General features: G+C 37.4%; 1 protein-coding gene across 6 annotated transcripts; it reads left to right on the top strand.

Annotated features, from left to right (window-relative positions):
* Positions 1-1,945: 1,945 nt before the first annotated feature.
* On the top strand, positions 1,946-119,589 carry RPS6KA3 (ribosomal protein S6 kinase A3). Of its 6 annotated transcripts, none has more exons than XM_044235664.1 (24): positions 26,237-26,352; positions 26,513-26,606; positions 27,518-27,618; positions 33,242-33,298; positions 59,640-59,756; positions 65,123-65,204; positions 73,855-73,935; positions 75,243-75,322; positions 75,849-75,955; positions 79,912-79,949; positions 80,155-80,297; positions 80,473-80,543; positions 89,640-89,728; positions 89,930-89,994; positions 90,071-90,173; positions 92,718-92,842; positions 95,624-95,749; positions 98,287-98,376; positions 100,508-100,666; positions 101,403-101,564; positions 105,109-105,185; positions 105,712-105,829; positions 113,547-113,687; positions 114,333-119,589. In XM_044235664.1, exons 4-24 carry the CDS (start codon positions 33,257-33,259, stop codon positions 114,453-114,455), a joined length of 2,139 nt encoding a protein of 712 aa, XP_044091599.1. In that variant the 5' UTR covers positions 26,237-26,352; positions 26,513-26,606; positions 27,518-27,618; positions 33,242-33,256; the 3' UTR covers positions 114,456-119,589. The 6 variants fall into 6 exon arrangements, with proteins under 6 accessions (XP_044091603.1, XP_044091600.1, XP_044091599.1 ...); XM_044235663.1 differs by having other exon boundaries at positions 27,582-27,618; XM_044235665.1 differs by lacking the exon at positions 27,518-27,618 and having other exon boundaries at positions 26,236-26,352.
* The last annotated feature ends 2,307 nt before the right edge of the window (positions 119,590-121,896 follow it).

The raw sequence follows: 121,896 nt of genomic DNA on the forward strand, positions 1-121,896 counted from the left end.
GGGCTCCCTAAACAGATGGAGCCTCTTCTGGTGGCCACGAGGCTCCCGGGCCTCGAGCTCGTGCCAGAGAGCGCGCAGGCAAAGGCGGCGGAAAGATTTCAACACCTGCCTCTCTCGGGCCCAGCGAGAAACCTTGCACCGCCCGCGCAGACCTGGCTGGCCAGAACTGGGGCTCTAATCTCAACCTAACACCTGCGTTAGGGAGGAAGCCAAGGGCTCTCCAGGTGTCTGGGTCCCAGGATGATGAAAGCGAGCTGTTAAAAGGCGTGCACCGGAAACGCAGCGGGGGACGCGCTGTGGCCGCCGGGCGTGGGAGGATCGGGACGCCTTGGCCGAGGCCTGAAGGGATGAAGGCACTGGCTGTCCTGGAGATTTCTCTACTTTTTTCCCTTCTCCTTCTAGAGGGTGTTGGCCAGTGGCTGCAGTAGCTTTCCACTCAGCCCCGCGACCTTTACACAATTTTGCCCAGGCGCACTAAGCTCGCTAGGCACCTGGCGTTGGGAACACGAGGTAGAACCCACACCCCCACCCCCGGCCGGACTCAGTCCAGACGCCCAGGCCTCTCCCCACAAACTCTTAGTCCTCTTGGATTCCGTTGCCGTCTGGGAATTGGGTTTTCTTAACCCAGGGCTTCCCTGTCTTGGGCTGGATGAGGAGTTAGAACCCCTCCCTCGCTTTCCCTCCTCCACCCTCGGCCAGCCTGATTTTTTAATCTAATCTTTTATTTAAAGTCAACAGAGGAGCAGGAACCCCAGGTTTCTGCCAACATGATATTTTAAAATAATTCCCCAACCTCTGCTGAGAGGGGCAGCCTCAAGGAACCTCCTTGTTTCCTTCTTCGTGCAGGGAGTGGGGGACTTCAAGAGTCAAGACTGAAGCCTGAGGGCTCTCCAGATTTTGGGTGGGGGGCGACTCAAGCAGGACAAATGCAGTACAAATATTAAAAAGATGACACCAGAGCTTCGATTTGGAGAGTCTTGAATCCTAACCGAGAGCCGAACCTCCAGGGGGCACCAGGGCACAAAGCCTTACGTGTCCCCGTCGTGGGGGACTTTACGGGGTGGGGGGGAGGGCAGGTGAATGCCTACCATGTAAGCCTGGATATGGCAGGTTTTGGTCCATTAAAGGATATGCCCATAGACACGACGCGCCCACAAACACCCGCGGAGGAGTGAGACCGAAAAGACACCCCACGCCCACTCCCCAGGTCTTTGGCACTGGACTGTGCCCACTGCGCCTCGCCCATCTCCCTCCCCAGCTAAGCGGGGACCACTGTTCTCTATCCTTAAGTATCCTCCGACCTGCTCAGACCCTTAGCAGTTCAAGGCTCCCAGCCTTTCGCTCCTCTTGCCCTTCCCTTTGGCTCCTCTTGCCCTTCCCTTCTTCTTTCCCCCGCCGCCCGCCGACGCCCCCAGATCTCTCGGGCTCGCCCTTCCTGAAAGTAGGCGAGGCCCAGAAGCAGAGGCTGGGGCGAGGAAGGAGGGAGGAGCGAAGCGCGGTGGCCGGGGGCGTGTCTTCCCAAACCCCGCCCCCGGGTGCGCGCGGCGGCGGCGGCGGCAGCCGAGCCTCGCTCTGAGAGACAGGTATCGCTTAGGCGCCATGTTGTGAGCGGAAGTCGGGGAGCGCGCGGCCGCCGCTGTTCTGCTGGGAGCGGGCGCGGGAACCGGCGGGGGGGGGGGCGGAGCTGTAGTCCCGGCGGCGGAAGGAGGAGAGGAAGAAAGGGGCGAGACCGGGTGCCGGGCAGCGGCGCGAGGCTCTCGCTCGGCGTGCGGACGTCTCCAGCTAAGCGCGCGGCGTTCGAGGGTCGGTGTAGGCGCCGAGCCCTCTCCCGGGCAGCCGGCGCTGGTGCTGCTACTGCCGCCGCCGCCGCTGCTGCTGTCGTGGGGCTCGGGTGGCGACAGAGCGGGGCCGGCCGTGGGGCGGGCGGGGAGGGAGGAGGCGGTGAAGGCGGCGGGCCGGGGGGGAAGATGCCGCTGGCGCAGCTGGCGGACCCGTGGCAGAAGATGGCTGTGGAGAGCCCGTCCGACAGCGCTGAGGTGAGTGCAGCCGGGCGCCCGGGGGCCGGCGCGCCCCTCCCCTCGCCCCCGCCGGCCAGCTCCCCTCCCTGGAGCTGGCCACTTGGCCCCTTCTTCTGCTCGCGTTTCCCCTCCGTCTGGGATTCCGGTTTGGGTAGTTGGGGTTGGTCTGTTTGCTCTTCTGTTCCACCCGCACCCTCACCTCCCCTTCCTCGCTCGGGGGGCTGTGGTGTGGTGGCGCGTGGGGTTTGGAGTGGGCGCTGGGGCTTTGCAAGAAGCCGATTTTAATCAACTTTGCGTGGGGGGGGGAGCGGGAAGTGGAGCGGGGGCCGGAGAGGAGTTGAGAAGTTTGGCCCTGCCTGGTTGGGGGCTTCCCTGGACCCTGGCGACTTTGGGGTGTAAGGGAGGGATATGGATTGGGTTCACTGGGGAGTAGGGACTCTCGAGTCCGGCCAGGGTAGGGAGTTGGTGCTGTGAGTCGGGTGCGTGGAGGCTGGAACGGCCCAAGGCAGGACTGGCGACCTGCAGGGGTTTCGGGAAGGGGTGCAGGACAGCCAATGGTTTTTGCCTCCCCCCAGTTTGTCTGCCGCAGCGGTTTCTGGTGGTGCAAAGGAGAAAGTGGAAGCTTGAGGTCCTCCCCCTCCCCCATTTCTTAGGTCGCTGAGCTCCAGGACCCAGTCCTTAGGAGCTTTAACTTGAGTTTCCTGTCCTTGGAGGTGAGAGGGTGATTTTCAAGGCCATCAGTAGCTGCCCTGGAAGGCTTTCAGGTTTTATTCCCCCAGGATCTATTCGGTGACCATCCCTGAGACACCTAATTGAATGCCAGAAGCCCAAACAGTAACCCAAAGACGGCAAAACAATTTCCCCGGGCACGGCACAGTATCGAGCTTTCGCAGCCGCCCCTGTCCCAGCACCAACTCGGGGTCTGCGAAAATAATCCAGGCAAGACCCATGCTAGGGCATCAGCGCTCCTCTCCGGAGTGGAAAATCAATTCCTGATGGTGGCATGTCCGTGATTCTCCCTTCTTGACTTTTTGCTGTCTTCTGTCCCCGCAGCGGACTTTGGGGGATTACAGGATGATAGGTTGCGTGTGTGTAATAGTGAGTGACCCCATTTCTGGAAAGCATGACTGAAACGCGGGGGTGGAATGGGGCAGGCTCTGATGAGTGGTGTACTTGGCGGCAGCCGCTGCCCTGCCGGCCTCCGCAGTGTGAGAGGTGGATAGGGTTACTGGTTACGTCAGTAAGACCGAGGCTCAGTTTGATCTGAGATGCGGGACACTTGCATTCCCGGGTATAATGGAGGGGGAGGGGGATCAGTTCAAATAGCTTTTCAGTTTTTTTCCTAGTCACCTCTACTGCTGTATAAAATGTTTACTTGCTCTCCTTAACGTGAGCAGAGTTGTAATAGTGCTTACGGCTGGTACTTAGTATTTTGTGACTTGGATCATTTTTTAAAAATCTAAACTAAATGGTACTGTATAATAGAAAAGATATTGATAGATTTTTTTCTAACTATTTTAAAAAGGAAATCACGGTTTTAAGACTGGCAGAATTACGTTTAAAATTGTGTTAGCCTGTTTAATAGTATAGATGTTTTATAAGAAAATTGAATTTAGAATGTTTAATCATCCTTTGAATGGATAGTGTGAAAATTAGTTTGCACATGGGCTCTTTTCATTCATCTTTTTCTTCAGATTTTATTTGCATTAAATAACATAGCTAAAAGGTTTATAAAATGGGTTTTCAAATTGCTGACCTTGTGAAAAGAAATTGAATTTGCTTTGAGCCTGATTGTTACATGCAAACAGTAACATTTGCTACTCATAATCAGTCCACATTTCTGCTTGGCATGTAACAGTGTGTTAAAAAAATCATTTAAAATTCCACCTTATCGTTTTTCTACATAGCATACATTTGAATAGGGAAGGCACAAAACTGATATTTATTTAGCACTTACTATATGCCAGATACTGTGGTACATGCTATTTCATTTTATCCTTTCTATGACCCAACAGAGTAGGATTGTGATCCTCATTATTACAGATTAAGAAACTGAATCTCCGAAGTTAAGGGCACAAAGATTATAAATAGTAAATGGCAGAGGCACAATTCAAAGCCGGGTGGGTATAATTCTTGTGCTTTGCTTTATATTAGGGTAGCTGCTTCAAATCCTTTGTGGAAAAATTCACAATATAAATAAATAAGCCAGTAGTTAGAGGTCATGTATTTTTTAGAAACAGTTACGGTATTATAAGCAGTCTCACTTGTTAAAGCCTAGTTATTTCAGTTACTGTCATGGTTTCCAGAACCTGGCAGATAGGATTCCACAACTTGCCATTTTCAAAGAATTTTCTTGATATTTTGGTATAAGATATGTCACACGGAGCTGGTGTTGCCTGGATTAATTTTAAAAAGATCCTTTTAAATTGCTTTTAGATATTTTGTTGCCTTTGGTGCTTCATCTGTTTCAAGTAAATTACTTCTGATACAATTTTGGAAATTGAAGCTAGTAAGGAAAAGGTTGAGAATTTTCATTCAGAAGTCTAATATTGGATTTAGTATTATGCCTGCTATTACGCTATCTCCTCCCCAGTAAGGCCTTATTAGAAAGTAATTATATTTTACCAGAGTAAAATCATTTTTTTTGAAAGATGTTTACGTGAGTAAATACATCAAATTTTTTTCTCCCCAGACTAAAAGGTTTCAGAAATGGTCTCGATAGGAATTTTCATTTGTGGTCTTGTTCCTAGTAGATTGTGAAATCTTGAAAGTAGAGTCCTTTTTTCTGTGTGTTCTCAGCACTTAACACAGTGCCTGGCGCATATATATTTTGGACCCAGTAGATGTCCACTGAATGAATTATGGTCAGGAATAGGGTGATTATCAATGTTATTTCTGTTCTTATCATTTTAATCTTACACTGAAATACGAGCAGTCTTAAAAGACCTGAGTACCTCCCTGAAAGTACAGGCAGTTTCTTCATTCCTTTACATAGCCTTCCTCCTTTAAGACCTCACATGGGTCTCATGGTGCTCAAAACAAAAAAACCCTTGTGGTTAACTCAAACATGGGTCAGAACATGATAGGCTAGAACTAGGCCAAATGTTTAAAGAAGCAAATTTAGGATAATAAAGGAAGTACTATGTAAGCAGTCAAGGTTAGTACAAGATTTAAAACAAAATAGCGTCCTAAATTGTCCAGGTGAATTCACAACTCTTTAAGGAGTTATTGAGTAACTGACTGTTTAGAAAACATGTATCAAGGAATTGTGAATATTCTGTAAATTTCTCGCCACTGCATTTACTGGATCATAAGCCTGACCTAAAATGACACTTTTTCATAAATGTAAATAAGATAAATGTAAATAAGAACAATATTAATTAATTTAACCTTAATAAAATCGAGGTTATTTTTGCTTTATAAAAATGTGCTGTATAAAAATAGCTACCTTGAATTCTTTTAAAATAGCAAGTACCCATAATACATTAAAATATTAACTATGTAAATTTTTTTATAAAAAATGAGACCCTTGTGTTGGAAACCATCTTTAGTGGATATGCATCCATTTTTATCAAAGATTATATTGGATTCTGTACTGTTTCTACAATATTGATATGAGGTTTCTTATTTTTATCTGCAGGGAAAAACATTCTGTTAAAGTATGATCATTGATTTTGAAAAAATGTTTTATTAAGTTTCTTCCTTTTCCTGTTTCATTTCTACCACCTTTCAGGTTTTTTTCTTTCCCCCAAGTGAAGATCTGAGGAGAGGACAGGTATTGTTACATGTCAACTGTCGATAGTAACTGTGACACATTACTGAACACTTCACTGTTTTCAGTGATTATGATATAAGATGTCAATTTTTGTTAAACTAAAATTTAGGGAAGTTTGCTTTATTTTGGCAGCTCTTCTTGTACTTATTGGATTGATCCAAAATGTGAAACTTCTTTGGTACATTTAAATTAAGATAAAGGGATAAACTTTTAAAGAAACGAGTATAGGCAGACTCTGCCTTTTCTTTAGTATGTTTCTGGAAATCACAATGAGTATATTCTACTTTTATTTAAGGAGAGTGGCATAACTGGGATGTGCACTCTCAACCAAGGATGCGATAATCAGTAATTATAGAGCAAAAATATAGCAGATCATTTATCAGAAGTCTGAATTGCAGAATTGTTGTAAAGATTTTTTTTTTAATGTATCACACATTGAAACATTCATACCATTGTGATCATTGACAAGATTTGCTCTAGAGTTCCATACTCAGGGACGTGTGATATAACAGGCTGTGAATGTTGGGTGATGTCAAGGGCACCAGTTTCCCAGTGCAGACTGGATGCTTTAGACCCAGTGATTCAGATTACAGTGTACAACAGTGACATCTTGGTGGTCACTTGGTAATGCATGAGTGTGATAGGCTCAGTTTATGTGTTTAGGTGGATAACAAGTTTTAAAGCATTGGAATGCAATTGTGCAAATCTATATATTATACATGCAGTTTCCCAATTCACATAATAGAAAATAAAAACAACCAACTGCATTTTTATACTTGGCATTAAATGTCTCCCTCTACCCCACTTCAGATTTGATACAGTTTCCTATATCATTATCTGGAACAATTAGCTGATCTCATATATTCCAGTTTATCAATTTAATACCAAACAACATAAAACCAAAGTAAAACAGCTGTATATGTTAGTTGGTATAAAATGTGTAGAGTTAAAAACAACAACAACAACAACAAAAATATGCATTTTCTGAAGCAGATTCAGGATGAAATGTATCCATATAAGACGTAACTATTATTTTATACATTTGGCTTATTTTAAGCAAATACATTAGTTACTACCAATCAAATATTTCAGTTTTACTTATCTCCTTAAAATTTAGAAGGTACTTTTTTAGATAATTTTGATATATGGGGAAGTGTTAAAGAACATAAGCTTTGGAGCCATAAAGTCCTGGGTTTGAGTCCTGGCTCTGCCACTTAATAACTTAGTAATCTTATACAAGTTGTTTAATGTCTCTATGCTTCAACATTTTGATCTGTAAAATAGGGATGAAATAATATCTACCTCATAGGGTTGTGGTGAGAATTAAGTGAAATGATGATATATGTAAAGTATGTGGTTTGCTGCACGGTTTCAGTGTTTAATAAATAATATAGTGAATCATCTCTCTAATAGAATTGTCTGGGGGAAGCTCTGTGTTTTTCCTCTGGAGTAATTTTTTTCAGAATCAAGCAGAACAATTAAAAATTACTTGTTTGATTTGTTTAAACAGAGCCATTATTATATCTGAATATAATTGTAAGGGTAAGGTGAATCTTGTCTCCCTTTTTGTATTGTTCCCCTCTTCAATATCATCTATAAAGGGGAAAACAGATAAAAAACATTTGAAGAATACGTGTGGAAGAAGGAAGAAAGGAAACTTTGGTCAATTTGGGAGGCATCTCACAGTCTATAGGATGTGATTGTTTAGCAGTGTTTTTTTTCTTCTTAGTGATATATAAGATCGTATATTTCATACATGATAGCATCTTACGATTGATGAAACCTGGTGTATCCTGGATGTCAACTTCTTGAAGGAAGTCTCCCCTTGAAGAAATGGATAAAATCAATATATAGTGTTAATAAGTAGAATTTTAATTTACTTTCTAAAGCATACCAAAACAAAATGTGCATACCTTTTTATATTTTAGGATCAGTTCTATTAATTTCACTTTTAGAGACAGAAATTAGTATGGCACAACCCTCCCCATTACTCTAAACACATTTATTTTGCTTATTTGAATATGCCACGAGTAACTGGATTTTCCTGTCTAAAAATAGACTCCTTTGGATTTGATATTTTATTTGGTATTTGTACTTCAAGAATTTGAAATAGGATATACAGTATTTTTAACAGAGAAGTTTCTGGACATGTTAAAGGTGTATCTGTCTATGCCTCAGGAACCATCTCCACCATGCAAAAAACAAAACAAAGGAGCATGACATAATCAAATAAATTTGGGAATTACAGAGTTAAACAGTATTTGACCACTGTCTTTACCTCATAAGTTCTTAGCACTTTTAAGGCGATATTATACATGATGAATCTGCAGAAAGGATATAGCCCACAGCATTTGAGACTTGATGTCAGAACCCTTTTTTCATGAACCATCTATTGAAGTCTCAAAGGACACAAGTGCTTTGCAGAACAGTTTGAGCAGTCTGATAACTATAGTAACATGATCCAGTATTGCCTGCAATTGAGCTGTTACTTTAATTGACTATATCAAAGCTTTTTTCTTTATCAAGAGTTTTTGTTTCATTTTGAATTGAAATCTTTTAAAATGTATGATTTTCCATCTTATAATAGACTAAACATTTAAATATAATAATTTAAATGAAAGTTTTAGATAACTTTTTTATCCCATATTCTGAAAATAAATTGTATTCTACCTTAATATCAAAATATTTGCCCCTATTAAATGGCCTCTGCATTGACTTGCTCTGTAACTTACATTTCAAATTCATAATTATTACAAACTCTCTTTTATCATTTGGCGACTTGATGCTGCCATCAGTCTGTCTGTCTCTCCCACTCTCCTTTTTAAACTAATTGCTTCTAACTTGCAGTTACTAGAAAACAACTAGGGTGAGTGATATATTGATGCAGTCTTTTCTAACTTGGGAACCTTGTTACTCCATCTTAAAAAACAGTTTACATTTGCAGCCTACCAAATAATGCAAAATAGCATCCTCACCCTTTTTGTGATCTCTGCCCATCATATACACATACCTCTGGGGCAGGGGTATTTGGACATATTACCTACTAATAAACAGTGTTTTATGCTTCAACATAACATTGACCAAATCGCTCAGTCACTGGCATTACCTACTGTGCATATTTACCTTCCTTTCTGGAAGGTATCAACTAGAAAGGAATGTGAATAAGCTAAAGAACAGGGGGCTAGCCTACTGTCCCACATGGAGTCAGGCCTCCACATTGTCTTTTGGAGTTTTTTGGTGGGATTTTTTTTTCCCCCATGAAATAAGTCTAGTTTCCTGACTGTTAGCTACCCTATATTTATATGTAAATCCAAAAGCTCTTTCATACCTCCTGTCATTCTTTTCGTCTATTAGTATAAATAGAATTACAGCAGTAGCATAACTTAAATCAGATTTCCCGACCTTAGCTAATATACCCATGGTATCTTACATACCTAGTTATGTTTAATCCACCATGTAAATTGATTTTTATAATCTTCTGTATAATAATGATCTTGTCTTCAAACTTGACCTGGTCATCTAGGTTTCTGTGAGCTTGCCTCTAATCCTGTGGTCCACAAAGCTTGTTATAGGAAACTTGGTTCAGTTATTTGAAGTGTGTTAGAAGCAGATGTCAAATGATAGCCTGAAGCAAAAGATGATTTTGATATAATAGGTTGAAGTGCATCTCACATACAGTGTTGTGGGAGAAAACTTCTCTCCAGAAATCTTGTAGGACCTGTACTAAAAACCTCAGTTACTCAGAGTATTATTTCAGTTTTTACATTTAGGAGCCTGAAAACAATATAAAATAATAGGAAAGATTGACTTAAAAAAAAAAAAACCACCATAACTTCTGAATCGGCATCATTCAATAACCTCTAGCTACATGTGGCTATGAAGCACTTGAAATGTGATTAGTTTGAATGAGGAACTGAATTTTAAATTTAATTTTAATTATTTTAAATTTAAAAAGTCACCTGTGGCTATTGGCTACCACATTGAACAGCACAATTCTAAAGGTTATAAGATTATTACAATTTGGACTTTTTCTATACCAGTGTTTTTTTCAGCTCTGCCTTCTATTATTTGTATTTTTAAATTAATAGGCTAAAGCTTTTTCTAAATGAAAAAATACTGTGTTCTTTCAAATTAAATGTAAATTAGCTTTGTCTTGTTCCTCACCTACCTTGAAGATTTTTTATAAGCCCTTCTACATGGTATGTGCCCTTCAAATCACCATTCTGCACTTTCTATAGTTTTGCTAGTTTTATAGTAACATTTCTCATTCAAGTGATAATACCAAGCACTGGGGAAATTTAGCTATCAAAAAATGTTGCATTTTGTTAATTATAATGTGCTAATTAATACTAGAAAAATGGATTGATGCATCTTGTAGATAAATGTTTACTGAATGCCCTCTCTGACTAGATACTGTCTATATCAACTTGAGTGAGGTAGATATAATTCTTCTCAACCTACAGATGAGGAAACTGAAGCCTAGAAAGGTTAAAGAAGCTGTTCATGGTTGTACCACTAGTTATTAGGGGATGCAGGATTCAAACCCAAGTCTCAGATTGCAAATTCCATTGACTTTCTGCTAGACTGCCATACTTGAGTTGAGAACAGCATGTGGGTGATTCATTCTAGATGAAATCTCCTACAGGGGAAAAGGTTCTCAGTGGTCTGCATGAGAATATATTTTTATAGGAATGTACAGGTAGAGTTAGAAAAGTGAAATTGATTCAGCTCTCTCCAAATACATTGTGAGTTAAATAGGCTTTTGTGAGCTAGCCTGAAAAACAGCATTTGTGACATTGTATGTGAAAATGTTTTGGGATTTCTAAACGGCTGTCTTACAAATATTTGAAACAAAAACTATAGTATTTAGAAAAGGGATGGGGGTGCTGTCCATCTGGACATCTCTATGTTAACATTAGTTAACATCTCTAGGTATGTGTTTGGGTAACTGTGCTCTGTTTTTGAATTGCTCCTCATTAAATCATTACCTCTTTATATTTGCATCTCTTCAGAAAACTCTATTTGATACTCCCTCAAAGTGTCAGAGAATAGGATCTTACTCAACCTGAAAAAGTTACCATTTATCTTGCTATAGTATAAGAAAAGGAAATTTTTTGAAAGTTTACATGATCCTTGGTGGGATTTTTCCCTTTTTTTTTTTAACCTGTTAGGTTAAATAGCCCTAATCTTTTTTTAAAAATTGAGATATGATTTACATACCACAAAATTCCCTCTTATAAAGTATACAATTTAGTGGGCTTTATTTATTTATATTCACAAGGTTCTGTAACCATCACCACTATCTAATTCCAGAACATTTTCATCACCCCAAAAATAAACCCCATCCTAATTAGCAGTCAGTCCCTATTCCTTCTTTCCCCCAGCCCCTGGCAACCAATAATATACCTTCTCTATATATTTGCCTATTCTGGACACTTGATATTAATGGAATCATATAATATATGGCCTTTGTGTGTGACATCATTTATTTAACAATGTTTTCAAAGTTCATCCATGTTACAACGTGTATCAGTGCTTCCTTTTTATGGCTGAGTAATAATCTGGTATATGGATGTACCACATTTTGTTTATACATTTGTCAGTTCGTGGACATTGGGGTTTTTTCTACTTTTTTACTGTGGTGAATAATGCTGCTATGAAAATTTTGTATCAAGTTTTTTTGAACATATTTTTTCGATTTTCTTGGGTATACACCTAGGTGTTGAATTGCTGTGTCATATGGTAAGTCTATGTTTAATATTTTGAATTACCGACAAATTGTTTTCCGACTTGCTTAAACCGTTTTATATTCCCACCAGCAATGTATGAGGGTTGCAGTTTCTCCATATTCTCATCAACACTTGTTCCTGTCTTTTTCATTATAGCCATTGTAGTGTGTAAGAAGTGGTATCTCATTGTTATTTTGATTTGCGTTTCCCTTATATCTAAGGATGTTAAGGAACTTTTCATGTTCTTATTGTCTATTTGTATACATAATTAATTCTTGTGCTTATTTTTTACTGATTTGGAGACTTAAGTGGAGTTTTTGCATTAATGCTTTTAATAGAAGATCCTTATCTATGTTATATTGTGTACAAATCTTCCTTGACTTAAATAGGATTATGTTCCATCATAAGTTGGAAATGCATTTATTACACCTAACATACTGAACATCATGGCTTAACATAGCTTACCTTTAACATGCTCAGCACTTATGTTAGCCTAGAGTCAGGCAAAATCATCTAACACGAAGTCTATTTTATAACAAAGTATTGGATATCACACGTAGTTTATTGAATACTGGATTGAAAGTGAAAAACAGAATGGCTTTAAGTGTATTGGTTGTTTATCCTCATGGTCACATGCCATTCTTGCCACTGCCCGGCATCATGACAGTGTATCATACCAACATATTGCTAGCCTGAGAAAAGATAAAAATTCAAAGTGTGGTTTCTACAGGATGAAATTAAATCATCACTTTTGCACCATTGTCAAGTCGAAAAATTATAAGTTAGACCATCATAAGTCAGGGACTGTCTACATAGTTCTTCAGAAAACTTAGTTTTAATCTGTGCTTTCAAAAGATTTCTTTCTTTTTATATGTGATAAATTTAAAGCTTTTCCTAGAACACTGATTTTCCAGCTGGGTCAGTAGAGCCCTGTGTTCTATGGAGATACCTTATGTTACCTCATCACCTGGACCACCTCTTTTCCCAGCCAGAGCAGAGTTTCTAGAGGAACACAACAAAGAAGTAATGTTAATTATAGAAAATTATAGCAAGAAAGCAAAAATCAAAGCAATGATATTTTTCATTACAGTCTCCTCAGTGTTAGACTATTCTAGAGTTTCTTATTTAAAGCAAATATACAGGAAATAATTGAAAGTCAATCAACCACAGGTCTAGATTCTCAGAAATTAAATACTAGTCAATAGATAAATGAATTCTTTTCAAGAATCCATTTCTTAAGTTAGATATACAGGTGTTTCATTTAAAGAAGTAGGAAGATGCAAAACAAAGCATGTTTGCCTCCTTTCCTTCAAGTTCCTGCTGGCTATTGGTATAAGCAGTAAGGGGGGGATTACTTGAAGAGAGGAATGTCACAGACAAATTAAAAATAAGATTTCCTGGGGCACCTGGCTGGCTAAGTCAGTGGAACATGTGACTCTTGATCTCAAGGTCATGAGCTCAAGCCCCATGTTGGGTGTGGAGCCTATTTTAAAAAAAGAAAAAAGGGATTTCCTTTGGATTATTAAAAAAAAAAGCTCATAAATGAGGGGTTTAAAAAAAGATTTTATTTATTTATTAGAAGGAGAGAGAATGTGAGAGTGTGAGAAGGAGTGCATTTTGAGGGGAGAGAGGAGATGGAAAGGGAGGAGCAGGCTGTCTTCTGGGCAGGGAGCCCAACATAGGGCTCCATCCCAAGACCCTGGTATCATGACCTGAGCTGAAGGCAAATGCTCAATTGACCGAGCCACCCAGGCACCCCTGTAAACGAGTTTTAAAGTAAACTTTTCCCCCCTGGCTGTTCTGAGCATGTAAAGTATATTACTAGGTGATGATGAATGAAATAGGATTATTTCCTTTGGAATATTATAGTTTAAAAGTACTGAGGTAGACAGGCAGTTAAAATAACATGAAGCAATCTAAATTAGCCAGGAATGTTACAAACAGATATAATTGGAACTTCAGAAGAAAATTATGATCTATAATGTTATAGCATTTTCCATAGTGCATTTTTAAGCGTAGTGTGTAAGATTAGAAAGTAAATATTACTACCCCTGACACCCAGTAAAATTCCTTTTTAAAACACACATACACACACAAAGCAAATAAATGTTGTTTTCTTCCTTTTTAAAAAAGATTTCATTTATTTGACAGAGGGCAAGCACAAGTAGGGGGAACAGCAGGCAGAGGGAGAAGAAGTAGCCTCCACCCTGAATGGGCAGCCTGATGTGGGGCTTGATCCCAGGACCCTGGGATCATGACCTGAGCCAAAGGCAGATGCTTAATGACTGAGCCACCAGGCACTCCTAAATGTTATTATCTTTTTTTTTTAAGATTTTTATTTATTTAATTGAGAGAATGAGAGAGAGAGAGCATGAGAGGTAAGAGGGTCAGAGAAGCAGACTCCCCACCAAGCAGGGAGCCTGATGCAGGACTGAATCCCAGGACTCTAGGATCGTGACCTGAGACGAAGACCCAACTAGGCCACCCAGGCTCCCCCTAAATGTTATTTTCAACACAAAAATTAATCACTTGGAGGAGACCTCTGGTTATGTCAAGTTGGAGGAGCCCTATTCCTCCTAGGTCCTCTTTTACAACTAAAACTCCTTAGACAAAAACGCATCAAACAAGTACAGGAACATTGTGAAAGATGGAAAGAAGAAGGGAGACTCCCTACAGACTTTGGGACTCAAGGAATGACACAAATAGTGAGTTCCGTGGTGGGTTTTTTTTTATTGCCTTCCATATATCTTTGACAGGTCCTGTACAAGCCCCAACCTGAACCACCAATAGACACAGTGAATGAGGAAAGGGTGGCCTAACAATAGTAAATTTTTTTGACGTACTCACCCTACTGTAGCCAAACACCATAGAAAATCCCCACCCTACTCCAAAGAAGCAAGTGGCAGTGCTTGAATTCCTCCACTCACTGATGTTGACTGTGCAGATCAAGGCCTTAATCTCCCATTGCCTGCCTAGCAAAAGCTGAGAGCACTTTGATTTTCCCCTGCTGGGTGGTTTTGGCAGGTTGAGCAGGAATCTGATCTTCCCATCCCCCCTCCCCATGCCACACCTGCAGAAGGAGGTGATGATCTCACTAAGGCAGTGTCACTGCAGTCCAGGAGCCAGTTGAGTCTCCATCCAGTCTGGAAGCAGTGAAACTTACCAAGGTGGTGTGAGGCTGAGGTAGTCCCCACTAAACCTCCCCTTGCCCTCTGTCAGGAGCTGAGCTTACACCTTCACTTAAAATCAACAAGGCAGAGCAAGATGGTTGGAGGTGAGCTAGTCAACTCTGCTTCGCTTCTTTACTGATGTCATTGGGGCCCAGTGGGCAGCTGAGCCTCCCTGCCTCGCATCTGGCATCTACAAGGTAGAACAAAATGGTGGATGGCAGGGCTGGTTGACACTCCACTTCCCCTTCTTCCCTTCCCTATTTGTTGGGCCCTTAAAGAAGCTGAGCTTTCCACTCTACCTTATAGCAGCAAAGCAGTACAAGTCAGCCCTCTGCTTTCTCTCTCCCTATTGGCAGTGTGACTGAGCAGGTAGTTGAGCTTGTACCCCTACTCAGAGGCAGTGTGATGGTGCAGCTTGGTGTCCCACTTCCATTGATACCAAAAATGGAGCTGAACTTCCATCTCAGTGCTGTTCAAAAAAGCAAGAGTAATTGTTCCACTTTTGCCAGGGTGGTGTCAGTGGGCTCAGCAGGAAGCTGAACATACACATTCACCTTGCTCTTATACTACATTTCGCTGAGTAGATTGCCTGCTAAAAAATGATGGTGCCTGGGTGGCTCAGTGGGTTAAAGCCTCTGCCTTCGGCTTGGGTCATGATTCCAGGGTCCTGGGATCGAGCCCCTCATTGGGCTCTGTGCTCGGCGGGGAGCCTGCCTCCTCCTCCTCCTCCCTCTCTCTCTCTCTCTCTCTCTTTCTCTCTCTGCCTACTGGTGATCTCTGTCAAATAAATAAAATCTTTAAAAAATGATTAAGCAGGATCCAGGTTTTCTCTCCAAAATTGTCCATTATACAGTTGAAGATCACTGTATTAGGAACCAGGAAAATGACAACGTGAATCAGAAAAAGGTCAACAGCTACCAACACAAAGATGCTTCAGATGTTGCAATTATCTGACAAGGATTTTAAAGCAGCCATCACAAAAATGCTTCCATGAGCAATCATAAACACATTTGAAACAAATTAAATTATCTTAGAAAAGATATAAAACAGAATATGGAAACTTTAGAACTGAAAGATACAGTAACTGAAATAAATTTACTTTATGGGCTTACTAGAAGAGTGGGGATAACAGGAAAGTGTAGTTTTGAAGATCGAGCAACAGAAATTACCTAATTTGAATGACAGAGGGGAAAAATGAACTGATAAAAAAAAAGAGCCCTAGGAGGCTGGGGAATATTAACAAGAGATTTAACATCCATGTCACCATAGTCCAGAAAGTGGAGAAAAATGGTGGGCCTGAAGAAATAATGGCCTAAACATGCCCAGTTGGACAAAAGACAAAATCTACAGATTCATGAAACTGAACCCCAAACAAGATAAACCCAAAGTAATCCAGGCCCAGACACCTCAGAATCAAACCTTTGGAAATGAGAACTTGTTTAATGGGTTTGGAGTTTCAATTTTGCAAGATGAAAATGTTTTGGAGATTGATTACTCAATAGTGTCAATATATTTAACACACTGAACTGTACACTAAAAAGTGTTTAAGATGGCAAGTTTTATGTTGTATTATACCACAATTTTTAAAAAATTTGTAATTAAACTAAAAGCAAAGCAAAGAATCTTGAAAGCAGCTAAAGAGAAATGAACTATTACGTATAAGGGAACAATGATTCAAATGACAGCAGATACCACATTAGAAACTATGGAAGCCAGAAGCAAATGGCACCATTTTTCAAATGCTGAAAGAAAAGAACTGTCAACCCAGAATTCTATACCCACCGAAAATATTCTTCAGGAACGAAAGTGCATTCAAAATAGTCTCAAATTTGTCTATATATTTGTCAGAGTCTTTTCAGACCCTCAAATAATTACTACAGATAGTTCTTCAAGGAAGAAAGTAATTTTAGAAGAAGGATCTGGAATATTAAGAATAAAGGAATAGTATGAATTATACAGTCTTTTCCAAAAGATAGAAGAGGAAACACTTCATAACTCACTTTATGAGGTCAGTATTACCCTGAAACAAAGACCTAAAGACTATAGAAAAGAAGGCTATAGACCAGTATCCCTCAAGAGCATAAACATAGAATCCTCAACAAAATATTAGCAAAAGAAATCAAGCAATATATGAAAAGAACTATATACTGTGACCAAATGGATTTTATTCCAAGGATGTAAGACTGGTTCGGTATTCAAAAATCATTCAATATACTCCAGCATATTAAAAAGGAAGAAAAATCACATCGTGTTAATAGTGCAGAAAATGCATTAAACTGAATTAAACATTCATAATAAAAGCTCATCAAACTGAAACACCTGGGTGGCTCAGTCATGAAGCATCTGCCTTCAGCTCAGGTCATGATCCCAGGGTCCTGGGATTGAGCCCCACATTGGGCTCCCTACTCAGCAGGAAATCTGCTCCCACCTCCCCCACTGCTTGTGTTCCTCTCTTGCTGTCTCTCTCTCTCTCTGTCAAATAAATAAATAAGATTTAAAAAACTGATCAAACTAAGAATAAAAGGGAACTTCCTCAGTTTGATAAATAATATTTACACACAAAAAAACCCCCACAAATAACATCATACTTAATGGTGAAAGACTGAATGCTTTCCTCTTAAAATCAGGAACAAGTCAAGGATGTCCATTCTCACCACGGCTATTCAGCCTAGTCCTGGAAATTCAAAAGGTAAAGGAACTAAAATATCTAATACAAGATAAAAATAAAGTGGAAGGATCCACCCAATTGTAAGCTTCAGTAATCAAAATTAACACTTCAGTAATCAAAATTCTGTGGTATTGGTAAAAGGATAAACACATAGGGGCTCCTGGGTGCTTCAGTCAGGTTGAGGTGTCCAAGTCTTGAACTCAGCTCAGGTCTTGATGTCAGGGTCATGAGTTCAATATAGAATGTGTAATTAGACCCATACAAGTACAGCCAGTTGATTTTTATCAAAGATGCAAAAGTAGTTCAATGGAAAAAAGATAGATGGCCTTTCCAACAGTGGTGCTTAGAGCAGTTACACATCCATGGGTAAAACAGTGCACCTCAACAGACATTATACAGAAAATAATTCAAATGTGTCATGAGGGAATTAAGAGTATACTTACCTTTATGAGCAATGAGTAATGTATAGAATTGTTGAACCACAATATTGTATACCTGAAACTGATAGAACACTGTATATTAACTACACTGGATTTAACACATTTTTTTTTAGGTTTTGTTTATTGAGAAACAGATCACAAGTAGGCAGACAGAGAGGAGGGGAGCAGGTTCCCTGCTGAGGAGAGAGCCCAATGTGGGACTTGATCCCAGGATCATGAGACCATGACCTGAGCCAAAGGCAGAGGCTTAACCCACTGAGCCACCAGGTGCTCGATACTGGATTTAAAATTTAAAAAGAAAAAAACCCCATCTGATAAAGAGACACACACCAAAAAACCCTGAAAAAGTATCATGGATTTAAATGTAAAATATAGAATTTTTAGAATTTAGACTTAGAAGAAACTTTCAGGACTTTGGGCTAAATGAAGAAGTGTCTTAGACCAGACACTAAAAACAAAATCCATAAAAGGGGAAAAATTAGACTTTTCAGAACATTTGCTTTAGGAAAACAACCCTATTAGGTCAATGAAAAGACAAGTTACAGATTGGGTAAAAATATTTGCAAACTTGTATCTGAGACAGGGTTTGTACGTAAATATGTAAAGAACTCTCTAAACTTAACAGTAACTTGGGCTGAACAATCCATTTAGAAATCAGACAAAAGAATGACATTTCAGTGAAGAGGATATATGGATTGTAAATAAGCATATGAAAAGATGTTAACATGGTTGGCTCTCAGGGAAATTAAAATTAAAATCATGATGAAGTATCAGTACACACCTATTAGAACAGCCAAAATAAAGAATAGTGGCAATATCGAATGTTGATGAGGATCTAGACAGACCCGCTCTCTCATGCGTTGCTAGTGGAAGTATAAAGTGATGCAGCTTTTCTGGAAAAGAGAGTTCAGCTGTTTCTTTAAAAACTAAACATAAACTTACTGTATGACCCAACGGCCATACTCCTGGGCATCGATCCCAGAGAAGTGAAAACGAATGTCCGCACAGAAGTCTGTACACAAATTTTCATAGCTCTGTTTGTAATATCCAAAACTTAGAAACCAAGTGTCATTCAGTGGGTGAATGGTTAAACAAGCTGTGGCACATCCACACTGGGATGCTACTCAGCAACTAAAAGGGATGGATTATTGATACATGAAGCAATTTGGATGAATCTCAAGGGAATTCATATTCCATAAGTAATGTTAAATACTGTTTGATTCCATTAACATTCTTAAAATGACAAAATTGTAGAAATGGAAACAAGATCAGGCAACCACTGATCATGTTAGAAAGGGGCAGGGGACCTGTACCCCTGGGGCAAATAATACATTATATGTTAATAAAAAGAAAGGGGTGGGGGGGAGGTGGGTGTGGTTATACAAGGGCAGCACACAAGATCCTGGTGGTGATGAACTGTTCAGTATCTTTATAATGGTGGTAGCTATAGGAGCCTATAATGTGATATATTTCATAGAACACACACAAGAACCTGTAAAACTAGTGAAATATGAATAAGGTCTGGGCTTTGTACTAGTACAAATTTCCAGGTTTTGACAGGAAGTTATGTAATATGTAATCACTGGGTTAAAGTTATATGTGGCCTCTTATTTTTCCAACCTCCTAAATCTGTAATCAATTATAATCAATTTAAAAGATAAAAGAAGGAGTGCCTGGGTGGCTCAGTGGGTTAAGGCTCTGCCTTCAGCTCAGGTCATGATCTCGGGGTCTTGGGATTGAGCCCCGCATCAGGCTCTCTGCTCAGCGGGGAGCCTGCTTCCCCCCCCCCGCCTGCATCTCTGCCTACTTGTGATCTCTCTCTCTGTCAAATAAATAAATAAAATTTTTAAAAAATTTTTAAATAAAAATAAAGATAAAAGAAGTCAGCACTAGATAAAATTCAATGTCTATTCTCAGTTAAAAACAGTAAAACAGGAATAAAAGGGCATGTCTTTAATGTTATTAAAAGCAGTCTCAGACCAAGAGCCAGCATCATGCTTGATGGGGACATATTTTTAAGTCAATCTCATTAAAACTTTGCCTGCTGTTTTCATCTTTCTTTTACACTCTAGAAAGAATTTGCTAATGCAATTAGACAAAATCAGAGTATTCAAGAGAATAGTAAAAGATTACTGTTCATAAATGATATAATCATCTGCTTAGGTAATCTAAGGATGCCACTAAAAAGATTCTTTAAAACTACTGATAGTCTCATAAGGTGGTATTATACAAAATATATTCAGAAATCAACTAGTTAGAAATGGTAGGGGTACCTGGATGGCTCATTTGGTTAAGTGTCTGCCTTTGGCTCAGGTCATGATCCCAGAGTTCCAGGATGAAGAATTGCATCAGGCTCCTTGCTCAGCGGGGAGTCTGCCTCTCCCTCTGCCCCTCCCACTGCTCATGTTCTCTCTCTCTCTCTCTCTCAAGTAAATAAATAAAATCTTTAAAAAATGGTAATGGAAAAAAATCTTACTCAAAAGTTGTAAATTTGGGGATATTAACATAATCAAAGGGCAAGAAATAAATTTAATAATTAGTTGCATTAGAAATTTGAACAAATTGAGAGAAAAGCTATGGTTCTTTAAATTACTTCAAATAAGATTTAAGGTTTCTTTTTTTCTTGTTTATATTTAAGAATTGAGGATAACCTGTCTTAAATGAACGTTCCCAGATTTTTAGTTTTTTTAAAATTTCTTAAGCTTCTTTTAGTTATTTTATAGTTTATCTGGACAATTAATACTACCAATTTTTAGTAAAATGCACTTATTAATAGTATTTATGCTTAATACATGTGCAGCTAGGATTAATCATGGAGCTATAATTAGGAACTTTATCTTTGACTATTTTTTCAGAAATAAATCTTGTTGCCAGGTTATGTTTATACCTTTGGTAATTTTTAAATATGTATACACATGTTTTTTTTTAATGAGTGAGTCATTTGGATTGTGCTTTTCTAAGTAAATTCAACTCCAAACTTGTCTAAAATGCTTTGTGTTAAGATCCAGTTGATAGTGCACAAATAGGAATTTTGCTTGGATGTTAAGCTCTGATTTATTACGTATTTGAGCAGATCCCATTCTGTCTCAGCTTACTACTTGTAGGCTATTATTGCTGTCTTCTTTTCGTCCATAAGGGTCTTTATTTTTTTTAAGATTTTATTTATTTATTTGACAGAGATCACAAGTAGGTAGAGAGAAAGGGGGAAGCAGGCTCCTTGCAGAGCAGAGAGCCCAATGTGGGGCTCGATCCCAGGACCCTGGGGTCATGACCTGAGCTGAAGGCAGAGGCTTAACCCACTGAGCCATGCAGGTGCTCCCGTAAGGGTCTTTAGAAGACTATATAACTTTAAGTGATTGTTAACCATTACATTATCAGTAACATGTTGGGTTCAGTTCAGCAGACATGCAAGCACCACTTGGTCTACCAATGAGGAAACGAGATTCAGGTCATTTTGCCACAGTCACAACAAAAGCTTTGGCTTTGAAGCCTATCATCATGGTATATCTGTTTTAGGTAGGAGGGCTTTAGTAAGCCCCTGGAAACCAGAAGAAATCATTAGACTTGTTCTTTAGACTCTTAAATTAGCCAAACCAATTAATGCATTAAAGAGATATCTAGTACTCAGATTTTTTAGCTCTCAAAATGGAAGTGGACCCATTAGGATAAGAGACTCATCAGAATCCCCTCAAATATTTGTCTTCGTCATTTCCTCTGGCAAGGCGAGCAGGAGAAAAGAGAAACTAACACTCAACACCCAAGACAATGAACTTTACCACTACCTCCAACGTAACTAGTATCCAAATCTTGTGGATTAGAAAACTGAGGCTCCTGTTTAGTAACTTGCCCAAAGTCACACCTATAATAAAGGGCAAAGTCAGGTTTTGAAGCTTAATATGTCAGACTCCAAAGCCCATGATCTTTATACTGTGATTTTCCAGACTTATCTAATCACAGGAATCATCTAAAGTACCTGTTTAAAAAATGAAATAGTACCATGGGGCTTCTAGGACTTCTGATTCAGTTTTGGATAAGGCCCCATAATGTATCACTACCAGGAATCTTAGGTGATTCTGATAATCAGACAGGTTTGGAAAATACTACCAACTCCATTAGAGTACTAAGAGCTGGGACTTATTGGTATTAGGAAGGTCGGAATAGGTTTGGGAGTATATAGAGGAGCTTTAAAAAAAAAAAAAGTTGACACTTAGTTTTCAAAACTGGTGGAATAGGAATAGTAAAGTTGGAGGCACCTTGCTGGCTCCGTCAGTGGAGCGTGCAACCCTTGATCTTGTGGTTGTAAGTTTTGAGCCTCATGTTGGATATAGAAATTACTTAAAATCTTAAAAGAATAGTAAAATTGGGTTGGAAAATTATAAAATTGCTTTAGGTTCCTTACTCTTTACAGAAAAACAATGTTTTATTCTCTTTATCTTCATTCTCTTTCAGGTAACAACATTTATATAATCATTCTTTGACATTAACCTTGTTTACACTTGGGTATGCAGGCACCACTGAAGGATATAGATAAAACTGTATTTTGAATGCAGATAGGAAAGAAGAAATTAGAAATAAAATAAAAAGGGCACCTGATGGCTCAGTTAAGTGTCCAACTCTTGATTTCTGCTCAGGTCATGATCTCAGGGTTTTGAGATTGAGCCTGCATCCTTGAGCTCTGCCCTGGGGTGTGGACCCTGATTGAGATTCTTTTTTTTTTTTTTTAAATATTTATTTATTTGACAGACAGAGACCACAAGAAGACAGAGAGGCAGACAGAGAGAGAAGAGGAAGCAGGCTCCCTGCTGAGCAGAGAGCCCGATGCAGGGCTCGATCCCAGGACCCTGGGATCATGACCTGAGTCGAAGGCAGAGGCTTTAACCCACTGAGCCACCCAGGCGCCCCAAGAAATGGTCTTTTGAAAAAAGAAAGAAAGGCTATGAATCACAACAGTAGTTGATGAGAAACTTTAAGACAAAAGACTGATAGTGCCAAAGACTATTGAATGAGTTGGAGAATACAAACCACTGGGCTAATGGGTTTTCTTGCAGTTTCACAATCCTTTTGGAGAAAGTTAAAGTTTATTCTCAAGGAATAAAGGCAGAGGCTTTAACCCACTGAGCCACCCAGGCGCCCCCCTGCTTGAGATTCTGTCCTTCCCTTTGTGTGTCGCCATGCATGTGTGTGCGTGCACCTACACAAACACACACACTCTCTCCTAAAAAAGAAAAAAAAACATAAAAACAGCTTGAAACACAGAATCATTAATTTCCTCGGGTGTGAAAACCCTAGAAAATCTTTAATAACTTTAATCCTTAAAGTTTAAGATTATAACATTCTCAAGCTGGAAGAGTTCTTAGATAACCACATATTTTATGCATGAAGAAACCACAACTCAAGAGAGGCTTAAGGACTTGCCCACAGTCCTGTGGCAAACTTGCAAGTCCATGCTGCCCAAGGTTCCATCTAACTCTTATGGATTGCAGATAAGTATTAGAAAGTAGTGACTTTTCTACAGTCACACTGCTTTTTAGAAATAAATTTACTGGCAAATCATGTTTACCTTATATTCCCTACTTTGTTTATCTAATTTTACGGTTTCTTCCTTCTTTAAATGCCTGATTGAGAGTGTGAATATATTCAGAAGGATTGCTTTCAGGAGATTATGCAATTTGAAATACTATGTCTGAACAAGAATATGTTAGAAAAATGAACCATTACCCTCTTAGAGTAGTGTATTTAACAAATGGACACTTTCAGAACATATTCTGTTATGGAGGACTCTAGCTTTCTCTACTTTTGATTACAAAATTTTAGAAAATGAACAAAGGTAGATGTCTATACATGAATTCTAACAGCATTTCTGTGTAGGAGTATGAGCTTTGGATTCACACATGGATTCGGTTATCTTATCTGCAAACCTAATAACTCTGTGATCTTGGAAAAATTACTCAGTTTTTTCTTCCCTGCTATACATAATAACACACCTCATGGTTTATTAATGATTAATTGGGATTAAATGAAAGAATATATGTAACATGGCTAACCCTGTATTTTGAACAAAATAAGCATTGCATAAGTGATGGCTGTGGTTATTAGTTCCTTGAGCTAGTGGGGTTTTTATAAAAATATTAATTTCTGAATGAGTGCTTTATTTCTTTTTTCATGTTCTTTATCATGATCAGAAAATATGATCTGTACAGTTCCTGCTTTGAAGACTTGGATTTACTTTATGGTCTAGACATACTCTTTATAATTTTTCATAGATACATGGAAAGAACCCATATTCTTTTTACATTATAAATTCAATATCTACCTGATCTAGTATAAATTACTTCACATGCTTTGTCCTTATTTCAATTCATCGTGCTAACTGATACTAGTGTACTTAAGTTTCCCTTCCTGTTTTGTGTTTGTTCATTTCATGTTATAGTCCCCAAAACATCTTTTGTGTTTTGTGGTTAGTCTATGATTAAATGTTTTTAATGACTTTTTTGAAAAAATAACATTAATTGTAGAAGATCTGAAAAATAGTGAAACATAGAAGGAAAAAAATTTTTACTCTAAGAAATATCATTATTAAAAGATTTAAATGTGACCAAGAGTGGGGGTTTTAGATTCAGACTTGGGTTTGAATTTAGGCCCTGTTTATTAGCCTTAAGCACAATATTAGACTCTTTTATCTACTTGACAAATATTTATTGAGCACCTACTTTGTGCCAGGCATTTTGCTAGGGGCTGAGGATATAGTGCTTAAAAAGATTGACATACCCATCTTGGCTTAATTTCCTCATTTGTAAATTAGTGATAAGGCCTCACAGAGTTGTTAGAGGCATCAAAGGTGATCTATAGTACTTAACACTTGCCTGGTATGTGGTAATTGCTTAGTAAGTGATAGCAATTATTGTCACTATATGTATTAAGTACTAATTACATTTTTAGTCCAAATCAGATGACCTTTTTAATTGGCTTTAGGTTTTTGCCTTTCATTTTATTTTTGGCCTTAATATTACAAACTCTTTCTTTTTCTTTATGCTTTTCTAGTCTTAACCTGTTTTGCGTTTCTCTTCAAAGCAGTAAATAATTGTATGGGCCTTTTAACCTTTTAAAAAATATAACCTATGACTCTTGAAGATTTTAATATCAAAGTATTTCAAACACATAGTGCAGAATAGTATAGAGAGAATAGTATAATGAACTACCATATTCCCATTACCCAGCCTCAAAGATTGTCAACTCATGGCCAATCTTGTGTTTTTTTTGTTTTTTGTTTTGTTTTGTTTTGTTTTGTTTTCCAGTTTATTTATTTTCAGAAAAACAGTATTCATTATTTTTTCACCACACCCAGTGCTCCATGCAAGCCGTGCCCTCTATAATACCCACCACCTGGTACCCCAACCTCCCACCCCCCCGCCACTTCAAATCCCTCAGACTGTTTTTCAGAGTCCATAGTCTCTCATGGTTCACCTATCTTGTTTTATCTGTACTCTCCTCGTTCCCATACATACATTCTCTCCCCAACCCTCCAGTGGATTATTTTGAAGCTAATCCTAGATACATAAATTCAGATGTAAATATTTCATTTATATTTCTTAAAGGATGAAGACTTACAAACACATAACCACCATAACATCATACCTCATAAAAATGTCAGTAATTCTGTAATAGCATCAAATTCCAGTAAAACACTTTATTTATATTAGATACTTTAAACTTTACATTTCTTACATTATTTCTTTTGAAATGATTTCTATTATCTTAAGTTTTTAATTCTTTGTGGTTTGTTTCTTTTTTTCTTCTGACATATGGGTTGTTTTGTTTGAGGAGGTTATGAAATACTAAAGAAAGAATTACAGAGCTAGAAAGACCTGGGTTTGAGTTTCGCTCTTGCCATTCACTAACTTTGCTGAGCCTTGGTTTCCTCATCTGTAAAATAGGGGTGATTATACCTACCTCATGTTCTTAAGGTTGAATGTGATGCTGTCAAAAAGTAGTTTTTATAGCCTTTGCAAGTTACTATCTTTTCTAGTGATTTGGACTGCAATAAATAAATACAAGTTTTGGTTATCATATGGTTTCTCAAAACGTTCCAAAATTTATATTTATTAGCTAACTACAAAAATAGTGGTTTTTAGATAATCCTTTTAGGAAAGAGAGAATTGAGAATCTTTTCTCCCTTCTTCCACTACCTCTTCTATTTGGGTCTACATTAATTTAGGCTGAGATTACAAATCTTACCTTTAACTTCCTAAGTTTTGTATTGTTTATATACTTACATCAACTATTTACTCTTCGTTATTGACCCTTTCTCCATTAATGGGTTTAATTATTTTATTCATTTGTTTGTAGATACTAGGTTGATTTCAGTATACTTCACCTGTTCTTCCCTACCTCAGTATTCTTAAGTTCTTATTTTGATTCTCTTTCAATGGTCTAGGACATACCTTTGAACAATTTATGAAAAAAAGATACTACCAGGATGGTGAACTTTTATAAGACTTTGCTGATCTAAGAATAATTTCCTGTGACCTTTGTACATGAAAAACTAGGACAAGGTATACATTTCTTAGATCATAACTTTTCCCTTTCAACTCTCTGTAAGTCATTACTTCATTGTCTTCTGGCATTTTATTGTTGCAGAGGAAAAATCTGAGGTCATTCTGATTTTAGTTCCTTTTGAAAATAACCTATTTTTTTCTGCTTGTATGCTTATAGGATTATATCTTTATCCTTGAAATTTAAAAACATTTGCCAGGACATGTCTTGGTGTTGATGATCTCTGTTGAACCTTCTCAGTCTCCAGTCTCAGGTATTTTTTTTTTTCAGAACTGGAAAGTTTTCTTATACTTTTGATTGATTAAAATGCTCTGTTTTTTTTTTCTTTAGGAACATCTGTTATTCATAGATTATTTCTGTGTCTGTCCTCCATAGTTTTTTAAACTTTTCTTTCATTTTTTTTCATTTATTCAAGTTTGTCCTCTGTGGCATGATTCCGTTTTCTGCAGTGTCGATTCTAATATTTGCTATTCACAATGCAGATTTAATTTTGGCTACTGTGTTTTCATTTCTTTATTCTTACCTCAACATATTCCTGTTTCATAAGCAGAATTCCCCTTAGGGGTACACTCCAAAAAAACATAAGGTGGATTCAGGCCTAAAATGTATCTGTTTTCTGAGGCCACAATCACAGGACCATACAGGCAAAAAAAGCTTCTGAAAGGGTCCTCTAAAACTTAAAAACATAGATATAACCAGAGGTCATTTCTACCCTAGTCTAGAAAATAGAACAGTCTTGAGTACTAGCAGGCCTTTAGTTGCTTGAGGAATAGCAAAGCAACCCATAAGGGCAACTTAACTAGAAGTAATGGATTTTTCCTATTATATCGATTATACTTTTTCCTCATTATAAAAATAAAAAATAATAAATGCATGTAATTTTGAAAATACAAGAAGAAAATCCTATGACCCAGGTAACTGCTGATAAGATTTGATATATGTTTTGCCAGTTACATGCACACATGTTGGGGGGGCACAAAATTGGGTCATGCTATATAGTTTTGTATCCTTTTTAATTTAATATATTACAAGCATATTTTTGCATCATTAATTTTTTGAGGCCCTTATTTAACCATTGCATAGTATTCCTACATATGAATAGATGTGTTATGATTTATTTAACCAGTCCCCTGTTGGTCATTTAGATTGTTTTCTATTTTTCAGTATAATGAGTATGATGAATATCACTGTACATAAGTCTTTATGCACATCTCTGATATTTCCTTAGGATAAATGAGGAGCTGATTCTTAATCCTGTCATATTGGTAAGGATTATATACATTCCTTATTAAGAATATAAAATGCTTGTTTCTTATTGTTTCAATGTGATTGCATAGAAGATTCTTTGGATTCTGAACAATTTGATGGTATCTGAACTAAAATTCAAGAGAGGTTTCTCATGCCTCATCCTCAGCAGCTTCATGGGACTCCTATATACTTTGGGCAGGAGAACCACTGCTGATTTCAGGGAGTTTGGAAGGCAAATATACTTGTGGGAACTTGAGGGTGGTTAAAAAAAAAAAATGCAGTCCTTGCTCTTTCCTACAGCCTGGTCTCCAAATTAGTACACCAGGCCTCTGGACCCTTTCTTTTCCTCCTCCTTTCCTGTTATTTCAGGCTCTTATTCTCTGTGAGGAATTCTTTTCTCCCAGTGTTCATATGTATATTTCATTTCTGCGTAGGAAGATGTCAGTAGATGTTATTTCCTAGTAATCTCAAGGTAGCATATCGTCAGTCACAGATAATATTTTTAGTTCTAGTGTACTTGTACATGATGATCTCCTGCTGGACTCAAAGCATTTTTTTAACGTATTTTATATTTTCTTCAAAGGTATCAAACAGCAACCTGGAAATGTACATTGTTGTAACATACCATTCCAACAAAACAATCTGTTAAATAAAGTTGCTTAAAATGAAATTTTTATTTAGTAAAATAGTCTTATTTTTAACATTTGAGAATTTCCCTTAAAATACTTGCAAATACTCTAGAAATCATGAAATCTTGTTTCAGAATTACTGGTTTGAATTGTTCATCCTTTTTAAACCAGAAAGATGATTTTAGTGATAATCTCATACCAGAACCTTAGAAGTTATTTTGAAAACAATTCCTGCTGAAATGCAAGCTAACAGTCTCCTTTGTCTGATTTGTTCTGATGAGATCCATATTGTACGTTATTCTTATTTTTGACTTTTACACATTTCAGACTAAGAGAGTAAAGCATGATTAGCATTTCCTAACCTTTTCCAGTATTTCACATAATATTTGCATATGTACAATCTGCCAAGCTCTTCAGTTTTTTGGCTGGAAGGCATAATGGTGGGATGAGAGAGGATAAATACATTTGCCTCACTTTTAAACTATTCTTTTTCGTCTGTACTCATTCTTTGGCCACATTGTATAAAAATATACTAAACTTATGAATGATCTCTTTCACCCTGCGTGGTGGGCAATTGGCTCTATTAAGTAGCAGAACAAGTATCTCAGCACTCTCCTGTACTTCTTTATTGCATTATGTCTTTAGAAGTTAACTGTAGAAATGTATATATTACACAATTATGGCAAAAGAGAGGGGACAGAAAGTAGTATTTACTGAGCATCTGGTGTCCCTTGGTAGGTCCATTTAAGTACAACATCCCTGTGAAGTAGGTATTATATGCATCTTACAGATGAAGAGACTGAGGCTCAAAATGTTGAGTAACTTACCCAAGGTCAGGTAACTATAGCAGTAAGTGACAGAGCTGGGGTTTAAACCTGATACTAGTGACATGCAGATCACATGTTTTTTCTGTTTCTTTAAGTTAAAGAAGTAAGTTTTCTTATTTAATAGGTACTGTTCCTTGAACTTTAGAAACTATAGAAATTGCATATTGAATCGGACTAATGGCCCATGTAACCTAATCTCTAGTGAAGCTCAGGGTCATTTTTCAAAAAGGAAATTTACTAGCTGCATGAGTAATTATGCTCATTTCTAACAGGTAATATTTGAATCATTGTTTTGATGAAACAATACAAAAGGTTTGTTGAACTAAAAGTGCTTTTTAAAGTAGATTTTTTTAAGCCTCACCAATATGTAGGATAATGTTGGCTTTTATAGTTTACTTAAATTGTCCAAAATTTTCAATATTTCCTAAACTCAGAAAGGAAGTCGATATTTTTGCAAAAGATAAGAGCATAAACTACCTTTAGATCATGTTTCACTTCATTTTTTTTCAGATGGCTTTGATAGTATATTACTGTTAATTGGCTGGGTGAATTGTTTAGAAAAGAAATACAAGATTTGTGGATTACATGAAGATAGAAATAGCAAAGAGGCTGATTAGCAGATTCAGAATCCTTTTCATAGAGGCTGTAGCAATCCTATAGAGGATCAGAACTAGAAAGAGATGAGTCAGAAACTTAAAATTTAAGGCTTTATTCATGAGACTAAGTGTACCAACAAGTACACAGGGCTTAGTTGCAGTATAAAGAAGACTAGGATTTAACCAATAGAAAATTTCATATGCCTCAGCAATATGTTTTGGGCATTTCAAAAACAATGCGTATGTGAACTGCATTAATATAAGTTTATTATCTAGGACAAGGGAGGTGATATGCTCTTTACTCTGCATTGGCATATAAGGCTGGAATATTAATTGAATGTAGTTCTGTATACGACCCTTTAAGATGGATTGGGTGCATGCTCAGAAAAGAAGGTGGTCTCATCTATCTGAAAGGAATGTTTAAAGGAACTTGAGTTGCCTAGTAAAAAAAAGACTCAGGATGGTTTACAGTCACAGTTGTAGATTTACTTCCTGTTATTTTGCAGATATAATACAGGCAAGTTAGTCATGTATCAGTAATCCTATTAAAGGGAGTTTGTAGCTGAGGAAAATTACTATATAATGAAGAATTTTATCTAGGCTTCCTGGTGAGGTAGTACATTCTTGTCCTGATAGTGTTCAAATTTAGGTGAGAATGGCAAAGAAAGAATCGAGGCATATGATGTTTATTTGGAACAAAAGACTTTCAAGATCCCTTACCAATCATAAATGTTTTGATTCTCAGATTAAAAAGACTTTATGGAGTATTTTATCCTCATGAAGCTACCTCACCTTAGTAGTAATAATTTGTGTTGGTATAGCACTTTATGGTTTATAAAGTACTTTCTTATAAGTTATCTCAGTTTTAAATCTAACATTAACCCTTTAGGTGAACAGGGCAATTATCCTCATTGTGAACAGATAAGATAATAGGCTAAGAGACTGTCTGAATTGCCCATAATAATAAAGCTTCTAAGTGGCAAACCTAGGACTCTATCCCTTGTCTACCATTCCAAGTTTAGTGTTGTTTCTACTATAACAGTTGGCCTTAAAAGTAAGCTATAGGTCGTAATTCTTGCTTTGTTGCATTGAAAATTGCAAGGAACAGATGGTTCTCAAATTATACTCCCATGGAAAGTGTAATTGTAGCTCAGTTAGATGAAGGGTTCTAAAAGTTAAATAATTGGGAGCCATTTAGCAGATCTTTGTTATAGAAAGAGAACTCTGTGTACAATTAATGAGAAAATCAGTTTGTGCTGCTGGATGAATGATGGTACCATTCACTAAGATAGCAAGTATAGAAGTAGCAGTTATGTGAGCCATAAATGGGGTGACTGAATTTTGGGTGTAATTAAAATGGCTACCATTGGTTGTTCGTATTAAGCATCAGGCACTGTGATTAGAGTTCTACATCACTTATCTCACTTAGTCTTTACCACAACTCTCTGAAGATGAGACTTTTTCATCTGTACTTCTCATGTGAAGAAACTACAGCTTAGTTTGAATAACTTGTCCAAGGCTTCATGCTTAGTTTAAGAGTAGAAATTTCAGTCTAGGTGTCTGACTCCAAAGCTAGTGTTCTTAAGAGCTACTTTAAGGTTTGTCTGTGATATTTGGAGAAAAATGATCAGTTCAATTGAATTAAATGGTTGTGGCTTTTGGGAGAAAGATGTCTCCTGGAGTGATCTGAGTCCTTACCGTAGAGTGGGCAATACTATAGCCTCTGAAAGTGTCTTAGGATAATAAAGATTTTATACCTTCCTCCCCTTTACTGCATTTTAGCACCATTTTTGTGCTTTGTAATATTGTATAGGCATTCCCTAACCTAGAAACATACTCTTTGAGTGTTTGAAAATGAAAGGTACTCTTTTTTTTATAAGTCAGTGGATCTGTAAGATCCTCTAGGATAGATTTCTAGGTTGGGGGCCATGTTTTATTAACCATTCATGTACACCTTGGTGCCTAGAACATAGCATGAATGAAAGAAATGGGTGGATGAATGGATGGATAAATAAGGATTTGAGAGTAGAGAGAGTTCAAATTCAGAGCATCTGCCTCATGTGCGATATAGGGTAATGGGTGGGCTGCCTTTTATTTCTCAATTGATAGTGCTCCAAAGATGGTTAGCTTAGATCCTTCTACATTTATTGAATTAACAAGTGATCAGGGGCATTTACACCTTTTTCCATTGAAGTAACTAGGGAAGACCCTATGTTCCTGACTTCTGGTTTTGTTTTGTTTTGTTATTAATTGCACAAATATCCATTGTAGACACATTAGAAAATTCAAATATGCAAAAACAAACATTTTAAATTGTCTAAAATTCTACCACTCAGAAATAGCCACTGTTAACATTTTGGTGTATATCCTTCCAGAGTTTTTCCCATGCAAATATATACATTGAAATATGTATATATTTATTTAAAATGGGATCATTACAATCCATATTTTTGTAAACTGCTTTTTCACTTATTACATGTGACTGTCTTTCCATGTCAATAAATTTACATCTTTATTATCATTTTTAATGACTGTATAGTATTCCATTATATGGATGTACCATCATATATTTAACTAGTTCTCTATTGTTAAGAATTTAGGTTTCCAATTTGGAGTTCTTTTTGGAAAAAGTTATGGTGAGCATTCTTGTATGTACATCTTTGCACACTTGTTTTAATACAGACTTAGATTACCTTCCTGAAAGGTTGTGCTGATTTATACTTTCTCCAGCAGCATATCCTGAGTGCTCTTTTCCTCATACTCATATTAGTGCTGGGTATTATTTTTTCTGTTAATCATCACCAGTTTGAAAGGCAAAGTTATCTTTCGATTAAATGCATTTATTTGATTAGTACTAAGGCTGAACTCTTTTTTTCCTTATTGCTCATTTCTGTTGAGGTTCATCATTTTTTCTTACAGGTTTGTAAAACAAAGTTCTTTATGTATTGAGAATACCAACCCTTTGTCATATGTTGCTTTTTTTGTAATCAATTTGTCTTATCTTTTTCGTGTCTGACAGATGACATTTTAAGCTTCTATCAATTCAAATGTCATTTTTTTCCTTTATGATTTCCACCCTCCTTACCCCATAAGTATTATTTACCTATATTTTCTTCTAATATTTGTATAATTTTGTTTTTGACATTTAAATGTTTTATGCACCTGGAATTGATTTTGATATAGAAATCTAGCTTACTTTCCCCCCAAAATAATCAGTTGCCCTGATTAATCAATGGAGTTGGAATTTAGAGTATCTTCTGCCAAAGAAAGTATTGTAAATGATGTTCAGTGAGGTTTGAATGACACCATTTGTAATGCATTTAACTATTAAAATAACCTCAAGGGCTCACCTGGAAAGGTAATCATCATTTATTATATCATTTTCATGGAAAATGTTTTTATAGTTAACTTTTAAAGCACAACCTGTTGCATACTGGCAACTACATACTTATATGGTGGTTTGGTACTTCATTAGAATCCTGTAGGAGTAAAAATATTCCTATGTGATTTTGTTTTGTCTGCCTTCATTTAACTTTAACTGATCTGAGATCTGTATTGGTAACTTTCTACTTGCTATGCTTTTCACAGAATGGACAGCAAATTATGGATGAACCTATGGGAGAGGAGGAGATTAATCCACAAACTGTAAGTAAAATATTGTATCATAAGGGATTATACATAAATCAGATACCATATAGTTTAAGAATTCTTATTTTTCAACCAAGCAAAGTAATGATCTTATGGTATTAGAAACTTGTTGATGCTTTCACATTAATTTTACCAAAATACAGTCTTGAATATGCTAGTGCGATTTTTAAAAACTTATTAATAAGACTGATTTTAAAAGAATGACAAAACAAATTGCTTTATATTGTTGAAAGTTTTTCATTGGTACCTTAAAGCTTATTTTTATAAGACTTCATTGACTTATTTGAGAGAGAACAGGAGTGCGGGGTGGGGAGGGAGAGGGATAAGCAGACTCCCTACTGAGCAGGTAGCCCCATGAGGGGCTCAATCCTAGAACCCTGGGATCATGACCTGAGCCAAAGACATATCCTTAATGAACTGAGCCACCCAGGTGCCCCCTTAAATCTTTTTTTTAAATGAAACTAAACTTTGATTTCTTAGAGACAAAAATATAAAAGTGTGATACTTTATAGAACTATTTAACATAGAAGATGAATGGTCACCATTTCCTCATCTTGTTTTTTTATTCCCTTTTAAGTCCCTAGCACCTAGACCAGTGACTGGCACATAATAAATACTCATTAAATATTACATAAATGAGTTAATAAATGTTCCTACCTTTAAGATAACCATTGTTACCAGCGCAGTTAGTATCTTCATTTTTTTCTGCACATAATATAGTTATTACTGATATTTATAAAATACATATATTCTCCAATTTGCTCTTTTCACTTACTAAGTCTGGAACATTTTTTTTATCATAATACATATAGATCTTCTTTTTAAATTGTTGCATGATACTCTGTTTTTTTTGGATTTTATTTATTTGAGAGAGAGCAGGGGAAGGTAGTGGGGAGGAGCAGAGGGAGAGGGACCAGCAGACTCCATGCTGAGCATGGAGCCCATGTGGGGCTTCATCTCAGGACCCTGAGGTCATGATCTGAGCCGAAACCAAGAGTCGGACACTTAACCAACTGAGCCATCCAGGCACCCCCCCGTTGCATGATACTCTGTGTTTTATGCATGTCCTACACTTAATGGAATTTTCCCCCTATTTATTTTTGTGAACTTGGGTTTCAGTAGGATATAGCCTTAGAGAAGGATGTGCTAGGGATTATACATAAATCAGAGGAGGAGGAGGAGGAGGAGTTCAAATTTTTGAATATGAACATTTAAATCTCAATAGACATAGGAGCACCTGCTTGGCTCAGTCGGAAGAGCATGCAACTCTTAATCTCGAGATCATGAGTTCAAGCCCCACATTGGGTATAGAGATTACTTAAGTAAATATTTTTTTAAAAAATAAATAAATCTCAGTAGACATTGCCAAATTGCTGTCTAAACCAAAAGGGTTGTAAAAATATTACTGTATGAGAGTACCTGTTTAACCAAACCCTATTCAACACTGGGTATTATTAGAAATTATTTTTCATTCGAGCCACTCTAAATAAATAATACTTTCTCATTTCACTTTGCATCTCATTTGATTATTACTGAAGTTGCATATTCATGTATTACTGGCCTTTATGTTTTTGGTTGATTATCTCCTTATGGTCTATGTGATCATATATATTCTGGATATTTACTCCATGTCTTTACTGTATCTTGCAAATATTTTCTCCCCGTTTTTTTTTAACGTTGATTATGTTGTCTTTCGTTGTATGTATACAGAAGTTTTCATTTTTAAATGATCATATCTGGCTTCTGGGTTTTGTGTTTTGGTTAGAAGATCTTTCCCTTTCACAGACCTGTACCCCTGGGGCTAATAATACATTATATTTTAATGAAAAATAAAAAAAAATTTTAAAAAGATCTTTCCCTGCACCAAGGTTATAAAAATAACCCCTTTTCTTTTCATCTACCACCTCTCTGATTTTGTGCTTTACATTTATATCTGTGGTCTACTTGAAATTGTAGTACACATTATGACATAGAACTCTTTTTCCAAATACCCTGTTGTCCTAATCCCTTACTCATTGAACAAATAAAACCTATTCAACTTACTTGAGATTTCTCTTTTACCATATATAAATTGCTATATTCTCTTTGTATTGGATTTCTAGGGCTTCCCTAATAAAATACCACAAACTGGGTGGCTTAAAATAATAAAAATTTATTCTCTCACAGTCGGGAGGACACTAGAATGAATCTATGTGTCAACAGAGCCATGCTCTTTGAAGGCTCGGAGAGGGGATCGTTCCTTGCTTTTTCCAGCTTCTGGTGACTGCCAGTAGTTCTTGGGATTCCTTAGCCCTATCACTCCATTCTTAACTTCCATTGTCACATAGCATTTTCCCTATGTGTAACCCATGTCCAAATTCCTTCTTCCCATAAGGATGCCAGTCATTGGATTAGGGCCCACCTTAGTCCAGTATGACTTTATCTTAATATTATTGAATCTACAAAGACCCTGTGTTCAAAAAAGATCACATTACAGGTACTGGGATTAGAAATTGAACATATCTTTTTGGAAGACACAGTTCAACTCATAGCATCTCTGAATGTCCTGACTTCACATACATTTTCAATTACTTTATTTTTATCATATGTTTTGTGTATATGTCAAGGCAAGCCATCCCACCTTTTTTATTTCTTCCCAAAATTGTGGTCTTACACATCTTCCAGATAAACTTTACGATCAATTTATCAAGCACTTCTGAAAAAATTACTGGAATTTTTATAACAATTAAATTTGCTAATTAACATGAAGTAAATTATTTTAATAATGGTGAGTCTTGACATCCCCAAAACATTTATTCTGATATTCTTTTATATTCTTTATCAAAATTTTACGGTTTCTTACATATGTTTTTATACATTAATTTATTAAGATAATTCATGGGTATTTTGAGTTTTTGTTACATTGCAATGGAATTTCTTTTCTGCTGTCTTACATCTAATTATTGTTAATACATTAAAATGTTAAATGGTGGGGCACCTGGGTGGCTCACTTGGTTAAGCATCTGTCTTTGGCTCAGGTCATAGCCCATATAGGTCTCCCTGCTCAGTGGGAAGTCTACTGCTCCCTCTCTCTCTGCCCCTCTCCCTGCCCATGTGCGTGCTCTCTCTCTTTCTCTCAAGTAAATAAAGATCAAATAAATCATCTTTTTAAAAAAGTTAAATGTTGGGGCACCTGGGTGGCTCAGTGGGTTCAGCCTCTGCTTTTGGCTCAGATCATGATCTCAGGGTCCTGGGATCAAGCCCTGCATCGGGCTCTCTGCTCAGCGGGGAGCCTGCTACCCCCAACCCCCGGCTCTTTGTCTGCCTCTCTGCCTACTTGTGATCTCTGTCAAATAAATAAATAAAATCTTTTTTAAAAAAGTTAAATCTTAATTAAATGAATGCATAAAAGGGCCCAGACATGGGACCTGTGCCTGAGGTTACCTTCACGTTTAGTCTAGATTTCTGTACCTCCCAGGCCATTTGAGGCATTCTGTTTCATTCATCTGGAGTATATATTTATTGGCATTTAAGCAAACATAAAAACAAACAGTAAGCATTAATACTGATTTTTCTGCCACAAGTTACCTGTTTTTCTTAGGTAACAATTTCTTTAAAAGGAAAACCTTCAAGTTTTTTATTCTTTCTGTAGTCTAAAAACATTTTCCATTGTGATATTATGTGGTTCATACTTCCGCTGAGAGTACTCATGGCATTAGTAACATTACATCTGTAAGAAAATTGCATTTTATAGCCTGGTTTGTAAAGGTGCCTGACAGGGTTGTGATATCAAGCCCTACATCGCATTCCACAGTAGGAGCTCCTCTCCTTCTTGCTCCTCCCCACCCCCACTCACTCATGCGCTCACACTGTCTCTCAAAAAAAAAAAAAGGAAAGAAAGAAAGAAAAGCTGCAGGACTGCGGTATTACTGACAATGTGGGTGAAGTTTTTGAGCAGATCATTCCAGATAATAGGATTTAGGATTGAGTATAAAAAGCCTAATATTTACTATTTCACTGATGGTATTAAATCCAAAAGATTGTCAAAATATATATATATGAGCCTTATACATTTAAATTATACATTTGCCTTTAATGTACAACTAAAAGATTTCATTTTGTCAAGTACTGATAATTTAAATAACAAAAGTTGAGATGTTGCATTAGTTATCTATTTGATGCATATTAAATTAGCTCAGACTTAGTAGCTTAAAACAACATACATTTCTTATCTCACAGTTTCTGTGGGTCATTAATCTGGGCACAGTTTAACGGGGTCCTTTGGTTCAGGGTCTCTCACTACAGTGAAGGAGTTAACCAGGGCTAGTTTCTCATCTGAATCTTGATGGGAAAAGGTTCTTCTTCCAAGCTCACATGTTTGTTAGCCCAGAGTCTTGGCCCATAGAAACTGTGAGAAGATAATTGTATGTATGGAGCTTGTCAACTGGTAGGCTTTCTTGTAGGTTTATTGGCCCCCTTTTAATGGGCTGGAACACAGAGTATGATGAGTAGCCAGTTTTGACCACAAGATTATAGGATGGATGGAGAGTAACAAGAGAGAAGGAACCTGGGTCCGTTTTTTACCCTCTTCCCTATGGACTGCTCCATGAGAGAAAAATAGGCACTTACCTTGTTGAGCCATTGCATTTTGGGGTCTTTTTGTTATAGCAGTGTAGTCTGACTACAGCTAATCATTCATTAACCAAGTTCTTAATGAATTTCTCTGCCATGCCAAGAACTCTGCTAGGTTGTTAGAGACTCAAAAGCAAATGAGGGAAACTTGCAGTCTTCAGATGGCAAAATAAAGTTGTTCTTGTCTTCTCTTCTTACCCAAGACATCAAGGAGAATAAGAAACAGAAATATGGTCTTTAAATGAGAAGACTTATATAATTTGAACCACAACATATGAATATGAAAAGTAGATAAAACCATCATAACAAGAGGAAGTTAAAGGACCTAAGTGCTTTTAGAGAGGTGTAGCAGCAGGAAACATGCCTTATTTATTGCCCTCACAGCACCAGAAGAGCTCAAGAATGAAGTCACCAGGTACCATGGAAAGTAGAGGAATGGCACGGGGCTGAAAACTGAGATTGGTTGAATATCAATATTCAGCCTCCACTGAGGCTTCAGACAGCCTCTACTGTCTCCTCTCTCCTACCTCTGGAAGAGACAGAAGGTATTTTATAGAGAAAAATGAATCAGAATGGCTCCAGACTTGGGGAACCCCATGTATAGTAGGAAGTGGGGTGAGGCACTGGGCTAGAAACAAGGAGATCAAGTAAAAGCCTAGTAAATGGTGTTATGGTTCCCTTTTTTACCTGTTACACAAACCAGGACTGTATCTTCCTGACAGGAAAGTAAAGCCTTTCCTGAAGAAATTAAATGGTCCCTGATAAAAGACCTTCAGACACAGTTAGGAGATCTCAAATTTAAAGGCTGATTATTTGGTCAGTTAACGTAGCAAAAAAGTCTAACAATTGACAAGCTCCAGAACATCTAGTCCACTTCTTAGTGTCTCACTCTGAAGTATGACTGAAAAGCCAAATATCGCTGTACATTTGAGAAAGGCTTCCAAATGAAAGAGTAAGCTCTTGAAGGAACAGACAATGCAGTAAAAAGGAAAAAGAGAAGTTAAATTAATACTTTCTGCGTGTTAAAAGACAAAGCTGATTTGCTAAAATAAGAGTAGGATGCTACTTTTTTAATCAGAAGAAGAAATTCTTAGAATTAAAAATGGAATAGGAATGTTTTACATTTTAGTAGAATATTTAAAAGCTAATGTTAAGGAAATCTCCAAAAAAATAGAATAAGGGAAAGAGATAGAAAATAGGGGAGAAAAAGAAAGAAGCAATCTAACATCTACTTAATAGGAATTCCAGAGACAACAGGGAAATGGAAAGGAAGAAATTAGGAAAGAAATATCCTAAGAGATTTGTTTTTTCCCACATTTTAGTATCTCTGAAATCGAAATCCTTGTTAAAGTCAGTGGTGTGACACACTTTAATTGGCAGCACTTTCTTCTATAATGGTATAGTGATAATCATGTTCTTAGATTAAATGGAGTACTAAAATACCAAAAAAAATTTTTTTCCTTAGTGTGAGGACTGTGAGTTACTGGATTAAAACAGCCTACTGAAAGCCTCTTAATAAAAGCAAACAAAAACACCTACTCTCAAGAAGAATCATTATTGTGAATTATTAAACACCAGTGATAGAAAATCCTAGAAGTTTTATTGGACTGAAAATGTATATGTTGGAGCCTAATCCCTGATGTAATGGTGTTTGGAGGTGGGGCTTTCCGGAGGTAGTTAGGTAGTGAGGGCAGATGGCTCCTAAGTAGGATTAGTGCCCTTATAAAAGAGACCCCAGAGAGCTCCCTTGCCCCTTCTGCCGTGTGAAGACTCCGCAAGAAGGTGGCTGTCTAGAAACCAGGAAACAGATTCTCACCAGACACTGAATCTGCTGGTGATTTGAATTTAGACTTCCTAGTCTCCGAAACTCTGATGAATAAATTTCTGCTCTTTATCGTAAGTGACTTAGTATATGGTATTCTGTTATAGCAGCCCAAATGGGCTAAGATAAGCTTTTAGAGATTTTTCAAATATATAAAGGACGGCATATGAGAATAATATCAAATATTACAACATTGGAAGTTAGAAGACAAGGAACAATGCTTTTGAAGTGCTTAGCAAAAATGATTTTCAACCAAGATATTTTCAGACATATACCTATTTTTAGGAAGGTGCTGGAATGTAGGCTCCGCCAACACAAGATGGTTGTTAACAAGAAAAAGACAGGAGATTCAGGCAACAAAGGATCCAACATTTATAAGCACAATGAAGAAAGTTCCTTCACATTGTGATGAATAAGGGGTGCTTCAGAAGACTAGTTCATTCAGTAGGCTTAGAGAGTACTCAGTCCAGATTGAAGCAGACAGATGATTCCAGGAAAGCTGTCTCCAGGGGAAAAAATAGAAGTGATGAATTATCCAATAGGTTGGAGTACTGAAAATTCACTTAAGAGGCAGAGTGAGAAGAATTTGAGATAGGCAGAAAGAAAGCAAATTTTAAAACCAACTGCAGACTTAAGAAGAATACAGAAGTTATACACAAGAAATGTAACTAGAATATATTCCTCACCTTGGCAATGAACATTTGCGTCCTCATAATAATGTAAAAACTAAATACTGATTTAACCAAAATTTGTGATATGAGTGTTACCTCTAATAGGATGTCTAAAGATAATATCTGAAATTGATGAGTCAAGAGGAAGTAGTATAAGGTTATTTTTTTCCTTTTTCAGGTTTTTATTTAAATTCCAATTAATTAACATATAGTCCAATATTAGTTTCAAATATACTGTAGTCATTCAGCACTTCCATACATCACCTGGTGCTCATCAGGACAAGTGCCCTCCTTAATCCCCATCACCTGTTTCACCCATTTCCCCTCCCTCCACCTTCCCTCTTGTAACCATTAGTTTGTTCCCTATAATTAAGAACAGTGGTGGGGGTGCCTGGGTGGCTCAGTGGGTTAAAGCCTCTGCCTTCCGCTCAGGTCATGATCCCAGGGTTCTGGGATCAAGCCCCGCATTGGGCTCTCTGCTCAGCGGGGAGCCTGCTTCCTCCTCTCTCTCTCTGCCTGCCTCCCCGCCTACTTGTGATTTCTCTCTGTCAAATAAATGAATAAAATCTTTAAAAAAAAAGAACAGTGGTGGGCCCCTTTCTTTTTTTCTCCTTTGCTCATTTGTTTTGTTCCTTGAATTCCACATGAGTGAAACCATGGATTTTGTCCTTTTTTAAAAAAAGATTTTATGGGGCACCTGGGTGGCTCAGTGGGTTAAGCCGCTGCCTTCAGCTCAGGTCATGATCTCAGGGTCCTGGGATCGAGTCCTGCATCGGGCTCTCTGCTCAGCAGAGAGCCTGCTTCCCTCTCTCTCTCTGCCTGCCTCTCCATCTACTTGTGATTTCTCTCTGTCAAATAAATAAATAAAATCTTAAAAAAAAAGATTTTATATATTTGACAGAGATCACAAGTAGGCAGAGAGGCAGGTGGCGGGGGGTGGGGGGAAGCAGGCTCCCTGCTGAGCAGAGAGCCCGATGTGGGGCTCAATCCCAGGACCCTGGGATCATGACTTGAGCCAAAGGCAGAGGCTTTAACCTGCTGAGCCACCCAGGTGCCCTGGATTTTGTCCTTTTCTAATGGACTTATTTCACTTAGCATAGTACCCTCTAGCTCTATCCATGTCATTGCAAATGACAAGCGTTCATTCTTTTTGATGCCTGAGTAATATTCCATTGTATATATGTACTTCTCCTTTATCTCTTCATCAGTTGATGGACACTTGGGCTGTTCCCGTAATTTGGCTGTTGTAGATAATGCTGCTATAAACATTGGGGTGCATGAATCCCTTTGAATTAGTGTTTTTGTATTCTTTGGGTAAATACCTAGTATTGCGATTGCTGGACCATAGGATAGTTCTATTTTTAACTTTCTGAGGAACCTCAATACTGTTTTCCAGAATAACTGAACCAGTGTGCATTGCCACCGGTAGTGCAAGAGAGTTCCTGGTTCTCTACATCCTCACCAACACCTCTTGTTTCTTGTGTTTTTGAGTAGAGATAAATAACAGAGGGAACAATGAAAAGAGCTGAAAGGGTACCAGGAGCACTAGGTACTGTTCCTTTTTGGTCATATAAGCCTTACAGCACTATTTGATCATTTAAACCTTGATAAAAATTCAAGTTAACTAGAATATAAAATAAAACTATTTATAACTAGTATAATCAGGTAAAAATTCAAAAAGACAAAATTTTGGTAGAGGTTTTTAGAAGTAAATGCCAGTATTTGGGTGAAGGCATTCTCATAGGAAAGTGGTATAAACAAAAGCCAAAGGGGAAAAAATGTGAGAGGTTGCTAAGCCAGTTTGACTAAAATGATAATCATAAAGCAAGCAAAGACAAATTTCTCCTAAACAAAACTAAAATAACATAAACATAACATAAAATACCTTCACTCAGATCTTCTTAACATACAGAGCTGCCTCTGTGTTGTATCTTGAACATGTCCCTTGGTTTCTGTTTGTAGCAGAGCCATTTCATTCTGGCTGGATTGTTTCCTCCTTTACACCTCATCTCTTCTCTCTTTCCTTTGTTCTATGCTGTGCATTCTTCCCAGATCCTAGATCCATTTCTCTTCCATCTCCTGAAATTTTAATGCTTTTCCTTTATTCTGGCTTTTTTAAAAGTTCAATCCTTTCTTGTCTTTACTCTCCTGAAGTAAAAAGTTTTATATTTTCCATGTATCTCATAAAATATAAGAACATTTATTCAAATAAATTGATTCATACCAGAATATAACAGGCAGTTATCACCTTCCTCTATCTCCCTTCCCCAGGGATATTTGCATGTTAATCCATATTTATGCATAATTCATTGAATTTTTCACCAATTAACTTGTTCTGGCTGGTGTCATTTGTTCTCCCTCCCCTGCTGGAGATACTTGATTATTTTTAGCCTTTATTCTGGTGGGACTGGGGAAAGACTACCTTTACAGCAAAAGATAAGAGTGCTATAAAGTACTTCAAGCCAAGATATCTTTCTGGACTCTAGAATTCCCATCTTTTCTCAGCTGGCTAGAAGACTCCATGTTCTGCATGATCCATGCTGAAGAAATAGGGAGTCCTGATCGTTTACATCTCTGTAGTCCTCCAAGAGCCATCATTAAAGCAATTTCTTCCTTAGTTGGGAAATAATTCTCTTAGTGGTTCTTACAGTACCGGGCAAAGGTTCTTCTGAGGCTTCAGAATTAAAGGAGATAAATAAGTACCTAGCACAAAGTAAGAACCCAATAAGTGTTCATTTGCCTGTCATCTTCCTTCCAGAGTCTGTTCTTTTCTTTCAGACTATTCACTCGGAATAAAGTGTGTCTCTTAGGAACTATGGTGGTATCCAGTAATTTTGTGGCTGACAGTAGGTCTGTGAGTGAAGTGAGTTGTGAAGTGAGTTAATTATCTCTTAACTTGGTCCTCTGGCCTTTCTATTTATCTTATTATTTATTTCTAGTGACCATGCATACATCAATTATTTATGACATCAACTTTGTAAATATTATCTGACTACAGTCTTAAAACACTGTATCAACTCGGTCTTTGTAGCTGTTGTATCATAGTCACACGCATAATTGTCAAGAATTAGAGAAAGCTTGTTAAAAGTAATGGTGATTAAAAATGGCTTAAAAAGGTATAGTGAAGATAGTTCATAGATGACCTTAAATGTCAGGTTAAGGAGCAGCACTCCTATGAAGGACACAGGTAGTACACTTACAATGCCTGCATTCTTTACAAATCCCCTAAAGTCATGATAGGCCTTTAGTAGTAATTTCTTCTGACTTGCACACATGCTGTTACTCTAGCAGTTGTTCATATAGTAACCTTAAGGCTACAGTGATGTATATGATGGCCTCCACAGTATCCAGGGAACTTCACCCGTTCCAAGTTGTCTACCATTTTCTCCATTTACTTGAAGGTTCCCTCAGGCTGCCTTAAACCTTGCTTTTGAGCATCCAAAGTGTTACTCATAGCCAAGAGTCCAGCACATACTTGCACACATCATGGGTTCAACACAAAATAAACTATAGAAGGAGAAGCTCTAGTGTAGTAGACAATAGACAGTGAAGAATCCACTCAACACAGGAGAGTACAATAGAGGGCTCAGTGGTAGGGAACATTTGTGGAGTGGTACATTGACAGCACTTACTGATTAATTATGTATTGTCTGTTGTTCTAACTCTCATTGGCTGAGAGTATATTTTAGCACTTACAGCATGGGAAAAATATAGTCTAGTACATGTAAGTATATACCACTTGGGAAAATTTCTGAGATAAATAGCATTATAATTAGCAGTGCATGGTGGCATTAAATGAGTACATGTATAACTGGCAAATTTTACAAACATACAAGGTTTCCCTTTGGTACATTTTTTGCTCTCTTTCAAGGCTATTTTTTCTACTTCCTAGTGTCCCTTCATCCACCCATAAGAGCTTGAAAAAAAATAAAATCTCCCCCCTCTTTTTCATGGTTTGCCTACCTCATATGGTGCTTCTGACCCCAAATTGCTTCTCTTCTGCTGCACTCCACACACTTTTTCAGTTTGGTCTAATCCACAACTGGAAAGAGAGCAAATTGATTTAAATTCTGTTCAAGTATGACTAGTTTATAGAATCAGTCTGAAATAATGAGAGTTGTAACCTCTTTACTTACACAAAGTGGGGGGAAAGTGTGGATAGACTGATGAGCAATACCACCTAGGATGTATCACTGCTTACTGCAATAGGCCTACATGGGGCATTGGTATAGCTGTCCCCTTGCCCTCTCTTCATGCTTATGGGAAATGTTGCAAATGATCACTGAGACAAGACCTTAGAAGGAACCCATCTCAGTGCTCTAGGAAGCCACTACCATTTGCTTAAGATTGGTGATATTTCCTATCTCTGATTTAAAACCATAGAACTTTAGCTCTTTGTAACATTACCTACTGATGGACGTGTACTAGAGAGTAATTCTTTTGTACTTAAGTGGAAACCCCTAGATATTATCCCTTCAGTACTGAAAAACTGATCCATATAAAACATCATATACAAAGGAATCATTTCAGAAAACATTTTTGTTTTAAGTTTCTATCCTCAGGTTGATTTTTCTCCAGCATGGTTCTACTTTCATGAGCTTATGCAAATGGATGATAATTGCGTTTGACCAGGGTTGGAGTTTTGCCAGACAAATATAGTGTATGGTGTAGAAAGGTGTTCAGGAACTCTGCCGTGGACCCTCTACTGAATGTCTTTCTTCTGGGTCTTACCACAAGTTTTAGCACCTCCTGGTTTCTGACCTAAGTCAGCCACTGGCCATACGTAAATACACTCTTTCCCCAGATAAAATTGCCTGGCTATGCTCCCACCAACATCACAGCCATTCCAGCTTTCTTCAAGAAAGTATGAACTTGAGCAACAGGTTCCTTAACTGCTCTTTACCCCTCAGTTTCTGCATCTGTAGGATGAATAGTACTTATCTCAGTTTAGTGAGAATTAACTGAAATAATTTCATGTAAGCACAGTGCTTAGAAGGTACTATCTTAAATGATATTGTTAGAATTATACTTTAAAGAAAGAAAAGTTTATTAATGAATGAGAATTCAAATAAAGGAACTGAGGACTTGGTTGAAAGAAGCTAGAAAAAGAACCATAAAGTAAACTTCTAGAGAGCCAGAAGAAGGAATTAAATACAAATTCCAAAATCAGTGAATGACTAAGTGGGGGCTGGGGAAGCAAATATACAACATTCAGAAAGCAAAACAAAATACAGCCGCAGATAGGAAAGAGTTTAAAAATCTTAACAACAAAAATATTTATAGATGAAGTGATGTAATATCTGGGATTTTCTTCAGAATATTATGGGAATGATTAGTTATGGGGGAAGTGCGCGTATGAAGTAAGATTTGTGTGAAGTAAGATTGGTCATGAGTTGGTAATCATTGAAGGTGAGTAATAGGTACATGAGGTTTGATACACTTGTCTGTCTACTTTAGATATGCTTGACCTGTTCCTTAAGTTTAAGGTTAAAAACATAGAATACTAAGTGTAACTGTATACTAATATAAAAGTCTTGCTGAAACTTGGTGTTCTAGGAAAATCTAAATTATATCATTTAGAAAGGGATAGAAAAACTGAATATAGCAATAGCAAGGGAGAAATTTAAGGTGTTAAACTCTCTGCCTCCTAATTACGGGCAGGCCCCTATGATTTGATGGAGAAATCTTTTGAGACTTTCAAAAAACAGATCATTCCTGTAATCTTTAAAATGTCCCAAAGCGTAGGGAAAAAATGTACATTGCCTTCTAGTTTGTTTTATAAAGTTAGCATAGCCCTGAAAATGAGAGTTAATACACAAAAGGAAATGCCAATTTAACTTGTGAATATAGATGCAAAAATCCTTTTAAAAAATTACAAATCAGATACATATATTAAAAGAATGGATTTTGGGGCGCCTGGATGGCTCAGTGGGTTAAAGCCTCTGCCTTCAGCTCAGGTCATGATCCCAGGGTCTTGGGATCGAGCCCTGCATCAGGCTCTCTGCTCAGCAGGGAGCCTGCTTCCTCCTCTTTCTCTCTCTGCCTGCCTCTCTGCCTACTTGCGATCTCTGTCTGTCAAATGAATAAATGAAATCTTTGAAAAAAAAAAAAAAACCAATGGATTTTTCCCAGGAATGCAAACGTATCAGGACACTGTTGATCTACATTATCAAATCATTAGGTCAAAGGAGATAGATGAGGTGACTGTATTAATAGATAATAAGACATTTTATAAAATTGCTATTCATTCCTCTTTCAGTGAAGAGTATTCTGACCTTAACATGATAAAATAATGTCTAAAACCAAATATCAGGGCACTTGGGTGGCTCAGTGGGTTAAAACCTCTGTCTTCGGCTCAGGTCATGATCCCAGAGTCCTGGGATCAAGCCCCACATTAGGCTCTCTGCTCAGCAGGGAGCCTGCTTCTCTCTCTCTCTCTCTCTCTCTCTCTCTCTCTCTCTCCCTCTCTGCCTACTTGTGATCTCTGTCTGTCTAATAAATAAGTAAAATCTTAAAATAAAATAAAACCAAATATCAATATCGTGTCAGAAAGATTTGGTGAGTGTATTCCCAAGTCATGATCAAGTAGTGTTTATTAGTGCCTGCTTTATGGTCCATAGCCTGAGGAATTTGGGTTTTGTTCTGTGATGGGAAACCATTGAAGAATTTGAGGTAGGGGCATGACCCAGTCTGATTTCTGTTTTAAGATTATTCTGGCTATATATTAAGCTTCACCCATTCCTTTTCCCACTGCAGTAGCAGAGTTGACAGAAACCATATGGCCTACAAAGCCAAAAACATTTACTGTCTGGCCCTTTACAGAAAAAAGTGATAAAATGTATAGTATGGTTCAAGTGTGTACATGTGTGTATCCAGAAAAAGACTATAAAGATAGCACCAAAATAGTGATTTTTTTCCTTTGTTTTTCTCCTTATTATTCAAGTTTTCTGTAATGGACATGCATACTTTTTATAATAAAATTTACTTCTTAAATAATAAGGTAAACACTAAAACCAGTAAGGTACAAGAATAAAGGGAAATTAGCTGAAATTTTAATAAGATTAATTTAGAGAAAGTCAAAAGAAGCAAGAAGAATATAAATAATAATACCTAGTTTCATGCACACAGCCACACAAGTAGTATCCATTTCAGATTTCAGCATATGACACTTTTTACTCCAGCAGCCATTATTATTTTTTTTAAAGATTTTATTTATTTATTTGACAGAGAGAGATCACAAGTAGGCAGAGAGGCAGGCAGAGAGAGAGAGAGGAGGAAGCAGGCTCCCTGCTGAGCAGAGAGCCTGATGCGGGACTCGATCCCAGGACCCTGAGATCATGACCTGAGCCGAAGGCAGCGGCTTAACCCACTGAGCCAACCAGGCGCCCTCCAGCAGCCATTAATTGAATTCCTATTGTGTGCTCTTTGCTATGGGAATACAAAGATAAGTATGGTGCCTGCTCTGAAGATTAATCTGGTAGGGGCAGTGGCATGAACTTAAACAGTAATCAGTGTCTTAAGCAATGTACCAAAGGGCCTTAAGCGCTTTCATTTTTGGTTAGGAGATAACTAACACCCCAAAAAAGCTGTTGCTTAGTGGTGAGTTGTAATATGATTATAAGGGATTCCAATCATGTGAACTAGTCTTTTTAACTTTATTTATGATGCCTTTTGATACAGAGAAGTTTTTGAATTTTATAATCAAATCTATACCAATATTTTCCTTTGTGACTTCTGCCTTTCCCAGACGAGTACCCAAATGTCCTAACATCTCTGTCAGATGTAAAATGTCAACATTTATCCTTTTATTCCTTTCTGTCCCTCTGTTTATCTTTTACACAGTAGTACCACACTGTTTTAATTTAGGTATCATTTCATCTCAAGGAGACTTATTTTAGGTTTTGGTATCTGAAATATTGATTCATTTTCTTAGTGCTTTTATTAAAAAGCACAGCACACAACAAAATATGACTGTTAACCTGAGCATCAGTAGTCATTAAAGCCAATTTAAACTAATCCTTCAAATTCAAAAAATGTTATTTGTTTGCTTCTTAAATATTACTTGAATAAAGTTGATGAGTGCTCTATACAGAGACAATCCTATTTTGTTTTGTACATCTTCTGATCAGTTGCACAGTAACCATGCTATTTGCTGCCTCTTGACAGTCTTAAAAGGCATCTCATGTTCAGACTGCAGTTTTATGTTAGGTGGTCGTCCTAACCATGCTGCATTATAAGGAGACTTAAATAATTCCTTCTGGGAGATGGGCAGGTTCATGTTCATGGAAATTTTCTTACGTGCTTTCCTTGCTGAAAAATTGAGGCATGCATTTTTAATCAAGAGGACTGCACAATTCCCTAGCAGAATTCAAAATTTTATCTTGGACATTTATTTGGGTCCCGGGAGATTCTAATGTACCTGGTTAAGTAAGATAATTTTTTAAATTGAGCAATTTTGTTTGTATTCTTCAACTTTTGTTAGGTCACTTATAAAATTTTTTAAATTGAGCAATTTTGTTTTTATTCTTCAACTTTTGTTAGGTTACCTTTTATTGCCATAAAAGGTAAATGCAGCAAGGACATATATAGAAGATTATAGAACATAGCTGCAAAAATTTGATAGGGCGAGAAGAGCCTTGGCGTTTCCTATGGCACGTGTAACACCTAATGGATACTTCAATGTTTGCTCCATAAAGTAGTGCTGAACTGAGCTCTCATTATAGATAACTCCATTATCAAATATGTGCCTGCCTTGACTGTGGTTCCTTCATCCAGAAAACTAGCTGACCATTTCTGGTGTTTTCACAACACTTTTCAGGTTTTGTGTTTGTTTTTTGTTTTTTGGTTTTTTTTTTTTCATTAATTAACATGTAGTGTATTATTAGTTTCAGAGGCGGAGTTTAGTGATTCATCAGTTGCATATAACACGCAGGGCTCATTACATCTAATGCCCTCCTTAATGCCCATCACCCATTTACCCCATCCCTCCACCCATCTCCCCTCCAGCAACCCTCAGTTTGTTTCCTATAGTTAAGAGTCTCTTATGGTTTGTCTTCCTCTCTGATTTCATCTTATTTTATTTTTTCCTCCCTTCCCCTGTGTTCATCTGTTCTGTTTCTTAAATTCCACATATGAGTGAAATCATACGATAATTGTCTTCAGGTTTTGAAAATTCAGTTATTTTATTAAATTTGTATAGGTTATATATATATTAATGATTGATGTGTTTGTTGGTTCCGCATGGGTTAGTTAAATGCACATCAAGTAGAGCATTTTCCCACAGCTCTCGATGTTTCTGTCCTTGGGTTTGGTTTAAATGCCACTATCTCAGTGATCATATTCTGATTATTGGCATATTTTAAAAACTATTTTCCAAAATAAAAATACCTTAGAAGAACTTCTAGAGGCTGTTAGAGAATGAAATGGAGTAAGGGATTATCCAGTAATTTAACCTCTCCTTTTCCAGTTTGGCTTATATCAGTAAGTGTTCCGTTTGCTCACTAATAACCCAGGGGTTGGTCTTTCTTCTAATTTAGATTTTATCGACTAGGATCTTTAGCTCTGGACCTTGAAGTCTTTAACCTGGCCAATAATTGATGCCTATAAACAGTGTGAATTTAAATATAATTTACTTCCATTTAAGACAGGAAGAATTTGTCCTTCTATCACATGCAAAATGTTTCTTGCATATAGTCATTTTCTTCCCATAGTTACGAAACAATGCCTCATTGACAGGGAACACCCATGACTTGTCTATATATAACCTTAAAATAGTCTTGAGACTATCCTTTAGAGTGTATGTGTATAAACATTACAAAGGGTAAAATTCCACATGTGCATCAATTACATTATTTTAATAGTGCTGAGTAGTTTCATTTGCTTTTAAAGAGTCATATAGTTAAGAAATACTGGCATTCCTCAGGATTCTAAAATAAAATAATGTTCAAAAAAATAAACTAAACTAAAATAAAATAATGTTCATTTCACTAGTTGTAAAAATTGTCTGGATTGCTAGGAACCAGGAGTTAAGAACATTTCAACAGGATTTTGCTATCAGCAAATCTGTTTTGGTTTCCTGTTCTGGCCTCCCTACCTATCAGCTAGCTACATAGTGCCCTCGCCATTACGTTTCTCCTTTATTTTACCACAGGAAAATTGTCAGGCCTCTTTTTCTAGCATTTCAGGTCCCGCCTGACAGGAAATTTTCTAATTGCCGGAACAGCTGGTAGGAGAAAACTTTGCAGGGGCTTGGCCTTCCCTTTCCAACCTAAGTTTTACAGTCAGAAATTCTTTTATGACCATCATGGTTTCGTAGCCATGTTTAAATTTTTGTCTTTTCGTGTTCGCTCTATACAGGTAAGCTTTGTTCAACTTCTGTAAAAACTAAAATGTTTTAGTTGGAGTTCAGTATAATTATACTAATTAAACAATTATTTTGTTTTATATGTTCTTTTAAGAAGGTTTTCAAAATTCAAAACCAGTTTTTAAAGAGCTTTTAAAGGATAATATTTATGTTTGCTAAAAGTAAGCCACCTATGTGTATTATTTGTTTCAATTGTATATTTTGTAAACTTATTTTTACATTGGCTTTTTAGTGGTAGAATAGTTTTTTATTTTGCTCATGTTTATAATTTTTTATAATAAAACAGATGACAGTAACTTTCAGTATTAAACCAGGCATGAAGAAAATTGTGAACTTACTGATAGTTAGGAGATTACTATAATGTAAGCAATATTTTGATGGGTTAGAGAATATATTATTTTTAAATAGTCAAGACCTTAAAGTTAGACTTTTGTTGAAATTGGTTCCTTTCAAACTTTGAAGTTTTTAATCAACTATATTTAAGTAACTTTAAGTAATTTCATCTAACTTAGAGTAGACACAGTTTTCAAAGTATTACTTTGTTAAAATGTGCTTAGCAAATGATAATTTGCATTTTGTTTAAGTTCTGCCAAATTAACTTGATATTTTGCCGTGAGAATTGTGCTATTCTGCTGTTCTCCAAAGAGAACTTAATTTTTTGATTGGGATTCCCGATGGAGAGAAAACTGCTCCTCCGCAGCAGTGATTAGGAATATTAGTTTGGAGAACAGCAATGCTATTTTCTCAAACTTAGAAGAAGCTGGCTTGGAATACTCTTAGAGATCTTGGTTTAATGAAAAATGCTGAACATATTTATCATCCATTAGCAAATAAGTAAATTGGATTTGGTCAAATTGTAATCTAGAATACCTTAAATTGTTTTTTTTTTTTTCAGCATGACTTGGATAAACAGCCTAATTATGTATCACCTTCAAATTTTTGTTTATCAGTCACCTAAAAATTTAACGTATCTTTTTTTTTTTTCATTTTATTTTTTCAGTGTTCCAGGATTCATTGTTTATGCACCACACCCAGTGCTCCATGCAATACGTGCCCTCCTTAATATCTTTTTAAAATTAAAAACTATATTATAGAACCTCAGGTTTCTGTATAGAGATTAATACTTGAATTTTGAATTACATTCAAGAGGCAAATGAAGTATACATTTTTTATTTGTAACATCTTCTTTTTGTTAGGCCCCAAAACAGTTACATATCGACAGTAAAGATTTATTTATTGGTTTTTACCAAGGAGCATTTAAATAATTTACTTCAAGTTTCATCCATATTTTCTGACATTCAAAACAATTTAGAAAATACAAATGCCTTAAGAACACACTTCCTGACCCAAGGGAGGGCAGGAAAAAGGAAATTATGTATACAAGTCAGGGCATAATGCCAAAAGTTGAATCATTCTTTAAAATCAATTAATATCACACAGTTTGTTTACTTAATGGTAGTATGTTACAATATTGGGTTTTTTGTCTTAAATAGACAGCATCACTTTCTGTTCCTTCTCTTTAATACTTTTACATTTTAAGAACAAAATTTTATCTTTTTCCTCTCAACTTAAAAAAGGAAACATTAATTTTTTTTCCATTAAAGGGCAAATCTTAAGAACCATTTTAGAAGGAACCTACAGATCTTTTGGTGCTTCTGGAAAACAGTTGAGGTGGCTTTCTGTGTGACTGGAGGAACACCAGAAGATCCACCTGTCCATGAATTTTCTTTTGCCATTTTTCTGTGATGTCTAAAATGACATCCTTTATAGAATTCCTAAAATTATGTATTTGTTAACTGAATTGACCTTGTTTTTTCTATCATGGGCCACATATCAACAAGTATTTATCCAGTAATAAATCTTTGAAACCCTAAGTAAATTCCTAAAGGGCAGAGACTCTTCTTTATCTTAGTATCTCTAACATCTAGCCCATTACATGGCTCATAATCTGAATTGCCTTCTAACAAAAAGGAATGGGCCTAAGAGAATATGTTATAGATCAGAAACATTTCCATTACGACCAGGCAATTCGTAAGAAGCAGAAGCACCATAGTCTCCCTGAAGTTAGCCCCACTTGGACCTGTTCTTTTAGTCCTCTCTGATCCAAACACTGGTCTCCATGTGTGCTCCCACACTGGCCTTTGCACTGGCTTGTCTCTGCTTGAAACGCTCTTCCCCAGATGGTTGACTCCGTCTCATCTTTCTGGTCTTACTCAAATAGCACTTTTTCAGTAAAACCTGCAATGATGTTTTTATTTAAAATTGCAAGCTCTCCTTTTCATCCATGCACTTCCCTGATCCCTCTTACCCAACTTAGTATCTTTTCCCCGTGGTATTTATCTTGTTCTAACATGAATGTACCTATTATTGTTTGGTTTCTCCCCAAAACACCAGAGATTTTCGTCTGTTTCATTTATTGTATATCTCAGGCATCTAGAAGAATGCTTGGATATATGAGGTACTCAATAAATAAATGTTTAAATGGATGAATGGATGAATTCCCATACATAGCTTGAGGGCATTGAACATCTCTAGGCTGGGGGTGGCAAATATCTGAAAGTGATGGGGGTATAGACAGATGATACAGGGTTGTGATGGAGACCAGCTTTTAGAAATACACAGTATACTTTTTTATGATGATTAATGGACATATATCCATGTATAATTTAAAATATACGAGAGAATATAAAAATATGTGAACCTCACAAGGGGAAAATGGTATAAATTAAATCTGTGCTTGACTTCACTGACAAAATTCTTCTTCCATAAAATTATAGTTGCTTTACTGTGCGCTTATAGGCAAAAACTCAATTTTACAAACTGTAATTCTGTGTTTTCATTATGTAAAATTTCATATAACAGTTTTATTTCAGTAACAGGTGATTTATTCACATGATATGTTTGTCACATGCAAATCCCTGTACTTCAGTTATCAGTGCCTTTGGAAATTTGATATTCCTCTCTTCATCCATCTCATTAGATTCTAGATATGAGCTAGAAAAGCACATTGTTGCTTTTCTACCTGTTGTCCAAGATTGCCCAAGAATTAGTATTATATCTTAGTTGAACCTCATTTTCATTTCTAAAATACCATGGTCCCATAACTTGGAGAAACTGGTGACATTAAGCACAATCTGAGCATTGAGATACCAGCCAAGGGTGTTTTGCTTATGATACTGCTATGACCGTATTATAACATAAACATAGATAAAAGGTAGCTTGCTAATGTGACTAGTTAAAAATTTAAACTTGGAAGGAACAAAAAAAAGTTGTTGAGGATATAATAGTGACAAGTCTTTAGAACTTGGGCCATAGGCCTTGATCTTTTCTCTCCATCTTCATGCACACTTTTTTGTACTTTCTGGGCCCAATGTAGAAAAAGACTTTTGAAATTCTAGTTTATATCCTAAAGAGGTTTGGAATGATTGCATCCATTTTGGGGTAAGAGGGTAGGGAGTGGAGGAAGTTGCTATTTTTTTAAAAGAAACATTGACAAAAGGAGCACTTGCAAATTTATTTTAAAATAAGATTTGCCAGAATAAGAAATTCAGTATGAGGGTGGGAAAATAAAACTAAGGAAGTCTCTTGGAAAATAGGAGAAAAAAGATAAGTGACATACAGGATTCAATCCCAGACATACAATACCTAACTAGTAGCGTTGCAAAAAGATAAACCCTGAAAAACTGATGGAAGGAAATTTTTTTTTTTTAATGTTAGAGTTCCCTTCAGAGGCAAAGAATTAGGTCTTTAAATTATAAAGGCTCACCAACCATCTAGCATTCTGAAGAAAGAAGACCCATATTTATCTCACTAGTGTGGAATTTCAGAAGTACAAGGACAGAGAAAATTCTTACAGCTTCTGGAAAGCAAACAGTACATCTTCCCAAATAAGTGTATCAGGCTAGCATCACCCATCTTAGTAGCAGTCCTGGCTACTAGAGGGCAATGGGCCATTAATGTCAGTGCTCAAGGCCAGACTGTTTTTATTCTATAGAATTAGGTACCAAGCCAAACTATACAAATGTGAAGACAAAATAAAGACATCTTCGGATGTAAGGTTCAGAAAATTTTTTTCCCGTCATTTTTCTTAGGAAGTTAACAGGGTAGTAATCTAAGAAAGAGAAGGGTATGGGAAACTGAGAATAGTGGGTTTGACCAGGAAAGCCCAGAAGAGATACCTGGAGGTAATAGCTGTACAGCAAGACCTAGAAAACAATCGTTCCTGATGGGGGCGGGGGCGGGTAGGAGAGGGCTCTCAGAAGAACGGGAAGTATGGTAAAGGGTTAAGGAAAAATTAAGACTAATGGTCAAATTAACCTTTCCCTTGCCCCAGGAATGATGGGACTATTAGAAACAGGAAAAAAAGAAAAACATGTAAAAAATTCATGGTTCCCAGGGTGCCTGGGTGGCTCAGAGGGTTAAGCCTCTGCCTTCAGCTCAGGTCATGATCTCAGGGTCCTGGGATCGAGCCCCACATTGGGCTCTCCACTCAGCAGGGATCCTGCTTCCTCCTCTCTCTCTGCCTACTTCTCTGCCTAGTAGTGATCTCTCTTCCAGTGTGTCAAATAAATAAATAAATAAAATCTTTTTAAAAAATTCATGGTCCCAATAGAACTCCAAGTAAAATGTATCATGAATTTAAGCATTTGATGAAGTGTTGTTTTGTTTTGTTTTTTAAGTCCCCTCAGATTGTCTTGGAAGTCACTGTTATGGGCCTGTATAAAAGGAAATTTAATGTACTTTCTAGCCTTCATTTAAACAATATATTGTCATAAAAATGTGAATGCTGGTGTATGGGTCTTCTGCTTTTAAAATCAGGCGGTGGAGATAATATGAAGGCTTTGGTTGTGGTTACAGGAGAGAATTAGTTTTCTCAATATAAATAAAAACGTAAAAATATAGCTAGCAGGTTAGGGAAATACAGGCACTATTTTTTGTTAAAGATTCTTTTTATTCATTGATTTGTCAGATAGCACAAGCAGGGGGAGCAGCAGGCAGGGGGAGAAGCATCCTCCCCACTGAGCAAGGAGCCTGATATGGGACTCAATTCCAAGACTCTAGGATCATGACCTGAACCAAAGGCAGAGATGCTTAACTGACTGAGCCACCCAGGTGTGTCCGTACAGGCACTGTTAACCTCCTTTTATAAAGTGAGGAGTTAGGGGGTACCTAAGTGGCTCAATAGGTTAAGTGTCCAACTCTTGGTTTCAGCTCAGGTCATGATCTCAGAGTCATGAGACTGAGCCTCATATCAGACTTTGTTCTCGGAGGGGAGTCTGCTTGAGATTATCTCCCTCTGCCTGTGCCCCCTCCTCCTTTGCACACATAGTTTCTCAAATAAATAATAAATCTTGAAAACACAATGAGGTGAGGAGTTAGGATTCTATCCAAAACTAATAGAAAAGATGAGAAATTTATGTAAAAGCAATACAGTTATCAAATAGTGGGGAAAAAGATGATGAAAGAGGTATGAGTGAATCCTTCATCTTATTTTTAAATCAGCAGACATTGTCTTAAAGTTAATAAACCAAGAAATTATCAAAGTAAGTGCAGAACTTTTTAAAAAAAGCCTAGGTATGGGGGTGAGAGGACACTTGCTTTTCATCATAGGGTATTTTATCATTATTTGATTTGGTCATCCATGTGCACATATTTAATTTTAAAAACAAAATGTTTAAGAAACAGGAAATAACCCAGTGGACAAAAGATTGTGTGTAAGGCAATGTTGGGAGATAATACCATAAAACTAAGTTGGCAGCCTTATTGTAGAGGGCTTTACATGCCAAGGGGAAGCAGTGCATTTAATTTAGGAAAACTTAAAAGGAGTTTTTGGGCAGTCTGGTCATATGACTGCAGCTCTCTCCTTTCAGAAAATGAATTTGTCAGGAGGCTGAAGTGGACTGGCGGTGGCACAAAGGGGCATTACAAGTAACCAAGCTAGTTTCAGTTTTCCACAGGAAACGTAATGAGGAATTTTACCTGGTGATGCTACTGGAAATGGTGGGGGGTTGGGTGGAGAAAGGACATTCCATTACCATGTTTGATACATAGTAGATGTTTTAGTATAGGTTTGTTGAATGAAGGGATCAAAGGCAGATTCTGTTTTTTGGTAACTTGTTTGACGTGAGAGGAAAGGAAGGGTAGTCATCCAAGATGAAATCTTTCTTGAATGGTTACTGCTGTTTATTTTGAGATCGTGACCTGATTGTAGCTCTCCTTATGAGAGTAAGACTTGATCCTGTATGACTGCTGCAAAATGCAAAACATTTTATAATTCAGTGATCGTTCCCTGCCTGTGTTGCATCTTTGTGACAATTAATTATAGTATTCTTATGAAATAAAAGATGAAACAATATTGCAGCCTAAAATTACATCCCACTTAACCAAAAAAGAAAACTGATAAAACATATGGAATGTTATATAGAGTATAGTTCTTCACAGCCTCATGATTTAAAGGCATAAATGGCTGTTAGATTCCAGTTAGGCTCTTGAACAGATAGTTTTTTCCATAGTAGGCCTACTGGCACATGCTAGAATCCAACCCATGACCTTGGCCTTTTGAGTTTAAGTCTGTAATCCCCTAGTCTTTTAAGTGCGATGTGACAGCACTTTGGGTTACAGAAAAGAAAGAGGAGAACTTCCTTTTAGCTTCATTTCCATGTATAATGTATATAATTCAGTAATACAAAAAGTATATATAATTTCAAACCCAATATTAGGTATATGCTAGTTTTTTTTTAACTGATGAAGATATGCTACCAAAAGTTCAAAAACATTTCTCTAATCATTATAGCTAACTGACCCAAGAGAAACAGACCAGTTAAAAGGATCAGGGGAATAAGTTTGTATGTTCCTGTCATTGATCTTGGATGGGGAACCACAGAAGCCTCTGACAGTCTCAGTATGGTGTAATGCTAAGACCCTTGTTTTAGAAGTCATTAGAAGTCAGAACCTGGAATTGATCCATAAGTCTGCCAGTTATTGGCTTGTGATCTGTACTTAATCTCTTTAAACTTCAAACTGTATTCAGACCATTTGGCCTTTAAAAGATCTGTCAAATTTCTAGTGATGAATGGGGGAGTCTGTAGAGAGTTCTGAGATGTTTTTGCTCTGAGGTAGACCCCACCCTGTTGTTACCAGCCCTCTTGAACAAGGTTTGTTATGAAGCAGGAAATATAAAAGGTGAAAAAGCACCTAACCCAGGCTTGGTACATGGTAGGTGCTTAATAAATGTTTGCTGGATTTACCATTTTCACACATACATTATTCTTTGAAAGTTTTCTTTAAAGAATTTGGTAATTTGCTTCCTGCCTTTCCTAATATAGGTACAAATAGCTGTCACTCTCAAGCCCTTGTACACCCACCAGCCAGTCTCATTTGCAGAGAATGGGTGCACAGGAAGGGGGGTAGAGTCTCAGAGTCCGGTAATGCTTGATTCTACCCTAACACCTGCACAAGATGGCTGTGAAAAATAAAGGAGATAGTACACATGAAATTACAAAATAAAGGACTAAACCATATTGAGGGGTTGTTTCATTGTTGCCACAGTTCTGAGAGCCTCCAAAATGTTGAAGCTGCTTGAGTATTAATTAGCACAGTCTACAAACATCTGTCTTATAGAGTAAAATAGTGGGCCTAGATTTCTTTTTTGTCCTACAAGAGCTTTTCTTTTACTGCTCATTTTCAGAACCTGCCATATTAGTAGACCAGTGTATCTTTTTGAGAAATCTTTGTAATTCCATATATAGCCAGCATTCTATCTCAGAAAATGTTAATTGAGCTCAAACATGCATGTGGAAAACAACAATAATAAAAACAATGAATTCTTTTTGTACAACATATTTTGATTCTACTAATAATACTTAGACACTAGGAAAAAATAACATAGGCGAAAAAGAAAAATGGTCTTTGACAGGCATATATTTCTGGTTTTGTTTTATTGTAATTTTTGGCTATAACATAGTACATAGGTCTTGATTAAATAAGGTGTACATTATCTACTAATCCCAGAGTGAATAAGTAATTGAAATTCTGTGTATGCATACATATATTTTCAACCTTTCTCCCTTTCTGATGCCTTCCCTCAGGTTTACTGACACATCCACTGTCTAAAAATCCTTACCTTAACCCTAAGACCTTCCATTGTTCCATTATGCTGAGTAGTAACTTTTTTTTTTGTCTAATTCTCCATTCCAAATGTTAAATCTTTTTTCATTTTGTGTCTTAGAGTTAACTCTTTCTCCCTGTTTAGTTCTCAAGTAGTTGTAGAAACAGAGTAACTTACATATTTCCAACAGAATAGCATACAGATCCAAATGGCCTTGCTGAGGGTAGAAATCTCCATGTTTGCCTTGGAATATTTTTCAACCCCACTCCCCAATAAACACAACTCTGTGTGTGTGTGTGTGTGAGAGAGAGAGAGAGAGAGAGAGAGATTGGTTTTACCTAATACAAGCACATGTCAGAACACAGCAGATTACTCTGTTGTGTTTTCAGACTTCTTTACATCCTCTGCCTTCACCCCATGAAACTATTTTAATTATCTCCAGTAGGAAGAATGAAGACTTGGAAATACTCCGTGCTAATGTTAAGTAGAGGTTAAAGTGGTCTATGCAGTGGGCTGGTATCATTCTCTTTGACATTAACTTGAAAGTATATTTGCAGCATTGTGTGGCTGGCTAGGTTGGTAGAGCATGTAACCTTTGATCTTGGGGTCACAAGTTCAAGTCCCACGCTGGACATAGAGCTTACTTTGAAAAACCAAATAATAATTTGAGGATTTCTAATATGATAGTCTAAATTTATGTTTCTTGGTTTATAGCTGGAGAAAGTGTCTCTAACTCTTTTTTCCATTTATATTTGCTTCAACAGGAAGAAGGCAGTATCAAAGAAATTGCAATCACACATCATGTAAAGGAAGGACATGAAAAGGCAGATCCTTCCCAATTTGAACTTTTAAAAGTATTAGGGCAGGGATCATTTGGAAAGGTAAGTCATGAGTGTTTGTTTTTTAAAAGTTGTTTCTTGGAATTTGTGTGTATTTCAGACAGACGAAGAATGGTACTATTTTACGAAATATTACCAATCTCCATACAAGCAGTGTTTCTGTTTGTTTGGTTTTTTTAAGATTTTATTTATTTATTTATTTGACAGCAAGATTACAAGTAGGCAGAGAGGGAGGCAGAGGGATAGGGGGAAGCAGGCTCCCTGCCGAGCAGAGAGCCTGATACGGGGCTTGATCCCAGGACCCTGAGACCATGACCTGAGCCGAAGGTAGAGGCTTTAACCCACTGAGCCACCCAGGTGCCCCGGTTTCTGTTTTTACATTTCTCACTGTCAGTAAGTATGAGAAAATGAATAAAATCATTCAAAAGTACACTGGAAACTTTTGTAAATTGGCACTGATCACTTCATATTTGTCTTCTCTTCAAGAGCATGTGACTTACACACTTTGCAAATGATTAAAAATCATAAATTATTCCCCTGGTACACTTTTTTTTAAAGATTTTATTTATTTATTTGACAGAGAGAGATCACAGTAGACAGAGAGGCAGGCAGAAAGAGAGAGAGAAAAGCAGGCTCCCTGCTGAGCAGAGAGCCCGATGTGGGACTCCATCCCAGGACCCTGAGATCATGACCTGAGCCGAAGGCAGCTTCTTAACCCACTGAGCCACCCAGGCGCCCCCTGGTACACTTTTTGATATTCTTTTTGAGTCTTCATGTAGATATGGAAGGTGATCTTGCCAAGTACATTATAACAGTGTATCTCAATCTTTCCTCCAAAATATCCCTACTACCAGCAGAAAGTGAATGTCTACTCCCAAGGAATTAGGGGAGGAGGATTACCGCTATGAGTATAAAATTTTGGAGATTTACAACTTGTCTTTAAACTGAATATAAAAGGGATGCCTGGGTGGCTCAGTCAGTCAAGCGTCTGCCTTCAGCTCAGGTCCTGGGATCAAGTCCCACGTTGGACTCCTTGCTTAGCAGAGACCCTGCTTTTCCCTCTGCCTGCCACTCCCCCTGCTTGTGCTCCCGCATGCTCTCTTGCTCACTCTCTAACAAATAAATAAATTATTTTATTAATTAATTAAAGTGAATGCTGAGGTTACATTCTAATCAATGATACCCATGTTTGTCTTTAACATCAAAAATGTTTCACAAAGCCACCAACTAAACTTGCCCCTGAAGATGCAACATCTTCATCATTTTGCTTCAAATATTCCTTATCCCCCTGCTGCATATTTTCTGTCCTCCATTTAGAGAAGTACAATATTATGATTACTATTATTTGATCTAACTACTCTGTTTCTCAGTAAGAGGAAGATTCTGAGATTGCATTCAGCTTTCACACTGCAGTGCTTGTTTACCACCTCCCTGTGAGGAAATACCTGACGATAATATGGTCTGTAAGCTCCAAAACAATACCACTTTAGCTTCCTAGTGTGTTTTAGGGGGACTATTTAGCAGTTCTTGGCTAATATAGGTAATTTATTATAGCTGTTAACCTCCTTTAAACCCAAAGTGATGCTTTTATTTCAAATATTGGTTAAGTAGACAGTAGAATATGATGGTTGCAAGTTTGGGCTCTCGGTCAACTAGATATGAATTTGATTTTTTTTCTTCTACTTGTTACATGTGCTTGAGCAAGTTACTTAACCTCTCCAAGCCCCGTTTTCCTCTTCCAGCCAGTCATTAAGTATTGAAATCCCTCAAGGTTCCATTCTAGGTTGCCCTCTCACTCTGTACTCCCACTAATTATTTTCTCTATGCCCACTATCATAATTATAACCCATATACAGCTGTCCTGACAGATTTCTCTCCAATCTAGATCATGCCTCTAAGCTCTGAATTCTATGTACAGCTGCATATTTTGTTCTCTTCACATGATTCAAAGGCAGTTTAAATTCAACATCTCTACAACCAAAGTCAGGATTTTCCCCTGCCCCCGCCAACCTGTCCTGTTTCATTTTTCTCTGCAACTATGAACGGCATCCAGTTAAGCAAGCCAAGAACTTGGGAGACATTTTTGAACTACCTTCTACTGCCTATCTTTTCTCTTGCCTCTCCCCACCAAGTATGTACTATCAGCAAGTCCTATTGATTTAGTAAAGATTTCTCAAATCGTGCCTGTCCTCTCCTTCTCCACTGCTACTCCTGAAGTCTTTGCCACCCCCATTTCTCCTTGGGGTGTTGAAGGAGGCTCCTAACTAGAACTAAATTTGTTCTTTCCTCAAGCCACTATTTACGTGACAGCCAACAAGAGCTAATCTTATACTTCAGTAGGTTCCTTTAAGCCTTTAGGATAAAAGCATACTGTTAAGATGAGGAACCCCTTGTTCTGGTGCCTAGTTACCTGAAAAGCACCACTTTATGTATTTTTCACTATCCATGTTCTGGCTACCTTGGCCCCTTTTTTTCCAGTCCTTAAGCATCTGGCTCCATCCCACTAGAAAGCCTTTGCACATGCAATTTCCACTTGGTGAAACACCCCACCCCACCCTTTCCTCATCTTAACTAGTGCCTCTCATGTTTATGATCTCAAAGAAGTCTTCTCTGCCATTCTAAGTCAAATTCTATTTTACCCTGTCAGAACATTATATACTTCATCTTCACAGCACTCACCACAATTGCAGTTTTTCATGTGTGTAACTGCTCAATGGCTATTTCCTCCACTAGACTCTGTGTTCTTTCCATGAGTGCAGGAGACATGCTTTGTACCATGTCTTAGCATTGAGCTAGTAGCACAGTACCTAGCATATAATTCTGGAAAGAAGTAATGAGTAAATAATAGTCCTGAGCTCATAGGTTAGTAGTGAGAATCAAATAATAAAAGACCAAGCACATAATATCTGCTATGAAATTGTATTATCATGCAGTCATATTATGGATAAACCCAAATAGACTGGTTTCTTTCTATACATTAGATTTTCAGGGAACACCGTATTTAAAGTTGCCAGGAGTTAGCATGCATCTCCCTTTATTTCTTTAAAAGTAACTTAAATACCTTACTATAAATAGCAAACATTCTTTCTTACTCATCCTAAAAAGCCCGTGTAAGCCAAGGAAACAGGGATGACCTGTCAGAGCTTAGAATAGCTTCATGGGGGGTTCGAAAGGTCATGAATGCTCTGGCTGGGGAAGATCCGATGGCATCTTGGACTACTGCTGCTCCTGCTGCCCTTAACTGGTGACCTGCCAGAGGGAACAGATGACGAGTGCCTGAGCAAGGGCACAGAACTGGGTGGTGGCCCGATTCTTGTTCAGTACCTCCACTGTGACACTAGTCAAATTATTTAACCTCTCTAAGCCCTAGCTTGGGCAGCTATAAATAGGCATTCCTTAGTCCACCTGTCTCCCAAAATTATCATGGTGATGTATTACAAATGCTTGTGAAGGTCCTTTGCAAACCAAGAAGTGCTGAAAAGTGTTAAGGTACTTTCAAAGAAGGGTGAAAAAGGTTTGGAATCCACAAGGGGAATTTTTCTTGTGGAATGGCACAAAGAAGCTTGATTAGGGAATCTTAAGGATAAATACCAAATAAATCCTAATTATCTCCACCTAATTAGAATTTATTTCTGTTAAAAAATATATTAATAAGGGCGCCTGGGTGGCTCAGTGGGTTAAAAGCCTCTGCCTGGGATGCCTGGGTGGCTCAGTTGGTTGGACGACTGCCTTCGACTCAGGTCATGATCCCGGAGTCCCGGGATCGAGTCCCGCATCAGGCTTCCAGCTCCATGGGGAGTCTGCTTCGCTCTCTGACCTTCTCCTCGCTCGTGCTCTCTCTCACTGTCTCTCTCTCAAATAAATAAATAAAATCTTTAAAAAAAAAAAAAAAGCCTCTGCCTTCCGCTCAGGTCATGATCCCAGGGTCCTGGGATCGAGCCCTGCATCGGGCTGTCTGCTCAGCAGGGAGCCTGCTTCCTCCTCTCTCTCTCTACCTGCCTCTCCACCTACTTGTGATCTGTCAAATAAATAAATAAAATCTTTAAAAATATATTAATAATCTGATTACCTTTAACATGTGAACATCATTCCATCTTAGGAACCTGATTAAGAATGCTTTTTTCTCTCTAGTTTAGCTCACTGCTAGCTGGCTAAAAGGAACTAAGGGTGGGGCATCATAGGAGGACAAGAGGGAGTGATTTGGAGAGAGGAACACACAGTGCATCCAGGTTTCTGTGCAGGTTGTGGTGCTCTTCACTAAACTTTGGAGGTCATTGCCAATCACCTTTGGCACAGTTTCTCAAAATGAGAATGCCTCGCCCTAGAATCTGTTGGATGTAGCATTTTTTGATTTTTGCTAATAGCCTGGCATGCTAGAGCAGATAATTGAGAGCTGACCTGAAAGTTAAATTCTTGATTATAATTGCTTCTCTTCCCATCTGTGGCAACTCAATAGCAACTGCTGGGAAAGAATAGTTAGAAGAAAAAAGTTGAAATTCAGATCCATCTAGTGAGAATGTTTAAGATTGAATGAAAAAGATCATGAGTCACTATACTGTATACCGGACACTAGTATTACACTGTATGTTAACTAATTGGAATTGAAATAAAAACTTTAAAAAAAGATCACAGACCTAATGGTCAAAATAAACAGGAAAGATGTATAGTTTTGTATTAGCCATGTTATAGCATGACTGTGAATTATGTAGAGCAGACTTTATTCATTTTGCATAAATTTCACACTAGATTTTAAAAACAGCTAAAAATAATTTGGAAAATCAAGAGGCTCAGTAACATACATAGGAACTGTGTTCTTCATATTTAGGTATATGTGATAATTTGATTTTTCAAAGGTCGAAATGTAGGGTTCTATCTTAAGTCACATTAAATAGTTGTGAGTAGGCTTCTTCAGTGTGTTTTAAATTGTTCTTCCCAGCAATGAGAAATTTATGTGCAGTTTTCTTACACAGAAAAGACCAATTATCAGTGATTAATTGTATCAATGGAAAATTGTGGTCCAGGGACACTCCTGTATGACAATTTTTATCAGATCAAAAAATTTTTATTTTGTTAAAAGCAGAGCATGACCACTTATGTTATACTTTAAACATGTTGGACTTTTATCTGATTACACAATTTAAAGATTTTTGTCTTATATGTTACATGCTTTTTGGGAATTGGCAGACAACAAAAAGAAAGAAAACAGTATGTTCACTTATGTTGACACCCCAAGTTATTACCACTGTTTACGACTCATTATATTTATAATTGATACATGAGAAAAAATAAGCATCTACGGCATAACGGAATCTCTTTAGTACTACACAGTATTACTGGAAGGGTTTTATTTTTAACAGTGGCATAGTTTGTACTTTGTAAAACTTATTTTCTCTCTCATTTAAATACAGGTTTTTTTAGTCAAAAAAATCTCAGGCTCTGATGCTAGACAGCTTTATGCCATGAAAGTATTGAAGAAGGCCACATTGAAAGGTAAGTGCTAGAACTGTTTATACTGTTTGCATAGTTTAAGCAAACTACAAGGTCTCAACAGATCTCCAGTGATTCCTAGGCCAGTTACTTATATTCTGAATCTGTTCCTGTTACTGTCTTTAAGTTTAAACTTTATTTTAATGAATTTTTCCTACTGGGCTAGGAATCACATGACTAGTGAGAATGGGCATTGCCATGTTAAAGAAAAAGTTTTATAAATTCATCTTGGGCTCATGCAAATAAAGGTTTAGAAAATTCAGACTGGGTTTGATTCATCTCAGATTAATGTGATTATTTTAATGTTTTGAAAACCTACTGATTTATCAAATGAAAAATAGCTTTTATTTTAAGGACTTTATCATCTTGACTTCTGGTCTCCAAGTTTTTTATTTTAAGCCTCTGATTTTGAACAATCTTATGTAGGATTTGACTCTTTTAGGTAAATAGTCATTTAGAAGAAATTATACGTAATTTCTAAAATACTTAAATCTTTTTTTTTAAAGATTTCTTTATTTATTGACAGAGAGAGAGTACAAGTAGATAGAGTGGCAGGCAGAAGAAGAGGGCGAAGCAGGTTCCCTCCAAGCAGGGAGCCTGATTCGGGGCTCAATTCTAGGACCCCGGGATCATGACCTAATCCAAAGGCAGCCGCTCAACCTACTGAGCCACCCAGGCACCCCTTAAATCTTCTATTTAGTAGTTTTATTTTACCCCATAACCTCTGGTTGTTAATGTTATTGATTCCCAGCATCATTTTTTTCCTCTTCAATTTACATGTAATTTTATTTATTTTATTTTATTTTTTAAAATTTTATTTATTTGACAGAGAGAGACACAGCGGGAGAGGGAACACAAGCAGGGGGAGTGGGAGAGGGAGAAGCGGGCTTCCCACAGAGCGAGGAGCGTGACGTGGGGCTCTCTCCCAGGACTCTGGGATCATGACCTGAGCCGAAGGCAGACGCTTAATGACTGAGCCACCTAGGCACCCTACATGTAATTTTAAAGCTTTTAAAATATTTAGGAAGGAATATTTGTGATGATCATTTATTATTTCTGATGTTAATCTTTCCAGTTAGTGACCTAACCTGGATATCATCATTCCAAGAAATTCTACAATTCTTTATAAACACCATCCTTTGCTTTCTTTCTCTTGCTCCCTTCCTGAATGTATTTTCTTTCCTAGCTAGTCTCTACAACTGGCACACTACTTACTTGATTCTTGCTAGGACCAGAGAATTAAATTATGTCCTCAGTGCCCTACTTTATATCACTACTTGTGTGACTTTATGCTTACTCCCAAGTTAAAAAACTACATCAGTGGAACTTAAACAAAAGAGGTCATTCACAAAAACAACAAAAGTAGGTTTCATATATTTGATGAGCTCTGTGTTGTACATAATATACATAAACTATAAAACTGAAAAATCTAAAAGAAATCAGGAAAGGAAATAAATGCGCAATTCCTTTTAGAGAAGGCTAACTGTTGTTAAGAATCTTAGTATTCATCCGGCCATCCACTTAGCTCCATATCCCCAAGATTCCAATTGAATTTTCCCTTAAATATTTAAAATTTTATTTGAAAAGCGTACACCTCAAAGAGAATAGGTGCTATGCTGTATGGCAAACCAGGTGTACAGAACAATGAGAAATAATGATTCCACAAATTTTGTTTGAAAGACTCCTTAGCAACCTGGAAAAATTAGTCTTAAATAAACCTTATGCCATAAAAAAATCGAACAGTCTAACTGAATTTTATAACTTAACACATCTAGGAAACTTGTGAAGAGATATTGAGCAAATTACAAGGTTTTTTTTGTTTGTTTTTTGGTTTTTTTTTTCAATTTATTTATTTTCAGAAAAACATTATTCATTATTTTTTCACCACACCCAGTGCTCCATGCAAGCCGTGCCCTCTATAATACCCACCACCTGGTACCCCAACCTCCCACCCCCCCACCACTTCAAACCCCTCAGATTGTTTTTCAGAGTCCATAGTCTCTCATGGTTCACCTCCCCTTCCAATTTACCCAAATTCCCTACTCCTCTCTAACGCCCCTTGTCCTCCATGCTATTTGTTATGCTCCACAAATAAGTGAAACCATATGATAATTGACTCTCTCTGCTTGACTTATTTCACTCAGCATAATCTCTTCCAGTCCCGTCCATGTTGCTACAAAAGTTGGGTATTCATCCTTTCTGATGGAGGCATAATACTCCATAGGGTATATGGAGCAAATTACAAGTTATAAACAGATTGACACTGCAAAAATATTTAGCCTTTCACACAATGAAACATAGTATAAATAAGAAATCATGAAATTATTCACCTCAAATATTAGAAAATAATAATATAAGGAATGAGTACAGGGCTCCTAGGGGCCAAACCTAGAACAATTTGAACATTACAATAATTATAGTGATGGATTACAAACCACTGAAGTCAAACAAAAATCCATGGATTGATCTATAAATTAAGTAATATGGAGCAAGGGAGAGCTCTTCCTTACAGTAGAATTACAAATAATATATATAAAAGGAATAATTGAATTAGGAGGTCCTGAAAAGTAGTATTACAACCTCTACCTAAAGGATTTCAGAATTTTATGAAAGGGGATAAAATAATGTTTGGAAAAATGTTCCATTTTGCTGATAAAGAAATACGTGGAAAATAATGTTAACATTTCATACAATGGAAGCATAAACTGGAAAGTGGTTTTGCAATAAATACAGAGAAGCATTATTGCTGCTAAATTAACCTGAGGAAATAATCTCAGAGAAAGAATTCATGCACTTGAAAACTCTCATAGCAATATTAATTTATAATGTTGAGAATTTGGAAATCACACAAATATTGAAAAATAGAGGAATGTTTAAAAATTATACTATTTAATAGGATATTATTTAAAAGAAATATTTCAAATGTAATCCCCAAAGTGAACTTAATGAAAATATGTAAGTCAACAGTTAGAACAAATTTGGCTACCACAAGTATGTAAAATTACACGGATATAAGCTATAGAAGAAACCCTAGAAAAATGAAAATATTTGACATATTGGAATTGTAAGGTGTCAGATAATTTTTAGTGCATTCTTAAGTTCAATTTTAATTTTTACCAAAGTAATATGTATATAGAATCTTATAAAATAATACTGCTTTGCCAACTCTCCTCCCTATCCCAGTTCTCAAACCTCAGAGACAATGACTTTTGTCTCCTTAACTGCTATTTCTGTCATTCATATCCACATTCCGTACTCTTAATTGCAATTCTTTGATTATTTTCATTTGGTGACAATTTACTGACTTCCTAACATAGCAGATTAGGATTTAGTTCTCTCATACTACCACCCACACATAATTTTGCCTTTCATGTCTGCCCAGCAATGTTTTCATTATTACAGCTTGGTTGGTTGGTTGATTTATTTATCAGAGAGAGAGAGAGAGAGAGAGAGAGCGAGTGCACAAGCAGGGAGAACAGCAGGTAGAGGGAGAAGCAGGTTCCCCACTGAGCAAGGAACCAGATTCTGGGTTCCATCCCAGTACCCTGTGATCATGACCAGAGCTGAAAGCAGACACTGACTGAGCCACCCATGTGTCCCACATTATTACAGCTTCGTAAGAACTGTTCCTAACTGAGCCAGATAGTATACTGGAGTCACATTACCTTCATATCTTTGCTGTATTAGATCTCATTTTCTGAATTCTGTGTCTACTCTTTCTCAGTTCACTTTCCAGTCTGTAGAATACATCTCCTAGTAGCTACCTCAGAAAGGGTGAATGGATGGTAAAATTTTTGTGACCTTGAATGTCTTAAAATGCCCTTATTCTACCTTATCAGTTAATTTATAATTTGACTGAGTATAAAATTCTAGGTGAGAAATAATTTTCCCTCAGATATTTGAAGGCATAGTTTCCATTGTCTTCCAGTTTCCTGTGTTGCAATTATGAGGTTTATTGCAGTACTGACTTCCATTCCTTTGTACGTAAGCTGCTTTTCCTCTTTGGAAGTTTTTAGAACCACTCAATTCTTTATCCCTGTTGTTCTGGAATTTGTACAATGGTATTTCTTTAGTGTGAACTTTTGAAATTTACCATATCAGGTATGGGATGGTCTCTTTCAATCTAGAAATTCACTTCAGTTTTGGCCAAGTATTTTGTTATTTCTTCCCCATTTTGTAACTCCTGCTCTTTGAATATGTTGGATTTCATGGATCATTTAATTTTTTTCCTTGCTGTTTTCTAGTTTTGTCTTTTTCCCCCTATTTTCTAGGAAATATACCAATTATCTTTCAAACTTCCTATAGACATTTTTGTTTCTACCATTATTTTTAATTTCCTAGATTTTCCTTGTTCTCTTCTATTTTTAAAAACTTTCTAGTATGGAAAGTGTCAGACATTTACAGAAAGAAACAAAAGAAATGGAGGGGGTGCCTGGGTGGCTCAGTGGGTTAAAGCCTCTGCCTTCAGCTCAGGTCCTGGGATCGAGCCCCGCATCGGGCTCTCTGCTCCGTGGAAAGCCTGCTTCCTCCCCTCTCTCTCTCTGCCCGTCTCTCTGCCTACTTGTGATATCTCTCTCTGTCAAATAAATAAATAAAATCTTTAAAAAAAAAAAAGAAAGAAATGGAGAACCTCCATATAACCTCCTTGCTGCCTCAGCATTTCTCAACTCATGGTCAATTTTTTTTGGCTTTGCGTCCTTTCTTTTCCCCTCTCTTGATACTATGATGCAAATCCTAGACATTGTACAATTTCTTCCATAAATATTTTAGTATATATCTCTAAAGGTTAGAGATTCTTGAATAATATAACTATATTACTATACCTAAAAAATTAATATGCAGATATCTAATCAATGTTTGAATTTCCACTTTTTCTTTCTTTTTGCAGTTTGTTTTAATTGAGATCTATATCTCTATTTTGTAGTTAGTTGATTCTCTTTAAGTCTTTTAATCTATGAACTCTGTCTCCATTTTTTTTTGGTAGTTTATCTGTTGAAGATACTGGTTCCTTGCACCCTAACCCTTTTTTTTTTTTAAATATTTTATTTATTTATTTGAGAGAGAGACAGTGAGAGAGAACATGAGCGAGGAGAAGGTCAGAGAGAGAAGCAGACTCCCCCTGGAGCTGGGAGTCCGATGCGGGACTCGATCCCAGGACTCTGGGATCATGACCTGAGCCGAAGGCAGTCGTCCAACCAACTGAGCCACCCAGGCGTCCCACCCTAACCCTTTTTAAAGCTTCTAATTTCATGGGTGCCATATAGTCTCTGCTCTGTTGAGGCATATAAATTATTATGGGGTTGATTTTTAAGTTTTCTCCTCTTCTTTACATTGTCTCTGTTACCCTTTATTCCTTTTTTTCCTGTTTATTTTTATAACTGTTTTTCATCTTTAGAGCCTTTCCTCAAATGCTTGGGGATCCTTTGCTATCTTTTTCACATTTAAGAGTGAGATACCAGGGCACCTGGGTGGCTCAGTTGGTTGAGTGTCCAACTCTTGCTTTCAGCTCAGGTCATGATCTCAGGGTCGTGAGATCAAGCCCCACTTTGGGCTCCAAGCTCAGTTGGGAGTCCACTTGAGATTCTCCCCTTCTCCCTCTGCACCTTTTCTCTCTCTCTCTCTCTCTCAAATAAATAAATCTTTTAAAAAGAGTAAGTTACCAAATAGCCAACTGGAAAGAGTTCTCTGGCAAGAATTTCCTTATTTCTCATTGACGTCATTCCCTCAGGCTTAGCTTTTAGCTTTCTCTTATCTACTGTGTAAGTTACCACTTACTCATCTTCTGCTCTTGCTTTCTCACCCTGTTCTTTGTCCTTGTGAGCTTATGCATAATTTTTCCATTATCATAATTTCATTGGAGCTTTGGAAGAATGTAGAAAGTAAAACATTTATGTTTAACCAGAAGTCTCTTTCCATTTCAGGTTTCCTATTAATACAATAAATGGGGTCAAGTAGAAGTCATTAGTGTTAAGTTGAGTTTATAGGGACTTTTGTCCTAATACAGTAGTCTGTGGGCCTCAAAGTTTCTTAATACATAATCCTAGAAACATAAACAGCATTTCTTCTTGTTCACTCTTACATTCAAGTCAAGGAGGATTTAAAATATAATAGCTTCTATATGAGAAAAATTATCTCAGAGGAATGTGGTTGCTTTGCCAGCATGAGTCATTATTAACAAATTCTATTTTAGGGTTTAGAGTTTAGCCAATATAAAACATGCCTTCTTCTAAACCAGTATATCCTAATCAAAATTCTTGATTTTAGGATTATTTATATTTGTCAGTGGGACTTTACATGATAAAAGAAACCAGATTAGAATTATTACACTGTCCTACCTCAGACAAAATGAAGGAATTCTTGAGTAAGTAAATCTCGCTGCTCATTTTCAACTAAACAAGTTCTCATCAGCGTTACATGTAAGGAAACCACCTCACAAGATAATCATAATCATAATGGGAAAAAATCATCTTTTTCTAGCCTCTCATTTTATAGAGAAGGAAGCAGCAAGTCCCTGAGCAGTGTAAGAATTTGAGCAGGTAATTCATCTAGTTACTAGCAGGGCCACTGAAACCTGTAGTTCCTGACTCCCAAATAATTGTTCTTTTCATTGTGATAGAATAATAGATGAGGGATATGCAGTAAATATACTGATGGTTATTTTTGCTGCTCACTGAGCAGAGAGGTGTGTTTTAAGTGATAAACTTTGTAATCCTTGTATAATTATCGAAAGATAGAAATTTGGAATTCAGCTTTAAGGTAATAGAAACTGAATCCAAGATCATATGGGTAGCAGTATAAAAGCACAAATATGGGCTAGACTGGAACAGAGTTATCAGCAGACCTAGGTGATGAACCTTATTTATATAAATAATAGAAACGGTCTGTTGGTTAAAAGACACCAGTTGTGATAGGATAAGATAATGAAATCATAGAGTGATACTGAATTTGATATACTTGTTGCTGGACAAGTCATTTAAAAGAGCTTTGTAGATCTCAAGAGCAAAATGATTTCTATATCTGGTTTGCCCATTTTCAGTCGCTGGCACTGAAATCTCCCAATTGAAAGTGGAAAATTGGTAGAATCGGAAACATAGGATTTTGTTTTAGATTCTTTGTTTCCTTTTTTCCAGGGGTCTTATTTCTGTTTTTAAATATCTGGTCACTTTATATTGAAGAAAATACCAGTTCATCTTTTTCTCTGTCCCTACCCTCCAACTCCTACAGAAGACTCTTTTCCTGGTTCTTTCTGCTTAATCTTTGACATAACCATTCAGTCCTTCTGGCCTGAAGAATGCAAGTCATTTATGATTTATCCTTATTATGCAACAGAAAAAAATAATAAAATTTTAATGAATGATCATGTTCACTTCTTAAATCCATTGAGCTACCAACACAGAATACTTACCAGAATGTATTCTATTTAGTTAGTTGTCTGTCATTCCCATCAGATTATGAGCTTCCTGAAGAATATTTTGTTTGTATTTGTGTCTCGGTACCGGTTACATAGAATTTGCTCAGGGAATCATTGATTGGTAAAAGAGAGCCTTATCTGTAAGATGAAACGTAAATTTATCTGCCATTCCAGATTGTCAAGAATCTGGGTCTTTCCAGTTTAACCTCCCCAATTTCCATACAGTTTGGTTCCTTTCTCTTCCTTATGCATGCCTCCATGTCCTTGCTTGCTCTGGCACTCCATACCTGGACTTCTCTTCTTTAGGTCTGACCTTCCCATCCATCTAAATTCCACTCCAAAAGTGCCTAACTCCACCTCTTCCTTCATGCTTTCCTACTCATCTTTTCCTTCCCTGAATTTCTTTCTGTACTACTTAGTTGCTAGTAATAAGTCATTTTATCCCTTATCATATTCATGGTGCTATAGCTACCATTTAATTGACTATCTCCTATATACCAGGCTCTGGGATGTACAGACCTTATCTCAAATGGTCACACAGCCTACACAGGTACAGTGGTGTTATCTCTACTTCATAGATGAGAGGCAATGGAGGCTCAAAGAGTTTGAGTAGGTAACTTGCTTAAGATTACACAGATCTGAATCTGATTTAACTCTTTGCTCTTTCAGCTGCACCACATTATTTCTTCTCCCCTTTCTCTCCTCCTTCCCCCAAAATAGACTTTTTTGGGTATACCCATCATTCACCGTGTCTGTCACATTTTACAGTTGCTTAATGAATGCTTGTTAAATTGAGTTGATAGGATTGGTAGAGGTTAGTAAAACCTATTCCATTTTCTTGTGTGTTTTAGTATTTCATTGGGATGCTTCATTTTTTAAAAAGTTACTCTTTTTTGGTCATTTTTTTATAACTTTGATTAAAATACTTATAAATTTGATGTTAAAGCCAACATCTGATTAAAATTCTGATATGTTCTCTGTATGTATTTTTAAATGTAAAGCACAGATTTTATAAACATGAACAATTTTGTCTAGCTATATAATTTAGCAAAAAATGCATTCATTAAAAAAATTCAAGACTAATAGTTTTATTTGTACATATAAATTGTTTTATTGGTATGTGTGAAAATATGAATTCACACTTTAGCATAATTTAATTTAAAATAGGCACCAAAGAGATTTTGTTTTAAAGATTGTCTCTGAAAGCTATTGTAATACAGCCATATGTACAATATTTTGTAGTTCGAGATCGTGTTCGGACAAAAATGGAGCGTGATATCTTGGTAGAAGTTAATCATCCTTTTATTGTCAAGTTACATTATGGTAAGTTCAAAACCACTTGGAACCAAAAAAAAAAAAAAAAAAAAGCCACTTGGAACCTCCTCCCTCCACCTGATCCTCCACTCCCTAAGTGCATTCAGATATATTAATGTACATAAATATTTGCATAAATATTATGTACATAAATAATGTACATAAATATGTGTATATATTTATATGTGTTTAACAGATAAATAAAATCATGGAAATGAAACCATTACTTCTTAAACTTTAGAAGCCTTTATTGCATTTATACTTGTGTTTCTGAGTGGTAGCCATAGGAATAGGTAGTAATAATCATTGTTCTTTGTTATAATAAGGAGTTTATTATATATTTATATGTTTGTATTATATAATTAGTAACAGTGTACCAGCAGTTTATAGTCCATATGTGTTAGCCCAACTTTTCTTAAAAGTGAGAAAGATCCCTAATGTCAACATCCTGAAGCTTTTACCACCTTTCTTTTCCCCAAAGGTGTATATGCTTTCTCTCAGTGGGTAAAGTTGTGGAGGTTCTTTGTGTAATTAAAGCTTTGTGTACTTAAACCCACATTTTTAAGTATATGCACTTATGTGATACGGTTCTTGTATTTTGTTTCATCGTTAAGTAATCATGTTGGGAATTTTTTTTTTTAAGATTTTATTTATTTATTTGACAGAGAGAAATCACAAGTAGATGGAGAGGCAGGCAGAGAGAGAGAGAGGGAAGCGGGCTCCCTGCTGAGCAGAGGGCCCGATGCGGGACTCGATCCCAGGACCCTGAGATCATGACCTGAGCCGAAGGCAGCGGTTTAACCCACTGAGCCACCCAGGCGCCCCGGGAATTTTTCTTATTGATCACATTTTAAAAAAAGATTTTATTATTTGACAGAGAGAGATCATAAGTAGGCAGAAGCAGGCAGAAGGGAGGGGGAAGCAGGCTCCCTGCTGAGCAGAGAGCCTGGTGAGATCCCAGGACCCTGAGCCGAAGGTAGTGGCTTAACCCACTGAGCCACCTAGGCATCCTGATTGATCACATGTTTTAGAACTACTGTATTCCTGGGAGACTGTGGCCTGAAGAAAATGCAACAAATGTTCTAATGGTTCCATAATAAAAAACTCTGCCTTTAACATTTCCACATGGACACTAAGAGAAATCAGTGGTTATCTTCTCATAAAAAATAAATTTAGATCTATGATATAATCATTAATTTGCTTAAAATAATATAATATTCATTATTCAATAATAATAATTTGTGAATGAGTTGACCTAATGTAAGCCAAAATAATAAACTGGTGGATTAAACAGAAATTCTCATTTCTTCATTCAGCTTTTCAAACTGAAGGGAAGTTGTATCTTATTTTGGATTTTCTCAGGGGAGGAGATTTGTTTACACGCTTATCCAAAGAGGTATGTAATTAATCTCTATTTTTAATCTATCTATATGCATCCTGTTTTAACTAAAACTTTTTTATATTTCAATATTATGTTTATTGTGTTTTCTCTAGTGGCACAAGAGTCTTAATTAGAGCCAAAAAGAATTCTTTTCCTACCTTTTGAAATTATTCTGAAAGTGGGACTTTAAATTGATAAAATGTTGTTGTCTTTTGTCCTGCATCTTTTAGTTCCAGTTTTCAGAAGCAATAAATATCAAGGTATCCTTAAACAATTAATACTGGAAATTCAGCATGCATTTAAAAGATCACTTTTCATTTCTAAGATGTTACTGTGGTAGGGCAACAATGGCACAATCTGAATATAGATGTTACTTAATAAAATGTAAAATTATTTCCCCCACAGTGCACATTTAGCATTTAGAAAGTGATTAGTTGACTGATTTGATCAGTCAGGGATTTTTGCAAATTTCCTTTCATTAGTTTTTAAATAAAAGCTACAGACACAGAAAATAAGACAAAAAAATATTATTTTATTTTAGGTGATGTTCACAGAAGAAGATGTCAAATTCTACTTGGCCGAACTTGCACTTGCTTTAGACCATCTACATAGCCTGGGAATAATCTATAGAGACTTAAAACCAGAAAAGTAAGGAATTATGCTACTAAGTTGAATACAGTGTAATAAAATTATCTAAGAGGTAATAAAAAATAAAATTACTTTGTAGAACTACCACAAGAATTATATTAGAGTACCTGTGCTTCACATTTCTGATAACACTATGTAATCTTGTACTTCTAAAAATCTGCCAATCAATAATATGTAATGTTTTCATTTGCATTTTTTTTCTCCCAATTTATTTATTTTCAGAAAAACAGTATTCATTATTTTTTCACCACACCCAGTGCTCCATGCAAGCTGTGCCCTCTATAATACCCACCACCTGGTACCCCAACCTCCCACCCCCCCGCCACTTCAAACCCCTCAGACTGTTTTTCAGAGTCCATTTGCATTTTTTTTAAGATTTTATTTATTCATTGGACAGAGAGATACACAACAAGAGAGGGAACACAAGCACAAGGGAGAGGAAGCAGACTCCCTGTCCAGCAGGGAGCTAGATGTGGGGCTCGATCCCAGAACCCTGGGATCGTGACCTGAGCCGAAGGCAGACGCTTAGCAACTGAGCCAGCCAGGCACCCCTGCATTTTTTAATTTTTAATGAGGTTGAAATCTATGTGTATATGTTTATTGACAGTTTGTATTTTTGTGTGATTTCTGTTCATGGCCTTCATTTATCTTGGAATATTTTTTTCCTGTTTTTTTATAAGATACCTTTAGAATTAAGAATTTAACCATTTGACATATATTACAAATAGTCTTTTTAGTTTGTATTTTAATTTTAACTTATTCTATTTTTACCTACACAAGTATTTTTTTCTTAAATCTACCAGACTTTTTTGTTATCTCTTCCATGACTTTTAGTCTTAGGAAGCCTTTTCCAATCCCATAATCAGATACTTACATTCTCATTTTATGGTTTCTTTTTTAACTTTTAACTCCATCTGGAAATTTTTTGGTATGAAGGATAGCATAGAGTTAATGCTTTCCTTCAAATACCGTTTATTGAATTTTTGTGGGGAGGTGGGGAGAGAAAGAGAGCATGCATGAGCAGGGGGCAGAGGGAGAGGGGAGAGAGAGAATCTTAAGCAGGCTCCACACCAGGTGGGCTCAGACCAGGTGTGGAGCCTGATATGGGGCTCAGTCCCACAACCTCAAGATCATGACCTGAGCCCCTAAAAATTTTCTTCTCCTCATCATTTCAAATTCTTCGTGTGAGTTGAGCAAATTTCCCATTGTTTTTGTAGTAGCAAGTATCAAGAAACTAGTATTTGGGGCGCCTGCGTGGCTCAGTCAGTTAAGTGTCCAACTCTTGATTTCAGCTCAGGTCATGATCTCAGGGTTGTGACATGGAGCCCTTTATCAGGGTCTGTGCTAGGCGTGGAGCCTGCTTAAGATTCTCTCCTTCTCCCTCTGCCCCCACCCCTGACTCACACTCACACTCTCTCTGTCTCTCTCAAAAAATCTTTTAAAAAAAGAATTTGGATATTATTTACATTAAAATGTTACCTGCAAAATTTAAATTATATATTATAATAGGAAATGATCCTTTAGAATCCTGTTTATATGATCATTTAGAAATTATTATACTTTCACATTTTACTTTCATTTTTCATACATTTTGGTTTTGAATAAGTTTTGTATGCATCCATTGTTATTCCCCAGACAATTACTAAGTTTTGTTTTTTCTCATCATTTTCCTGATTTCGAACTATAAAGACACAAAATATAATTCCTAGTGATAATAAATATTCAAGTATATGGTCTTTAGAAGAAAAAAATTACCATAAACATATGATTAAACATAATAAAATATGTGTTAGTGTTTTATATCATTTAGTTGAATGAATTTATTGTAAACCATTGGATTTGCATTGATCATAAAATTATGTATATAGCATGGGGCTTTCTTAAGGGTCTCATAAGATCAAATGTAAGTAAGAAGTGAGATCTTTCACAGAGATGCCTAGATGATACTATTAGTTGAAGTAACATTTAGTTGTTAAATAATCCAACTATATACCATCATATAGAATTTGGAAGAAATTTCAGTTTTTAGACCAGTTGTTTTATGCACTGTAAGGGGTTTGCCACATTCTTTTAAACCAGAACTCTGTTATAATAAATATGGTTGAAAATCATTATTAGTAGTTGAAAAGGAACTTTGCCTATTGAAAGTAATACAGTTGGCTTTTTCTTCTAAAGGTAAAGGGTGGACATGGTTATCTTAAAAAAATGCATTTGCTATAGAAGGCATAAGTAATGTTCTGTTAGCTTAGCTATGTTCTCTCTCTTTTTTTTTCCCCAAAATTACCAAGAGTGATTTGAAGCTTTGTTTTTAGAATTGTCTTTCATGTATTTATTAGACAGAGGGAGGATAATCTCCAGCATACCTAATAATTTGCTTTATATTCTGGAAATGGTTAGTCTGCTTTGTAATTGAGCATAATTAGGCTTGTGTTTTTTTTCTAAGTCCCTTATGAAGACATGAAAAATAAGTCCCTACTGAATTATCTTCAGTGGTAAACTTTATTGTAATCCTATTTGAATTGATGACATAGAAAGGTTGGTAGTATTTTTGACATAGTAAAATTTTATTATAGCAAAATTTGGCTTTCACGTCTTTTTTTTTTTTAAAGATTTTATTTATTTATTTGACAGAGAGAGATCACAAGTAGGCAGAGAGGCAGGCAGAGAGAGAGAGGAGGAAGCAGGCTCCCTGCTGAGCAGAGAGCCAGATGCGGGGCTCGATCCCAGGAACCCAGGATCATGACCCGAGCCGAAGGCAGAGGCCTTAAACCACTGAACCACCCAGGCGCCCTGGCTTTCACATTTTTTAAGTTAGAATTAAAAGTAAAGAAATGTCTATGTTATAGAATGGCTTTGAATATAAGTGAAACAGTTTATTACTTGGCATTTCAAGTCAATATACTAAAATGCCTATCCAGAAATAGAATTATTGGCCTGCAGCCTAGTACTTATCCCTTCCTATAGCTTGTTAATTAATGACATTATTCTCCACTCAAGTATCTCCTAAAGCCAGAAACCTAGTGTCTTCTCCATTTGTTCTTTATCATGATCCATATTTAAGAGCTCACTAAATACCCTTTATTTTCCCCTCTGAACTGTTTTATGAAAATGCAGATCTGATTATCTCTACATTTCATGCATATAAACTTTATATGATCTTCAGTGCCCTTGGGAAGAAGCCCAAACTATTTGGAATGCCGTATTGGCCTTTTGTAGACTGGTCCCATGCATTCAACATATGTTTCTTATTTGTCTTTACTCTACCAGGTGCTGAGCGACAAGATGAATAAGGTCAAACCTAGAAGCTCAGAGTTTAATGAGAAAGAAAGAAAACACTGGAGAACTTACACAGATTGGATAGGGGGCGCCTGGCAGGCTCAGTTGGTTAAGTGTCCAACTCTTGATTTGGGCTCAGATCATGATCTCCGGATTCTGAGATCAAGCTCTGTGTCTAGCATCAAGCCTGCTTAAGATTCTCTCTCCTTCTGCTCCCTGACTCTAAAAAAAAAGAAAAGAAAAAGAGGATTGTATAGAGAAACTAGGAAAGAATGATTGAGTCAAATACCTAAAAAATGACCAAGAAAATGACAACTTTAATGCAGTTGACCAAAATATGTGGACCCTCTGTCTTTTGTGCAAGCACTAAGGATTTTAGTTAGGCCAACTCTGCAGAAAAGCATTACAAAGAGCAACTAGAAATTAGAAAGAATATAAGTTTTAGTTCTTTTCGTTATAGTTTTCAAATGCCCTTAATACACGTTTATAAGGCTTTGCCTTTGGGTTTTGTTATGTATGTGTGTCCAAAAAATTTTTTCTCCTTTTTTACCTTTCCCTTATCACAGTCTAAAACAATATTTTAGAAGAAATGTGATCTGGTGCTTAACACAGTAGTTTCAGTTCTAGGTTCTATAAGTATCTAGTGGTTTGAAAGATTTTCTGAATTTGTTTTCTTTCAGCATACTTCTTGATGAAGAAGGTCACATCAAGTTAACAGGTAAAAAATCCTCATTTTATTAAAATATTCTCTTCTACTCTATATAATTTCTTTTAAAGTTGATTGTGGTTCAACTATTGAGTAACACATTGCCTTGAAAACGGATTAGAATTTTTAATAAATATAAATATTGGAACTCAAAGCTTAAACTTTAAGTGTGGAATTTACTGTAGGATAGTTATGAATTATATATTTATTTTGGCAGATTTTGGCCTAAGTAAAGAGTCTATTGACCATGAAAAGAAGGCCTATTCTTTCTGTGGAACTGTGGAATACATGGCTCCTGAAGTAGTTAATCGTCGAGGTCACACTCAAAGTGCGGACTGGTGGTCTTTTGGTGTGTTAATGGTAAGGATTGGGGTGTTTTTGAGTTCAGTAATATGGTGGAAGTATAAATCACTTGTTTTATTATATAGCAATTTTACAAGATTTGGTTTGAAGTAAGATGATGCTTTTTTTATTTTCTGGCCTTGAGATTTTATACTTCTTGACTAATACCCCTGATGATGTTACCTTTTTGTAGTTTGAAATGCTCACTGGTACACTACCTTTCCAAGGAAAAGATCGAAAAGAAACAATGACTATGATTCTTAAGTAAGTACTCCTTAAGTACTAGTGAATATGTTTTGATGAGATTTAGAAATAAATGCTTCAAACTGAAATATGAAATTTTATTCATTGATATTATGGCATTAATGTTAATGTGTTTCAAATATGAACAAGCCCCGTAGGTTTAGAGTACTCATGTTCCTTTTTTTCAATTCTGGGCACACAAATGTTGGAGCTTTTGGCCCTTCTTCATGCCCTCCACCAAATACAGCCAGAGACAAGGCCCCTGCCCCAAGCAGAAACACAGGGATCCAGGGCTCTGGGTTACATCTCCAAAGGAGTACTCATATAATCTTCATGTTAATGTTAAGACAGTGAAAGCTTCACCTTTTAAATTTGGCATATGACAAGGACATCAATTATTCCACTTCTCTTCATGTTGTCCTAGAGATACTAGCAAGTATAATAAGGCCAGGAAAAGAAATAAGATTTAAGGTTCAAAAAGAAGAAATAAGATTGTTCTTATTTATACAACATGACTGTGTCCGTAGAAAATCCAAATCTTCATATACATTCTTGGAATTAATAAGAGTTTAGCAAAGTTGTTGGATCAGAGGTGAATAAATAAAATCTATTTTTATATCTACATAGTAGTAAAAAAATGAAATTTTTTAAAAAGATAATATTTGCAGTAGTATAAAAAACTCAAATAATTAGGGATAAATCTAGCAAAAGTTATGTAAAAACTCTATGCAGAAAACTAGGAAATTTTATTTAAAGAAAATTTAATGGGTGCCTGGGTGGCTCAGTGGGTTAAAGCCTCTCCCTTTGGCTCAGTCATGATCCTATGGTCCTGGGATCAAGCCCCGCATCAGGCTCTCTGCTCGGTGGGGAGCCTGCTTCCTCCTTCTCTCTCTGCCTGCCTTTCTGCCTGCTTGTGATCTCTGTCTGTCAAATAAATAAATAAAGGAAACAAATAAAAATTTAAAGGATTGTTCTGTAAGGTTGTACCATATTCACATTATGACAGACACAGTATTGTAAAGATGTGGGTTTGTATAGATGAGCATTTTCCAATAGAAATTTAATGTAAAATTACTGTGTAATTTTAACTTTTTTAGTAGCAACATTTAAAAAGTAAAAAAATTTAGTATAGATTATATTTTATTTAACCCAGTATAGCCAAGATGTCATTTCAACATGTAATCAACAATAGAAAATGATTCATGAGATATGATACATTTTTTTCATACTTATTTGAAACTCAATGTGCATTTTATTTTATTTTATTTTTTCCAGGGTGCACTGTATTCTTAGAATTTGGGCAAACCATATTTCAAGTGCTTGGTGGCTGTTTGTTGCTAGTGGCTACCATATTATGCAGCGTAACTATAGTCTTAATGCAGATGGAATTTAAATTTTAAGAAGTTTTTTGTGTGAAACTTGATAAACTGATTCTAATATGTAAATCAAAAAATGCAAATTACAGGGCACCTGGGTGGCTCAGAGGGTTAAAGCCTCTGCCTTTGGCTCAGGTCATGATCCCAGGGTCCTGGGATCGAGCCCCGCATCAGGCTCTCTGTTCAGCAGGGAGCCTGCTTCCTCCTCTCTCTCTGCCTGCCTCTCTGCCTACTTGTGATCTCTCTCTGTCAAATAAATAAATAAACAAAATCTTTTTTAAAAATTCAGATTACAACCACAATGGGCTACAATTGCATACCCACCAGAATGGCTAAACAATATAAAGTGCTGACAGGATGTGAAGCAGTGGCAACTTTCATCCATAGCTGGAAGGTTCTTACAACCTTTGGCAAACAGTTTTTGACATTATCTTTTAAAGCCAAACATATGTATACCCTCTTCCAATAATCCCACTCGTACGCATGCACCCAGTTTACATGCATCAAGGTACTTGCACATCAAGAAACTAGAACAAAGATGTTCATAGCAGCATTATTTGTAATGGCCAAAAAGTGGGAAATGGATCACTAGCAGTAGAGTAGATTAATAAATTATGATATATTCATAAATGAGATAGAGCAGAGGTTGACATATGATCTGTAAATATTTTAGACTTTGCAAGCCACATACACTGTTTGTCACATATTCTTACTCTTTATTGTTTATTTCCAACACTTTAAAAGTGTTAAAACCCAGGTCTCTGGGCACCTGGGTGGCCCAGTCAGTTAAGCCTCGGACTCCAGATTTCAGCTCAGGTCGTGGGATCAAACCCCATGTTGGACTCCACCCTCAGCGCGCAGTCTGCTTGTTCCTGCCCTTTGTTCTTCCCCGCCACTCACGCTTGCTTGCTCTCAAATAAAATCCTAAAAATAACGTAAAAACCATTCTTAGCTCGAAAGCCTTTCAAAAGCAGACTGAGGCCTTTGGCCCAGGGGTGCAGTATACTATACAGCAAAGAAAATGAACAAACCAGTTATATGCAGGTACTTGGATTAATTGTGTAAGGATGTTGAGCAAAAACAGTTCAGACACAAAAGAATAAATAACTATATGGTTCTATTTGTAAAGTTTTTTTGGTTTTTCTTTTCCCAAAGATTTTATTTATTTATTTGAGAGAGAGAGCATGAGCCAGGGGCGAGGAGAGGTAGTAGCAAGCTCTATGTGGGGCTTGATCCTAGGGTCCCAGGATCATGACGTGAGCCGAAGGCAGACGCTTAACTGACTGAGCCACCCAGTTGCCCCTCTGTTCGTAAAGTTTTAAAGCAGACAAACTAAAGCGTAGTTTTTAAGGCCCTTATGTAGATGGCAACAGCTAAAGCAAAATAAGAAAAGTGGTTAACATTGCATGATGGGTTACAGTGTTACATTTCTTGGCCACATGACTGTTCACTTTTTGGTAAATCCGTGAACTGTATAAGTTGGTGATGTTGGGGTTGTGTAGGATTTGTTTGTTTGTTTTGCACTTTGTTATTCTCCACAATAAAAAATAACTTGCTATATAAGTGACTGTTCCCTGAACCTTCATTACTCCATCAATCCTGGCCCCTTCTTTTCAGCTAACGAATATACTCTTAATTTCAAAACAAACAAACAACCGTTTCTTTGACCTGGCTTCCTTTCAGCTTTCTGCACCATCTTTCTGCATCTTTTCAACAGAAAGCCTCTTTAAAGAATTGTATGTGCTTTCTGGCACCATTTCTTGGCTGCTTTTATTCAGCAGCCCATTGGTGGTTCATTCCCACCAATCTTCTGAAACTTCTCTTACTCTGGTCAGCAGTGATCTGGTTGCTTAACCCAGTGGCAGACTGTTAGAAAGGTGACTCTCTGCACCATTTGTTCACACTATTCATTCAACAGATGATTGAGGTCTTGCTACATCTATATAGGATGCAGTGTGAACAAGACTGACAGGATCTTCTGTCATCTCACAGTGCTTGCATCCTAGGGGGAGACAAGGAATTAATATTTAAACAAATGAATATAATAACTTCAGATAATAATAGGAGCAATAGACATAATGAACCAGATTATTCTTGAAGTGTGAGGGAAGAAGTAGGGGCAGGAGCCATTTTAGAGAAGACAGGTAAGAAAGTTGCCTCTGGAAGTATCTGACACTATTGGCCACTTTCTCCCCATTTAGATCTTCCTACTCCCATCTGCTGCCTCTGCCTCCCTAACAGTTCCTCTTTTGGTCTCCTGCTTGACCATTCCTTCTTTGCTTGCTTTTCTCTGTTTAATTATGAAAATTTTCTAATGTAATTCATAAAAATAGTGTTAATAGAATGAACACATATATCAGTCATACAGATTCAGCAGTCCTGAAGATTTTGCCATATGTGCTTCATCTCTTCATTGAAATATTTTAAGCATTCCACGCATGCCATTTCTCGCCTACTGCAGGTTGCATCACTAGAAAGTATGGATGTTTTCTAATATGACCACACCTAACAAGACACTGCTAAGGTATCCACTAATACCAGTGATTGCATGGAGCACTGGGTGTGGTGCAAAAACAATGAATACTGTTACGCTGAAAAGAAATAAAAAATTTTTTAAAAAGTTAAAAAACAAACAAACAAAAAAAAACAAATTTTTCAGGTTTTCTCCAAAACTGTGTCTCTGTAGTCCCAGATCACATCTGAACCTTTCATTTGCTTCTATTTCTCAAACTTCTGTTTTTCCAGAACACTCTACCCTGTTTTTTCCAGCATTTGCTTGTGGAAGAAACCAAGACAGTTTTATAGAATTCCACTTCAGAATTTATCTTGTCAAAAGACCCTAAGTACATGAAACAAAAAGCATTGAATCCAATCCTATTGCTTACTATAGTAAGGGAGAGTGATGCTAACCTTGATAGCATCTAAGAAGTGTAGACCACTGTTCTTACATAGAGTTTTGGGGGAAGGGTGGAGTTCAAAACTTGGCAGATTTTCAGGGCCATAAGTGGGTTGACATCATCTCTAAGAGTGGTTACTTGGGTGGGACTGGTGTTTATCACTTGGCACTCAGGTGTGGTTGTTGTAGTCAGTCCATTCTTGTTTGATTTTCACAGATGAAGGAAGAGCAGTTATTGATGGGTTGATTTGGAAAAAAACAGAAACAAACAAACAATGTTTACCTAGGCAAGTTGTTTTGATCAGTTAAATGACTTTAAAGCCAGTTCTTGTGGCTCTTGTTAACATAGTTACACAATTAGTCTTTTCCTAGGAGGGTTGAAATTGTTTTATTTTCCTTGTAATATTGTTTAACTTGTTCCTTTATTGCATTTCTCGTTCAGCTTTTTTGGGGCAAGATTATTTCATAGCTCATGCTGCACCCTATTGCATCACATCAGAAGGCTTAGAACACCTCGTTGGTCCACTTTAAGTGATAAGTTCCTGTAGTTACAGCTGGTCGCTCTCTTGCGAATTTCCCTGGCAGGGTTTCATCTAGTGTTTTCAACCATTGATAATCATTAGTTGAAACAGTTATTTTATTAGGGATTCAAAAATCATGATTTTTCTATTGCTTTTATTCCTTCTTCACTGCTTAGTTGGTATTTCCCAAAACAGTGAACTTTCTCTAATCAATGAGGGCTCTTCAGTTACCTTGAAATAAGGGTCAAACAAGAAAGGCAGAATAAATGTTTGATTCTTTTTTTTTAGATTTTATTTATTTATTTGACAGACAGAGATCACAAGTAGGCAGAGAGGTAGGCAGAGAGAGAGGAAGGGAAGCAGGCTCCCCACTGAGCAGAGAGTTCAATGTGGGGCTGGATCCCAGGACCCTGGGATCATAACATGAGCCGAAGGCAGAGGCTTTAACCCACCAAGCCACCCAGGCACCCCTAAATGTTTGATTCTTAATTTCCAGTTGTCAGAGCCCTGATTACCTCCAGTGGTGATGGTGTCCAGTGAGTTGGGTTTTATGTTAGTTTTGACTTTTTCTTATTTTACTGTAATGAATCTAAGGGATATAATAATCAGTGTGATTCAGCATTTACAAACAATTGCATTCATTATTTTTAATGCTCAAATTGTTCTTTTTCTGACTACTGTTTAACTGTTCTTGTTCCCCAGGGTTTCATCTCTGATATGCTTTTCTTCCCTTCTGTGCTCATTTTCCTGGCTGACTCCAGTCTTTCCTCTAACTACTCTCAGCATTTTAGTTACTCTCAAGTTACTCTTTCTTACTTTAAGTTAACCAGGCATCAGACCTGTATTGGCATTTAATCACCAGCATAGCTCTCCAAAAACATGATATGTATGACTTAACATTTTAAATTTAAATTTATCTGTTTGGTGTTCTTTTTTTCTTCTTGTATTTTCAATTACCCTCATTTTTAAAAAGGACTTATTTATTGGGGTGCCTGGGTGGCTCAGTGGGTTGAGGCCTCTGCCTTCAGCTCAGATCATGATCCCAGGGTCCTGGGATCAAGCCCCACATCGGGCTCTCTGCTCGGCAGGGAGCCTGCTTCCCTTCCTCTCTGCCTGCCTCTCTGCTGACTTGTGCTGTCTGTCAAATAAATAAATAAAATCTTTAAAAAAAACAACAACAACAAAAAAGACTTATTTATTTATTTATTTGACAGAGAAACACAGCGAAAGAGGAAACACAAGCATGGGTGTGGGAGAGGGAGAAGCAGGCTACCCGCTAATCAGGGAGCCTGATGCAGGGCTCGATCCTAGGACCCTGGGATCATGACCTGAGCCAAAAGCAGATGCTTTCCTGACTGAGCCACCCAGGCACCCCAGTTAGCCTCATTTCTAAGCACCCTATTTCCCTAGCCAGAAACCTGAAAATCATTCTTGATTTCTTCCCCTCTCTTGTACTTGCAGGTATTGACCAAATTTGCTCTTGAAAAGTTTTTCAGTGTCCCAGGCTTTCCTTTACACTGCATTGCTTATAGTTCTCAGACCATGGTAGTCTCCTACCTACACTACTGAGTGAAGCTCCAAAGTAAAATGCCTACAACTACTACCACTTCCTACTCCAGATTAGTCTATACTAACCTCTGGAGTTACCTTGTTGAAAATAAATTTGGTCATGTTAGTCCACCATTAAAAGACCTCTGCTGGGGAGCCTGGGTGGTTCAGTGGGTTAAAGCCTCTGACTTTGGCTCAGGTCATGATCTCAGGGTCCTGGGATCAAGCCCCACATCAGGCTCTCTGCTCGGCAGAGAGCCTGCTTCCTCCTCTCTCTTTCTGCCTGCTTTTCTGCCTACTTGTGAACTCTGTCAAATAAATAAATAAAATCTTAAAAAAAAAAAAAAGAAAGACCTCTGCTATATCCTTGTTACCTAATATGGCAGTATTTTCCCAGACTTGTTCAGTAGAACCCTGATTCTACAAGATGTGAATAGGTATTCTCTGAAAAAGACGTACTAGCAGCAAATATTTAGAAAAATACTGATTCTTTACTTTAGATTTCTCAGCCTTTTGTATGCAGTGTATTTTATTCTGTGTCTCCAAGAGGGATATTATAGATAACATTCCACAAATTCATTAGATCATGAAGTATTTTTTGATTGTTGCTGAGTATCTAGAGAAATTAAACTTCTTTAGTAAAATGTTGGGGGAATGCGGGCCAAGTGAATAAATTCTCAATCTTTAACTGCATTTAAGGCCTTTCATTCTCTCATGTTAAATTAGATATCCCCCTGGGCTGCCTGGGTGGCTCAGTGGGTTAAGCCTCTGCCTTCAGCTCAAGTCATGATCTCAGGGTCCTGGGATCGAGTCCCGCATCAGGCTCTCTGCTAGGCAGGGAGCCCGCTTCCTCCTATTTCTCTCTCTCTCTCTCTCTCTACTTGTGATCTCTCTCTGTCAAATAAATAAAATCTTTAAAAAAATATTAGATATCCCCTGCTATTGTCTTTTTTTAAATTAAATTAATTTATTTATTTTCAGAAAAACAGTATTCATTATTTTTTTTTACCACACCCAGTGCTCCATGCAATCCATGCCCTCCGTAATACCCACCACCTGGTACCCCAACCTCCCACCCCCTGCCACTTCAAACCCCTCAGATTGTTTTTCAGAGTCCATAGTCTCTCATGATTCACCTCCCCTTCCAATTTACCCCCTGCTATTCTCTTAGCAGTCTTTCCATATGTCCTTCTGAACTTGCCTCTTCACATATCAGGATTATCCTCGGGTTGTCCATCTCTATCTTCTCCTATCTTTATCTCTGTACCCTCAGCACTAAGGAATAGCTGGCACATTGTAGCTCACTAACAACTCTTGAATAATAAATGGATCTGTTTCTGAAGTAGAAATTTCTCTGCTAGCCATTTCCCCAGCTGTTACTGTTTTCGTACTTAGAGATAGTTTCCTTAATGTTTAAGTTAGGGGAAAAAAATAAAATTATATATTAAAGCTGAAACTGACTTTCAAGCTCATTCAAGCTAGTGGGTTTCAGACTGTGTGCTGTAGACTCTTAGAAGTTCCATAGACCCCTTTCCCACCAGCTCTTCTTCCCTGTAGGATTGTTAAAGGGAATGGGAGGAAAACATAGGTATATGAAGCACATGTTCTTTTAGCAGTTTTAAATCGTGGATTTCTTAAATTCCTTTTGAAAAAAAGGTTCCAAGATTATAGTTCGGGAGCCATTGATCTAACGGTCTATACTTGCTTATAAAGAAGTAGTATCAGACCCAAGGGGATTATCTTTTCCCAAGGTCACAAAGTTCTTAGTAACAGTGCCAGAACTAAAACTCAGGTATCTTACTCTCACAGCAGTGTTTGTTGCAAAATTTATAAAAATGGAAAAGTTTGTTAGAAAATTATGGACTGGGGTGCCTAGGTCACTCAGCCAGTTAAGCGTCTGCCTTCAGCTCGGGTCATGATCCCAGGGTCCTGGAATCAAGCCCCATGTCGGGCTCCCTGCTCACTGGGGAGCCTGCTTCTCCTCTCCCCTCCGCCTCTTTCCCTGCTTGTAGTCCGTCTCTCTCTCTCAAATAAATAAAATCTTTTTAAAAAGATTATGGACTAAAATTCTATTAAGTGTCCACACAAAAAAACTATACACAAATGTTCATAGCATCTTTATTTGTAATAACCCAAATGACACAATCCAGATACCCTTCAACAGGGAAATAGATAAACGAATTGTGGTACAACTATACCGTGGAATATTACCCAACAATTTGGGTGAATCTCAGGGGAATTTATATTGAGTAAAAAAAAAAAAAAAAAAAAAGATTACACACTTTATGATTACACTTACATAACATTCTTAAAATGACAAAGTTACAGAAATGTAGAATAGATTTGTGATTGCCAGAGGTTAGGAACTGGAAAGGGAAGGAGGCAAGTGTGGTTATAAAGGGACGTGAGGTATGCTGATGGTAATGAACTCTTCAGTATCTTTACTTTGGTGATGGGTGCAGCAACCTATACATAAATATGGTAAAATGGCATAGGACTAAGCTTACGCACACAGTGAGTGCAGTTAAAACTGGAGACGTCTGAAGGAGATCAGTGGATTGTACCAAAGTCAGGATTCTGGTTTTGATAGTGTACTATGATTTTGTCAGATGTGACCATTAGAGAAAACTGGGTAAAGTGTACACAGGATCTATATTATTTCTTACAACTTAGTATAAATCCATAATTATCTCAAAATAGAAAGGATTAACAGTTTTAAAATAGAACACAGATACTTCCAAAAAATAAAATGTTATTATGTGGATTTATTATTTAGAGCCAAGCTTGGGATGCCACAGTTTTTGAGTCCTGAAGCCCAGAGTCTTTTACGAATGCTTTTCAAACGAAATCCTGCGAACAGATTGGGTAAAATTTGTAATAAATTTGTTTCTTTTGTGTGTTTGTTGGTCTTTGGGATTTTTTAGTGGGGGGAGGTGGGTATTTGTTTTTGTTGTGGAATTATGACATAGTAGTACATATATTAAAAACAAACACTAAATTACCTATTCCTCCTTGAAATAAAATTACCATTTAATCAAAAGTTTTAAACCATTTAATTTTTGATAGGTGCAGGACCAGATGGAGTTGAGGAAATTAAAAGACATTCATTTTTCTCAACAATAGACTGGAATGTGAGTATACAATGAAAATTTTCTTGAATTTTTTTGTATTTAATGCATGTCTAAATCTCTCTTTTTTTTCCACCAGAAACTGTACAGAAGAGAAATTCATCCACCTTTTAAACCTGCAACTGGCAGGCCTGAAGATACGTTTTATTTTGATCCTGAGTTTACTGCAAAAACTCCCAAAGGTAAGGAGAAAATGTGAAAACCTAAATGTAACACATATATATGACTCATAATGCTATCCTCATATCTGCCCTGTGTACCGTATCCCTGCTTCAATAACTAGAAAATTAGTAACTCCTTTACAACATTTTATAGCAGTTAAGATCCTTGTTAAATCTTTTAGCAAATTAGGTTGTACCTTAAACTTTGATACTCTTTATGTGAAATATTTCTCTGGTTGTGCGTTCATTTACCTGTAGCTATTTTTACATGAAAGACTCTTCGGTATAGGTAGTACTCTTGAAAACTCTGATATTAGGTAGAATTCTGGAAGTACTTGTGAAGTTCAAATCCAAAACATAAACTTTACATGAGGTGTGATCATTTCAAAATGACTCATATCCTGTATCATGCTTTATCCTAAAATTGCATAAACAATGACTCTTCTAGAGAAGTTATCTTTGAAATGATAATCTGTATTTTATTAAATTAGTATGTGTATGCATGTAATTTTGTGTTTTGCACTCTAGTACTCTCTCATTTAGGTGTACCAGACCCCAGGTTTATCATTGACAAGCAAATAAAAAGTGTATTTGCATATATTTTCTATAGAGTATGTCATTTAACCTCACTATAAAGCTTTTCAGTCAATATCCTCATAATTTATGTTAAACATCGATGGATTTTATTGTTTTTTGGTAAGACAGTCTTAGAAATTTCGATTAATATGTAAAATTATATCAAATACATGAACAGTGATATGCATAGAATTGATGATATATGGTCAAGTTTTACTTTGCTTTCTCATTACAATTCGGCCTGATAGAGGAAAAATGTCAAAAGAGAGCAGTTCTGTATTGTATTCTACCCAGATTGGTTCTCTTAGCATAGTTCTTCAGTATAATACTGTCACATTGATTTAAAATGCACTAAACAGGGCGCCTGGGTGGCTCAGTGGGTTAAGCCGCTGCCTTCGGCTCAGGTCATGATCTCGGGGTCCTGGGATCAAGTCCCGCATCGGGCTCTCTGCCCTGCGGGGAGCCTGCTTCCTCCTCTCTCTCTCTCTCTCTCTCTCTCTCTCTGCCTGCCTCTCTGCCTACCTGTGATCTCTCTCTGTCAAATAAATAAATAAAATCTTTAAAAAAAAAAAAGTACACTAAACAGTATTTGTTGCTGAGAATGTCAGGCTGATGTTAAAAAAGAACTTTAGGGACGCCTGGGTGGCTCAGTTGGTTCAGCAGCTGCCTTCAGCCCAGGTCATGATCCCAGCGTCCTGGGATCGAGTCCCACATCGGGCTCCTTGCTTGGCAGGGAGCCTGCTTCTCCCTCTGCCTCTACCTGCCACTCTGTCTGCCTGTGCTCACTCTTGCTCCTCTCTCTCTCTCTCTGACAAATAAATAAATAAATAAAATCTTTTTTTAAAAAAAAGAACTTTACGTAGAGTTGATGTTTAAGTATATTGCCTGTTTGGTTTTCACTTGTGCCTAGACTTTATAGTGTAATTATAAATATTAGTGTGCTTAGTTCTGTGTTTATATTTATGAATAGCATATTTGTTATATCGTTTGTTTTTGTAATTAAATTTTTAAGTATTTTTCTATTTTTGTTAATGCCAGTAGATTCCACACAAATAATTTGAGTAACCATACGTGTCATGTCATAAAATATATTCTAAGGACTGCATACCATGATTGTCTCAGAAATTACTTTTATTCCTTATATATATATAAATATAGTAATGTTTAACTTATAGTTTAGATTTTTTAGATTCTGATGTTTTATATATTGAGATCACCAGACTAAATTTCTTTCTCCTAAATTATCTGTAGGGGAATCTTGTATCTCCCCCTCACCAGGAGCCATAGCATTGTTAGGTTATCATGTAGGGTTGCACTGTTTAATATGGTAGCCACTAGCCATATATGGTTATTTCGATTTAAATTAATTAAAATATAAAATTTTGTTTCTCAGGGCACCTGGGTGGCTCAGAGGGTTAAGCTCTGCCTTCGGCTCAGGGTCCGGGATGGAGCCCCTCATCAGGCTCTCTGCTCAGCAGGGAGCCTCCTTCCCCATCTCTCTCTGCCTGTCTCTCTGCCTACTTGTGATCTCTCTCTGTATGTCAAATAAATAAAAAGTCTTTTAAAAAAATAAATAAAAATAAAATTTTGTTTCTCAGTCACACTAAACCACATTTCAGATGCTTGAGAGCTGCATGTGGCTACTGGCTACCATATTGGACAGTACAGGTAAAGAAAATTTTCATCACTACAGGGAATTCTATGAGACAGTGCTAATTTAGAATAACATTAACCTAGTAATTCATTGATTTATTATATTCTTCAATGAATTAGCTATTTTGGGGGCTCAGAGGAGATAGGATGTTAGAGTTGTGATACCAATAAGCCATCAGGACAAAGCTGAGAGAGTGTTTCACTGAGTTATCCTGGAAGCCCTGGATGCCTAAGAAGTGGAATTCCAGAATAAGTGAGAAAGGTCATACTGTCAACAATTCTTCCTTTAATTAGCTTCAGAGTATTACCTTCTTAGTAACATATTATTTTTTTCAGATTCACCTGGCATTCCACCTAGTGCTAATGCACATCAGCTTTTTCGGGGATTTAGTTTTGTTGCTATCACCTCAGATGATGAAAGCCAAGCTATGCAGACAGTTGGTGTGCATTCAATTGTGCAGGTGAGTGAATGTATAATTTAAAATTTGAACTGTTTTAAGAAATAGTTCACTGTGTGAATAATTAGATTTATCTGCTGATTTTAAGTGGGCGGCTTAAAATACATTTTATATCATTGATCTTGAAAATTCCTTTCATATGCCTTTAAAGAGATTAAAAAAAAGAAAACCGTGCCTGGGTGACTTAGTTGGTTAAGCACCCAGCTCTTGCTTTCAGCTCAGGTCATGATCTCAATGAGGTCGTGGGATTGGGCCATTGGCAGGCTGTGTGCCCAGTGCAGAATCAGCTTGAGAGTCTCCCTCCACTCCTCACCTGCCCCGGCTTGCACACACCCATGCTTTCTCTCTCTTGCTCTTTCTCTTTCTCTCTCACTAAAATAAGTAAGTAATAAATCTTTGAAAAAAAAAAGATTGCCTGCTCCAGAGTCCTGGATATCTTTCTGACTTGAATGGGGGAGGGGGGTGCTTGGGTGGCTCAGTTGGTTAAGCCTCTGCCTTTGGCTTAGGTCATGATCCTGGGGTCCTGGGATTGAGCACCACATTGGGCTCCCTGCTCGGTGGGGAGTCTGCTTCTCCCTCTTCCTCTGCTATTCCTCTGCTCATGCTCTCCCTTACTCTATACTCTCTGTCTAATAAATAAATAAAATATTCAAAAGAATAAAAGAGAGTTGAGATACATATCACCATCTTGTCTCTACCCTCTCCTCCTATGCCTCATAATGTTTATCAGCCCTAACTTGTTTCATCTTCTGCCTCTGTCAGGTCAGCTGTGATGAACTGAGGTCTCCTGATTCCCTGATAGCTTGGAACAGGGCTCAGTAGACTTGTTCTGTAAAGGGCCAGTTAATAAATATTTGAGGCTTTGGAGTCTTTGTGATCTCTATTACGACTCAGCTCTGTCACTGTAGCACAAAAGCAGCCATGGACTATAGCTAAATAAATGAGCGTGGCTGTGTGCCGATAAAACTTAATAAAAGAAAAGTGAATTTCAGTCTTATATTTTCCAAATTTTGTGCCCTTGGGCTTTTGGAGCCCCAATTACTATTTAAAAGAAGTGGTTAGGGGCGCCTGGGTGGCTCAGTTGGTTGGACGACTGCCTTCGGCACAGGTCATGATCCTGGAGTCCCGGGATCGAGTCCCACATCGGGCTCCCAGCTCCATGGGGAGTCTGCTTCGCTCTCTGACCTTCTCCTCGCTCATGTTCTCTCTCACTGTCTCTCTCTCAAATAAATAAATAAAATCTTTTAAAAAAAAAATAAAAAAATAAAAGAAGTGGTTATAGGTACTATCTTAGGGTGTCCCCCCACCTCATTATCCCATGTGTTTATCAGAGTTGGAACACAGGGTAAAAACCACAGAAGCAGGATTCCAGATGTCTGTGTGTTTATATCAGGAGACTGGACTAATAAATGTTATTAGAGGAACACAAGTAGTACAAACCATTAGATTTATTTCTTCCCATCCTAGTATCATAGAAAGATAAATGTAATTCATCTTCCAAGTAAGTCATAGAGGGTACTAGATACATCTTTTGAAGCACTGATTGTTTTTAGGGCAGTAATTAGTGCTTGAATTTGCTTGATGATGAAGTTGCTTTTGCTCTAAATTTTTTTTCATGAGTTAGTCATCCTTCTTTCCTTTCTAGAAAACCAGTTTTCTAAAAAACACTGGTTTTTAGATAAAGTTCATGGTTGAAGCCGTTTGTTCAGTTTACTGTAGCAAGCATGTGATGTATATTAAGTTTTCAAGTTATAACTTCTGTACCTAACATAGAAATCACAAACATATTCTACAGATTCCAAATTTTAACCCAAACACAGTTCATACACATTGGTCGCGGGGGGTCTCCTTTCAATATAGCCAAGGACAGCACAGCTTCCCCCAGCCTGCTTATGGAACTACTAATTTGTTAGCCATCATTCTACCACCTGTTATTCGTCTTTAACTCATTAAAAGCTTCTCTAGCAGAAGTTGTATTGAAACTTTGACTTGAGGGGGTGGAAACAGAGGGCATGGCTACTGGTAGTCCACAATGATGATATAGGTATCACCTTCAAATACATTATTTTTATTTAGTATTCACCATTAGCCTCTGAGAAAACACATGTTCAGGGTTGCACGGTCTGCCAGAGGGACCTCTGAGACAAGAATCCAGATGTTCTAATTCTAAATCCTCCTAAATATTTTTCTTCTCTACCAGAAGCTTCAAACTTCTCCCTATTTGCAAAAGTACTTCAAAGACCTAGCACCATGTGGGGAATGGAACAGGGCTCAGGCACAGACAAGACTTTCTACCTTTTGTCAAGTAACTGCATTTTCTGTTGTACATATTCAGTTTTTTCTTTTTAACATGAGCTTTTTAAAAAGCCTATTTCTTACTATACATTTTATGGTAGACACCTCTAAAATACACAGTTGTGGGGGTGCCTGGGTGGCTCAGTCGGTTAAGTGGCTGCCTTCGGCTCAGCTCATGATCCCAGGGTTCTGGGATTGGGCCCCGAATTGGGCTCCCTGCTCAGTGGGAGGTCTGCTTCTCCCTCTTGTACTCCCCCTGCTTGTGTTCCCTCTCTTGCTATGTCTCTCTCTGTCAAATGAATAAATAAAATCTTTTTAAAAAAATACACAGTTGTGGAAGAATAAATGCTGTAAAGATTCATTTTTATTTTGTTTATATTCATTTGTATTTGTTGTTAACATCAACAATGTATAATGGGTACCATATTCCCCTATAATGATTTATACCGTAGTCATTATAAAACTATCAATTTGTAATTGTGTTTGTAGCAGTTGCACAGAAACAGTATTCAGTTTACCGACGGATATGAAGTAAAGGAAGATATTGGAGTTGGCTCCTACTCTGTTTGCAAGAGATGCATACATAAAGCTACAAACATGGAATTTGCAGTGAAGGTAAATCTTTTCAGATTTAAAATGCAACTCTGGGGTGCCTGGGTGGCTCAGTCAGTTGTGCATCTGACTCGTGATTTCAGCTCTGGTCTTGAACTCAGGTTCATGAGTTCAAACCCCACATTGGACTCCACACCCAGCATGGAACCTACTTTAAAAAAATTAAATCAAAATATAAAATACAATTCTAATAGTTATTATTCACACGTGTCAGTACCAGTTAAAATTAAATACTTCTTCTTTGGTAAATGTGCCTTTTTGTTTTGTTGTGTTGTGTTTTTTGTTTTGCTTTAAAGGTAAGGTAAATTTAATTATCTGCCTAGCAACCCTCAGGGGTCTTAATCTGGAACCACAGATTCACCTGTAAACTAAAGGCAAGGTAGCATACCTCCAGTTTGCTGAAGGCATTAGTACAGTTTACATCTGACCTGATTTTTAGTAACATCCCTTTACCCTAAAAAGTTCCCCATTTGTGGTCTGTCAGGGAATTCCTCAAGATTGTATGCCAAATTTTAAGTGTTTACATTTTTCTGGCAAAAATGTTCATACTGTCCTTTACATATAAAGGGATCTGTGAACCAATAAAAGTAAACCACTACTATTACAAAATTTGTTATCATTAGCTGTTTTAATTTCATCAGGTGTCAAGACAGTAAGAATTTCCTAAGCCAAAAAACAAATCACATGGCTCTGTGATAAAGTTTGAGTTACAAACCTGTAGTTGTAAGTGAAAAAAATACTATATTCAAGTCTCTGCCTTTTTATTTCTTGAGATGGTAGTCACTGCTCTCCCAATATAAGCAATTTAAGTAATATCTAAAGCTTTCAACCTATTTTGAACCTTGGAACTGGTCAATAAGTGTGGGTAGCTCATTTTTAGTTAGTAGAAGAGTGGCATTAATTGTTATTATTTCCGTACATCCATCTGTCTATCATCTGATATGATTTCACTGTGTAAAAATAAATGTATTTTATATATATATAAAAATATGTGGGAAGACACACACCTACATAAAAAATGATAATTACTATTCTAAACTTGGATGTAATTGTTTTAAAAACTATCAGTGTCCAGCTTTCTATCAGATGTAGGATGAACCATAGAAATGCATGTTAATTTGCTCTTCTCCTACTCATTGCTCATAGTGAAATCTGGGGTACATAGGAATTTTCACATTGCTTACATGAAAGGAGAGAAGGTGAGTAATGTACATGATGGGCAGTTTAAGGAGGTATCTTGCCTCCATAAACACATCAGAAGAAAAGCAGAAATGCCTTGAGGCCCCCTTTGAATTACAGAAACTAGAGGCAGTATACCAAAACCTTGAGAATATCTTCAAGCTATTTGTGGATTCTTGTGACTTAAATTTAATTCATAAAACCCAATCCCAGCACAACTTCATTCTACTGAAATTACTACAAATCTAAGATCTACAAACACAAGTCTGAATGTGACATAAGCTCTGCTCATATTAGCAGATCAAAGAGAATGTTGCTGGGAGTAACACCTCCCAGTGTGTTCTAGTTTTCAAAAGACTAGTCCTGGATCATCTCCCCTGAATTAGGATGTCTGTTCCATATACGTTTCCTCTTAATCATCCATTTGCTATGGTAGTCCACAACTTGCTGTGGTAATTCTGCACTGTCATTTGCATTTGATTACAGTGTACACCTAATGTTTGTATTCCCTCTTCTCATACAGAACTGTTTTGCAACTAAATCTATTTCAGATAGCACATTTGGCTTGCACTGTGAGTTGCAAGCTCTTTCCTCAACTGCTGGAGCATTTGAGTATTTATTGCATACATTAATTACTAAGCTTTTTTAAAATTGAAAATATAAAGGTCACAAAATTTGTTTCAGACTACCCTTTGGACAAAATGAAAGCCAAACTTGTCCTTTTAAAAATAGATATAATATTACTTTAACAGATTAAAACATTAAGAGGTATATTTTTAAGAAGCTGCTGACATAAAAGGGTTGGAAAGCTACATTAGTATTTTAAAGGGCTTTATTATAATAATTAAACTTAACTCTAGTCAAGTAAAATTCTAGGTGTGGTTTTCTGCTTAGCTTTCTGCATAGCTTCAAAAATAAGCTTGTTCTACTTAGCTGTTAATTAATTTTTTATAAGTAGCTTACAACTAATGGGTTATTCCGCTGAAGCATTTTCTTAAAGGAAATAAAGTTAATTCAATAAACAGACACTAGTGGTAGTATTATAGATACACCTTGTTTTTAATTACCTGTATTGATTGGGCTTAGAAGTTGACTGATTTTCCAGGGTTTAAAGACATTCAAGGAGGGAAGAAGGATATGTTCTTGGTACCTCTTCTTGAGGCTTTTAAGTGTTTAGAAAGTCCTAAACTTAGACTGGTTTTCAAACTTTGATAAGACAGTCTGGTCAAGTACTTGAATAAAACTGATTGATAAATGGCTTATATATATGTCCAGTATTTATATAAGATAATACCTAAAGTCTGTAGCTATTTGTGACCTTTATAGTTCATGAGATTTTATGATAAATATTTGCCTTTTAGATTATTGATAAAAGCAAGAGAGACCCAACAGAAGAAATTGAAATTCTTCTTCGTTATGGACAGCATCCAAACATCATTACTCTAAAGGATGTAAGTAGTAGATTCTTGAACTTCGATCATTGGAATCAGTTGTCCAGCTCACATTTGGAATGTTTTCAAATATAATGTGTTAGACAAATTACTTAATAAGAGTAAGTTTTTTAAAAAATTGAAGGACAACACATACAGCATAATTTAAGTTAATAAAAAACCTGTTTCTGTAGTTAATTCTTATACTTTCGCTTTAAGAAAAGTGTTACTGACATTATTGCTTTTAATATCTTTACTGGAACATTTGTGTATTAAATAGTAATAGGGATTGACTAGTCTCATGCTCCATGGACTCCCCAGACTCTTCCACAGTACTACCAGAGAGAGCAAAACTCGTATGTAACCACGTTACTCCTCTGCGTACAGTTCATACCCCCTCACCTCCAGTACTTGCCTTCCTCTGTCTGCAGTGGTTTTCACACTTCCTCTCCCACCCCATCCCCCAACCATGCTCCACTATGTACGCATCTTTAAACTTTCCTCCTTTTCTCATGCTGTTCTGTCTTTGAATTTATGGTTTCCTCATTTAATACTACCACTTCCCTTCTTTGCCTGGCTTATTACCATGCATCTAAAACTTTGCTAAAACATTACTTCCTCCAGGAAGTCTGTCCTGAGCGTCACCATACCCCATACAAGTAAGGTATCCCCTCCTTGCTACCTGTGGTTTTTATCATAACAGAGCTGTTGGCGAAAGGTGTGAACTCCCCAGGCAGCATTAAATCTTCTCTTGCTGATAGTGCTCAAAGGCTGCATCTGTGTTGTAGACTTGACATGTCCTGTGGCCAGCTCAGCCAGAGTACTTTTAAGGTACCTTTCGCCTTTCACCTCTTGAGATTTCGTGAATTCCAGAGTTTACTCTCCCATCTTCATAACCAAAACTCCTAATTTCCTCAGTTTAATTTATTGCTGTTCACTGTTAGAAGGAGAATGTTAGGGGCTCCTGGGTGGCTCAGTGGGTTGGACTTCTGCCTTCAGCTCAGGTCATGATCTCAGAGTCCTGGGATCAGCCCCACATCCGACTCTCTGCCCAGAAGGGAGCCTGCTTCCCCCTTGCTCTCTGCCTACTTGTGACCTCTCTTTCTGTCAAATAAATAAATAAAATCTTAAAAAAAAAAAAAAAGAAGGAGAATGTTAGCTTAGTCCCATTAAATGTGAAGCTGTGTAACTTAAGTGACTCTTGGATATAACCTGCAAGAATCCAAGTAAATCAAAAAGAAGGTATAGAAAATATTTTCATCTTTGCCTTACAAACTCCCTAAGCTGTCACTGTTTTTCACATCTTTCCTCTTTCCTTCATTTCAAATTCCAAAGTCTCTAAAAATTTCCCGACTTTTATTATAGCATCTCTGACTTTTTAACTCTTGTTTCTATCTTTCTCTCTACTAGAATAAAAACATTGAGGAGGGGTACCTTGTTTTCTCCATTTTGGGGGGCCCCAGCACATGGTACCTCTTATGGAACTAAATGAAAGTGTGCAGTAACCCTGTGGTGAAGGGGAATAAAAGGAACTGAAGTTTAATGAAGGGTCGTTTCAGTTTGGGATTGCCTGGAGTACAAATCAGAATTACAAGGAGCATTCTATTTCTACATGAGGAGTAAACGGCATGCTTCTGTGTGGTTAGATGGAATTTTTGCTACTTAATCTTCCTACTTAATTCTTGCCACAACTTGTCTTTCAGTTTAATCAAAACCAGGATAATTCATTGTACTGCATATGTAAATACAGTTCTACAATTGTAGGAGTTCCAGGAAAGTTACAGGCATGTGTCTTTATACCAATCCCTGCTGTCATCAGTAGATAGAAAGATCAAGAGAAACAAACCCTCAGAGAAAAAATTCAGTGCCCTTTGATATATGTTGCCCATAGTTACTTTGATTGTCATGACTTATGTTTCATAGAAGGAAATTACAGCTTATTTTCCTGACATCCAGTCTAATCAATTTGTATTTTAATATTCTTATATGTATAAAATGGTTTGGCAGATTTTATACCATCTATTGGTTGTGATAAGTAAAATTTTCCTTGACTATAAAATGAGTTTTAATTTCTCTTGAATATGCTAAACTTTATTCTGAGCACATGTAAAGCTTTAAATAATTTTTTACATTTTGATGTTGAATTTTACAGGTATATGATGATGGAAAATATGTGTATGTAGTGACAGAACTTATGAAAGGGGGTGAATTGCTGGATAAAATTCTTAGACAGAAATTTTTCTCTGAAAGAGAGGCCAGCGCTGTCCTGTTTACTATAACCAAAACTGTTGAATATCTTCACGCACAAGGGGTAAGTCTTTTTAACATTTTATACACACACACACACCTTTACCTTTTCCTTTTTTTAAAACCTTTTCTTAATGTTTGAACTAAAATTACAAAGGTTGATGTTACTTTATGCATTAATGGAGAATAACTATTACTAGCTTATTCTGCTGTTACTCCTCTACATAAATTTCTCCCACTGAGCTTGAAGTGATACTTTGAAATCCTGACTTGTTTATAGTAAATTCTTATGCTTCCCAAGAAAAAGTAAGCAAGGTCCTCTGACCTGGAAGACCTATCACCGTTTTTGCTAGGCCACTCCGGACTCTTGAGAACTGGGTCCATTGCAAATTTAGACGCAGAACCAGAGAATCATAGGTTGTATTCAATTATAAAAGGAAATTAAGAGCTTACTTCTTAAGGAATTTATTTTCAATACATTATTCTTACTTTGTTTGTCCTTGCTCTGAGAAGCTAACAAGTGGAATGTAATCATTTCATCCTAGAGCTTCTTGACTTCTAGCTTTGACTGCTCAATTGGACAAAGAGGAGGGACGTACATACTCTTTTTTCTCTTCCTCCTGTCCTTGCCCCAGTTCTATGCTAGAGAGTTAAACTTACATTATCAGCATTTTAAAATGAGATAATTTAAAGGTCAGCACTCGTCTTATTAAGTACGTCACTTGACATTTTGCGAATAAAGAGTATTCCGTAATGGAAATGTATTGTTAATGTACCTCTTTAATTTGTATTTCAATTAGGTGGTTCACAGAGACTTGAAACCTAGCAACATTCTTTATGTGGATGAATCTGGCAATCCAGAATCTATTCGAATTTGTGATTTTGGCTTTGCCAAACAGCTAAGAGCAGAAAACGGTCTTCTCATGACTCCTTGTTACACTGCAAATTTTGTTGCACCAGAGGTAATCGTGAATTATTTGCTTCCAGTATTTCAGTATATTTAAAAACTCATTTGCTGTGTTTATTTAATTTTTTAAAGATTTTATTTATTTATTTGACAGAAAGAGACACAGCGAGAGAGGGAACAGAAGCAGGGGAAGTGGGAGAGGGAGAAGCAGGCTTCCCACCAAGCAGGGAGCCTGATGCTGTCTGTGCTCAATCCCAGGACTCTGAGGTCATGACCTGAGCCAAAGGCAGACGGCTTGATGACTGAGCCACCCAGGCACCCCTGCTGTGTTTAATATAGAGTGGTTAATAGTTGTTTCATTGAAGACCTACTGAACAAATAATTAAAATGTCAGCTCTTTTTCTTCTGATGGTAATAAATCCCGTCTTCGGTCCCCTACTACTTAGTCCACTACAGTCCTTTTTTTGCTCTGCCTTCTGTCTTTCTACATAATCACACATCTGTAGCGGTCTGCTATCATTGACATTTTGGGGCCTGTAAGCACATGGAATTAAATGGAAACTAGTTTATTCTCATCCTTTCCTAATATTCTTCTAATTTCCTGGTTGGGTACCATCTTCCTGTATTTCTGAGGCTAAAACATCATGGTCTCTTCTTGTCCTTAGCTACATAACTAGGTACCATCTCTGTTATCCCCTAAAACCAGTTTGAGGTTCTTCCTTTCACAGAACTGCCATCCTAGCCCCGCTTCTTTCACCACAGCCCAAATGACTGCCACAGCCTAGCTGCACCCTGCTCCCTCTCTCCTTCTGTGATCATTCTACAGAAGAGCTGTAGAGTTACTGAAGTCTTCAAGCACTGCTTTGATCAAGTTGCTTCTTTTCCTAAGAAATTTTGGTTCCCCATTGTAGTAAATCTAAAGTCCACTGCTTTACCCTCAAGATTTCATGCATGTTTATTATCACCATGTTAAAAAAAAAGATGTAATTGTGGGGCCACCTGGGTGGCTCAGTCGTTAAGTGTCTGCCTTCTGCTTGGGTCATGACCCCACGGTCCTTGGATGAGTCCCGCATCGGGCTCCCTGCTCAGCAGGAAGCCTGCTTCTCCCTCTCCCACTTCCCCCTGCTTGTGTTCCCTCTCACTATCTATCTATCTCTCTCTCTCTGTCAAATAAATAAATAAAATCTTTTTTTAAAATGTGACTGAACTATGTAATAAAAAATAAGAGTTAACCCTAATATAGGGCTTATGTATTAGCTGATTTCATCCTCACAAATAGCATTTACATATAATAATTTTTTCTCTTATGTGAAATGAGACTTTTTACTTGAATTTTGCAAGAAACCAGGTGCACAATGAGAGGTTATGTCATCTGAGGTCAGATTGAGATTTGAGCCCAGGCAACATGGCTACAAAGTCTATGCTTTTACCATTAGATACTTCACCAAACAATGGTAACAGTTGGTAAGGTTAGGATGTCATTGGATTGTAGAGCTCCATTTCCCCTCTATTTTCCAAACTTTTTGTAATCTTGTTACTTCTGAGATGTAAAGTAATACTTTTTAAAAGACTACTTGCACCTGTTCTCCTGGTGGGACTAGAACTAATGAGGGACAGACTTTTTGCTTCTTTGTCCACATATGGATGTCCAAGCATGGTCACTTCATCTAGCCATCTCATTATTCCTCAAAAGGGCTTCTTGCTTCAGACAAGAAATCTGCTTCTGGAAATCTCCATGTAGCTGTTTTGCCTTGGCATGTTGGAATGTTTTTTGCTTCAAAACCTAATATTTTTTGTTTCAAATTTTTTTGCTTCAAGACCTTTTTTGCTTCAGAGCCTCTAAATTCATGTTCTTCAGGAAATCTTCTATGATAAAACTCTCCCTAGACTTCACCTTTTTTTTTTTTAAAGATTTTATTTATTTTTTGACAGAGAGAGAGATCACAAGTAGGCAGAGAGGCAGGCAGAGAGAGAGAGGAGGAAGCAGGCTCCCTGCTGAGCAGAGAGCCCGATGCGGGACTCGATCCCAGGACCCTGAGATCATGACCTGAGTCGAAGGCAGCGGCTTAACCCACTGAGCCACACAGGCGCCCTAGACTTCACCTTTTAATCACCACTTAGTCATTCAAATTAAAACTTGGAAGTCCTCCTGAAATGCTCCTTCTCCATCATTTCTCTACATCCTGTCAGTTACCAAACACTTTCCATTCTGATTCCTGAATAGTTTAGACCCCTTTTCCCTTACCCATACATCCCATCTCCACTAAGTCCTTCCTGTTTTATCATGACGTCTTTTCCTTTCCATGTTCTGCCTTAGTGTGGTTCCTCATAGCCTTTCACTTAGTTTGCTACAAATTGCATCCTATCAGACGACCTTGTTTCCAGTCTGTCTGCTTGCCAGCATTTCCTCTATACCTGGAGTTACTCTTTTGGTGTACATGTCTACCTATTTTATTGCCCTGTTTAATGTATCAGTGACCACAGATTGCCTATGGGAAAAACCTTTTAAATCCTTAAGATATCTATAAAAGCCCCTCTTCGTTCTCTCTGGTATCCCCTACCTGGACATCTGACCACGCTGAATCATTGCCTGTCTTTAAGCATGCTCTGCTCTCTTGCCTCTGCCCTTTGAGTGTCCCCTGCTCTCCCCCACCTCCTCCCTTTGCTTCCTGAATTCTTACTTATAGGCCCAGTACCAGCAGGCTGTCCCGTAGTCTTCCTTCTCTCCCCATATCAAAAATGAATTGTTTGGGGGCACCTGGGCAGCTCAGTCGGTTAAGCGTCTGACTGTTGACTTCAGGTCATTTTCTCAAGGTCATAGGATCAAGTCCCACATCAGTCTCCATGTTCTGCGGGCAGTCTGCTTGAGATTCTCTCGCCCTCCTCCCGCCCTGTTCTTGCTCTCGCTCTCCCTCTCATTCTAAAATAAATAAATAAATCTTTAAAAACAAAAATGAATGAATGGTTTCCTCATCTTTATGCCTATAACACTTTAGGCATAATTTTGTTACAATACTTACCGTGTTGAATTATTAACTATATGTATGTTTATTTCCCCTGCCGTATTCTAATTTTCTTGAGGAAACAAGAGTGTTTTATATTTATCACTCTTCATGCTGGATAATAATTGGTGATTACTAAATGCTCGAGTGAATCATATTTTTATATGTAAAAATATAATTTTGCATTATATTATTTGTACTTTTATATATATTCCTAAAAGTAATGTTTTATGTAACCACTCCTGCAGCCTCATACAAAAATGAATATAAATTCATTTAAAGAAGAAACTTAGAGGGAAGCAGTGGGGAGAAAAAGAAACGTAATTTCATTTTATTTTATAGTCTTCTATATGCCATAGCATCACTCAACAAATGCTAATTCAAATACCAAAATCAAATATATATGTATGTAAATAAATATTCATATATCTATGAATGAATTATTAGTTGTAGAATAGTATTAATACCTTGCCTTGCTTGTTAATCATGTTCTGTTGAGGTTTTTCTTAAATACATTGATTTAGAAAATAGTACAGTTCATAGCCTATTCAGTTCTCTAAACAGTAATGTGTTAATACTAATTTTTACTTTTTTTAGGTTTTAAAAAGACAAGGCTATGATGCTGCTTGTGATATATGGAGTCTTGGTGTCCTCCTCTATACAATGCTTACTGGGTGAGTGGACCATATATTGTAATCAGCATTTATTCATCAATATTCTGTTCTATATTTTTAATCTCTCTGTTGTACTATGTTTCTTTTCATGTTTTCTCATATTATCTAATAATCCTGTGTGTGTCTATCTCTCTATGTATATGTACCATATTTATAACTGTATCATTACTGGCTTTCTTTAATGTACCATTTGTTAATGTCTTAAGGTCTTAACTTGATTTTTTCCATATCTCTTTTGTACTCTTATAGTGTATGTATAAACATACACTATTTTTAAACAGTCTATTCTAATGTGTCATATCTTAAAATATTTATATTATCATACATTAAGTCTAATTAATATTTCATAGCTTATACCTTGACCTGGTGCTTTATGGTGCTTCATGATTTCACTTAAGGAAATTTTAATGAAATATTACATTAATTAAATTAACTGGAGTACTCTTGAACACTGCAAATAAATGTGAAGATTACCAACCAAAAAAGAAATTTTATTCATTAACATTTTAATTTCATTATAAACTAGTTACACTCCATTTGCAAATGGCCCTGATGATACACCAGAGGAAATATTAGCACGGATAGGCAGCGGAAAATTCTCACTCAGTGGTGGTTACTGGAATTCTGTTTCGGACACAGCAAAGGTAAGTATGGCTTCCTATTATAAGCTTCTTCGAAAATAATTTCTTATAATCCCTGGTAAGAAAAAATAATAATCAGTTACACACTTTTGTTTATAAAGTATTATTTTAAAGTGATGTTACCAGATAACTTGAACTCAAAAATGGACCTATTACTTTGTTTCCCAGAAGGTATTGGTTTTGTTTTATTATCTATACATCTAAAACTACTTACTGACAAGCATGATGAATAATAATGGTGGTATAAGAAACTCTTTTTTTTTGTTGTTATGTTAGTTACCATACAGTACATCATTAGTTGTTGGTTTTTTTTTAAAGATTTTATTTATTTATTTGACAGACAGATCACAAGTAGGCAGAGAGGCAGGCAGAGAGAGAGAAGAGGAAGCAGGCTCCCTGCTGAGCAGAGAGCCCAATGTGGGGCTCTATCCCAGGACCCTGGGATCATGACCTGAGCCGAAGGCAGAGGCTTTAACCCACTGAGCCACCCAGGCGCCCCAAGTACATCATTAGTTTTTGATGTAGTTTTCCATGATTCGTTGTTTGCATATAACATCCAGTCCTCCATTAATACATGCCCTCCTTAGTACCTATCACTGGGCTGACCCATCCCCGATCTCCCTCCCCTCTGAAACCCTCAGTTTCTTTCCTGGAGGCCATAGTCTCTCATGCTTCGTCTCCCCCTCTGATTTCCCCCCTTCATTTTTCTCTTTCTTCTCCTAATGTCCTCCATGCTATTCCTTATGTTCCACAAATAAGTGAAACTATATGATGATTGACTTTCTCTGCCTGACTTATTTCGCTTAGCGTAATCTCCACCAGTTCCATCCATGTTAATGGAAAAGTTAAGTATTCATCCTTTCTGATGGCTGAGTAATACTCCACTGTATATGTGGACCACATCTTCTTTATCCATTCATCTGTTGAAGGGCATCTCGGCTCTTTCCACAATATAAGAGACTCTTAATGATAGAGAACAAACTCAGGGTTGATGGAGGGGTGGGTAGGGGATGGGCTCAATGGGTGGTGGGTATTAAGGAGTGCACTTGTTGTAGTGAGCACTGGGTATTATATGTAAGTGATGAATCGCTGAGTTCTGTTCCTGAAACCAATATTACTCTGTATGTTATGAACTAGAATTTTAAAAAAAATTTGGAATAAAAAAATATAAACCTGTTAACCAAAATAATAGTAATAAGAAGAATGATGGGATGCCCAGGTGGATCAGTTGGTTAAGCAGCTGCCTTTGGCTCAGGTCATGATCCCAGTATCCTGGGATTGAGTCCTGCATCGGGCTTCTTGCTTCATGGGGAGCCGGCTTCTCCCTCTGCTTCTGCCTGCCACTCTCCCTGACTGTGCTCTCTCTCTCTCTCTCACTCTAACAAATAAATAAAATTCAAAAAAAGAAGAAGAAGAATATTGATAATGGTGGTAGTCTTCATGATTTTTATGGCTTTTTTGTGCCTCACACTGCACCTCACCTAAATCATCCCATTTAATCCTCTTCCAAATCCTGTAAAATAGGTGGTAGTATCCCCATTTCACAGAAGAAAAGCAAGGCTAGAATTTTTGTGTGAATTTGTCCATAGTTACATACCGGGAACATGTGGATGCTTTGAACTAAGCAGTTGGTCCCAAAGCCCTTATTCCCTAGAATAACTGCACCATGTTCTATTTTTGGTTCATATTATATAGAAAAGGGTCTCATCTTTTTCATAATAAACAGTAGTATGGTTTTATAGTGTCTGCTTGAAATCCATTTGAAAAGCCTTTCTCACTGGAAGATCTGCCATACTCTGGCAGACTTGCTTTCCAACTCTGCTCTAGTTTTACTTTATTCATAGAAAATGCTCTTTTAAAATCAAGAGAGAAAATTTTAAAAATTAGAAAGAAAAAGAAGAGCAGTTTTCCTCTCCCGAATAAGAAAAACATAGAGGAGGCCGCCTGGGTGGCTCAGTGGGTTAAGCCGCTGCCTTCAGCTCAGGTCATGATCTCAGGGTCCTGGGATTGAGGCCCGCATCCGGCTCTCTGCTCAGCAGGGAGCCTGCTTCCTCCTCTCTCTGCCTGCTTGTGATCTTGCTCTGTCAAATAAATAAATAAAATCTTTAAAAAAAGAAAAAAGAGGGCGCCTGGGTGGCTCAGTGGGTTAAGCCGCTGCCTTCGGCTCAGGTCATGATCTCAGGGTCCTGGGATCGAGTCCCGCATCGGGCTCTCTGCTCAGCGGGGAGCCTGCTTCCCTCTCTCTCTCTGCCTGCCTCTCTGCCTACTTGTGATTTCTCTCTGTCAAATAAATAAATAAAATCTCTAAAAAAAAAAAAAGAATTGCTTTGGGACGCCTGGGTGGCTCAGTTGGTCAAGCAGCTGCCTTCAGCTCAGGTCATGATCCCAGGGTCCTGGGATCGAGTCCCACATCAGGCTCCTTGCTCGGCAGGGAGACTGCTTCTCCCTCTGACTCTGCCTGCCTTTCTGTCTGCCTGTGCTCACTCGCTCTCTTCCTCTGTCTCTGACAAATAAATAAATAAAATCTTTAAAAAAAAGAAAAACATAGAGGAGATAAAGAAGATACATACTGGTAAACGTGCTTGCTGATTTCTCTTAGAGGTGGAAGCCTGAGTTGAGATGATCGCATAAGTAAATAGGGTACATCAAAAACATAGGTTGATTCTTTTGGCATAGAGATGAAGCCTTAGTTAACTAATTTAATGTCTGCATAGATGATACTTGGCTTTATAACTGATTTAAAATGAAGTGTTAGCCTTTCCCTTTTTTTAACAATTATTTCTTAAACCAGATGATTCATTTTTTTTTTCTGGGATTTCTTTTTAATCCATGTGTTCAACACTTACAGCATGCTTAAAATGTGAAGGTCCAGGGATCAAAAGATGTGACTGAGATAGAATTCCTGATCTCAGGAAGCTCATGATCTAGTTGGGAGATGGCCAGAAGTATATAGCACAGTGTCACGTGTGCTGTTACAGTGGTACATTTTTTTGTGTTAAAGAAGTTTACAGATGGTGCTCAGTCAGAAAGATTTCCAAGAAAGCTTTCCAGAAGCAGTGAGGGGATTTTCCTGGCAGCTTTAGGGAGCAGAAGGATGTATTCCATCCCAGGCTGCAGGAGCAGCACATGCTATTTGTGGTCAGGCCAGCCTGCAAATGGCAGAATGCTTCCAGGCTGCTGTGCACAGTTTGTTGTGCCTAGCACGGGGTACACGTGAGAAGGTAGCTGATGAACCCAGATTATAAAAGGCTTTGCAGATTATGCTCAGGATTTCAGGTTTATTCTAGGTATTGGAGAACTGCTGAAAAGTATTAAGCGTTGTGATCATCAGAGTTTCCTTTTCCAAGTTTGTTCTATAAAGCAGTAATTCTGATCTCTGGAGTCTGCCAGAAATTGTCATGATCAGTTGTGAGACATATTAAATAATGTTACTGTATAAAGTATCAAAGCTTACCCATTGCCTCCTTTTTAAATAAATTATAGAGATAACCTTGACTTGCTTTAATTTCAATAATTTAGCTCTCATTGACTTGATTCCAGTACGTCTTTTTGAATGAAAGAGAAAGGTGAGGATGAGATAAAAAATAGAGCACAAAAAATTGGATCTAACTCACAGCCTTTCTTATAAAGATCACGTTATTACTGATAACTTCTGCAAATCTGTCCAGTTAAGACTTGAGATAAGCTTTATATGGTACAGTGAATACGCACAAAGTTGGAAGTGAAGGTTCTATCAGTCTGATGTGTTCCCTCAAGAGCAAGTTGCACATGTGAATGTCATTAGTCATATGGGCCGTATGTTTCATATGTGGCTTTGAGAAGAACAGGACCATCACTACAATTCACTGGGCACTTATGTGCCAAGGTCTATGCTAACATTTAATACCTATATTTTTTCATTCAGTCCTCACTGACCTAATATTAAGGGTTTTACTTACAAGGTTTTACTGTATTTCAGGTCACAAATGATGAAGACCTAGACTAGAGCAGTAGTAGCAAGATTTGAGCTAAATTAAAGAGAAATTTAGGGGGCAAAATAGACTCAGTGGTTAAATGGGGATAAGAAACAGGGGAGGGGCACCTGAAGGGCACAGTTGATTAAGCGTCTGACTCTTGGTTTTGGCTCAGGTTATGATCTCAGGGTCGTCAGATCAAGCCCCACACTGGGCTCCATGCTGAGCATGGAATGGAGTCTGCTTGAGATTGTGTGTGTGTGTGTGTGTGTGTGTGTGTGTGTGTGTGTCTGAAAATAAATAAATAAATCTTTAAAGAAAAAAAGAAGCAAGGGGGAAGCAGATAGTAAGCATGTAGTCCACATATCCACTGTAGACAAATGAGTTATAGTGGTGTTCTTTCACCAAGATGTGGGATACAAAAGAAGTAGTTTTGAGAGGCATGATAATTACAGATTTGGACATTATGAATTTGAAATGCGACTGTGGTGTATAAGTAAGAGATGTATGTCCATTAGGCAACTGGCTGTATTGATGCAGATCTTAGGAGAGAAGTTTTGGGTGGACAGTGGATTTTGGAGTCACCATCTGTAGAAGCTAAAGCCATGAATACGAATGGGTTTATCTGAACGGAGTGATGAGACTTACGGAAGGAAGAGAGTTTTATTGTGCCCCTGGGCAGTTTTGCAACTTTTTATGTACTTGAAGCATATTTTCTCACTTTAAGAATTTGGAAGGGGGGGTGCCTGGGTGGCTCAGTGGATTAAGCCGCTGCCTTCGGCTCAGGTCATGGTCTCAGGGTCCTGGGATCGAGTCCCACATCGGGCTCTCTGCTCGGCGGGGAGCCTGCTTCCCTTCCTCTCTCTCTCTGCCTGCTTCTCTGTCTACTTGTGATCTCTCTCTGTCAAATAAATAAATAAAAATCTTTTTAAAAAAAAAAGAATTTGGAAGGGGAGCTCCTAATTGTTTCACTTTTTATTTCTTATTCTGTTCAGTAGCTTATTCCTGTTCTTTGCTGTTAATGAAAACTAAAAATAAGAAACTAAATAATAGCAAAGGAGTACTTGGAATAACATCTCTTCAGTTCCCAGTACCAGTCAGCCACCAGGTTCTGTTGCTTCTTTCTCTTAAGTAGCTCAGACCATCCATATTTCTCCGTCTCTTATACTACCCTGAAGCCATCATCTCCTGCCAGTCTCAAATTGGAGTCTTCAGGCTTGCACCCTCCAATCCATTTTCCTCCACACTTAGTGAGGGTAAGCTCTCTAAAGTACAAACCTGACTGTGTCATTCCCTTGCTTTAAATAATTTCTTACCTCCATACAAAGACCAGATTTGCTAATGTAGTTTACAGGGGCCTTCATGGTCTAGTCCCTTCTCACCTTCCCATTTATCTGCTGCCATGTTCTACTTGTTTTTATTACAGCCTCACTGCACTCCTTTCAGTTCCTCAATTGTGACACGTTCTCATCCCTGACGGATTTCCTCTAATCACACTCTGCTCTAGCTCCCTGAATTGCTCTGTTTCCTTCCCCCTTCTTTATAATCCATCTGCAGTTCATCCTTCAGGTCTCACATTCCTCTAAAGAAGTCACTTCTAAGCCACCCCATCCTGTTCAGGTCAGGTGTCTCTTTGTGCTCCTCTAGCTATACCTCTTTATTCATCCCATCAAAGACTTAACTGTTTGCTTTGTAATTGATTCTTTGTTTCTCTCTCACTGGGCTGAAAGCTTCATGAGGTCAGAGTTCATTTCTATCTTGTTCACTGCTGAATACCCAATGTCTAGCAGAATACTTGGCCTTTAATAGATACTCAAATAGATGTATTTTGAATGAAAAATTAAACAAGTGGTAGATGGCTCTTTTAAGTCACAACTGTTCTTATTCTGGAGAGTATAAAACTATCTAGCAGTTATATGGATCTGTATTCCATGCATAGGAAAGCATTTGGATAGATAGAAGGCATTTTCTCTGGAAGAATGGTATTTTGGGAGTTCTTCTTGTTCTTTTGCTTCTCTGTATTTCTTTATTTTTTTAAGTAATGCCTGTGCAATGCCCATGAAGTGGGGAAAATAAAAATAACTCTAATCTGGGGCACCTGGCTGGCTCAGTTGGTGGAGCATGTGACTCTTGATCTTGGGGTTGTGAGTTCAAACCCCACGTTGGGTGTGGAGCCTACTTAAAAAAAATAATCTTTTGGAGGGGGCATTTGGAGCTCTCCAATTAAATTCTTATTATCGGACAGTTATGTTCTGCTTTTCATTACTACCAGCAGCACAAAGAAGTCTTAAGCTGAAAATTATTTAGAAATAAAACTACAGGGACGCCTGGGTGGCGCAGTTGGTTGGACGACTGCCTCGGCTCAGGGCGTGATCCTGGAGTCCCGGGATCGAGTCCCGCATCGGGCTCCCAGCTCCATGGGGAGTCTGCTTCGCTCTCTGACCTTCTCCTCGCTCATGCTCTCTCTCACTGTCTCTCTCTCTCTCAAATAAATAAATAAAATCTTTAAAAAAAAAAAAAAAGGAATAAAACTACAGGGGCACCTGGGTAGCTCAGTGGTTAAGCCTCTGCCTTCAGCTCAGGTCATGGTCTCAGGGTCCTGGGATTGAGCCCCGCATTGGGCTCTCTGCTCAGCGGGGAGCCTGCTTCCCCCTCTCTCTCTCTCTGCCTGCCTCTCTGACTACTTGTGAACTCTGTAAAATAAATAAATAAAATCTTTTTAAAAAAAAATAAATAAAACTACAAAAGTATAGAAAAGTCAGAATAGGGCGCCTGGGTGGCTCAGTGGTTAAGCCGCTGCCTTCAGCTCAGGTCATGATCTCGGAGTCCTGGGATCGAGTCCCACATCGGGCTCTCTGCTCAGCAGGGAGCCTGCTTCCCTCTCTCTCTCTCTGCCTGCCTCTCTGACTACTTGTGATCTCTCTCTGTCAAATAAATAAATAAAATCTTTAAAAAAAAAAAAAAAGAAAAGTCAGAATATCTCAGTGAATAAAAGAGCCAAAGTACTTAAAGATACATAAATGTGGTAAATTTACTCTTTGTAGTGCACCAAAGTTACTGTTACTCAGGGAAGAGAAAACAGAGACTTGGGTTTTTTGCCTTTTATTTTTTTTTTTTTAAAGAAATTGCCATGTTGGGCGCACTGAGGTGGCTCAGGCAGTTAAGCATCCAACTCTTGATTTCGCCTCAGGTCATGATCTGAGTCATGGCATTGAGCCCCATGTTGGGGAGTCTGCTTGAGATTCTCTCCCTCTCCCACTGTCCCTTGCCCTGCTCATGCTCACTTCTGTTCTCTCTCTGTCGCTTTTTTTTATAAAGATAGAGTTATTTATTTGTTTGTTTATTTATTTATTCATCTGGCAGAGAGAGAGATCACAAGTAGGCAGAGAGGCAGGCAGAGAGAGAGAGAGAGATGAAAGCAGGCCCCCTGCTGAGCAAAGAGCCCGATGTGGGACTCAATCCCAGGACCCCGAGCTGACTCCGACTCATGAGCTGAGTCGAAGGCAGAGGCTTAACCCACTGAGCCACCCAGGCACCCTCTCTGTCACTTTCTTTAAAGTAAATCTTAAAAAAAAAAAAAGAAAGAAAGAAAAGAAAAGAAAAAAGAAATTATTATATTGACCAAATTGCTTTGAACCCCAAGGTTTGATGCCAGGAAAAAAATAGTGTCATAGAAGCTAAAGAAGAATGCTGACCAGTATCAAGTGCTATAGAAAAACAAACAAAAGTTTAAATTTGTTTTATTATTCCTCTTCTTCCCATTACAGGACCTGGTGTCAAAGATGCTTCATGTGGATCCTCATCAGAGACTGACTGCTGCCCTTGTGCTCAGACATCCTTGGATTGTCCACTGGGACCAACTGCCACAATACCAACTGAACAGACAGGATGCACCCCATCTAGTCAAGGTGAGCTGCCCCATTCAGGCATTGCTTTCTGCATGACTTCCAGGAAACTGTGAGACCCCCTGTACATGCCCACAGCACCTTTCCCTTTCGCTCAGCCTGCATCCATTTCTAAAGTGAGATTCTCTTAAAATGAGCGGTTTGGAAAAGAGAAAGTCAAAGCATGCCAAAATATAATAAAACCAGTTTAAGAATGACTTCTGAGTTTGTCACATAGGCTTATGGATTTCCTAACTTTTGTTTATACATTTCTTTCTTATGCAAAACCCAGAGCAAATTCTTTGAGGTTGCCAGCAGTGGCAAAACAAGTTCCAGAAGAGCATGTTTTGCTGCCCCTGGTATTAAAGAATTGCAAAGAAACAAAAAGTTGAATAGTCCTGAGTAAAGTGAGGGCTGCTTATTATAAGCCCATCCCTGTCCTTTCTCATCCATAAGTTCAGCCTCCCGTATTCGCCTCTTTAATTTTAGTTAAATCAGAGAGTTTGACCAGTATGGTTATTTTCATTATAAGCCCAATTAAATCTATCTAAATTTTCACATGAAGAAATTATCTAGGGGGGAATATCTGTATTTCGTATTCTGCGTACTCGTATTCTACGTACTCTACCCATTGTCATTTGTGTTGTGACCTCTCTTTCCTATTTTCAGGGTGCTATGGCAGCTACATATTCTGCTTTAAACCGTAATCAGTCGCCAGTTTTGGAACCAGTAGGCCGCTCTACTCTTGCTCAGCGGAGAGGTATTAAAAAAATCACCTCCACAGCTCTGTGAAGTGACCTCAGTGAGATATTTGGTACCATGGTGTAAGCTGATAGCACAAGTTCTGGCGACAGGTAGCACATATCTGAGAGACACCTGCAAGCACACACTGTCCCAGCTGGTACCCATAATGCTGCTGCTCCTCCTGCTGCTCCTGCTTCCGTCTCTTCTCGCTTTAAATGATTGTTAGCAAGTTAGATTTTCCTGGAGCTTCGGATGAAATGAAAATGGAAACATGATGAAGACATATTCACTGAATCAACAAGAATAATGAACATACGAATACCACCTAAAAATACACTGAATAAAGTACTCTACACCATATAGCATTATTTTTATAGGAAATATTTCATGTCCCTGAAATATTCTTTGTTAGTTATAGGGATGGACAGTTTATGTTAAGCACTTAGCTTAAACAATCCGTTTCTATTAGCACTGTATCCCTTGTGCCATCCAACATTTTGTATGTTTTTGTAAACAGTTCATATACAGTACATTTCTGTACTGCTTTCTTTAATGTATACATGCTTTGTTTAACTTGGAATCTATTATTATTAATCAATTGACTATTAAATCTGGTTAAATAGTTCACCTGGATTAACAGTATTGTTGGACAGCCCTAAAAATGGCCAGATTGTGGAACAGCTGTTGAATGTAATACTTCCAAAATGTACATATATTTCCCCATGTCTGTTTCACTGGTTCGTTCATTTGTTTGTTTCTTAAAGTCAGGTGCTTTGTCAGACTAACCTAGAGAGCTGTTATGGTAGAGAAAGTTATCACGTGTGTGTGGCATGACATCAAGAGTACACCTATGAAGTTAGTCCATATACGTTGCAACTCCTTAGGGTTCTTTTTTCCTTAATTAAGGAGGTAGTTCTTGCACTTTTGATCTTGAATAGTATCCATATTTAGTATTTGGCATATAATTTGGGATTTTGCCAATATACATCAAAGGCCTTTAAGAGTTCTGGTGAAGAGATTGGCGAAGGAAAATTTAACAACAGGTCATTCAAGTCCCATTAGATCTTTCACGTTTAAATAGATCAAATTGCAGAATTTAGCATATGAATAACAGGATACCTGTTCTTGTATACCTGCAAGAAAAGTATGCTTTTTGGAAAAAAGGTAAATCATAATGAGTTCTATCCCATTACGATGCTCTATATTAAACACTAATTTGAATGTAATAAAGGCCACCAGCCTCTCTATGAAATTGGATTTAAACTTTCTTATTTGAGGGAATAAAACATTCTTGATCAAACAGTATTTGTTCTCACCTGAAATTATAGCTCAAGTAGGCTAAGTGAATGTTCATCATTGAGTGTTTTCTGAATTCCTTCTGATGACTTATAGCCATATAATGCTTCCTTTAATTTCAGAAATGATCAGCTTTCATAGTGGTTACTGGGTCTGCTTAGATTACAGTATTCGTTATCTACATCTAACTTGGGTAGTTTCCACAATTCTATTTGATTAAAGAAACTTTTGTATCCATTATTACCTGTATTTTGTATTTAAGAGACCAACAGATCTCTTAGCCATGTACCGAGCCATTTACATCAGAAGTCTTTTTACCTGCTCAAAGCTTTAAATCTTTTTTTTGAGAGTACAAAGCCAAGAAAGTGTAGTTTAGTTAAATGTCTTAGAAGCCACTTATTATTACTTTAAGTTCTCCTCTACACAGCTAAAGAGAAAGGGAAAATCTGTAACATTCATTTTGCTTAAGTGACACAAAATGATTATTGCATAGAAATCAAATGTAAGTTTATCTTCTAAATTTAAAAAATGTTCAGTAAGAGGGATTCAGAAGATCTAGATGGAGAAAGTTTTTAAAAATTCTTGAGTATATAAATGCTGACTATCAAAAACTGCTTCCCATTGCCCAGAAAGAAATTTTTTTTCTTTCTTTCTCTCTTTCTCTATTCAGTGTTTCAAACCAAACCCATCCCAAATTCTTGTCGCTTTTAAAATGTTAGTGTAACTCTAGGCAAAAAAAAAAAAAGACATTTTCAAATTTTGGACACCAATGCTATTCCATAAGTGCTTAGGTGTGTTGTCCATCGTAGTCTTAGAACAGAAGTAAATGTGTAAGTCCTTATAAATTATCTAGTTCGACATTCTCATATTGCATGTAAAGTAACTAAGAACCAAAACAAAGACTAGAATCCTTAACTTCTTACTCAGTTTTTTCCCCCTCATAACACCATGCTACCTTTCCTTCATTATCACCCAACCAGGAGCAGAGTTGTTAAAAAAAAAAAAAAAGCATTTCTTGGGACATTACTCCACTGGTAGATGAATGGCAAGTTTATTGCTTTCAAAAATAATGCCTTCTTTGCCTACTTCAACTGCCAGTTTTATTGGAGAAAAGCAAGTCATGTGTTCACAAAACTGAAGACTTTTGCCTAAAATGCAGTTCATGAGCTTGATTTATTTCATCTGTGATCCTGGTGTTCCTATTGCCTTTGATTTACAACAGACAGCTCTAAATGTAATGCTTGCCCTGGGTTTACTTTTCCATTAATTACTGAGTCCAGTTCCTCTGGGCCCTTAACCAGTTAGTTCTCCTAGTTACCAGGGCTTCTCCCAGAAGGTTTTAGTTTAGTCTTTAAGATTATTTCAGTGTGAAAGAAGGAACTAAACCATCAGGCCACTTTTACAAACTTCCTCTTAGCCTATAATCCAAAATAATGTCTAGAATGGTAGAGTGCATTTAATTTTTCCAAGCATATGCTGAAAAATATGGATTACGCTACCACGTGTTTTGTATCTTCCCTTTCAAGTGATGATGTTAAGGTAAGTTTTTGTCCTTTTAATTTTTTATGTAAGTCATTTCAGCTCCTTCTAATTTATAGAGATGTCTTTTTTCCTAAGTACAGTAGACCTTTAACTTTCATTTATTCACAAGCAACCCTAAAAGTCCAAAAATGTAATATTTTGACAAGGCACAGAATCAAGATGCTGCAAGGCTGATGTGTGGGGAAAAGTCACTTAGGGTCTGGAGGGGGTGTGGTGTGTACACAGGAGAGATTTACATTTCACATGTGGTAGGCTGCAAAGTATGGGTTTGGATCAACCATTTCCCACCTAATTTTAAGAAGTGGGGACATTATGAGAGGTTGGGCTGGCCTGTTTGCTGTGCCCTGCACCCTCAGCCCTGAAAAGATTTGAAGAGGGAGAAGGGTGCAAAGGCTTCATGAGTAAGAGAATGGATTGGGTTGGAAAGGGACTGGGGTGGGTCCAGCCTGGAATGAGAGCAGAAAAACATCCAAGATTTGGGAGCCTTTGTACAGATGTACTTAATCACCATGGAAGTCAGCAATACATATCTCAACATGGCTTTGATAGTCTCTACTTCCTGGCCTTTATAAATGACTGAAAAATACTCAGCTTGCTTTACCGTATTTTATAGATAAAATTCTCATGGTGGTATCGAGGATTTATGAGATTTGTGAAGGCATTAGGACAGGTATCTCAGGAATGTAAAGAGTTAGAAAAGGTCTGTTTTCTGTGCTTAAGAAATATATTGGGTTCCATGGTTGACCCTTGGTGCTTAAACCAAGAGGTTCCAATCTAGTCAGAGTTCTGTCTCTCTGAAAGGTCCAGCTCCATGTGACTCACACTAGATGTATACATTGAGTTTTATTTAATTCACAGATAAGTTGACCTAACTCATTATTTATATTTCAATTAGTGAAAATAGTCCTCTTTTCGCCTCCAGATTGCTTACATTTTGCTGGTTTCCCCAAGTGACCATTGGTGGAGACCAATTAAAGAAGGAATGAAATTTGCTTTCTTGGGACTGTGGTATTCTACAGAGCCACGCTTAACCACTTTTTCTAGTGAAGAATCTACAGAATGATAATACCTAAATATGGATGGCCAAGAAGAATTTGTATCTACAGTGTGCTTTATGTACTTCTGACACTGCTGTATTTTGTGTGGTCAAGTGACTTGTAACTGGTTCCAGTGTGACTGAGTGTTCTCAATTCTAGTAATGAAGTCAAGTTAATTTTCTTAAGCCTTGTATTACTATCAGTCTCACATTTACCACTTTGATTCTAGTCTTTTAACTGTTCATACAGGGCATAGCAAGGGTTGGGATGAGAGTCTACTTCCTACCTCTTAAGGCACTTTCCTCATTATTTTGCCATATAACCTTGAAGTGCATGATAAGCTGTTTAAATGTCCATGACTTCTCCCAGAACAACTAGCAAAGTATATGACATTGAATAGAGATTAGTGAAAAGGAAAATTTAGAGACTTAAGTTCAGAGATGCAGACCTCAAGAAAACCTCTTCTAGAGCACATACTATTTGAGTACAATGTGTATAAACACACGTGAGAGGAGAGTCTCCGTAATAGTCTAAGTAGATTAGTTCAATATCTAATGGAAGTGAAAATCTTTACTCCTAGTATCACAATAGTACTGAATGAGCTGTATACTGAGTTTTTCAAACAAGTATGTAAAGTAGAACTTTTAAATACAAAGCAAGGGCATAAGGATAAAGGTTTTGGTTTGTGTATCTCTAGTTTATCATCTAAAGCTTTTTTTTTTAATTGCCATTCCTTAGCATCCTTAATAATTATGGGTGATGAGTTTTTAATTCTTAAAATTATGTACATGTATTAGGTTTATCTTAACTCTTACCCAAGCAAAAGGGAAGGTATACACCTAAGGGATGTAATTATTTTGCATTTTTGGCCTTGGGTGGGAATGGGGTGGGCAACTACTTAAAACAGTTTTTAAAAAAGAAAAAAAATCACAAATATTTTTCTACTATTATACCTGATCTTACTTTATACGAGTTTCTCTCTAGTAAGGCATGCTGGAAGCCCAAGTTACCGTATCATGAGTTCCTATGTATTGTACCTTTTATTGGTGGTTAAATCACATCAGATACTTGGCACTGCTGCCATAATTATGAAATGCTTGTAAAGGATTAATTATCACTGAATACTTTAAATTGTTTTACTTAAGAGTTTAATCTGGGAAGTTTTCAAATCATACTGTTAATGCGTAATCTAAGCTCTTTCAGATGTATCCATGAATAATCCTGGAACAATATTGCTTGTATTCCTGTCACAGAACAGGTTTTGTAATCTTTAAAAGAAATAAAAATTTATATAATAAAGTTTCAAATAAATGCATGTATGTCATTTATCAGGTTATTTCAGTTATACGATAATCCTTCATAATGTCAAATTCTATCCAAAGTATAAATTTTTTTCCAAAGTATAAATTTATCAAACTGGATTGACAGAACTTAAAACAAGAACATTTCTGAGTTAATAAGAAGTGCAAGATAATTTTTGTATGCAAGGTCTTGGTTAGCCCAAAGAGTCACATCAGGCACATGAATCATAGATCTTAACCCAATACCAAACGTGATTAATGATTCGAAGGATTCAGAGCGATCACCAGGCACAGGTGAAATAATCTGTTCTTCAAGAAGTCCGAAATCATCAGACTTAGCTCCAAAATACCCTTTCTCTTCCTCATTACTGTACACTTTGGACTCAGAATTAAAGGACAATTTTCTTCTGAGCAATCTGGAAACATTGCTTAAACAAGGGGAGTTATTTGGTTTTGCAACCTCCCCTTTTTATACCTCATTGATTACACAAATGATGAACCCCCATTCTCCAGCCAACCATGCTTCATTAGTCCATAAATTCCATGTTTTACAATAAGCCATCTCTAGAGACAAAATGTATCTTGCTAAAAAGCATTTTATTTTATTTTTTTAAAAGATGTTATTTATTTATTTGACAGACAGAGATCACAAGCAGGCAGAGAGAGAGGAAGGGAAGCAGGCTCCCCGCTGAGCAGAGAGCCTGGATCCCAGGACCCTGGGATCATGACCTGAGCTGAAGGCAGAGGTTTCAACCCACTGAGCCACCCAGGTGCCCCTAAAAGCATTTTAGACATAAGAACTTTTCATTTTCTTTCTGCTAATATCATTGGCATATTTAAGGAAATTTGATTGAGGTCATTGATTTCTGGTAGGGAGGGAATGGGTTATAGTCCTACAGTTAGCCCTTACCTTCCCCATTGACATTCTTAGTAATTTTATATTATGATGGTGTATTTATTCAGCATTTCAGGCTGCCATAACAAAATACCACAGACTGGGTGGCTTCTGTTGAAGCCAACAGAAACTTATTTTCTCATACTTCTGGAGTCTGGAAGTCAATTAGGGTTGGGTTCTTCTGATGCCTCTTCCCTTGACTTGCAGATGGCCACCCTCTTGCTGCCTCTTCAAGTAGTCACTCTGCCCCTTCTGTCTCTTCCTCTTACAGGGATACAAGTCATATTGCATCAGGGCCTCACCCTTAACATCTTTGTCTTAACTACAATTCAGGCCAAAACAGTTTGGGGACTATCCACATGGATTAATTTGGCTATTCAGGTTAAGATGGAGAGCTTCAAGGTCTACTTGGTATTATACAGAGGCAACGTAGGACTGTTACTGTGCTTGTTTTCTGCTGCTGTAACAAATCACCACAAACTTGGCAATTCAGAACAACACATTTATTCTCACAGTTCTGTAGGTGAGAAGAAGAAGACCCAATATGGGTCTCACTGGACTAAGACCAAGGTGTTGGACAGGCTGAATTCCTTTCTGAAAGTTCTAGGAGAGAATTGTTTCCTTGCCTTTTCCAGTTTCTGAAGGCTAGCTGCATTCCTTGGGACATGGCCACCCTCTTCCATCTTCAAAACTAGCAACGGTGGGTAGAGTCCTTGTCACACGAATCTGACTCCTCTCTTCGACCTTTTCTTCCACTCTTAAAGACTCATGTGATTGGCCCACTCAGGTAATCCAGGAAACTCTCCACATCTCTAGGCTAACTAACTAGCAACATTAATGGCATCTGCAATCTTAATTCTTTCTGCCGCATAGGATAATATATTCACAGGGTCCAGGGATTAGGACATGAACATTTTTGGGGTCCATTAGCCAGCCTACCATGGTTATCTAAAAAAACATCTGACTCCTCAGACAAGCCAACATGAAGGAGCAATTTTTGCCATGATCACTCTTCTGCAGCTTTGAAGAGCCAGATACTGAATTTTGTTAATCCACCCTAAATTGATAGAATTGATTGACTTTAGAAAAATTAGGTAAAGGAAGTGCAGGACGCTATAGAAATATATAGCAGAGTTGCCTAAGGGTCAGGGCAGGGTAGGACTTCTAAGAAAATAATGATTATGCTGCAACCTAAAAGGGGAAGGAAGGGTAGAGAACAGAATGTACAGAGAGAGTTAGAGGCACTCAAGAAAATAAATCATGAAACTGTGGAAAGAGCCAAGATGCCCTTCAACAGATGAATGGGTAAAGAAGATGTGATCCATATATACAGTGGAATATTACTCAGCTGTCAGAAAGGATGAATACCCAGCTTTTTTATCAACATGGACGAGACTGGAGGAGATTATGCTGAGTGA

Source organism: Neovison vison, chromosome X (assembly GCF_020171115.1).
Source record: "Neovison vison isolate M4711 chromosome X, ASM_NN_V1, whole genome shotgun sequence".
Lineage (NCBI taxonomy): Eukaryota > Metazoa > Chordata > Mammalia > Carnivora > Mustelidae > Neogale > Neogale vison.

Bases quoted from the DNA above. Each gene is read 5' to 3' on its own strand.
- RPS6KA3 (XM_044235668.1), top strand. From the start codon at position 1,968: ATGCCGCTGGCGCAGCTGGCGGACCCGTGGCAGAAGATGGCTGTGGAG. The intron at 89,995-90,070 runs GTGAGTATACAA...TTTTTCCACCAG, and splicing joins TCTCAACAATAGACTGGAAT to AAACTGTACAGAAGAGAAAT. The intron at 105,186-105,711 runs GTGAGTGGACCA...ATTATAAACTAG, and splicing joins CTCTATACAATGCTTACTGG to TTACACTCCATTTGCAAATG.